Source organism: Pristiophorus japonicus, chromosome 14 (genome assembly GCF_044704955.1).
Source record: "Pristiophorus japonicus isolate sPriJap1 chromosome 14, sPriJap1.hap1, whole genome shotgun sequence".
In the NCBI taxonomy this organism is placed as follows: Eukaryota; Metazoa; Chordata; class Chondrichthyes; family Pristiophoridae; genus Pristiophorus; species Pristiophorus japonicus.
Window position 1 is genome coordinate 17,779,264 of NC_091990.1, and position 137,600 is coordinate 17,916,863.

The 137,600-nt window shown below is 45.0% G+C and overlaps 3 protein-coding genes across 4 annotated transcripts; 1 reads left to right on the forward strand and 2 right to left on the reverse strand.

Annotated features, from left to right (window-relative positions):
• Window positions 1-45,608: 45,608 nt before the first annotated feature.
• snrnp40 (small nuclear ribonucleoprotein 40 (U5)) lies at window positions 45,609-70,260 on the reverse strand. Its single transcript, XM_070898418.1, has 10 exons — window positions 70,085-70,260; window positions 60,801-60,930; window positions 58,288-58,381; window positions 57,269-57,434; window positions 54,391-54,513; window positions 51,491-51,611; window positions 49,638-49,720; window positions 49,017-49,078; window positions 48,238-48,341; window positions 45,609-46,154 (listed from the first exon to the last, which is right to left on the reverse strand). Exons 1-10 carry the CDS (start codon window positions 70,187-70,189, stop codon window positions 46,105-46,107), a joined length of 1,038 nt encoding a protein of 345 aa, XP_070754519.1. The 5' UTR covers window positions 70,190-70,260; the 3' UTR covers window positions 45,609-46,104.
• Window positions 70,261-70,404: 144 nt separating this feature from the next.
• Window positions 70,405-97,314, forward strand: zcchc17 (zinc finger, CCHC domain containing 17). Of its 2 annotated transcripts, none has more exons than XM_070898962.1 (8): window positions 70,405-70,483; window positions 80,231-80,388; window positions 80,504-80,561; window positions 80,949-81,049; window positions 85,096-85,187; window positions 85,781-85,881; window positions 90,361-90,488; window positions 94,347-97,314. In XM_070898962.1, the coding sequence occupies exons 2-8, from the start codon at window positions 80,347-80,349 to the stop codon at window positions 94,548-94,550; spliced, it is 726 nt and encodes a 241-aa protein (XP_070755063.1). In that variant the 5' UTR covers window positions 70,405-70,483; window positions 80,231-80,346; the 3' UTR covers window positions 94,551-97,314. The 2 variants fall into 2 exon arrangements, with proteins under 2 accessions (XP_070755063.1, XP_070755064.1); XM_070898963.1 differs by lacking the exon at window positions 94,347-97,314 and adding an exon at window positions 94,096-94,310.
• On the reverse strand, window positions 97,035-121,658 carry LOC139279763 (fatty acid-binding protein, brain-like). The gene is made up of 4 exons (XM_070898964.1): window positions 121,515-121,658; window positions 118,199-118,371; window positions 101,059-101,160; window positions 97,035-97,388 (listed from the first exon to the last, which is right to left on the reverse strand). Exons 1-4 carry the CDS (start codon window positions 121,582-121,584, stop codon window positions 97,332-97,334), a joined length of 402 nt encoding a protein of 133 aa, XP_070755065.1. The 5' UTR covers window positions 121,585-121,658; the 3' UTR covers window positions 97,035-97,331.
• Between the last annotated feature and the right edge of the window lie 15,942 nt (window positions 121,659-137,600).

Here is a 137,600-nt window from a genome sequence, read left to right on the forward strand (position 1 = left end):
GGTGACCACCACACCTGGGAGGCACTCTGGAGCTGAATAAAGGACGAAGGTCACAGCAGTTAGACTTACACCAGACCGGGTGGAGTCAGTGATTTGTGTGCTACATACACCACAGAGACATTCCCTGCTAAGTCCACGCTCGGCCTTATCTGAAGTCCAGATATGTGTTTTTTCATTGGACAGCCTTCAGGAGCAGAACTCCTTGGTTGACATTCCTTTCCCATCTGACGATGCCTCAAATGTCACCACAATTGATGGATATATTATCCCCTCTCCCCAGTATACCCTGCATTGAAAATAAAAACTTTTCTTCACTCTTATGAATTTGCAAAGGAACAAACAATCTTAGGATACACCAACGCAGAATTATAAATGCACTAGGTGAGCAGCAAATGTGCACAAGGTGAATCGATGTCCATTAGCAAAGGTTGAAAATAATATAGATTTGGCTGTTGATCAATGAATATTTCAATCAGTATGTAAATTACCAATTAAATCAATCAAATATTAGAAGGTAACTTGAGGGCATCTGAATATAAATTGAATCTAACCTTGTATATCCATGAGGAGACTAAAGCTTGGAGTGGTGTGTGTAATTTTGGCCACCCTACCTTTAAAAGGGCTGGAGAGGTCTAGAGAGGAATAACAACAACTTGCATTTATATAGCATCTTTAACATAGTAACATGTCCCAAGATGCTTCACAGGTGTGTAATCAGACAAGATTTCACACCGAACCAAATAAAGAGTTGGGACAGGTGACCAAAAGCTTGGTCAAAGAGGTATGTTTTAAGGAACGCCTTGAAGGAGAAGAGAAAAGCAGAGAGGTTTAGGGAGGGAATTTCAGGGCTTAGGGCTGAGGCAGCTAATGGTGGAGTGAAGGAAATCGAGGATGTGCCAGAGGCCAGAATTGGTAGAAGTGCAGAGACCTTGGAGGATTATAGGGCTGGAGGAGATTAGAGAAATAGGGAAGGGGCGAGGTCATGGATGAATTTGAAAACAAGGATTAGCGTTTTAAAATCAAGGTCTTGCTGGACCAGGAGCCAATGCAGATCAGCGAGCATGAGGGTGATGGGTAAGCGGGACTTGGTGCGAGTTAGGACACAGGCAGCAGGTATGATAACAGAGCTGATACAAGTTTTTAGTCTCTATGTTCTGTGAAGAGGCTCACAGGCCAGGGAGTCAATCGCTGGCAAGATGCCAGTCTGAGGTTTTATCTTGAATGTTCTTTCCATATTAACTGGATATTAAGGGAATCAAGGGATATAGGGATTTTACAGGAAAATGGAGTTCAGGTAGAAGATCAGCCATGATCTCATTGAATGATCTTATTATTCTGCAGGCTCGAGGGGCCGAATAGCCCACTCTGCTGCTGTTTCTTATGTTCTTGTGTTCTTATGTAACTGAGAGACATTCTCAATTCCCTTTGGGTGCTGATGTACCTGTCGCAGAGGATCAAACATGCAGAACAGATAGTCAAAATCTTAAAATGTTGCAGATCTACATAGACAGCATCTGCTGATTTACCCATCTGTTGCAAGCTGCAATTTAAGGTTTAGTTACATAAATGCTTCATGATTTTAACTTTTTGGTGTTTATTTTTTTCTCATGTATGGATGCTGGCTCCCAATTTAATGTCATCAAACTTTTTTCAAAAACTTTTATTTTGGTGAGAAGTTTTTTTTGCTGATCAGGCTGTTTGTGTGTGGAATGGAACTCTTTTCATATTTGGTACCTGTAATGTATGCACCTGTCAGTACGCTCACAGGTTTGTGCGGAGGGGAGCGGGCAGGTCAGAAGGCCTCCTCGTAGGACTGCTCCTGGGCATGGCCAAGGGGGCCATCAGCCGGTCCAGGCAGCGAGCAGTTGAGGGGGTCGTTCAGCCTGACTGCCTGCCTCTCTTCCGCGGTTACATCCGAGCCAGGGTGTCTCTGGAGATGGAGCATGCGGTGTCCACCGGTACGCTCACGGCCTTCCGCGAGAGGTGGGCGCCGGAGGGACTGGAGTGCATCATTTCAAATGGGAACAGAATTTTGATTTGATTTGACAAAGGTTCCCTTTATGCTGAACTGTTAATTTATATTTTTGGTGCCCTCAAAAAAAAACAAGGGGGCACCGAATGAAAGTTTCTGGAGTATGACCCCCCCCCCCTTTAATCAAGGGGCACTTGATTATTCTACTTTAAAATAGTTGTAGAGCTGTTGCATTGTGAGTGGCTGAGCCAGTCATGTGATGTTCACAAGACTCAATAAAACCCCAGTCACTTGAGTCTAGGTCATCCACGATGAGGTATGCAGTTGTGGGCCTAGTGGATGAACTGGTAATGTATAATGTGATTGTTAAACCTTTGTTAATAAACCAACTAATTCTTCATAGCAATGTGTTGCTGTGAATTCTTAAGCAAATAACCCATGAGGCAAATACATTATAGTACCCACTGTCAGTGTCAAGCATTTCCAGGTGAAGCATAGCGTAGTTAGATGCAGAGAAAAGCTCCCTCTACTCTGCTTTCAACAACACGCCTCAGCTCCAACCTGAGAAGAACATCTCCTTTTGCACTTGTGTGACATCTCTATATTTCCCATACCAGTTTTGTGCTTTCGGCTCGTCACATCTTTAAACCTCGGTAATGGCTCTTTTTTTGCCTAATGTCTCATTGAAATTGAACAAATATTAAGCAGATTTATCTCAGGATTTCCAGGTTAGAAAAACAATAAACAAACAGATTTAAAACAATTACCATCAGTTGCAGTTATTTTTCATAGAGCTGTTAATAGTCTTTTCGGCATTCACTGTAAATGAGACATGATACATAACTGGGCTTTCTTGATTAAATATATTTTAAATCAAATAAAAATACAATGCTTCTGCAATTTGAAGGAAATTGACCTGAAATTCTTTCTGCATTGATACTGTTATATCGTTCTATTTCTTTGCAGTAAGTAATGAGGCAGCCTTTGGGAGGAAAATAATTGTTCCTCAATCGATGTGCTTCCGAAGAACATTATATTTGTATTAAATGAAACAGAAATTAATAAATAATAACTGCATGATCTTATGCCGCAAGGTTCACAGACAAAAAGAAGCATAATTTTAAAATATTAAACACAATATTGATAATTATCAACTATTTTATCCCCTAACTTTTTGAAAATAATTTTCCATATCAATTAAAAAAAAATGTTTTCCTTCTCTAATATTTGGCTTGCAATCCCCAGTTTCATTTTGTATTCCATGTAATTATTCTTCTATTTTGATTTTTTCCCTGCTCTAAAATGCTTACTTGTGCATAATTGTACTTTCTGTATTTGCGTGTATTTAAAAAAACTGCTTTGTCTATTTTTAAATGATGTACTTACACTTTAACAGCATAAATTGTGATTAAATCTAGCGTTTTTAAAAATTAATGTTGTTTTAATAAAGAAGGAGGAAGGGACTGGGTGCGGCTGCAAGAGAGAGAAGTGAGAGGAGATTTGATAGAGGTGTTCAAAACCATAAGGGGTCTAGACAGAGTAGAAATAAAGAAACTCTTCCCATTGGAGAAGGGTCGAGAACCAGAGGACACAGATTTAAGGTGATTGGCAAAAGAACCAAAGACGACATAAGAAGAAGCATTTTTACGCAGTGAGTGGTTAGGATCTGGAATGTACTGCCTGAAAGGGTGGTGGAGGCAGACTCAATCATGGCTTTCAAAAGGGAGTTGGATAAGTACCTGAAGGAAAAAGATTTTCAGGGCTACAGGGAAAGGGTGGGGGAGTGAGACTAGCTGAGGTGCTATTGCAGAGAGTCGGCACGAGCTCGACGGGCTGAATGGCCTCCTTCTGTGCTGTAACCGTTCCATGATTCTATGTAGTTAATGAGTGGTGAGGTCCGAGGCCAGAGAGAGGGAAGTTAACGAGGGGTGAAGTCTGGAGCTGGGGTGCAGCTTGAGGTTAGGGCACCCGGTGCGGAGGGGAGTGGGTAGGTCGGAAGGCCTCCTCGTAGAACTGCTCCTGGGCCTAGCCAAGATGGCCATTAACCAGTCCAGGCAGCGGGCAGTCAAGGGAGTCGTTCAGCCCGACTGCCTGCCGCTCTTCCACAGCTACAATCATGCCAGGGTGTCCCTGGAGATGGAGCATGCGGTCATCCTGCCTCTTCTTCTGATATCAGCATAGGGGGCAGACACAAGAAGGTCTATCTTCACCTGTTGGAATTTCTCAGGTGTCAAAAGAAAAAAGGGACAGAGACCTGGCAGAACAGGCTTCTGCCTCTAATTCCAGTCACCCCCACCCAGCGTTCAACTCAGAAGAACCCTCCCAGACCCAAGAATTTTGGGCCCCACATTCTGAGCCCGGTTCGCCCCCAGTAACGATACGGAGAATGGAAATTTGCTGTCGTGAGAATAGCGAGAGCAGACTTGAATTTTACTCCATCGTGGTCATAGAATCATAGAACTTTACGGCACAGAGGCCTTTCGGCCCATCGTGTCCCGTGCCGGCCAAAAAAGAGCTAGCCAGCCTAATCCCACTTTCCAGCTCTTGGTCCGTAGCCTTGCAGGTTACGGCACTTCAAACGCACATCCAAGTGCTTTTTAAATGCGATGAGGGTTTTTGCCTCCACCACCCTTTCTGGCAGTGAGTAAATCAGCACTGCTCTGGTGACATTTTTCTAGTTGTTGATATGCATCTGCATTGTGTTTTTGTATTTCGATTGTAACTTATGATGATTTCACTTGTATGTGATTTTTTTTTTTTGGTTGGCCTTTGAAAATTCTTTAAATCATCCCTTACTGTTGGCATTTGGTTGAATTTTAAAACTGTATGTAAATTGGTTAGTACGTACACAGAAGACATGCAGCATGCAGGGATGGGAAAGGATTCCTGAATCACAAATCAACCTGCCAGCATTAGTTGACAGGCTGAGTGACACAACCGTACATTTGTCAGGTTATTTAAATTTGCGTGGTCAGAAATGAATTCTGTAAATGTAGGCAATGCAATCTGTATCTGCCGTGGTGTGCTGTCAGCAAGTGGTTCATTATTGCTTTGGACTCCGCTGCAAAATCGCTTTACCCTGCGGCAGCCAGTAGCACTTCAGTATAGAGGCTGCAGAATTCCTAAAATGCATTCAGGAGAACTTTTTTAGCCAGTATGTAGAAAGTCCAACAAGAGGGGGGGGGCGATTCTGGACTTGGTTTTAGGGAATGAAGCTGGGCAGGTGGAAGGGGTATCAGTGGGAGAACATAAGAACATTTGAATTAGGAGCAGGAGTAGGCCATTCGGCCCCTCGATCCTGCTCTGCCATTCAATGAGATCATGGCTGATCTTCGACCTCAACGCCACTTTCCTGCACTATCCCCGTATCTCTTGAATCCCTAAATATTCAAAAGTCTATTGATCTCTGTCTTGAATGTACTCAAAGATTGAGCCTCCACAGCCCTCTGGGGGAGAGAATCCAAAGATTCACCACCCTCCGAGTGAAGAAGTTTCTGCTCATCTCAGTCATAAATGGCTGACCCCTTATTCTGGACTGTGACCTCTGGTTCTAGACTCCTCAGCCAGAGGAAACCTCCTCCCTGCATCTACCCTGTCAAGCCTTGTAAGAATTTTGTATGTTTCAATGAGAGAGCATTTTGGTGCTAGAGATCATAATTCAGTTAGATTTAGGGTAGTTATGAAAAAGGACAAAGATACAACAGGAATAAAAGTTCTCAATTGGGGAAAAGCCAATTTTACTAAGCTGAGATGTGATTTAGCCAAAGTGGACTGGAAAAAGCTACTTGAAGTAAATCAGTGTCAGAGCAGTGGAAGGCATTCAAGGAACTGAAGGTTCAGAACAAGTATGTTCCCTTAAACAAAAAAGGTGGGACTAACAAATCTAGAGCCCCCTGGATGTCAAGGGGCATACAGGGTAGGATAAAGAAAAAAAGGGAGGCTTCTGACTGATACCGAGGGCTCAATACTACAGAAAAACTAGAGGAGTATAGAAAGTGCAGGGATGAAATTAAAAAGGAAATTAGGAAAGCAAAGAGAGAGCATGAAAGTAAAATCAAGGAAAACCCAAAGATGTTTTATAAATCCATTAAGAGCAAGTGGATAATTAAAGAAAGGGTAGGGCCTATTAGAAATTATAGAGGTCATTTGTGCGTGGAGGTGGAATACTTTGCGTCTGTTTTCACAAAAGAGAGAGGCGATGCAGACATTGCAATCATGGAGGAAGAGTGTGAAATATTCAATTAAATAAACACAGTGAAAGAGGAAGTATTAAGGGGTTTGGCAGCTTTGAAAGTGGATAAATCCCCAAGCCTGGATGAAATGTATCCCAGGCTGTTCAGAGAAGTAAAAGAGGAAATAGCAGAGGCTCTGACCATCATTTTCCAATCCTTCCTACAGGTGTGGTTCCAGAGGACTGCTAATCCGGTACCTTTGTTTAAAAAGGGAGAAAGGGATAGATCGAGTAATTACAGGCCAGTCAGCCTAACCTCGGTGGTGGAAAAATTATTGGAAAAAATTCTGAGGGACAGGACAAATTTTCATTTACAAAGACACGGATTAATCAAGAATAGTCAGTATGGATTTGTTAAGGGAAGGTCGTGTCTGACTAACGTGATTGAATTTTTTGAGGTGGTAACAAGAAGGGTCGATGAGGGTAGTACGTTTGATGTAGTGTATATGGATTTTAGCAAAGCTTTTGATAAGGTCCCACATGGGAGACTGGTCACGGATGTAAAAGCCCATGGGATCCAAGGTAAAGTGGCAAGTTGGAGCCAAAATTGGCTCAGAGGCAGGAAGCAAAGGATAATGGTTGATGGATGTTTTTGTGACTGGAAGGTTGTTTCCAGTGGGGTTCCACAGGGCTCAGTACTAGGTCCCTTACTTTTTGTGGTATATATCAATGATTTAGACTTGAATATAGGGGGCATGATTAAGAAGTTTGCAGATGATATAAAAATTGGCTGTGTGGTTGATAATGAAACTGCAGGAAGATATCAATGAACTGGTCAGGTGGGCAGATTAGTGCCAAATGGAATTCAATCTGGAGAAGTGTGAGGTAATGCATTTGGGGAGGGCTAACCAGGCAACGGAATACACATTAAATGGCAGGACACTGAAAAGTGTAGCGGAACAAAGGGACCTTGGAGTGCAGGTCCACAGATCCCTAAAGGTAGGAGGACAGGTAGATAAGGTGGTTAAGAAAACATACTTGCCTTTATTAGCCGAGGCATAGAATACAAGAGCAGGGAGGTTATGCTTGAACTGCATAAAACACTAGGTAGGCCACAGTTAAAGTACTACATGCAATTCTGGTCACCATATTACAAGAAAGATGTGATTGCACTGGAGAGGGTACAAAGGAGATTTACGAGGATGTTGCCCGGACTGGTGAATTTTAGCTATGAGGAAAGATTGGATAGACTGTGTTTGTTTCCTTTGGAACAGAGGAGTCAGAGAGGATACCTTATTGAGGTGTATAAAATTATGAAGGGCTTCGATAGAGTGGATAGGAAGGACCTATTTCTCTTAGCAAAGTTATCAGCAACCAGGGGGCATAAATTTAAAGTAATTGGTGAGGGGTTTTTGAGGGGAAAATTTTTCACTCAGGAGGGTGGTGGGGGTCTGGAACTCACTGCCTGAAAGAGTGGTAGAGGCAGAAACCCTCACCACATTCAAAAAGTGCTTGGATATGCACTTGAAGTGCCATAACCTACAAAGCTACAGACCTAGAGCTGGAAAGTGGGATTAGGCTGGGCAGCTCTTTGTCAGTCGGTGTGGACACGAATGGCTTCCTTCCATACTGTAAATTTCTAAGATTCTATGATTCTATGACTTCTCCTCCCAAACCCACATTAAATCCTCTTCCCGACCACCTCTGCTCCCGGCCCTGAGATTCCTGACCTCCAGGTTCCCCAATACCTGAACTCACTCCCCGCCCCCACTTCCCCCGGCCCCAACCTCCAGGCTCCCCAATCTCCCTCATCATGACCTCGACCTCCAGGTTCCCCGACCTCACCATCCATCCCCCTGCCCCCCCATCACCGGCCTCCAATCGCTCACCCTCCAAAGGCCATGATCTCCTGGCTACTGATCCCTCCCGTAGTGCTGCTCATATGGGAATGAGGTCCAAGGCTCAATATCCAGGGCTCGTCGGTCTCTACCATTCGTGGGTAAGTACCCTGCAAGAGGGGAGCGTCCAAAAATGGAAGCTCCTGAATTTCTGGGCACACCTAACTAGGAATCATTGTTAGTTGTAGATTTTCAAGCCGAGAGTATTTGTTATTATCGTAGTTTAGTCCCAAGTGGCTAGTAATGGATTTTAGACAGACTCTGCTTGCACCCAATTTTGCAAGGTTAGCTTTACATAGCTTCCGCTACAGATTTAGAGGGGTGAATCGAGCACACTTGTGAGTGCAGATAATTGCATGCAAGTGAACTTTAAAGGGAAGGTTCCAATTAAAGAGAGAGTGTCAAAATAATGGTATAAAAATACAGAAAGTGATTACAAATGCAGGGGGGTGGGACTAAGAAGTGACAGCAAGAAATAAGTCACATGCCTTTATATAGCGCCTTTAGTTTTGTAAAGCGTCCCAAGGCATTTCAATTGCTCATCCCTCCAAAGGCCATGATCTCCCGGCCACTGATCCCTCCCTCCTTATTAAGGAGTGTTATTAAACAAAATTTGACACTGTGACACAAAGAGATATTAAGACAGGTGCTCAAAAGTTTGGTCAAAGAGGTAGGTGTCAAGGTGTGTCTCAAAGGGTTAGAAGTTGTAGCTTTCTAAGTTTTAGAAGTTGTGGGTTTTCGAGGTGCTAGTAAAGCAGCCTGGGCAAGTTGCTGCAGTGCATCTTGTAGATGGTACACATTGTAGACACGGTGTGCCGGTGGTGGAAGGATTGAATGTTTAAGATGCCAATCAAGCGGGCTACTTTGTCCTGGATGGTATTGCGCTTCTTGAGTGTTGTTGGAGCTGCACTCATCCAGCAAGTGGGGAGTATTCCATCACACTCCTGACTTGTGCCTTGTAGATGGTGGAAAGGCCTTGTGGAGTCAGGAGGTGAGTCACTTGCTAATCTGCTCTTGTAGCCACAGTATTTATGTGGCTGGTACAGTTAAGTTTCTGGTCAATGGTGACCCCCAGGATGTTGATGGTGGGGGATTCAACGATGGTAATGCCATTGAATGTCATGGGGAGGTGGTTAGATTTTCTCTTGTTGAAGATGGTCATTGCCTGGCACTTGTGTGCCGTGAATGTTACTTGCCACTTATCAGCCCAAGTCTGAACGTTGTCCAGGTCTTGCTGCATGCGGACATGGACTGCTCCATTATCTGAGGAGTTACGAATGGAAATGTACACTGTGCAATCGTCAGCGAACATCCCTACTTCTGACCATATAATGGAGAGAATGTCATTGATGAAGCAGCTGAAGATAGTTGGGCTTAGGACACTGCCCTGAGGTACTCCTGCAGCGATGTCCTGGGACTGGGATGATTGATTGTCAACAACCACAACCATCTTCCTTTGTGCTAGGTATGACTCCAGTCAGTGGAGAGTTTCCCCCCCGAATCCCATTGAATTCAGTTTTACTCGGGCTGCCTTGATGTCAGAGGCAGTCACTCGCACCTCACCTCTGGAACTCAGCTCTTTTGTCCATGTTTGGACCAAGGCTGTAATGAGGTCTGGAGCCGAGTGGCCCTGGCAGAACCCAAACTGAGCATCGGTGAAAAGTTATTGGTGAGTAAGTGCTGCTTGATAGCACTGTTGACGACACCTTCCATCACTTTGCTGATGATTGAGAGTAGACTGATGGGACAATAATTGGCCGGGTTGGATTTATCCTGTTTTATGTGGACAGGACATACCTGGGAAATGTTCCACTTTGTTGGATGTTGTAGTGTTGTAGCTGTACGGTAACAGATTGACTAGAGGCGCAGCTAGTTATTGAGTACAAGTCTTCAGCATGACAGCCAGGATATTGTCGGGGCCCATAGCCTTTGCTGTATCCAGTGCGTTCAACTGTTTCTTGATATCACATGGAGTGAATCGAATTGGCTGAAGACTAGTTTCTGTGATGGTGGGGACCTCAGGAGGAGGCCAAGATGGATCATCCACTCGGCACTTCTGGCTGAAGATGGTTGCAAACGTTTCAGTCTTGTCTTTTGCACTCGTGCTGGGCTCCACCATCATTGAGGATGGGGATGTTCATGGAGCCTCTTCCTGCCGTTAGTTATTTAATTGTCCACCACCGACATTTATGACTGGATGTGGCAGGACTGCAGAGCTTAGGTCTGATCTGTTGGTTGTGGGATCGCTTAGTTATGTCTATAGAATGCTGCTTCCATTGTTTAGCATGCATGTGGTCCTGTGTTGCAGCTTCCCCGTGTTGGCATCTCCTGTTCAGGTATGCCTGGTGCTGCTCCTGGCATGCTTTTCTGCACTCCTCATTGAACCAGGGTTGGTCCCCTGGATTTATGGTAATGATAGAGTGAGGGATATGCCGGGCCATGAGGTTACAGATTGCTGTGGAATGCAATTCAGGTTCTACAGGACCTCATGGATGCCTAGTTTTGAACTGCTAGATCTGATTTGAATCTACCCCATTTAGCACGGTGCTAGTGCCACACAAGGTGATGGAGGGTGTCCCCAGTGTGAAGAGGGGACTTTGTCTCCACAAGGAATGTGTGGTAGTTACTCCTACCAATACTGTCATGGACAGATGCACTGCAACAGGTAGATTGGTGAGGACAAGGTGAAGTAGGTTTTTCCCTCTTGTTGTTTCTCTCACCACCTGCCAGCTCGGTCAGCAGTGGTGCTACTGAGCCACTCTTAGTGATGGACATTGAAGTCCCCCACCCATAATATATTCTGTGCTCTTGCTACCCTCAATGCTTCTTCCAAGTGGTTTTCAACATGGGGGAGTACTGATTCATCAGCTGAGGAAGGGTGGTAAGTGATAATCAGCAGAAGGTTTACTTGCCCACATTTGACTGGATACCATGGGTCTGGAGTCAATGTTGAGGCCTCCCAGGATCACTCCCATCTGACTGTATGCCACTGTGCTGCCAACCCTGGTGGGTCTGTCCTTCCGGTGGGACAGCACATGACCAGGGATGGAGATGGGGGAGTCTTGGGATGTTGGTTGAAAGGCATGATTCTGTGACGATGGCTGTTGGACAGCTCTCCCAATTTGGCACAAATCCCCAGATGTTAGTGAGGAGGACTTTGTAGGGTTAATTGGGCTAGGTGTGCCTTTGTCGTGTCTGAATCAGGTGCCTAAGTCAATGCCGGGTGGTCCGTCCGATTTTATTGTTCCTCTTTTTCATTGCGATTTGATACAACTTGCTCGGCCATTTCTGTGGGTCTAGAGTCTAGAGCGGGTAAGGACAGCAGATTTCCTTCCCTAAAGGACATTAGTGAACCAGTTGGGGTTTTATGATGATCCGGCAGTTTCGTGGTCACCATTATTGATACTAGCTTTTTATTCCAGATTTATTTAATTAACTGAATTTAAATTCCCTAGCTGTAGGGGATTTAAACTCGCGTCTCCGGATCATTCGTCCAGGCCTCGGGATTACTAGTCCAGTAACATAACCACTATGCTACTGTACCTTACATAGGTACGGAGTTCAACCAGCGCGAGAGGAGCAGCCCAGCCGGAACATCACCAACCGACCTGGGAGGGTAAAAAGAATCAAAGTGTGACATCATAGGAAAGCAGGGAAGTGATTGGTTGGTCAGTATTTCTCACTTTTTCTTGAGCGTTGGTTTAATTTCAGAGCTGGGATTAAAATACATTAGAGATGGCAGAGGAGACGATGTGTTAGTGCTGCAGCATGTGGGAGCTGGTGGGCACCATTGAGGTCCAAGATGACCACATCTGCAGTAAGTTTTGGCTGCTCGAGGATCTTCGGCTCCAAGTTGATGAGCTGGAATCTGAGCTTCAAACACTGCGACACATCAGGGAGGGGGAGAGTTACCTGGATGCTGTGTTCCAGCGGAGAGTCACACCCCTTAAGTTAAATCATTCAAATTTGGTCCGTGGTCAGGAGGGTGTGACTATGAGTGGGGAAGGTATGGGGATCCAGGAGGTAGTGATGGAGGAGCCTTGATCCTTGCTCTTGTCCAATAGGTTTGAGGCTCTTGCTCCCTGCGTGGACAAGAGCGGGGACTGCAGGAAGGATGAGCAAACTGACCACAGCACCGTGGTACAGGGGGCCATTCAAGTTGGGGGAGTAAAAAGAAATGTGGTAATGGTAGGGGACAGTATACTTAGGGGGATAGATACTGTCCTCTGCGGACTAGAGCATGAATCCCGAAAGCTGTGTTGCCTGCCCGGTGCCAGGGTTAAGGACATCTCCTCTGGGCTGGAGAGGAACTTGGAGTGGGAGGGGGAAGATCCAGTTGTCGTGGTCCACATAGGTACCAACGACATAGGTTAGGACAAACAAAAATGTTCTGCTGAGGGAGTATGAGCAGCATGACCTTGGAGTGCATGTCCACAGATCCCTGAAGGTAGCAGGCCAGGTGGATAAGGTGGTTAAGAAGGCATACGGAATGCTTGCCATTATTAGCCACAGCATAGAATATAAGATCAGGGGGGTTATGCTTGAACTGTATAAAACACTGGTTAGGCCACAGCTGGAGTACTGCGTGCAGTTCTGGTCACTGCATTACAGGAAGGACGTGATTGCACTGGAGAGGGTACGGAGGAGATTTATGAAGATGTTGCCTGGAGTGGAGAATCTTAGCTATGAGGAGAGATTGGATAGGCTGGGTTTGTTTTTCTTGGAACAGAGGAGGCTGAGGGGAGACCTCACTGAGGTGTAAAATTAGCAGAGGGGTCAACAACTAGGGGGCATAAATTTAAAGTAATTGGTAGAAGGTTTAGAGGGGATTTGAGGGGAAATTTCTTCACGCAGAGGGTTGTGGGGGTCTTGAACTCATTGCCTGAAAGAGTGGTAGAGGCAGAAACCTTCAGCACATTTAAAAAGTACTTGGATGTGCCGTAACCTGCAGGGTTACAGACCTAGAGTTGCAAAGTGGCATTAGGCTGGATAGCCTCTTGTTGGCCGGCACGGACACGATGGGCCGAAATGGCCTCGTTCCGTGCTGTAAACCTCTATGATTCCATGATTCTATTGCAAGGGGGATGGAGTATAAAAGTAGGGAAGTCCTGCCACAACTGGTAAGACCACACCTGGAGTACTGCGTACAGTTTTGGTCTCCTTATTTAAGGAAGGATATACTTGCATTGGAGGCAGTTCAGAGGTTGATTCCTGAGATGAAGGGATTGTCATATGAAGAAAGGTTGAGCAGGTTGGGCCTACTATACTCATTGGAGTTTAGAAGACCGAGAAGTGATCTTATTGAAACGTATAAGATTCTGAGGTCGCTGGACAGGGTACATGCAGAGGATGTTTCCCCTAGTGGGGGAATCTAGAACTAGGGGGCATAGTTTCAGAATAAGGGAATGCCCATTTAAAACGGAAATGAGGAGAAATTTTTTCTGAGAGGGTCGTAAATATTTAAAATTCTCTACCTCACAGAACTGTGGAGGCTGTGTCATTGAATGTATTTATGGTGGAGATAGACAGATTTTTGAACGATAAAGGACTCGAGGGTTATAGGGAACAGGCAGGGAAATGGAGTTGAGGCCAAGATCAGATCAGCCGTGATCTTATTGAATGGCGGAGCAGGCTCGAGGGGTCAAATGGCCTACTCCTGCTCCTATTTCTTATGTTATAGAATATACATTGCTGCTAGGTAGCTGAATTGAATGAAATGTTCCACAAAGGAAGATTCCATTTAACACTTCAAATGAGCAATCTGATATCATTTCACGAGAGGAACAAAGACAATTAATCCTTCCTGAACTTTTCCACCTCTTTACCTCTCTTTCCTCCTTTAAGACGCTCCTTAAAACCTACCCCTTTGACCAGTCATCTGCCGTAACTACTACTTATGTAGCTCGGTGTCAAATTTATTTATTTTGTCTTATAACACTCTTGTGAAGCACCTTGGGATGGTTTATTACGTTAACGGTGCTATATAAATATAAGTTGTTGTTGTTAGAGTTCAATGATGTCTTATTTCAAAGTATTGTTACATATACATTGAATCCAAACAGCACAGATTTCACAATCTGTGACAGGCACTCTGTCATTGTACAACAGATGAAGCTAAAGTGCCCTGTATTGAATATTCTTTCAATTCAGTTGCAGGATGAGGGAAACAGATTGCATTGGTTTCAATAAGCACTGCACAGAGCCCTTGGGGCAGCTGTTGCTGGAGTGGCTTCCAATATCTTTTAATCCCAGGATTTACATCATCTTCCAGCTATTTAATCAGTCGGGTTCCACCTGGCTCCTCACAAAGTGAATTTAACGCTTTATCCGAAATCAGTATTGTCCAATTGCTTCCATAGTGTAAGCTCATGATTTTTCCGATTATAAACCAGTTGTACAGCAACAGAATACTAAACCATGTCGAGTTCCAATGACAGTTACTGCACTAAAATTATAATAATAATAGGACTGGGCAGAGTCAACACAGATTTATGAAAGGGAAATCATGTTTGACAAATCTGTTAGTGTTTTTTTAAGTTGTAAGTAGCAGAATAGGTAAGGGGGAACCAGTGGATGATGTATTTGGGTTTTCAGAAGGCATTCAATAAAGTGCCACACAAGAGGTTATTAAACAAAATTCATCATCATCATAGATGGTCCCTCATATTGAAGATGACTTGCTTCCGTGCCAAAAAGAGATGAGTTCACAGGTGTTTCAATGAAGGACCTAACATTCCAGCTCCCAAACTACATATTGAAGGGTGGAAAATGCCTGTGTGTGGATTTTTTTAACGTGTGGTGGCCATTGCACACCAGCCACCACACGGGCTTGACAGAGCTAGGTCTTGGTCCAGTGGCAAGGATTAACCAAGACGACTGGAGACCAGATCTGCTGCACGGACCTAGTGCGCACACATATTGCAGTGTGGGAGGGCCCATGCTCCCCTGGGCCCCGAACTCACGCCTCTCCTGGGCCCCGCTCCTTCGCCCCGACCTAGCCACTCCTGCTGTACCTGCCCACACTCCAAATCAACGACCTGGATTTGGGCGATGTCAAATCCAGTCACCCTCTTCACAGCTGTCGCCCTCCTGCAGCAACACGCCCTGCTCCCTGCAGTGGTATACCGCCGCACGTTGCTCCCTCTAATGACCCCGGCCTGTTGAGCGATGTGCGGCGGCTTGGTCTGGAAATCGGCGCGGTCCCGGCCTGCAAGACCATCAGTAAAAAGCAGTTGTCTTCTCGAGCCCACACTTCATGGGTTTGGGGGTAATATATTAGCATGGATTGAGGATTGGTTAACGGACAGAAAACAGAGTGTAGAAATATATCGGTCATTTTTAGGTTGACAGACTGTAACTAGTGGGGAGCCGCAAGGATCGGTGCTTGAGCCTCAGCTATTCACAATCTATATCAATGATTTGGCTGAGGGGACTAAATGTAATATATCCAAGTTTGCTGCTGATACAAAGCTGGGTGGGAATATAAGTTGCAAGGAGAATGCAAAGAGGCTTCAAGGGGATATAGACAGGCAACGGCGGCTGGACCTCCTGCGGCGATTGGGTGACTCGGCGTGACCTGAGCCTCCTGGCTGGGCCTCCTGCGGCGACTCGACGCGACCTGGGCCTCCCGGCTGGACCTCCTGCGGCAACTTGGTGCGACTTGAGCCTCCCGGCTGGGCCTTCTGCAGCGACTGGGTAGCTGGACCTGGCTATCGGGCCTCCACCCCTGCCCTCCCTCCAATGGCGATTGGAGCACCTCCAAAGGCGGCAGATGGGCCTCTCCTCCACGACAGAGTCTGGGCTTCCTCGGCAACGGATGGACCTCCTGCGGCGACAGGCGACGTCTTCCTCAACAGCTGGCCTTCCCCCCCCCCCCCCCCCGCCTCCCTCAGCGACGACTGGCCCTCTCCTTCCCCACCTGGCCTCCTCAAGGCCAGCTCAAGGAACAAGGTGGAGGTTACACCACCTTCTGGAAAGGGAAACCAGAAGGAAAATGCTGCCTCCATGCAGTCGGCTTCGCCATCAAAAACGAGCTGGTCGACCACCTCAAAGACTCCCCCTGTGGGGCTAACGAATGCCTCATGACACTTCGACTCACCCTAATCCGGAACCAGTGTGCTACATTCATCAGCGCGTATACCCCAACACTCGATGCAACAGATGGGGCCAAAGAGGGTTTTTACTCCCACCTCGAAAAATCCATGACCTGCGTCCCCGCAGGTGACAATCTGATTCTCCTCGGCGACTTCAACGCCAGGGTTGGCAAGGACACAGACCTCCTGGGGAGGCGTGATTGGCAGAGAGCGGGTATGGAAAGCCAACTCCAGCGGTACCCTATTCCTGACAAAATGTCTAGAGCATGAACTTGTCGTCACCAACACCCTGTCTCGTCAGAGGGACAAATACAAGACATCATGGCAACACCCTCGCTCCAAACACTGGCAACTGCTCGACTATGTCATTTTCCGAGCCAGGGATCGCAAGTATGTGCGCATCACCCATGCCATGACAGGAGCTGACGACTGCTGGATGGACAACCACCTAATCCAATCCATCATTGACATCAACATCGCCCCAAAGCGAAGGGGGCAGCAGAAGCAGTGTCGCAAAAAAGTCAATGCCGGGGCACTTAAGGACCCAGCTAAGAGAGCCATTTACAGTCAGCACCTAACAGCTAACCTGGCGTGCCTTGATGACCCCGAGACGCAGAATGCCCACAGTGCTTGGTCTGCCCTCCTGGCCTTCATAACCAATGTTTGCAAGGAGGCGCTCGGTCACTCAACCAGGAAACGCCAGGACTGGTTTGATGAGAACGATCAGGAGATTCAAGAGCTAATAGATTGCAAGCGCAGGGCATTTCTGAGCCTTAAACAACAACCCAACTCGGGAGCAGCAAAGCAGCATTACAGACGGCTCAAGGCTAAGGTCCAGCAAAAAACCTGGGACCTAAAGAACAGGTGGTGGATGGAGAAAGCAAAGGAGATACAGCAGCTGGCCAACAGCCATGATGTGCGAGGATTCTTCATCGCAGTCAAGGCCACCAATGGTCCAAAACACCCAAGGCCCTACCCCACTGCTGACCAAGAACGGGGAAACACTCATCAAGGACACCGAGGCAGTCAGGGCCCGCTGGAAGGAGCACTTCAAAGATCTCCTCAATCGAGCCTCTGCCTTTGACTCAAGTATTGTCGATTCCATTCCACAGCATGCTACCCGCCGCCACCTCAGTGAGACCCCAACACTGCACGAGGTAGAAAAAGCCATAGGACAGCTACAAAACAAGACTACAGGAGCAGATGGAATCCCTGCTAAGGCACTGAAGTATGGCGGAGAGGCACTGCTGGCGTAAATACATGACCTCATATCTCACATCTGGAGGGAGGAGAGCATGCCGGGAGATCTTAGAGATGCAGTGATTATGATCATCTTTAAAAAAGGGGACAAGTCCGACTGCAGCAACTACAGAGGAATCTCCCTGCTCTCAGCCACTGGGAAAGTCGTCGCTAGAGTCCTCTTTAACCGTCTTCTCCCTGTGGCCGAAGAGCTCCTCCGGAGTTGCAGTGCGAATTTCGGCCCCTCCGGGGGACAACGGACATGATTTTTGCAGCGCAACAGTTGCAAGAAAAATGCAGAGAACAGCGCCAGCCCTTATACATGGTCTTCTTCGACCTTACAAAGGCCTTTGACACTGTCAACCGCGAGGGTCTATGGAGCGTCCTCCTCCGTTTCGGATGCCCCCTAAAATATGTCACCATCTTCCGCCTGCTCCACGACGACATGCAGGCCGTGATCCTTACCAACGAATCCATCTGTCCGGAACGGGGTCAAGTAGGGCTGCATCATCGCTCCAACCCTCTTCTCAATCTTCCTTGCTGCCATGCTCCACCTCACAGTCGACAAGCTCCCCGCTGGAGTGGAACTAAACTACAGAACCAGTGGGAACCTGTTCAACCTTCGCCGTCTCCAGGCCAGGTCCAAGACCACCCCAACCTCTGTCGTCGAACTACAGTATGCGGACGATGCCTACGTCTGTGTACACGCAGAGGCTGAACTCCAGGACATAGTCGACGTATTTACTGAGGCGTACGAAAGCATGGGCCTTACGACGAAGGTCCTCCACCAACCTGTCCTCGCCGCACAAGTCATCAAGATCCATGGCGTGGCCCTGGATAACGTGGACCTTATCTCAGGAGCCTCCTATCAACAAGAGCAGGCATTGACGACGAGATCCAACACCGCCTCCAGTGCACCAGTGCAGCCTTCAGCTGCCTGAGGAAAAGAGTGTTTGAAGACCAAGCCCTCAAAACTGTCAACAAGCTCATGGTCTACAGGGCTGTAGTAATACGCGCTCTCCTGTATGGCTCAGACACCAAGTCGCTGGAGAAGTACCACCAACGATGTCTCCGCAAGATCCTACAAATCCCCTGGGAGGACAGATGCACCAACGTTAGCGTCCTCGTCCAGGCCAAAATCTCCAGCATTGAAGCACTGACCACACTTGATCAGCTTCACTGGGCAAGCTACATAGTTTGCATGCCAGACACGAGAATCCCAAAGCAAGTGCTCTACTCTGAACTCATCCACGGCAAACGAGCCAAAGCTGGGCAGTGGAAACGTTACAAGGACACCCTCAAAGCCTCCCTGATAAAGTGCGACATTCCCATTGACACCTGGGAGTCCCTGGCTGAAGACCGCCATAAGTGGAGGAAGTGCAACCGGGAGGGCGCTGAGCTCCTCGAGTCTCGTCGCCGAGAACATGCAGAAATCAAGCGCAGGCAGCGGAAGGAGCGTACAGCAAACCAGACTCCCCGCCCACCCTTTCCTTCAACCACTGTCTGTCCCACCTGTGACAGTGACTGTGGTTTTCGTATTGGACTGTTCAGCCAACTAAGAACCCATGCTAAGAGTGGAAGCAAGTCTTTCTTGATTCCGAGGGACTGCCTATGATGATGAGACAGGCTAAGTGAGTGGGCAAGAACATGGCAAATGGAATATAAAGTTATCCGCTTTGGTAGTGAAAATAGAAAAACAAAGTATTTTTTAAACGGTGAGAGATTGGGAAATGTTGGTGTTCAGAGGGACCTGGGTGTCCTTGTGCACAAATCACTGAAAGTTAACATGCAGGTACAGCAAGCAATTAAGAAAGCGAATGGTATGTTGGCCTTTATTACGAGGATTTGAGTATAAGAGTAAAGATGTCTTACTGCAATTATATAGGGTCCTGGTGAGACCGCACCTGGAGTATTGTGTACAGTTTTGGTCTCCTTACCTAAGGAAGGATATACTTGCCATAGAGGGAGTGCAACAAAGGTTCACCAAACTGATTCCTGGGATGGGGGGATTGTCCTATGAGGAAAGATTGAGTAGACTAGGCCTATATTCTTTATAGTTTAGAAGAATGTGAAGTAATCTCATTGAAACACACACAATTCTTACAGGGCTTGACAGGATAGATGCAGGGAGGATGTTTCCTCTGGCTGGGGAATCTAGAACCAGGGGTCACAGTCTCAAAATAAGGGATTGGCCATTTAGGACTGAGATGAGGAGAAATGTCTTCACTCAGAGGGTGGTGAATCTTTGAAATTCTCTACCCCAGAGGGCTGTGGATATTCAGTCTTTGAGTATATTCAAGACAGAGGTCGATAGATTTTTGAATATTGAAGGAATTAAGAGATATGAAGGGTAGTGCAGGCGTGGAGTTGAAGTAAAAGATCGGCCATGATCTTATTGAATGGCAAAGCAGGCTCAAGGGACCGAATGGCCTACTCCTGTTCCTAATTCTTATGTTCTTATTACAATTACGCTGATGGGGTTGCCTATAATAGAACGAGTGGATGATACATCGCTGACAATGAGCTGTAAAGGTATAATTCGGCTGAGCAGTACTGATGAAACTCCAGCAGAATCCTGAACCTGAAGTACATAATAATAGCTACTGCTGGAAGTAACTCTCCCAATGCCTTAATTGGCAAATACACATGTTAGTGTGAAATTGAGACAGACAGACGAGGAAGGTCTCGGGTACAATCCCTTGTCTGTGCATCCCAGATAAAAATACATCATCTGTGCTGAGTCGGATCATAGTCAGTGCAGCAGGAGGGGCCACTATAATTGGCCTCTGAAACCTTTTCTGTTATCAGATTACAGCAAGGTAAATTTACCTAGTGCATGTCATCTCATTCTACTCATCAGTCCTGCGTGAGCTAACAGTGAATTGCTTTACAGACTCATTATGTTCACTGAATGTAACATCAAGAGCTCCGTGCGAATTGCTAATTTGTCTCCCTCATTATCTGTACCTAATTCCTCAGTTGTCAGCTTTGGCTCAGTGGTAACATTCTCGTCTTAGAGTAAGAAGGTTCTAGGCCCACACCAGAGACTTGACCACATAATAAAGACTTGCATTTATACAGCGCTTTTCACAACCTCCGGACTTTCCAAAGTGCTTTGCAGCCAATGAAGTACTTTTGAAGTGTAGTCACTGTTATAATGTAGGCACCATGGCAGCCAATCTAAGCTGACACTTAAGTGCAGTGCTGAGGGAGTTCTGCACTGTCGGAAGTGCTGTCTTTCGGATGCGACGTTAATCTGAGAATCTGTCTGCTCTCTCGGGTGGGTGTAAAAAAATCCCATGACACTTTTCGAAGAAGAGCAGGTTGTGCTGGCCAATATTTAGCCCTCAACCAACATCCCTAAAACAGATCATCTGGTCATTATCTCATTGCTGTTTGTGTGACCTTGCTCTGCATAAATTGGCTGCCGTGTTTTCTTACATTAAACAATAACTGCACTTCCAAAGTACTTCTCCTGAATCTATGAGATGTCCCCCTGTTTAGGGTTGACATCTAGCTTGGTTATGCTGTCAAGCCCCACCCCCAACATTGAATTGCCTCCAAAATCTTGCTGTCTCGGCTCATAGGTGAAAAATAACCACTTGGGCAAGGTATTGGAGGGCTGATCCAGCAAGGAGTTAATGCTTTCAACAGAGGGGACGAGAAATAAAACTGCCAACCACTTCTTCTGTAAAATGCAGACATGTTCTAAAAGACATTTATTTTAGAATTTATATTCTACTATTATACGATGGGCAGGCGAAATCCAGTGTAAGTGATGCAGTGTAGGCCTAAGCAAAGGGTATAATAAAGCAGATGATAACATGGGACCTGTTGTTTTGTGATATTTGGTGGCAAATTCTATGAGTTGAGTTTAGTTTGGTGGGGTGGCGGGGAATGGGGGGGGCGGGGGGGGGTTGCAGTGGGGAGAGGAAGGAGCGCAGGTTACTAGTATTATTAGTGATTCAGGATATATTACAGTCCAACAATTGGAAAATGCACAGCATAGTGTGGAATTGAGACACACAGACCAGGAAGGTCCCAGGTACAACCTTTTGTCTGTGCATCCCACAGAACATTCCCATTATTCTTTGTCAGCACAACTGCCTTGGAAATGCAGTTTATCAAGGTCTTTTCTCACAAGTGAGAGATTGGCAAGGGTTCATCAACTGATGCAATATCCTACTTCGGCTATGCAGGTGCGAATTAGCGCATGGGGCGAAATGGGCCCTGCCCGGCACACCTGCCATGTCCGGGGCACCCACAACAGCTCACTGTAACACAGAAAAATTGCATACGACCACTAGATTAGCCTCATTTAAGTATAGTATATTGTGATATGTTTTACTTTATTATTCTACTGGCCTATTTCTTCCTGCATTTTACTGCACACTTGTGTTGTATTGAATGGATGGAGGGGGTGATTCTGTGAGGGGTGCGGAGGAAACTCCTAATGTCCTTGCTGCCCAGGGCTCTAGGAATTCTTAATCTGTCTCAGATTCCATGTATTTTATTGAGTTGGATTTAACCCATTCCAGGATGCTGTGGATGACTTAGACTGTTAAATGGCTATTGATAGGTGTGCGTTATTGCCTATACATTCATAAATAAGCCTTTTGGATCTTGACCTGACCTATGAATTCAACGTCAGTATGTTTAACATAGTCACAGATTGTACAAAAGGGCAAAATTTCAAACTTTGAAGAGGGAGGGTGAAAAGGCTTTACACAGCAGGTCATGTATGTATGCCAAGGAGCATGCCACTATGACTTGCCGTTGGAATATTCTTCCTTTTTTCTATTTGTTCATGGGATGTGTTGCCCATCCCTAATTGCCCTTCAGAAGGTGGTGGTGCGCCACATTCTTGAACCGCTGCAGTCCTTGTGGTGAAGGTACTCCCACAGTGCTGACTTTGTTACAACAGTTTGATACAACATGTCGTATGGGACTCACCAAGGTGTGCGTATCTGCATTGGTGCGAGGTGTGTTTATTTCTGATGACGCCATTTCAACAACATTACGGTGGTCTGGAGTCACAAATAGGCCAGACCAGGTTAGGATGGTAGATTTCCTTCCCTAAAGGACATTAGTGAACCTGTTTGTACAGGCTGAGCTTATGCGCAGCACTTTTCTACCTGGAAGCTGAACCGAGAATTTATTGTAAAGGCCACAATGGGCCAAAATGGCCTCCTTCCATGCTGTAAATTTTGATGATTCTACGGCGTATTGGAGCACAAATACAATACCTGCTAAAATGAAGACTGGAAATGTTGAGTGGGATGAGTAGCAGAAAGTTTTGAATTTGGTATTTTTGAGAGCTGCCGGATGTAATGGAGCAGAGCTTTGCATGATGGGAGCGCATGTCGGCCATTCAGGTGCAGAGGTCATTACACCCAACACAATGTTCTGGCCAGTAAAATTAATGGGTACGGAACCAAGCGCCCGCTGACCTCCGACACCAATTCTTAGCATGTGTTCCTATTGCACAAAGCTTTCCACCATGGACACAAATTCATGCAACCTACCCCCAAATCACCTCTTCTTAAAAATGATGACTCACGTTAAATACAAACATTGTTGTGTTTTAGGTCATCAGCATGGGGAATTGTAGACAACCTTCTACAAAATGTGAACATGTCACATCGACAGAGAAAGGTAATTTTATACACACATACCTACACTGACTTGGAGGCTCCGACTGAAAATATTCTGACTGGTTTTGCAATGGTAAATCATGTTCGCAGATCTCGGCAAATATGGGTAATATTTGTGGTAAATGTACTGAGTCAAGTTGTTCATGTTATTTCCATAGAGGTTGCAACAAAAAACAACTTCCCTTCATGATCAGCCTATATGTTGCTCATGGTAATCTGAGAGTCGAAGGAGAATTATGTTGCTTAATGTGGTCATGATCCAAGCCAGAGAGTCCACTACAGCAAGGGGGAGAACACAGAACTCCAAAACAACTATCACTCGACCTGAAGAGGAGGGGCTGGTTATGTTTTCCTTCAAAACTAACTCACCAGGGTCGTGATAAAACATTAGTTTATTCAGTTTGAACAGATGTGCATTTGCAAAATCAGTTACTAAAAGAAAAGAAAGACTTGCATTTATGTGTTCTTCTCTTCTTAGGCAGTCCCTCGGAGTTGAGGATGACTTGCTTCCACACTAATGAGTTCTCAGGTGACTGATGAGACCAATGCAGGATCTATAGACTCTGTCACAGATGGGGCATACGGTGGTTGAAGGAACGGGTGGGTGGGGTGCTTGGGTTGTCGTGCGCTCCTTCTGCTGTTTGCGCTTGGTTTCCGGCAAAGAGACTCGAGGTGTTCCGCTGCCTTCCCGGATGCTTCTCTCCTCCACTCTGAGTGGTCTTGGGCCAGGGATACCCAGGTATCGGTGGGGATGTTGCACTTTTTCAAGGAGGCTTTGAGGGTGTCCTTGAAGCATTTCCTCTGCCCACCTGGGACTCGCTTGCCATGTCAGAGCTCTGAGTCGAGTGCTTGTTTTGGTAGTCTAGTATCAGGCATGCGGATGATGTGCCCCGTCCATCGGAGCTGATCGAGCGTGGTCAATTCTTCGATGTTGGGGATGTTGACCTGAACGAGAACGTTGATGTTGGTTCTCCTATCCTGCCATGTTGTCCAAGGCCTCGTCATGGATCTTGATAATCGGGGGGGCAGTATTGTGTGGCGGGGGCAGGTTGGTAGAGAACCTTTGTCTTATGGATGTTTAATATAAGGCCCAGACACTCGTACGCTTCGGTGAAAGTGTTGACGATGGTTTGGAGTGCGACCTCCAAGTGTGCACAAACGCAAGCGTCGTCTGCATACTGTAGTTCGATGACAGGATGGGATGGCCTTGGATCTGGACTGGAGATGACGGAAGTTGAACAATTACCCATTTGTTCTGTACATTAGCTCCACTCCAGCAGGGAGCTTGTTGAGGGTGAGATGGAGCAAGGCAGATCGAGAAGAGCGTTGGTGCGATGACACAGCCTCGCTTGAGACCAGTCTGCACGTGTATTGGGTCTGTGGTGGATCCAAAGGTCAGGATCACGACTTGCATGTCATCGTGAAGCAAGCGGAGGATGGTGACAAACTTTTGAGGGCAGACGAATTTGAGAAGGACACTGCATAATTCCTCATGGTTGACCACGTCGAAGGCCTTTGTGAGCTCAAAAAGGCCATGGACAGAATTGATGCGCGGTGAAAATTATGTCCATTGTGCCCCTTAGTGGGCGGAATCTGCATTGCAACTCAGGGAGAAGGCGATTGAGTAGGATCCTTGTGATGATTTTCCCTGTGGCAAACACTGAGAAACTTGTCATCTTTCTTGAAGGTGGTCACGATTACTGCATCTCTGAGATCCCCTGGCATGCTCACCTCCTTCCAAATAAGAGAAATGAGTTCAGGGATTTGCACCAATAGATCTTCTCTGCCATGCTTTAGTGCTTCGGCGTGAATTCCATCTGCTCCTGAGGCCTTGTTGTTCATCAGTTGTCGGATGGCCTTTTCAACGTTATGCCGGGCTGGGGTTGTGCTGAGGTGGTGGTGGGTAGCATGCTGTGGGATGGAGTCGAGGACACTCAGATCGAAGACAGAGTCTTGGTTAAGGAAAGAGCATCATAACTCGAGAGCAAGAAAGCAGCTCTATAGATATCTGGAGACCAAGGTCCAACATAAAACTCGCGACCTTTAGAAGAGATGGTGGGTGGAAAAAGTGCAGGAGGTCCAGCAACTAGCCAACAACCACGATATGCATGGATTCTTTAACGCAGTCGAGACCACCTATGCCCAAGCACCCAAGGTCCTACCCCACTGAGGGCCAAGAACGGAGAGGTACTCATTAAGGACAGAGAGGCAGTCAGTGCCTGCTGGAAGGAGCATTTCGAAGATCTCCTTAACTGAGACTCTGCATTTATATAGCATCTCTCATGACCACTGGACGTCCCAAAGTGCTTTACAGCCAAGGAAATATTTTTTAAAGTAGTCACTGTTATTAATGTAGGAAACGCAGCAACCAATTGCACACCGTAAGCTCCCATAAACAGCAATGTGATAATGACCAGATAATCTGTTTTAGTGATGTTGTTTGAGGGATAAATATTGGATAGGACACCGGGAATAACTTCCCTGCTTTTCTTTGAAATAGTGCCATAGGATCTTTTATGTCCACCTGAGAGAGCAGACACCTGAGCGAGGCCTTGGCTTAATGTCTCCTCTGAAAGACAGTACCTCAAACAGTGCAGTACTCCCTCGGTACTACACTGGAGTGTCAGCCTAGATTTTTGTGCTCAAGTCTCCAGAGTGGGGCTTAAACCCACAACCTTCTGACTCAGAGGTGAGGATGCTACCAACTGAGCCACAGCTGATACTACTCAGAATGCTCCATAAGACCTCAGACAGGACTTGTGGTTAATCACTCCCATGTCTCTCTCATTGCCGGAGCAGGGAGGTAATGTTAAATTTACATAGAACCTTGGTTAGACCACACATGAGTACTGTGCGTACTTCTGGTCTCAGTACTACAAAAAGGATATTGAAACACTGGAGAAAGTGCAGAAAAACATTGCAAGAATGTTACCAGAATTGAAAGGATGCAACTGTCAGGAAAGATTAAACAGGCAGGGGCTCTTTTCTCTGGAATAGACTGAGGAGAACTGATAGATGTCTTTTTAAATTTATGAAGGGGTTCAATAGGGTGAATGTAGATAAATTGTTTCCACTTGTGGGTGTGCCCAGAACAGTGGGGTATAAATACAAGATAGGCACTAGCAGATCAAATAAAGAATTTAGGCGTTTTTTTTTGAGTGATGAGAATGTGGAACTCTCTGTCACATGGAGAACATTGACACATTTAATAGGAGGCTTGATGCATAATGGGCAAAATAGCCTGTTTCTGTGCTGTAGAGTCTATGTATGATATATTCTGTCATCATCATCACAGGCAGTCCCTCGGAATCGAGAAAGACTTGCTTCCATTCTCAAAGTGAGTTCTTTGGTGGCTGAACAGTCCAATACGAGAGCCACAGACCCTGTTACAGGTGGGACACTCGTCGAGGGAAGGGGTGGGTGGGGCTGGTTTGCCGCGCGCTCCTTCCGCTGTCTGCGCTTGACCTCTTCACGCTCTTTGCGTTGAGACTCGAAGAGCTCAACGCCTTCCCAGATGCACTTTCTCCACTGCGGGCGGTCTTCGGCCAGGGTCTCCCAGGTGTCAGTGGTGATGTTGCACTTTAGGGTGTCCTTTTTAACGTTTCCGCTGCCCACCGTTGGCTCATTTACCGTGAAGGAGCTCCGCATAAAGCATTTTCTTAGGGAGTCTCGTATCTGGCATGCGAACTATGTGGCCTGCCCAGCGAAGCTGATCGAGTGTGATCAGTGCTTCAATACTGGGGATGTTAGCCTGGACGAAGACACTGATGTTGGTGTGCCTGTCCTCCCAGGGGATTTGCAGAACCTTACTAACACACAGGCTCTATGATGGCTGATAACGTCAGGAACCTGTCAGGTGACCTGTTCCTTTATTATTGTAAACAGCAATGGCTGCATTACCATAGTAGTCCACTTTGTGGAGCTATAAATATTACACTATGTAATCCATTTTACAGCTTACATCTTGATAGCAGCAGGGATGTGAAAAACTGTGATGGTAGCTGCCCCGGAACTTTTCTTACACATAACTTCCAATCAGAAGGCTGTAGTTGGGAAGCTTTTTTTTTGTATGTTCAATCAGAAATCAGAATTTTTCTTTAAATCACCAGAATTGTTTTTTGACTAACAGCGAAATTGTTCAGTCACATAGTTCAAGTGAACATTAAAGATCCTAAGGCACCAAAGGGCATTCTCCCAATTAACAGTTCTCCCTCAACCTACACCATTGAAAACAGATGAATGGTCATTAATATAATTACTTTTTGTGGAATTATGCTATATACAAAAAGGCTGCTGTACACGCTTGCCTACCTAACAACAATTGATGCACTTCAAAGTAATTCTTTGTGTGTGAAGCCATTCACAATAAGGCCCCAGCTGCATACAACCATCTCAGATTTGCAGGTTCATTACTTTGCGAAGTACTTTGCATTGCTGTATTAGGATTTATTTGAACATAACAGCCACTCTTTTTCTGTTTTGTTTTACAGAGCTCCACAAAAGTCGTCCACCACTGAACCCAATGCAACAGCACCTAGAGCGCGACGTCATTATAATACTGGCAGCGCATTTAACACTTGTCGTCTCTGTTCTAGTAATAGGTTGCAGGTGCTTGTGCGTCCAAAAGAATAGCCTAAACAGCGATGTCGATGTGGAGGAGCTGATCGTGACTGTAGGTTTAATTAGCTGTATAGCAATCTCATTGATTGCACTGTTGGGCGCTACCATAATTTTATTCATCCGTATATTGCTAGCAAAGTTCCCGTAGCTCTACTTCGCCTTTCCAAAGCAATAAATCATTTAGTTGACGCAACACACCTTAATAGTTGTTTTATTTAGTGTAGATTTATTGACACCAGGAGAGGTTTTGGCACCCATCACACAATATTTTTTGGTGTATTAGGTGCGTACATGCAAGTTATTTAAGAATCTAAAGATATGTTTTTGAGACAAGTTTTGGTATTAAGTTTTACTCCATGCCAGAGAACTGTTGGATACACATATATGTGGGTTGAAGTCGCTCTCCACAGACTTTAGCACAAGATCTAGGCTGACCCTCCAGTGGAGTACTGAGGGAGCACTGCACTGACGGAGGTGCCGTCTTTCGGATGAAATATTAAATCGAGGTCGCATATGCCCCCTCGGGTAGAAGTAAAAGATTCCACGGCACTACTTCAAAGAGCTTGGGAATTCTCCCCGGTGTCCTGGCCACTATTTATCTCTCAACCAACATCACTAAAAACAGATTGTCTGGTCATTATCACATTGTTGTTTGTGGAACCTGGGACTTCCTGAGGTCGTGAAAGGAGCAATATAAATGCAAGTTCTTTTTATGTAAACTAAATAATGCATGAGCATCAAACCTCTGCATGTTCCTGCCTTAAATCAGCATATGCCAGCGTTCAGCAGCAAAAGGCAGCAATGCAGCACGAGACCTCTGAACCACCAAAATGTGATTTGCCAATTCTACTTGACACTCCCGAGGCAAACATCAAGTCGGGTGTCTTTATAACACGTTGCAGATGGAGAGGTATGCTTAGGACCATATTGTATCCCACAGCAAGGGTGTCCAAACTACTCTCCAAAGAGGCATTTCTGGCCCTCAAGCCCTGGAAGCTTGGCTCATGGAGCTCCATTTTATTTGGCATTGACATATCTTGCTGACGGGCCTGGGAGAAAGGGCTGTTCTTAGTGCTGTTGTCTGACTGGTGAATAAGTCCGAAATCAAAACACCAGAATCTGTTGGTTTACACAGCTTAAGATATATGCAAACTTATGGAATACTGATTTAAAATACAGTATGCACCTAAAGGACAAGCAGCTCGCACTGTCCTAGCTGAAAGGTCTCAATGCATTTTCTCTTTATATCATGGGAATAAAGAAAATATTTTTGGAGAAATCTAGATTGAAAATGGAATAAGGACTTTATATTTTGGTAATGTAGCACTTGTGACATTTTAGAAGATCCAAAGTTCCCTCAGAACAACGTAGAAATATCATTCGGCTCTATCATGTTGGTCATGGCAGTGTCTTCAGGGTCTATTTTAATTGGTTAATGCAGGTCTCCTTGCTTATTAATAGCAGTGTGATTAATAAGAAAAGGTTTGCCACATGATTTCCGCAAGCGTTTAGGTGAAGGGTAGGCAACTGTTAAAGACCCGAGAAGATTCGGGGTGGTATGGTGGGTGAGCAGTAACGCCCTTTCACCTCTGGGACCTGGATTCAAAGAAAGTTTAGACTGATGGAATGAAAGTTTGCTCTCCATGCTCATTGTAAGAGTCTTGCATGAAAGGAGTTTGTAGAGTCTCACCCCACTTCCTAATGAAGTTGAGGGCAAAGCTCAAAATTTTCCCTAAGTTGGCAATCTCACTGAAGAAGCCACAGGACACGATGTTGGAAATGAAAATCCATGGCAGTTTTGGTTGCTCCTGTGCCTGGAGTCGTGGCAGAATGGATAGAGGCTTACCCTGCGTCCAAATACTATATATTGGGGTTAGCTGAAGAGAGGTGGGAAGAGGCTCGTGTGGAGCATAAACACTGGCCTGGACCTATTGGGCCTATTTCTGTGTAAATATTTTGTAATACCGTACCTGCCTGGGAGTGCTCGAATGCATCAATGGATACATAGATTGGGAAAATGCTCCATTTCCCAGCACCAACATCCTTCATCTTAATGAACACAATAATTCAGCCACAAAATCTATTTATACAGCAAGCATGTTCCATTGTATCTAAATTAAAAACATTTCAGTAAAAAGAATTACCTTATGACTGATCAATGCAGCCCCAAGTAGAAAAACAAATAATCCATTTATTCTGATTTAATCAGAAATCCAATGGGACACCAAATCATATCCCATTCACTCCCAACACATTAACTTCATTATCGAAGTGGTACCTAAATTGTGTTTAACACAAGGCATCAATCTGCTGTTAAAATTCACCTGGAGGCAACACATTAAGAGGCCTAAGTATTTTATTTCTCATTTCTAAAGTTTTTTTTTTTCACCATCTTTTTAGATCTTCCTACAGCACTGTGAATTCCCTGGCTAACAAGTTAGTTGAGGACTTACTCTCTTCCAAGTTTGAGGTAGCTATAGGGAGTGCGAAGGCATGTCTAGGTGGCTCATTCACTTAAAAGAAAAAATAAGCCAACATGCCAAGGAGGGGTCAAATGTAGCCTGTGTTTTCCACATAAAGTGAACTCCTTGGCCCCGGTATTTAAGGGGAGGGTGCGAGGGAAACCGAAAGCGGCCGAGGAACCTGCCAAGGCTGGGAACCTAACGGCAGGACAGTATCATTTTTTTTGATCCGTTTCTCACTCAGCAGCCAGACAAATTAACAGCCCAGCCGGCAACTGGGAGGGAGAGCCAGCGACAGGACGCTGCAGCCAGGGACCGTCACCAGATATTGGTGGGGAAAGGTCGTGATTGTGACAGGGGGAAGAGAGTGTTGGGGGCGGGAAAGAGAGGAGCCATCGGAGCTGGTGGGAGAGGGGGCCATCGAGGCTGGGGGGGTGGGGGAGGAGTTCGGCAATCGCAGCGGGGTTGGGGCAGTGAGGCCACGATCGGCGAGGGCAGACTTACACGACGGGATAGAGAACCACATGTTTGCCAATGACAGAGATAGGCGGTATTGTAAGCAGTGTCGATGGAAGCATAACATTACAAAGAGATATTAATAGATTAAGTGATTGGGCAAAACTGTGGCAAATGGATAGGCAAGAGTGAGGTCATCCACTTTGGACCTGAAAAGGATAAACCAGTGTACTTTCTAAATGGTAAAAAGTTAGAAACAGTGGCGATCCAGAGACTTTGGGGTCCATGTACATAGATCAGTAAAATGTGATGGACAGGCACAGAAAATAATCAAAAAGGCTAATGGAATGATGGCATTTACATCTAGAGCACGAGAATAGAAGGGGATAGAAGTTACACTGCAGCTATACAAAGGCCTAGTTAGATCACACACTGAATTAAATTATGAGTTGAGATTACACAAACTAGGGTTGCAATCCCTGAATTTAGAAGGTTGAGTGGTTTGATCAAAGTTTAAGATATTAAGGGGAACGGATAGGGTAGATAAAAACTATTTCCACTGGTTGAGGAGTCTCGGACTAGAAGACATATTCTAACAATTAGAGCCAGATCTTTCGCGAGTGAAGAAAACACAAAGGGCAGTCGATGTTTGGAATTCTCTTTCACAAACGGCAGTTGATGCTAGGTCACTTGCTAATTTTAAATCTGAAATGGATAGATTTTTGTTAACCTCAGTTTTAAGGGATATGGGGCAAAGGCGGGGTATATGGAGTTAGGTCATAGATCAGCAATGATCTAACTGAATGGTGGAACAGGCTCGAGGGGCGAAATGACCACTCCTGTTCCTATGAAGGTTTAAGGCGTGAGGGTTAGGGGAGTACTCCTGCTCCTCCTGGCCCACAAAGATTGCTTTATTGGGCCAGATTTCCGAACCCCTGGGAAACCCACACAGCGGTGAATTTTAAAATCAGCTCCCAATTGTACTATGGGAGCCCAATTTAATTATGTTAATGAGGAGGCCTCTCTACAGCGTGACAGTCAGAAACCCTGATATCCGCCACCGTAAAGGTGGTGGACATGTGCTGGGGACACGTTCCCCATATTTAGATCTTTAACCCCTCTCCCGCTCGTCTTGGGGATTAATATCAATGCCCTTATTTTTTTCCCGCAATGTGCAACAGAAACATCAGAATCCAGGGCTCGCCCTCTCTCCAGAGCCCTCTTACACACCATTTACAAGCGATAAAGCAGAATGGATAGAGGGCTCGAAGGATGCCGCCAGTCCATCCTCTCAATCAGGATAGCGTGAGAGACCATCAATTATATATACTTAATGGTCAAGGATGAACCTTCAGCAGGGACTTTGGAATAAGGTTCTCACAGGATCCATTAGGGAAGTGCATATTGAGATAGGAAGGTCACTTTTGTATGTACTAGCACTCAAAGAACAGAATGCTCGTTTTCTAATCTTTCTGGTCTTACCCCAAATCTTCAAGGCTCTCTTCTGATCTTGCACAGCACTGAGGCGAGACAGAGATCCCATGATGACAATGAATGCTGGGTACAACACGTACCAATGTTCTTGCAAAGGGGACTAATCCTGGAACAGCCCAAACTACTCCTTTGTCAAACAAGAGGCAGGATGGGGCTATACTTTAAGGTCCTCAGGCAATCATCATCATCATAGGCAGTCCCTCGGAATCGAGGAAGACTTGTGTCGAGTCGGAGGCGGAGCGGGAGATCGCTGAGGCCTACAAAAGGCCCATCAGTTCGGGGAGCAGCAGCATCGAGTCAGGAGGCAGAGCGGGAGATTGCTGAGGCCTACAAAAGGCCCGTCAGTACGGGGGGCAGCAGCGTCGAGTCGTGAGGCGGAGCGGGAGTTCACTGAGGCCTACAAAAGGCCCGTCAGTCCGGGGAGCAGCAGCGTCGAGGCGGGAGGTGGAGCGAGAGATCGCTAAGGCCTACAAAAGGCCCGTCAGTCCGGGGAGCAGCAGCGTCGAGGCGGGAGGTGGAGCGAGAGATCGCTAAGGCCTACAAAAGGCCCGTCAGTCCGGGGAGCAGCAGCGTCGAGGCGGGAGGTGGAGCGGGAGATCGCTAAGGCCTACAAAAGGCCCGTCAGTCCGGGGAGCAGAATCGTCGAGGCGGGAGGCGGAGCAGGAGATCGCTAAGGCCTACTGGTGCAGCTGCAGCAAGGAGAGAAGGCAAAAAAGAAGTAGAAAGAAATAGAAGGGTGACGCCACAGCCAGGGGGTAAGTGATTGGCTGGTGATTAGTGAGTAGTTTTTCCTTTTCTTTATCAGTAAGTAACCTTTTAGCATTGTGCCAAATTAAGCTAATCTAAGGGTTAAGTCATGGCAGGAGAGCTCGGACACGTGTCATGCTTCCAGTGTCCCTGACGACTACATGTGCAGGAAGTGCATCCGTCTGCAGCACCTGACAGACTGCATTGCGGCACTGGAGCTGCGGGTGGATTTACTCTGGAGCATCCACGATGCTGAGGATGTCGTGACTAGCACGTTTAGTGAGTTGGCCACACTGCAGGTAAAGGGTACACAGCCAGATAGGGGATGGGTGACGAACAGGAAGAGTAGTGGAAGGAAGGTCCCCTGCGGTCATCCCCCTGCAAAACAGATACACTGCTTCGGGTACTGTTGAGGGGGATGACTCATCAGGGGAGAGCAGCAGCAGCCGAGTTCATGGGTGGGCAGGAAAAAGAGTGGGAGAGCTATAGTGGTAGGGGATTCTATTGTAAGGGGGATAGACGTTTCTGCGGCCGCAACCGAGACTCCAGGATGGTGTGTTGCCTCCCTGGTGCAAGGGTCAAGGATGTCTCGGAGCGGGTGCAGGGCATTTTGAAGGGGGAGGGTGAACAGCCAGTTGTCGTGGTGCATATAGCTACCAACGATATAGGTAAAAAATGGGATGAAGTTGAAGACGAATTTAGGGAGCTAGGAGCTAAATTAAAAAGTAGGACCTCAAAAGCAGTAATCTCAGGATTGCTACCAGTGCCACGTGCTAGTCAGAGTAGGAATCGCAGGATAGCTCAGATGAATACGTGGCTTGAGGAGTGGTGCAGAAGGGAGGGATTCAAATTCCTGGGACATTGGAACCAGTTCTGGGGGCAGGTGGGACCAGTACAAACCGGACGGTCTGCACCTGGACAGGACCGGAACCAATGTCCTCCGGGGAGTGTTTGCTAGTGCTGTTGGGGAGGAGTTAAACTAATATGGCAGGGAATGGGAACCTATGCAGGGAGACAGAGGGAAGTAGAATGGGGACAGAAGCAAAAGATAGAAAGAAGAAAAGTAAAAGTGGAGGGCAGAGAAATCCAAGGCAAAAAGCAAAAAGGGCCACATTACAGCAAAATTCTAAAGGGGCAAAGTGTGTTAAAAAGACAAGCTTGAAGACTCTGTGCCTCAATGCGAGGAGTATTCGGAATAAGGTGGACGAATTAACTGTTCAGATAGCATTTAACGGGTATGATGTAATTGGCATCACGGAAACATGGCTCCAGGGTGACCAAGGCTGGGAACTCAATATTCAGGGGTATTCAACATTTAGGAAGGATAGACAGAAAGGAAAAGGAGGTGGGGTGGCATTGCTGATTAAAGAAGAAATTAATACAATAGCAAGGAAGGACATTAGCTTGGATGATGTGGAATCAGTATGGGTGGAGCTACGGAATACCAAAGGGCAGAAAACGCTAGTTGGAGTTGTGTATAGACCACCAAACAGTAGTAGTGAGGTTGGGGACAGCATCAAACAAGAAATTAGGAATGCGTGCAATAAAGGTACAGCAGTTATCATGGGCGACTTTAATCTACATATTGATTGGGCTAACCAAACTGGTAGCAATGTGGTGGAGGAGGATTTCCTGAAGTGTATTAGGGATAGTTTTCTAGACCAATATGTCGAGGAACCAACTAGAGGGCTGGCCATCGTAGACTGGATGATGTGTAATGAGAAAGGGCTAATTAGCAATCTTGTTGTGTGAGGCCCCTTGGGGAAGAGTGACCATAATATGGTAGAATTCTTTATTAAGATGGAGAGCGACACAGTTAATTCAGAGACTAGGGTCCTGAACTTAAGGAAAGGTAACTTCGATGGTATGAGACGTGAATTGGCTAGAATAGACTGGCGAGTGATACTTAAGAGGTTGACGGTGGATAGGCAATGGCAAACATTTAAAGATCACATGGATGAACTTCAACAATTGTACATCCCTGTCTGGAGTAAAAATAAAATGGGGAAGGTGGCTCAACCGTGGCTAACAAGGGAAATTAAGGATAGTGTTAAATCTAAGGAAGAGGCATATAAATTGGCCAGAAAAAGCAACAAACCTGAGAACTGGGAGAATTTTATAATACAGCAGAAGAGGACAAAGGGTTTAATTAGGAGGGGGGAAATAGAGTATGAGAGGAAGCTTGCTGGGAACATAAAAACTGACTGCAAAAGCTTCTATAGATATGTGAAGAGAAAAAGATTAGTGAAAACAAACATAGGTCCCTTGCAGTCAGATTCAGGTGAATTTATAATGGGGAACAAAGAAATGGCAGACCAGTTAAACAAATACTTTGGTTCTGTCTTCACGTAGGAAGACACAAATAACCTTCCGGAAATACTAGGGGACCGAGGGTCTAGTGAAAGGAGGAACTGAAGGAAATCCTTATTCGGCAGGAAATTGTGTTTGGCAAATTGATGGGATTGAAGGCTGATAAATCCCCGGGGCCTGATAGTTTGCATCCCAGAGTACTTAAGGAAGTAGCCCTAGAAATAGTGGATGCATTGGTGATCATTTTCCAACAGTCCTTCGACTCTGGATCAGTTCCTATGGACTGGAGGGTAGCTAATGTAACACCACTTTTTAAGAAAGGAGGGAGAGAGAAAACGGGTAATTATAGACCGGTTAGCCTGACATCAGTAGTGGGGAAAATGTTGGAATCTATTATTAAAGATGAAATAGCAGCACATTTGGAAAGCAGTGACAGGTTCGGTCCAAGTCAGCATGGATTTATGAAAGGGTAACGCTGCTTGACAAATCTCCTAGAATTTTTTGAGGATGTAACTGGTAGAGTGGACAAGGGAGAACCAGTGGATGTGGTGTATTTGGCCTTTCAAAAGGCTTTTGACAAGGTCCCACATAAGAGATTGGTGTGCAAAATTAAAGCACATGGTAGTGGAGGTAGTGTACTGACGTGGATAGAGAACTGGTTGGCAGACAAGAAGCAGAGAGTCGGGATAAACGGGTCCTTTTCAGAATGGCAGGCAGTGACTAGTGGGGTGCCGCAGGGCTAAGTGCTGGGACTCCAGCTATTTACGATATACATTAATGATTTAGATGAGGGAATTGAGTGTAATATCTCCAAGTTTGCAGATGACACTTAGCTGGGTGGCGGTGTGAGCTGTGAGGAGGATGCTAAAAGGCTGCAGGGCGTCTTGGACAAGTTAGGTGAGTGGGCAAACGCGTGGCAGATGTTGTATAATTTGGATAAATGTGAGGTTATCCACTTTGGTGGCAAAAACACGAAGGCAGATTATTATCTGAATGGCGGCAGATTAGGAAAAGGGGAGGTGCAACGAGACCTGGGTGTCATGGTACATCAGTCATTGAAAGTTGCCATGCAGGTACAGCAGGTGGTGAAGAAGGCAAATAGTATGTTGGCCTTCATAGCTAGGAGATTTGAGTATAGGAGCAGGGAGGTCATACTGCAGTTGTACAGGGCCTTAGTGAGGCCTCACCTGGAATATTGTGTTCTGTTTTTGTCTCCTAATCTGAGGAAGGATGTTCTTGCTGTTGAGGGAGTGCAGCGAAAGTTCACCACACTGATTCCCGGGATGGCAGGACTTACATATGAGGAGAGACGGGATTGACTGGGCCTATATTCACTGGAGTTTAGAAGGATGAGAGGGGATCTCATAGAAACATATAAAATTCTGACGGGATTGGACAGGTTAGATGCAGGAAGAATGTTCCCGATGTTGGGGAAGCCCAGAACTAGGGGACATAATCTAAGGATAAGGGGTAAGTCATTTAGGACTGAGATGAGGAGAAACTTCTTCACTCAGAGAGTTGTTAACCTGTGGAATTCCCTACCATAGAGAGTTGTTGATGCCAATTCATTGGATATATTCAAGAGGGAGTTAGATATGGCCCTTACGGCTAAAGGGATCAAGGAGTATGGAGAGAAAGCGGGAAAGGGGTACTGAAGTGAATGATGAGCCATGATCTTATTGAATGGTGGTGCAGGCTCGAAGGGCCAAATGGCCTACTCCTGCACCTATTTTCTGTGTTTCCACTCCTAAAGTGAGTTCTTTGGTGGCTGAACAGTCCAGTACGAGAGCCACAAACCCTGTTACAGGTGGGACAGTCATTCATCGAGAGAAAGGGTAGGTGGGACTGGTTTGCCACGCGCTCCTTCTGCTGCCTGTGTTTGATCTCTTCATGCTCTCGGCGTTGAGACTCGAAGAGCTCAACGCCCTCCCCGATGCACTTTCTCCGCCTAGGGTGGTCTTTGGCTAGGGTCTCCCAGGTGTCAGTGGTGATGTCGCACTTTACCAGGGAGGCTTTGAGAGTGTCCTTGTAACGTTTTCGCTGCCCACCTTTGGCTCGTTTGCCATGAAGGAGCTCCGCATAGAGCATTTGCTTAGGGAGTTTTGTATCTGGCATGCGAACTATGTGGCCTGCCCAATGAAGCTGTTCGAGTGTGGTCAGTGCTTCAATACTCGGGTTGTTAGCCTGGACGAGGACACTGATGTTGGTGCACTGTCCTCCCAGGGGATTTGCAGGATCTTGTGGAGACATCGTTGGTGATATACCTCCAGCCCCTTGAGGTGCCTTCTATACATTGTCCATGCCTCTGATCCATACAGGAGGGTGGGTATTACTACAGCCCTGTAGGCCCTGAGCTTGGTGGTAGATTTGAGGGCCTGGTCTTCGAAAACTCTTTTCCTCAGACGGCCGAAGGCTGCACTGGCGCACTGGTGGCGATGTTGAATCTCCGCATCAATGTCTGTCTTTGTTGATTGAAGGGTCCCGAGATATGGGAAGTGGTCCATGTTGTCGAGGGCCGTGCCGTGAATCTTGATGACTGGAGGGCAGTGCTGTGCGGCGAGGACAGGCTGGTGGAGGACCTTTGTCTTACGGATGTTAAGAGTAAGGCCTATGCTTTCACATGCCTCGGTGAATACATTGACTATATCCTGGAGTTCAGCCTCAGAATGTGCACAGACGCAGGCATCGTCTGCGTACTGCAGCTCAACGACAGAGGTTGGGGTGATCTTAGACCTGGCCTGGAGGCGGCGTAGGTTGAACAGCTTCCCACTGGTTCTGTAGTTTAAGTCCACTTCTTGTCTGTGAGGTGGAGCACGGCAGCGAGGAAGATTGAGAAGAGGGTTGGAGCGATGACGCAGTCCTGTTTGACCCCGGTCCGGACGTGAATTGGGTCTGTAATGGATCCGTTGGTAAGGATCACGGCCTGCATATTGTCGTGGAGCAGGCGAAGGATGTTGACAAACGTTTGGGGGCATCCGAAACGGAGGAGGACGCTCCATAGGTGCTCACGGTTGACAATGTCAAAAGCCTTTGTAAGATCGAAAAAGGCCATGTATAAGGGCTGGTGCTGCTCCCTACATTTTTCCTGCAGCTGTCGCGCTGCAAAGATCATGTCCGTTGTGCCCCGCAGGGGACGAAATCTGCACTGTGATTCCGTGAGGAGCTCCTCAGCCACAGGGAGAAGACGATTGAGGAGAACTCTAGCGACAACTTTCCCAGTGGCTGATAACAGGGAGACTCCCCTGTCGTTGCCACAGTCGGACTTGTCCCCTTTTAAAAAAATGGTCACGATCACTGCATATCTAAGATCACCCGGCATGCTTTCCTCCCTCCAGATGAGATGAGGTCATGTATTCGCGCCAACAGCGCCTCTCCATCATACTTTAGCGCCTCAGCAGGGATTCCATCCGCACCTGTAGCCTTGTTATTCTTGAGCTATTTTATGGCTTTGCCGACCTCGTGCAGCGTTGGCGTTTCACTGAGTGAGTGGCGGGTCGCATGGAGTTGAGAACACTCGAGTCAAAGGCAGAGTCTTATAAGAACATAACATAAGAACATAAGAATTAGGAACAGGAGTAGGCCATCTAGCCCCTCGAGCCTGCTCCACCATTCAACAAGATCATGGCTGATCTGGCCGTGGACTCAGCACTTACCCAACCGCTCCCCGTAACCCTTAATTCCCTTATTGGTTAAAAATCTATCTATCTGTGACTTGAATACATTCAATGAGCTAGCCTCAACTGCTTCCTTGAGCAGAAAATTCCACAGATTCACAACCCTCTGGGAGAAGAAATTCCTTCTCAACTCGGTTTTAAATTGGCTCCCCTGTATTTTGAGGTTGTGCCCCCTAGTTCTAGTCTCCCCGACCAGTGGAAACAACCTCTCTGCCTCTATCTTGTCTATCCCTTTCATTATTTTAAATGTTTCTATAAGATGCCCCCTCATCCTTCTGAACTCCAACGAGTAAAGACTCAATCTACTCAATCTATCATCATAAGGTAACCCCCTCATCTCCGGAATCAGCCTCGTGAATCGTCTCTGTACCCCTCCAAAGCTGGTATATCCTTCCTTAAGTAAGGTGACCAAAACTGCACGCAGTACTCCAGGTGCGGCCTCACCAATTATCCTATACAGTTGCAGAAGGACCTCCCTGCTTTTGTACTCCATCCCTCGCAATGAAGGCCAACATTCCATTCGCCTTCCTGATTACCTGCTGCACCTGCAAACTAACTTTTTGGGATTCATGCACAAGGACCCCCAGGTCCCTCTGCACCGCAGCATGTTGTAATTTCTCCCCATTCAAATAATATTCTCTTTTACTGTTTTTTTCCCCAAGGTGGATGACCTCACACTTTCCGACATTGTATTCCATCTGCAAACCTTAGCCCATTCGCTCAACCTATCTAAATCTCTTTGCAGCTTTTCTGAGTCCTCTACACAACCCGCTTTCCCACTAATCTTTGTGTCATCTGCAAATTTTGTTACATGACACTCTGTCCCCTCTTCCAGGTCATCTATGTATATTGTAAACAGTTGTGGTCCCAGCACTGATCCCTGTGGCACACCACTAACCACCGATTTCCAACCCGAAAAGGACCCATTTATCCCGACTCTCTGCTTTCTGTTCACCAGCCAATTCTCTATCCATGCTAATACATTTCCTCTGACTCCACGTACCCTTATCTTCTGCAGTAACCATTTGTGTGGCACCTTATCGAATGCCTTTTGAAAATCTAAATACACGACATCCATCGGTACACCTCTATCTACAATGCTCGTTATATCCTCAAAGAATTCCAGTAAATTAGTTAAACATGATTTCCCCTTCATGAATCCATGCTGCGTCTGCTTGATTGCACTATTCCTATCTAGATGTTCCGCTATTTCTTCCTTAATGATAGTTTCAAGCATGTTCCCCACTACAGATGTTAAACTAACCAGCCTATGGTTACCTGCCTTTTGTCTGTCCCCTTTTTTAAACAGAGGCGTTACATTAGCTGCTTTCCAATCCGCTGGTACCTCCCCAGAGTCCAGAGAATTTTGGTAGATTATAACGAATGCATCTGCTATAACTTCCGCCATCTCTTTTAATACCCTGGGATGCATTTCATCAGGAGCAGGGGACTTGTCTACCTTGAGTCCCATTAGCCTGTCCAGCACTACCCCCCTAGTGATAGTGATTATCTCAAGGTCCTCCCTTCCCACATTCCTGTGACCAGCAATTTTTGGCATGGTTTTTGTGTCTTCCACTGTGAAGACTGAAGCAAAATAATTGTTTAAGGTCTCAGCCATTTCCCCCATTTCCCATTATTAAATCCCTCTTCTCATCTTCTAAGGGACCAAAATTTACTTTAGTCACTCTTTTCCGTTTTATATATCTGTAAAAGCTTTTACTATCCGTTTTTATGTTTTGCGCAAGTTTACCTTCGTAATCTATCTTTCCTTTCTTTATTGCTTTCTTAGTCATTCTTTGCTGTCATCTAAAATTTTCCCAATCTTCTATTTTCCTACTAACCTTGGCCACCTTACATGCATTTGTTTTTAATTTGATACTCTCCTTTATTTCCTTGGTAATCCACGGCTGGTTATACCTTCTCTTACCGCCCTTCTTTTTCACTGGAATATATTTCTGTTGAGCACTATGAAAGAGCTCCTTAAAAGTCCTCCACTGTTCCTCAATTGTGCCACCCTGTGTTTCCAGTCTACTTTAGCCAACTCTGCCCTCATCCCACTGTTGTCCCCTTTGTTTAAGCATAGTACGCTCGTTTGAGACACTACTTCCTCATCCCCAATCTGTATTACAAATTCAACCATACTGTGATCACTCATTCCGAGAGGATCTTTTACTCGGAGATCGTTTATTATTCCTGCCTCATTACACAGGACCAGATCTAAGATAGCTTGCTCCCTTGTAGGTTCTGTAACATATTGTTCCAAGAAACAATCCCGTATGCATTCTATGAATGCATTCTCGATTGAGGAGATCTTCAAAGTGTTCCTTCCATCGGGCCCCGACAGCCTCAGGGTCCTTGATGAGTGTTTCCCCGTTCTTGGCCAGGAGTGGGGTGGGGCCTTGGGAGTTTGCAGTCAAGGACACCTACGGTCCAATGAAGAATCCTCGCATATCGTGGCTGTCAGTCAGTTGTTGTATCTCCTGTGTTTTCTCCATCCACCATCTGTTCTTTCGGTCCTGGGTTTTTTGTTGGACCTGAGCCTTGAGCTGGCTGTAATGTTGGGTTATTGCTTGAGGCTCAGAAATGCTTTGTGCTTGCGATCTATAAGTTCTTGGATTTCCTGATCATTTTCATCAAACCAGTCCTGGTGTTTTCTGGTTGAGTGACCAAGTGTGTCTTCAATCCCGGGCCGAAGGGACTCCACATCGGTCCCGGGCCAAAGGGACTCCGCACCAGCCCGCTGCAATCCTGGGCCGAAGGGACCGGCCCGCACCCATCCCGGGCCGAAAGGACTCCACACCCGCCCACACCTATCCGTGTGGTCGTACACCAGCTGTTCATTGTGCCAACAGACTCGGGGTGGACATCGAACCGGCGGAAGGGACTTAGAGGCCAGCGTTCAACCAGCCGAAGGGACTCCGGCCGGAGTTGAACTGGCCGAAGGGACTCCGGGGCCGGCGCTGAACCCTCCTCTGGTGTTCCACCCAATATCTTAAACTTCTAACCAACTTTTAATCAATTTTTAAACTTGTCAACTTTTAAACTTTTTAAACAATTTGGGAGAACTTTTAAAACTTACATTTTAGACTCAATCGAAATAATTTTAAACACCTATTATTGATCTACATCTTTGACTTTTTAACAACCTTTCGAAACTTTTAAAATAAATTGCAAATTTTTATCAACTTTTAATCAACTCTTAATCTTTTTATACAATTTGGAAATACTTTTAAATTTCTAAAATAACTTTGGAAGTGACCTTCCTAATGCTTGCCTCCCAACCAAGCCTCGGGCCATCTACCATCAATAGCGCTACTCTGTGTCGAGCTTGCGGCCAACACTTCACCGTAGGCAATTAGGCTTATACAGCTGTGCCTGGTCTTTAGTTGTCTTGGACCCCTTGCCCCTGGACCAAGACCTTGCTCAGCTAAGCCCATGTGGTTGCTGGTGTGCAGCGGCCACCCCATGTTAAAAGAACTCACGCACAGGCATTTTCCACTTCGCTAATATGAAGTTCGGGACCTAGAACATCAGGACCCTCATGGACAATTCCAACAAGAGGCCAGAACGCCCCACCGCCATAGTTGCCGGAACTCAGACGTTTTGACATTGACATCGCCGCCCTAAGCGAGACCCGGCAGGCAGCTGAAGGAACATGGTGGAGGTTATACCTTTTTCTGGAAAGGAAAACCAGAGAAAGAATGCCGCCTTCATGGAGTCGGCTTTGCCATCAAGAATGAGCCGATCGACCACCTCAAAGACTCCCCCTGCGGGGTTAACAAACGCCTCATGACTCTTCGTCTCACCCTATCCTGGAACCAATGCGCCAGTCATCAGTGTGTACGCTCCTACACTCGATGCAATGGATGAGGCTAAAGAGGGTTTTTATTCCAACCTCGAGACATCCTTGTCCCGTGTTCCCACAGGCGACAAATTAATCCTCCTAGGTGACTTTAATGCCAGAGTCGGCAAAGACTCTGGGGAGGCGTGATTAGCAGAGAGGGGGTAGGGGAAAGCCAACTCCAGCGGTACCCTACTCCTGACAAAATGTCTAGAACATGAACTCCTCATCACCAACACCCTGTTCCGTCAAAGGGACAAATACAAGGCATTGTGGCAACACCCTCGCTCCAAACACTGGCACCTGCTCGGCTAGGTCATCGTCCGAGCCAGGGATCGCAAGGATGTGCACATCACCCGCGCCCTGACAGGAGCTGACGACTGCTGGACGGACCACCGCCTAATTCAATCCATCATCAACATTAACATAGCCCCCCAAAGCAGAGGGGACAGCAGAAGCTGTGCCGCAAAAAAGTTAAGGCCGGGCACTTAAAGACCCAGTTAAGAGAACCCTATCCAACCAGCACCTCACAACTAATCTGGCATGCCTTGATGACCCCGGGATGTTGAATGCCCACAGCACTTGGTCTGCCCTCCAGGCCTCTATAACCTCAGGCATTGCATGTACACCAGTAGGTGTTGCAACAACAGCTGGCTTCCATGAGCTGTCATTTATATAATTACCTGAGTTTTTCCCCCTCGGGCCCAGTTGTAATGAGCACAATTTGAATTGCAGACTTTGCATTTGTGTGTTCAAACACAAGTGCCCACTTTCCCCAAGATTATTATTGCTGAGTTATCGGGTCTCCGAGGACTGCTTTTCTTCCTTCTGAAAAACTGAACAATTTTGGCAGGATCTCAAATCGTGCATTAAGCCAGGACATGTAAAGGGGTATTGAAATCAGGATCAGCAAGGGTGAAAGGTTTTCTCTGCTTCACTGGGTTTAAACAGTCACACAACAAATTTACTTTCAATGCACTCAACAGCTCATAATCCAAGCAGATAATAAATAGCTAGAACCATGGTTCCTATCCAAAGTATTTTTTTTAAGCAACAAGCATCCTTCAAATTTTGGAAGCACACAGCAGGCCAGCCAGTATCTGACTATGTTTTGGGTGCGTACTTTTCTTCATAAATGTTCTTGAAATATAGTCAGTTTATTCAACAGAGGCTAACTGATCTGCGGTTTGTTATTTTTCTATTTTAACTTCAGATTTCTAGTATCTGCAGTATTTCGCTTTTTAATTCCTCAAATTTTGCTGATTGCTTCTCTTGTGTATTGGGTTTCCAATTTTTGTTCCTTATTTGTCACTAGAGATTATATTTAAATCTCATCGCTTTACAAAATAAAAATATTTAGTTTGGACTCTTATTAAAATATGCTGAGTTAGCCCGCATCCTCACAATACAAGATATGAGTTGAACACCAAAATGGAGCTGGCTCTATATCGCTGGAGAAATACCACCAACGATGTCTCCGCAAGTACCTGAAAATCCCCTGGGAGGACAGACGCACCAACGTTAGTGTCCTCGTCCAGGCCAACATTCCGAGCATTGAAGCACTGAGCACACTTGATCAACTCCGCTGGGCAGGCGACGTTGTTCGCATGCCAGACACGAGACACCCAAAGCAAGCGCTCTACTCGAAACGCCTTCGCAGCAAACGAGCCAAAAGTGGGCAGAGGAAACGTTACAAGGACACCCTCAAAGCCTCCCTGATAAAGTGCAACATCCCCACTGACACCTGGGAGTCCCTGGCCAAAGACCGCCCTCAGTGGAGGAAGTGCATCCGGGAGGGTGCTGAGCACCTCGAGTCTCATTGCCAAGAGCAGCAGAAATCAAGCGCAGGCAGCGGAAAGAGTGTGCGGCAAACCAGTCCCAACTACCCCTTCCCTCAACGTCTATCTGTCCCACCTGTGACAGGAACTGCGGTTCTCTTATTGGACTGTTCAGATACTCGAGGACTAATTTTGAGTGGAAGCAAGTCTTCCTCGATTCTGAGTGACTGCCAATGATGATGATAATAATGAGGCTCTTCATAGTCCACACGCTGGTCGCCGAGAATGAATATAGCTGCCTTTGCTCAGACATGCATGAATTCAGGAGTGTGGCAGAAAGGCTGGCAAATAGACCAAGACTTGGCTATGCCAGATCCCAACCATATTGCCAGTATCTGCTGGGTCTTGTAAGGGGCAGTACTTCAGCCCGTGAAACGGGGCAGTACTTCAGCCCATGAAACGGGGCGTGGTTAAGGACTCCAAAGCGGGTGTTTCTTTGACCCCAGCCTCTCTGGTGTTGAACTTGCCACCAGTACACTCAAGAAGAGGCTGCTATCTTGGCTGAAGTAAAGCACTACTGGATCTCCAAAGCCAGATCATCCAAAAATGTTCTTCCATTGATAGTATTGGTCCCCTATGAAGGAGACCAAGGGATGGTTAATCTTCTTGGGATCCGGCACTCACTCCAGACAGTAGCAGGCATTTGATATTCGTGCCTGTGAACTTGTGGGCACCCGAGATGTACCACCAGTGCTGGAGCTACCATCATGGGTACTGAAATGACAAAGACCTCTCACCTAGGGGCAGTGCAGGGCCAATCCCAGCAAAACTACCAGAATCACCGACCAAGGTTATGCAAATTCAGTGGTACTGTATAAGATAGCTGGCTGCTCAGATTTGATTTTTAAAATTAAACTATATCAGAGTAAAATTTAACTTTATCCTAATAACATTTAAAGATATATGAAATTATGAAGGTATTTCCCTTCCAGCACTGGGCACAAAAAAAAACAGGAAATGATTATATTCAACTACTAGTCTCAAACAAGTAATTGGTTAAGTATTCAGAAATGTAAAACTTTGAGAATAAGTGTAACCCATATAACAGTATATATGTATTTAACTGTTTGATACTTGGAGAAGAGACAACATGAATTACAGGCCAAACAGAAAAAAGTTAGGACACTTTCCATTTCCAGTGACAGTTGTAAGCAAAAGAAGTGTCAATTTATTTCTTTTGAATATAAAAAAAACCCAAAATATAAACGGTCTGTACAGCCATGATATAAAACCGTACACAGGCCCGACTTTACAAGTACAAATGGTGTAGATTCAGATTCTGCAGCAAAGTCTGCACTCACAACGCTCTCTACAAGAACGATACAAACTGGTCCAGACCTTCAAAAACAGCCAGGCTGATTGCCACGTCAGGAAACATGCATTAAAACTACCCATGGTTGGGTCAGTTGTCAAGCAGTGTTCCCTCGAAGCTGCGCGACCCAAGGCTCACTGGCTTCTCCATTGTAAATACCGTGCAGGTGCGGAAACTAACAAGCTTACAGGGAACATAGTTGTCAAATATATATACATATTTTCTTAATTAACAGCATTACTTTTTTTCTCTGGTAATTGGACATTTTCTGAGCAGCTGCCAGTTGAAGTCAGACGAGTTCCTCTGCACGAACTGTTCCCTCTTTACTGTATCTCCCCAATGTATAGTCTTTTGTCACTGGATGCCGAAAGAACTGTTGGAATAAGAAAAAAATTAGATTTCTGTCAAGCTACATTTTACCTCAGATGCTAGAAGCAGTTATATTTAAATTAGAAAATTGCACCCCAGTCTTTGTTCTGAAATATCCCACCCAATATACCAATCTGCTTTCAAGTACTCCTGGTTAGAAGGCAGGGGGAAAAAAAAGTCCCAATGTACAACAAAAAAAAACCTGTGGACATTATTAGAGCCACAAGATTTGTGCACTAGTTCACAATTTAATAACCCATGGCCATGGTCACTAGTGAGGTTCGTAATTCCAGCAGAAAGGCTGCCAACAAAGTGCCTCTGGTGAAACGTCAAATACATCACAAAGACAAAGTTGAAACATCTCCCTAATTCTTCAACCAGCTCGATAACATCTTCATTTTCACTAAAATGATTAGATTACATCTGCCTCCATAAAATATTCAGAAAGGACAAATCAGTTATGAGTTTGTTTTCCCAACCATGGTTAATAGTAATTACAGTACTACCTGGGGATTTTAAGTAAAGTTTTATAAACAAACTGTGTGTGATGCAACGGGATGAGATCGAGCAGTTAGAACATATTACAGCATCTTTTACAAATCTGGAAAGAAAAACACAAGGAAAAGCACACATTTACATAGCATCTTTCATGTTGCGATGTTCCAAAGCACTTCACAGCCAATGAATTACAGCAAGATCCCACAAACAATCTGAAGTGACCAGACAATCTGTGTTAGAAGTCAAGATACCGGAAGAACTCCCTGCTTTTGTGATATTTTGCAACCACAGTTTAACGCATCTGAAAGATGGCACCTCCAACAATGCAGCACTCCCTCAATGCTGCACTGAAGTGTTGGCCTCGATTATGTGCTCAAGTCCATAGAGTGGTTTGAACCCACAACCTTCTGCCTCGAGGCAAGAGTGCAATCAATTACGTTAAGCCGACAGAAACAAGCTGAGTGGTGTAGTGGTGTGAGAGAGAGAGAGAGAGAGAGAGAGAGAGAGAAAGAAAAATATAATGGGTAAAACACAATGCCAGATTCCGACCCAAACCACCAGCATCTGCAGGGACTTGCAGGGGGCAGAACTTCAGTCCGTCCCTTATGCCACTTATGTTGAGATGCGTGGTTAGGCACTCAAGAGTAGGTTTCCTTGGCTTGGCCCAACCTCTCTGGTGTTGAACTGGCAGCCATTATACTCAACTGGAGGCATTCTGGCTGAAGTAGTGCACTACTGGATCACCAAAGGCAGGTCATAGCAAGATGGCATAAATAGCAAATGAGATAAATGGCCAATAATATTTAAATCAAGCATATTAGAATCACAATATCATTATGTAATTTGAGATTAGAAAGAGACATAGCTGTGATTTTAAATCGTATTTGTTGAAGAACCATGAATATGAAGTTTTTGAAGATATTATGAAAACAGGATGCACAGCATCAGTATTAGATTGCAAGTCTGAGCTCCTCAGCAGGCCTTGAATATACAATGTAGATCTAAAGTCCAGTGTCTTTGCCCCTGCTCAACTCACCAACCTTCACCAGCTGTACATGCTTGCTCACACCTTTATACTGATCTATTCCTTGCCCCATGATTACTCTCCGCCATCAGCAGATGCTCTTTCAGCCATTATGCCTCCTGGAACATTTTCCCCAAATCTCTCTGCCTTGTCAACTCCGCTCTTCAAAACATACTTTGGTCTCCCATCCCTTAACTTATTTCCTGATTTTCCCTTTGGGTTGGTAGCCACTTTTCCCTTCTCCTCCTTAAAATGAATTGAGACATCGGCCTGTACATGAAGAATGCTATTGAAATGTACAAATAACAGAAAATTCTGGAAATACATAGCTGTTCAGTCAACCTCTAAAAAGAAAAAAAAAAAGATAGGTTAACTTTTTCAGTGTGTACGCTTTATCGCTCAGCCTACTGAATGGTACACACACCCGAAATGTCATAGGCTGTCTTTTCCCTTTGCTGATGTTGAGTGACCTGTGTAATTCCAGCATTTTCTGTTTCTAATGAAGTGTTAGTAGTAATTATATCTATCCTGAGTTTTAGATTGTTGCCCTCAGCAAGACACTTACTGATTGGTTCTTCAGGATGAAATGCCACCTCATTCACTGAGCCTGCGTGTCCTGGTAATTTATACAGGATTCTTCGTGACGTTGTATCCCAGACATAAACAAACCTTAAAGAAATAATGCAATCCCTTAGTGCTGATGGGTTTAATGTTTTTTCAAATGATCTTCAACAACAATTTGCATTTGGATAGTGCCTTTTAACATAGTAATGCATCCCAAGGTGCTTCTGTAAATTAATGTAATCCACAGGAATATGTAGAGTTGTACTGCAGGAAAACAAATGATCTTAATATGACACCATAGCTCGTGAGTATGGCTGCATTATTTTCAGAGAGCATTCCCTGCCATGCTCCCTACCTCTTTTAAAAAGATCAGATTTAGAATCTGTAGACTTTTGGCACAACGTATGTTACTAGGCCATGAACAATTCCGAAGTCATATGAAGCTGTTGCGGCATTAAGTTAACACCATTTTTTTCCCCTCAAAGGGTAAATTTCATTTCTCCATAGAATCCATGTTTAAACAATTTCCTGCACACATCATCCTTGACATTCAATAAAGGAGGTTTCAAATACAATGAAGTAAAGTTATTAAATTAGAAGTTATCAAAGGGAGACGACGTATTCCAAGATTCACATCTCCTGACCCATCATAAAATTCATCAGTCAAATCAGCGAGTGGACACATAAACATACAAAATGCATATGAATGATCATCCATTTCTTTCAAAAGATTTATTAATCACACATTTATTATCAAAGTGCTCATGAAACAATATTTACCTGTCAGCAGATCCAGCTGCTATTTTGCTCCCATCAGTTGACCATGAACATCTCAAGAGGTTCTGCAAGAAATTGTATAATGTCAAGTCTGGCACAAGAGGACAACATACTACTGGGGGGAGGGGGGGGGGGGGGGGAAGACATGTTAATGCTGAGGTAATGCAACACTGGTCTGCAACTCCCAACCCAAAAGCTTACCCACTGCTGGACCAACACACTTCCCATACCAAATTATCCCAGTGAGGCTGGCAACTTGCACTAAATTATTCATTATACACTAAATGACTCCAACATTATGGTCTTCTGCATTTGCCATCATTATCAGCTTAGAAATGAATAATCTTTGTTGAACTTTTCAAGCTACTATAACCACTTGATAAACATAAAGAACTATAAAATGTCCTCATTTTCATTGTGCTTCATTTTACGTTGCCAGAGAAAGCACAAAATGCTACTTAGTATGACCGTTGCATACACCACACCACAGACAGCATTCCTGCCTCATAGGGAAGCATTATTCTCAAGCAGAACATGCAAGTGCCACTGCAGTCTTCTAAATACTCATGTTCTTTTTGATTTACCAAGTTAAGACACAGCTTTAATTCAAAAAATAGTCCCTACCTTTTCAAAGTTATGCACGTTACCCTGGAATATTTTCACACATCTCTCTTTTGGAGCGAATGGACGCACATCCCAGACTCGCACTGTAAATCCAATCACAAAAATCATAATGTTTTGGCAATTAACTTTTCTTCTGATTTAGAAACATACCCTTTCTGCTAACTGGAAGGCAGAACTAATACAAATAAGAGAGCCTCATCAGCCTCATGCGCCATGGTTTATTATGTGGCTTGCATCAATCTTCACTCAATTAACTTAATGCACAATAACCTCAATGGTAAAAATAAAACCCAGAAAAGCTTCCCCCAATGGTTCAGCTAATTACAGACAAACCACACACAGCTGTAAGTTCCCAGGTGCAATCCCTGATCCCCTGATCCGTGTTGAGTTAGCCAATCTCAGCTGGGGCATTGTTAGTGGAGCTTAATTGGCCTTAATGGCTGTGCATTAGGAAAAATCCAACTACAGTTCCCATTCCTTATCACTATCCAGCAAGCCCCACAAAACTAGCCAGGGTCTCCATTCCTGATCACTATGAGGGGAGCCCTGTTAAGTGTGTGTGTGTGCGAGTGTGTGAACTAGAACATCTAACAGACAGATGTTGGTTCAAGCCTTACTCTAGGACCTCAGTGCATAATCTAGATTGATATTTCAGTACAGTACTTGCTGGAAGCACCATCATGTCCATCTGTCCCCATTGAATGATTCAAAAAAGGAGCAGGGAACTCTGTGTCCTGACCAATGTTAGAGTTGTTATGATCGGGAATGCACTGCCCAAAAGGGTGGTGAAAGCAGATTCAAAAGTAACAGTCAAAAGGGAATTGGGTATAGACTTGAACACAAAATCTGTAGGGCTATGGGGAAAGAGGAGAGAGAGATTAGATAGATCTTTTAAAGAGATGGTACAGGCATGATGGGCCAAATGGCCTCCTTCTGTGTTGTATCATTCTATGATTATCTGTTTGTGGGATCTTGTGTGAAAATTGGCTGAGACATTTGTCTTCTTAACAACAGTGACTACAATTTTAAAGTTAATTCAATGCACGTGAAGTAATTTTGGGACACGCAGAGGACGTGATAAGGCATTAAATGACTGCAAGTTAGGACTTTCTAGACATTATCACTCTTCCAAAAGGTCTAAAGGAATCAGATCTGTTACCTCCTGTCCTATTTAATTAATCTGATTATTTAATACTCTCGGGGCTAGAAATCCGCCGACTATGCGATCATTTTTTTGGGGATATTTCACCAGATTTGGCGAAAAAACAGTCGGCGGGAATTTGGGTGACGTTTTGCGGTGGCGGTTTTCAAATACCCGTGGGGAAAGGAGCAAGACTCGAAATAGCGTTTGCGCCAAAAATTTGGCTCTCTGCGCACCCGTATTTTGCGTGAAAAATACCGACATGTAAAAAACTGCGTTGCAGTCCTTGGAGCAGTGGTAAGTACGAGGACCTGCAAAAAAGGTAAGTTAAAGTTTTTATTTTTTCATTCTTTTTTAACGATTCGATAGATAAGTGTCTTGTAAATGTTTCATACATTTCCACCCCCCCCCCAAATTTATTTTTGGTGTTTTCCCGCCTTCCCAAGGCCCAACTTGCAGTGGTATCGGCCTCGGACTAAAGTTGGTGAGGATCGCAGTTTGCGCCACGAATCCTCATACGACACCGATTTTTACCGCTGCGCACATTAAAGGTTGAACTTCCGGCCTGATAGCGATAGCGAAGCGAGAACTGTAATTTTGGTGAAAAAATTAAGTCTTTTAGCTGAGAACCGAATTTCTAGCCCTCGGTCTTAAATAGAACACAATAATTAACCACTTCCATCCTCCTTTAAAACACACACACACTTATTACCTGTATTGTCCATAGAATTAGATAGAAGGTAAGAGCCATCTCCACTTAGAGCCAAACCAGTCACAGAGTCTGTATGACCACGCATGGTATAAATTAACTTGTTTTGTCGCAGGTCCCAAACCTAACAAGAAAAAAAGTTGAACTTTAAAAATAATTTCAAGTCATTAAGAGGCACGCCACAAACAATATCTAGGTACAAGTATATGTAAAATTAAAAAGCGTTTCAAAATTAACCACAGCAGAGATTTATTTTTATTTTTGGAGTTTGCTGCATTGCAATTATTAAGAACTTCTACTATGTATTTTGAAAAGTTATACTCCGATTTGTGCAGTTTGTGTCAGAATGTGCAAGTTTCCCTGATATTTTACAAGCCTACATCAGACATGTTATAGAGTTACTCACTGGCTATCTCACATGTCCTTTATTACCAACGTTCTCAACCTGTGTAAACTCACCCTAGACAATATCTATTTGCAAAACAATTGATGCATGAACTCCTCATTTCTGGCAAACATTCTGAATGATCTCATTCTTAGAATGAGGTTTATCATAAACAATAAGGCCCAAGGGGAAGAAAGGAGCACAGGCCATGAGCCCCTTAAGATGTTCAAATCCAGGAATCTTCTGGGATTCCTTCATTCATCCCATTTTCCCCCTGTTCTTTTTCATTTAAAAGCAGTAGTGAAGGGTAAACAAATTAAGAGTGAACGAGTAAGGTTACACAATTATTTGCATATTCCACCCCCACCCCAAACATTTCAAACCTCAAATAAACTTTGAGGATAAATTGTATTCAAGATGCCCAGGATAAATATAGGAAATTATTTTCCCCATGCCAATTTTCTCCCATCCCAAATCTAGTTGTTTACTTCTTACAGGGTTCCTTGCTACTACAAAGTCCTCTGACTCTCATGTCTGACAGCTCCAGGCTGATTTGTGAGCTTATCACTGGGCCAAACTCAAGCCTACAACTGGAAACTCGGCTATAGAGAGTGTCAGTCGAATGGATCACAAAGAATTGCGGTCATGCCCCTCAAATTGAACTCATCTTTAGCTCAGATATAGCGGTCAAACATTACTTAAAAAATATCCGAGGATATCATTGAGAATGCTTGAATTGAATAGCTTGATTGGAGAAATTCTATTCCAACCACTTAGATCAATTTGTGATTTCAGGAAATTAGCATTGCTCCTGGCAACTATCAGGGACATAGCTTAAGACTGAATATGCTTAATGCTCTGCATTTAACAGGTATTAAGATGTTTGACTACTCTTTTTCCCCCCAGATGCTTTTGGTATATCAAGCCATAAAGTATATTCTCTGCAGCTGGCAGAAAGAGCTCGCATTAACCAATGTTAACTTTGTGACCAGCATTAAAGAATCCAATAAACCAAAATCCTCAGATAAAAATGTATTTTTTTAGTACATAATAAAACCACCCAAGGAGGTTAAGACATCAGACACAGCTTCCCAGCTATACCATTTTCCTGATTCTGAGACGAGAGAAGTTGGTCTAGCCAAAATCAAAAGTGGGATTACTTTTCAAAAATGATGAAAACAAGGAATTTAAGAGCAGTCAAAGTCCGTGACTTTAAAAAGGAGAACAGGATATAAATCATAAATGCAGAGATAGAGCTTTATTAGGAGTTGATTTTTCAGGCTACCTCACAAAGCTCAAAATCTAAGTTCCCCCAATGTTCAGTGAAGTTATCCTGTAAGTGGCTGAGCCATGCAGGCCAGGAAAATCGTGTGATTTCCAGCCTGTGCTGATGTAGTTGACCTTAGCTGGATGCCACAATTGCCCACAGAGCCACACCATGGTTTGAAGAAGAGAAAAAGGAAAAATTGGCCAGTGCTCCTGGTCCGGGTCCCTCCCTACTAACCCCTACTGGAAATGTCCATGTGTCGATGCTGGGTGAGAACAGAATGAGACTCAGCTGTGACACACAGTACAGCTGAGTAGCCTATCGGCACATCAAGAATGGCCACTTGGGCGAGCTATTGGAAAAATTATACTTCAATCAAGGAGCCAACACCCCTAGAAAATAAAACTGAGAAGAAATAAAGAACACCCTTAAAAAAAAAAAAGACAGGTTCTCCTACCAGGTATCAATAGTTGCACAATAGGTTCCAATAACCACCACCATTGTCATTTTAGCAGAACCAGAACACTGGAGGATCGTTGGCTATCACTCAGGTCTCGAACAACAGAACTTCACTAGTCTATTCTAGAAAGTGAACAGCAGATAAAAGTTTTGCCATAATCTGATGCATGTGAGTGTTTGGCAACCCTGCTAAAAGTATCCACTACAAAATAGTCAGGTGAGGTACTGGTTTACTAACAATGATTTAGTGCCAACCACAGCACTACCAACTCTGAAGAGAGTCAGGACTAAAAGCAAAAACAGATACTGTACAATTTGCTCCCTGATTTCACATCAGTGAGGTTCTTTGTCAGCAGACACAGTATCAGAGGGCCCACTTTTGAACAAGTTGGGAGCATCAGTTGATCAATATGTCAGGAGGTCTCCAAAGGGTTCACAAACCTTGGGATATGTATTCCCATATAAAGCAGCGGTGCCTATAAACTGAATCCATATAAAACATCTCTCTCAGGACCACCAGGTCAAATCTGGTCAATAGGCCATTGCTAAAGAAGCCGACCTGTTAAACCCAGGGGCAAAGACCACAGGTTAGCATTCAACTACACACCTGCGCCTTCCTGAAATTGACCCCAGGGGAACAAAGAGAAAAATAAATTCATTTTATCCAAAAATATTGCAGCTTTATATTTTAATAGCGATTCTAAAACTCGGCAATGCCATTTTTTGTTGATTAGTTCAATTTTACACTTACATGTGGCTAATGAATTATTCACTCTAGAAGGAGTATCTTACCTTAATATCATTATCGATACCACCAGAGATAATCTGGTCACTTGTGTCATTAAATGTTGCCGCTAGTACTTGGTACGTGTTCTGAAATGTATGGATAGCAGCCTTCTTCCGGATGTCCCATAGCTGGGGTACAGAAAAAATGCAATTTAGATGTAGAAACATATATATATTTTTTTTTTAAATACAGATGACAAAAGAGAATAAGACAGAGACAACAATGGATAGAGAAGAGAAAGATAGGAGAAAAAGGGGGGAGAGCAAATGAGCGAGCAACAAAATAAGTGAGGTGGGAAAGGAGAGCACGAGTGGAGGGAAGGAAAGGAGAGAGAGAGAGAAGAGACAAAGAGCCCAAACTGTCAACCTGTCTCAGTTTTTGTAGTAGAGAGTGTTTTACAAGGAGAGAATTTCTTTATTTTTGTCCATAAGCAGCATCTCATGTCAACAATTTATGGGAGTAACATATATTGTACTATGCTGAAAGATGGCAATTTTAACATTATCCTTTGGAAGTGCCCCATGAACAATGTGTACATTTCCATTTAAAAAAATACGACTTTCCTTACGCACCTTTTCACATCATGTTTTTCAAATTTCAGCAACTATACCACCAGGCTAGGGTTTTATTTACATAACATGTGCATGCAATTTGACCAACGTAAGAACATAATAGGAACAGGAGTAGGCCATACGGCCCTTCAAGCCTGCTTCACCATTCAATAAGATCATGGCTGATCTGATCATGGACTCAGCTCCACTTCCCCGCCCGCTCACCATAACCCCTTATCGTTTAAGAAACTGTCTATTTTAGTTTTAAATTTATTCAATGTCCCAGCTTCTACAGCTCGCTGGGGCAGCGAATTCCACAGATTTACAACCCTCAGAGAAGAAATTTCTCATCTCGGTTTTAAATGTGCGGCTTCTTATTCTAAGATTATGCCCTCTAGTTCTAGTCTCCCCCATCAGTGGAAACATCCTCTTTGCATCCACCTTGTCAAGCCCCCTCATAACCTTATATGTTTCAATAAGATCACCTCTCATTCTTCTGAATTCCAATAAGTTGAGGCCCAACCTACTCAACCTTTCCTCATAAGTCAACCCCCTCATCCCCATAATCAACCCAGTGAACTAAAGCAAGTATATCCTTTCGTAAATATGGAAACCAAAACTGCACGCAGTATTCCAGGTGTGGCCTCACCAATACCTTATATAGTTGGTAGCAAGACTTCCCTGCTTTTATACTCCATCCCCTTTGCAATAAAGGCCAAGATACCATTGGCCTTCCTGATCACTTGCTGTACCTGCATACAATCCTTTTGTGTTTCATGCACAAGTACTCCCAGGTCCCACTGTACTGCGGCACTTTGCAATCTTTCTCCATTTAAATAATAACTTGCTCTTTGATTTTTTTCTGCCAAAGTGCATGACCTCACACTTTCCAACATTATACTCCATGTGCCAAATTTTTTCCCACTCACTTAGCCTGTCTATATCCTTTTGCAGATTTTTTGTGTCCTCCTCACACATTTCTTTTCCTCCCACCTTTGTATAGTCAGCAAACTTGACTACGTTACACTCAGTCCCTTCTTCCAAGTTGTTAATATAGATTGTAAATAGTTGGGGTCCCAGCACTGAGCCCTGCGGCACCCCTCTAGTTACTGGTTGCCAACCAGAGAATGAACCATTTATCCTGATTCTCTGTTTTCTGTTAGTTAGCCAATTCTCTATCCATGCTAATATATTACCCCCAACCCAGTGAACTTTTATCTTGTGCAGTAACCTTTTATGTGGCACCTTGTCAAATGCCTTTTGGAAGTCCAAATACACCACATCCACTGGTTCCCCTTTATCCATCCTATTTGTTACATCCTCAAGGAACTCCAGCAAATTTGTCAAACATGACTTCCCCTTCATAAATCCATGCTGACTCTGCCTGACCGAATTTTGCTTTTCCAAATGTCCTGCTACTGCTTCTTTAATAATGGACTCCAACATTTTCCCAACCATAGCTGTTAGGCTAACTGGTCTATATTTCCTGCTTTTTGTCTGCCTCCTTTTTTTAAATAGGGGCGTTACATTTGCAGTTTTCCAATCTGCTGGGACCTCCCCAGAATCCAGAGAATTTTGGTAAATTACAACCAATGCATCCACAATCCCTGTCGTTACTTCTCTTAAGACCCTAGGATGCAAGCCATCGGGTCCAGGGGATTTATCTGCCTTTAATCCCATTATCTTACTGAGTACCACCTCTTTAGTGATTGTGATTGTGTTAAGTTCCTCCCCCCCTATAGCCCCTTGACTTTCAATTTTTGGTCCTCTCCTGAAGGCACTGACCTTTTCTGGGGTCCAGCTCCACAACCTTCCGGTACCTGTTCAAATGGCAACTCTTAATGTATAAGGCTAGACAGGGGTTGTCAATGGGATAAGGTGACATAGCCAGCCAGATCCCATTCTCACCGAACACATACTTTCTAGCAAGAAGTAACGAGATGGCAATCAGGAACAGAAATTCTGGCAACCCTTCTCTCTCTCCCTTGTCCTGGCACTGAAGCCAATGCTAACCACGCAACTGCAGCCCCGGCTCAAATTTGCAAATTTAGCACGGACCCAAGGCTGAACCTGCGACATTCCTGGTTTGTCTGACTCAGCTATTCACTGGATAAACACATTGAGCCATTGGCAGAGCTTCACCCCCTGTCAAACACATCTATCCAAAGGCGAGGGTAATATAGTTATACTGGTAGCTGCTCAGTCCTTGCCAGGATATTTTAATTCTTACAAGTTTTTGCTTTCGAATTTCTGAATTAACCCTTCAGTTTTTAAGCCCGTGAACCACTAGGCTAGAAAGACGCATTATGCCCCGATATTAAATTGCAATCACCTTTACGGTTCCGTCATCGCTTCCTGTACAGACCAACTGTGGTCCCCGTCTGGCTGGGTAACATGAATTCACAAAGGAAGTGTGGCCTTTCAATCTCTTGATTCTTTCGCCTGTTTCACTGTCCCACACTGCGACAGTTTTATCTGTTGATGCTGAAAAAAGCATGCTGAAGACAAAGCAGAAAGATTAACCCAAATGCAAGACAGCCTCAAAACATTAGATCAACAAAGTAATTCCGTGAACATTAAACCAGGTTTTAAATTGGGGTGGATGGGGGCAGGGGAAAGAGTATAATCTTCATAGTTTTTTTTAAATTTATAAACTCGGCTTATTTTATTTTACTTCATTTTAGCGAAATCTAGTTATTTTTGCTTCCTCTTTCTGCCTGCATTTACCACACAGTATCAATTACTGGTCACTGCCGCAGCCCACATCTCAACCTCCCTGAAGTATCCAGGCAAGCATCCAGTTTAGACTAGCAGAGATGAGAATAGATGGCATGCAAATATGGTTTATATTCAAAGGTGAAGAGGCAAGGACACCAACGTGGGAAAGAAGAGTAGAGATAAACTAGAGTGGTTAGATGACTCCAAATTTAAAGACCTGCAGATTGTGGGAGGAAGGGAAGACAGAGGCTGAGTCAGTCTATAATTTTGAGATCCATGGAAAGAATGAGTTAAAGTGGGAGATGGTGAAATCAACATAGTAAGGATAAGAAGGGGAAAAAGTGTGTAGGATGGTGTATTTGGTTCGTCCATTCTGAGGAGCACCAAACTGTTCGACAATACCAGATACATAGAAAACTAAGAGGTTAAGACCAATGGCAAAGCATCGAGTCATTCTCATTAAAATTATAACACTTTCTCAAAGGAGCACAGGAACATAAAGGACTGCAAAAGACGATTGCAACCTAGCTAGTGGGACCCAAATTTCAAAGAAATACCATATTGTACGTTTTCATAGAACACAATCATTTCTTTAGTCAAAAAACAAATCAGCTCTCTTAAATATTACAGTACCTGCCATCTGTGTTATAATGCAATTCCATGACCGCTCCACTGTGGCCTTTCAATGTAGCATAGTTATCGCAGTCTCCATACACATTCCATAACACTGGGGAGAGAGAGCAAGGCACAAAAACATCAAGGGCCGTAAAACACACATGGCCTTTGTGGACTTTTCAAAGCATTAAAAAAGTTTGCAATGTGTTGACTCTAAATCACAAGCTTTCTCACGAGAAGAATAAAACGTTTTTTAGGGCCACCAGGCGAAGAGAAGAAATGTTAACAAATGGCTATTTTAAACTTTAACAAAAACTGAAAATACAGGTAACACAGCGGATCAGGCAACATCATCTGCGGAGGGGAGTTAACGTTTGGAGGCTCATGTGGAGCATAAACACCTGCAGGGACCAGTTGGGCCGAACGGCCCGTTTCTGTGCTGTAAATACTATGTAACGTTTGATGACGGGTCCACACATTGCATCAACTTCGCTCTGCTCTCCGCAAATGCTGCCTAACTGGTGAGCGTTTCCAACATTTTCTGTTTTTGTTTCTAATTTCCAGCAGCGACAGTCATCTTAAAATCATCAGGGATGGCTTCAACTGACAACATTTTTACAGATTTTAACAGATCAGTAACATTTGCTTTCTATAGTGGAACCAATTTAATATATTTACAAACTTCCCTATTAGGAATACAGTACAGGAGGTACTGCCAACAAATCCACCTCTACAGCCAGTATTAATATCACGAGCAAGTGTTGCCCTGAAGCAGAATCGATGCCTCAAAATGTTTATTTTGACTCAACACCTGGCAATCGAGCTCAGGATCAATGGCTCACTGCTCCGAGGATAGCACAATACAAATACAATATTGCCATTTGGGATATTTAATGTTTATTTCAAATACGATACAGGAAAGATTTCATTTCAGCTTTTGTGTGCTGCACAATTCATGACCTCAAACTAGTCCCAATACGATCATCATCAAAGATAGATACAGCTCAAAATATTCGCTCCAGACACAACCTTAGTTGGAAAGAACAAAGCCTTACACTTGCACTGCTGAGTATTTTAAAAGTTCAAATGAGCAGAACATGAACATTTTATATATCATAGGAACATAGGATTGGGAGCAGGCCATTCAGCCCCTCAAGACTATTTTGCCGTTCAATCAGTCCATGGCTGATCTGTACCTCAACTCTATTTACCCACCTTTGATCAATATTCCTTGATACCCTTGCGTGTCAAAAATCTCAGTCCTAAAAAAGTCAATTGACCCACCAACAACACAATGTTCCTTCTCAGCTACGCAGGACCGTGCAGTAATCTGAAAGGTCCCACACAGGCCGTGCATCGATGTTCCCATAGAGCTGGTTGAAGCTCCCACGCTGACTGGAGAAACCGTGATGTGTGGCAGTTTGAATGGGCTGCGCAGCCCTTTAAAGGGGTCGCACACCCAAATATAAATTACAGAGAACATTGCCGCACGTGCAGAAATTTCAAGGGATAGCGCATTAAAAGAAACAGGCTGTGCAGAACAAGGTAGTAAAGGGTGATGGGGAGCGGGCAGGGAAGTGGAGCCGAGCCCATGATCTTATTGAAATGTGGAGCAGACTCGATAGCCTACTCCTGCTCCTATTTATGTTCTAAAGGGCAGCTTACAGGGAACATTGCCTCCACAGTCCTTTGGGGGAAGGAGAGTTCCTGATTTCCACTACCCTGTATGTGGGAAAGTGGTTTCAGATTTCACTCCTGAATGGACGAGCTCTAATTTTGGGATTGGACCTCCTTGTTATTGATTCCCTCATCAGAGGAAATAGTTTATATATACCCCATTGAATCCCTTTATAATTTTAAACATCTCAATTAGGTCACCCCTCAACCGTCTAAACTCAAGGGAATATAAACCAAGTTTTTGCAACCAATCCTCCTATTTTAACCCTTTATATCCTGGCATCACACTGGTGATTCTGTGATGTACCCCATCTAAGGCCAACATATCCTTTCCGAGATGCGGGGCCCAAAGCTAAACATAATACTCCAGATTGGGTCTGGCCAAGGCAATAAAGCATCACTTCCTCAATCGTGAATTCCAATTACCTTGAGATAAAGGCCAAAATTCCATTAGCTTTTTTTGATTACTTTTTATATCTGTGCACTAACTTTTAGTAATGTGTGTACATGGAAACATAAATCCTTTTGCTCCTCCACACTTTCTGGTCATTCGCCATTAAGAAAGTATTCTGATTTGTCTTTCTTGGATCCAAAGTGGATGACTTCCCACTTCCCAAAGTGGATGACTTTACACTTTACTGTACCATCACCAAAGGATGGCATTTTGAACTTCGTCTGTCATTAGTATAATGGGACAAACAACTGCAACACCATTAACAAAATCATGACCTTGTATAATAAACAGTTCCAAAGTAATTCAAGTTTACTTATAACGACTATGCCAAGTACCATAGCCTGTGTGACTGAAAATGGTTGAAAACAGAAACTAAGATAAAGTAGTCTCTCTCACTTACATATGAGTCGGTCAAATCCTGCGGATGCCAGTGTTGCTCCGTTCGGGTGGAACTTACAGCAATAAACCTCTCCTTCGTGACCTGTTAGAAGCATTATAGGAGCTTGAAGATTTGATGTCCTTGGGGGACCCTAAATGATTGGCATAAAAGCAAAAGAGGAAACTACATCATTATGGATATCCCTCCGTTGCTCCGCCCCCAAATAAAAGCCCAATACGAACTCAACTCAAATGTAAATACTTGCCACAGGACACCCACCAGCAAAACTGGAACCAATACACACATTCTGCTGATCCATTTTATATCAGTACAACATTTAGAAACCAGAGCTTACCCTGCTGCACCCCAACAATCACCATATTACAGCCACAGCTGGGACCAGAATTGCAACACGCCTCAAATTAAATTGCCAGAGGAAAAACAAAATACCCAAACACCGAGCATTAGGACAGGGGTGTCCCAGCTTTATATCCTTATGGACCATAAAAGTGCACATCATGAAGCCTTCAGGCCAGGTGTAAATTTTAAATCCATGTTCCCCATAAATCACATTATCAGTTTCTGATCCGAACAAATCTTGGTGTTGTGGTTTATGATTTACCCATTAATTAGGCAACTTGCCAAGTGCAGGCCTTTCTTTGCCCCCATCCCACAACATTCAAACAGGACAAATCAGACAACAAGAAATATAAGTGTAAATAGAAATAAAGAATTTCCATTTGCATCGTGATTTTTACAACCTCTGGACAACTCAAAACACTTAACAGCCAACGAAGTACTTTTGAAGTGCAGTGACTATTACAACGTAGGGAAACAAGGAAGCCAACTTGCACAAAGCAAGATTCCCACAAATAGCAACGACAACCAGATATGTTTTAGTGTTGAGGGATACATAGCCAGGACACCAGGAGAACTCCCCTGCACTTCTTCAAATAGTCCACTTGTGAAGGTAGACATCACAGTTTAATAGAAACATAGAAAATAGGTGCAGGAGTAGGCCATTCGGCCCTTCGAGCCTGCACCGCCATTCAATGAGATCATGGCTGAATATACAACTTCAGTACCCCATTCCTGCTTTCTCGCCATGTTTTATCTGAAAGATGGCACCACTGACCAGTGCAGTACAGAGTAAGTGCTGCACTAAGTGTTAGCTTACACTATGTGCTCAAGTCTCTGGAGTGGGACTTGAACCCAGGACCTTCTGACTCAGATGCAAGAATGCTACCACTGAGCATCACTGGGCTACAAGTGTTGCACGTGGCTCATGGGCAGTTAGGGCATGTGTGTTATGGATCACTAGGTACAGATGCCACTGTGGGGTGACAGAAGGACTATGCTCTATAAAATCCTCCCAAAGAGCCAAATTTTCTCTTTGGCATTGATCATGTGACTGAGCTAGTTTGAAATTTGGAAAATAAACCATTTTTTGAAGAGGCTATGTTGGAGGTTTCCCCATAAAAATTATAAAAAGCATTACACTACCCATTGTTTAAACTCACTTTACTATATCGTTCAAGTTCAAATATAACCTGTGAAATTCACCCCCATGACCAAACAAAGGGCTCGAGAAGCAACCAATAATCCGGAGAGAAAATATACCACCCTTTTTGCACTCCAGCAACTCAGCTGCTGAGCGATAATCAAATTGCTGCAAAAATCTAATAGTAACTCTATTGTGTATCTGTAAAGCATGTTCCGCCACCAGGGAGTGCATCCCCTGAAGTCCCAAGGGATCCCAGCATCCCTTGGGAGCGCTGTATATAAGCCGGCCCCCGAAGGCCTGTTCCTCACTCTAGAGTGTCTTATTAAAGACTGAGGTCACTGTTACTTTAACCTCCCTGTGTGTAGCCTCATCTGTGTTAGGAACACAATAACTGGCGACGAGTATACGAATCTAACACATAGATGCAGCAAACTGTGGGCATCCTGGAGAAGTTCTCGGGAGGGTGAGGACTGGGAAGCCTATGTCGTATGGCTAGACCAGTACTTTGTAGCCAACGAGCTGGACGGAGAAGGAAGCGCTGCAAAAAGGAGAGCGGTCCTCCTCACGGTCTGCGGGGCACTGACCGACAGCCTCATGAAGAATCTTCTGGCCCCGGTGAAACCCACAGATAAGTTGTATGAGGAGCTATGTACACTGGTTTGGGAGCATCTTAACCCGAGGGAGAGCGTGTTGATTGCGAGGTATCGGTTCTACATGTGCCAGTGATCTGAAGGTCAGGAAGTGGCGAGCTACGTCGCCGAGCTAAGGTGACTTGCAGACAATGTGAGTTTGATGGCTACTGGGAGCAAATGCTCAGAGACTTTTTTGTTCTGGGCATTGGCCACGAGACCATCCTACGAAAACTTTTGACTGTAGAGACACCGACCCTCAGTAAGGCCATTGCAATAGCACAGGCGTTTATGTCCACCAGTGACAACCCCAAACAAATCTCTCAGCACACAAGTGCGAGCAATGTTCATAACTTAACTGGAACTGTGTTTGCGAGCAGAAATGTACAGGGCAGAAACCACGAGTCTGCAACTGCCAGTAGGCCTCAGGTGACCCAGATGACTGAGTCCGCAACAAAGGATGAATGCAAGGCAATTCACACCTTGCTGGCGTTGTGGAGGCTTCCATTCAGCCTATTCATGCCGCTTCAAAGGGTATGTTTGCAAGAGCTGTGGAACAATGGGGCACCTCCAACGAGCTTGCCCCTGCTAACCACCACGTGGCAGAGGAAGATCGGTCCCATGGTGGATCAAAGCAATTTCGAGCCTGAGAGAGAGGAGGCAGGTGCTGAAGTACACGGGGTGCACACATTTTCGACGAAATGTCCACCGAAAATGCTAAATGTAAAATTGAATGGCTTACCCGTAGCCATGGAACTGGACACTGGCGCTAGCCAATCCATCATGAGTAAAAAGATGTTTGAGAGACTGTGGTGCAACAAGGCACTCAGACTAGCCCTGAGCCCCATCCACACAAAACTGAGAACGTACATCAAAGAGATTATCACTGTCCTGGGCAGCGCCATGGTCAAGGTCACCCACGAGGGCACGGTGCACGAACTGCCACTCTGGATTGTCCCAGGCGATGGCCCCACACTGCTTGGAAGGAGCTGGCTGGGCAAAATCCGCTGGAACTGGGATGACATCCGAGTGCTATCACATGTCGATGAGGCCTCATGTACCCAGGTTCTTAACAAATTTCCTTCCCTTTTTGAGCCAGGCATTGGAAACTTTTCCGGGGCGAAGGTGCGGATCCACTTGGTCCCAGAGGCACGACCCATCCACCACAAGGCGCGAGCGGTACCTCACATGATGAGGGCGAGAGTGGAAATCGAGCTGGACAGGCTTCAACGTGAGGGCATCATCTCCCCAATAGAATTCAGCGAGTGGGCCAGCCCGATTGTTCCAGTACTCAAAAGTGATGGCACGGTCAGGATTTGCGGTGATTATAAAGTAACAATTAATCGTTTCTCGCTACAGACCAATACCCACTACCGAAGGCAGACGACCTATTTGCGACGCTGGCAGGAGTCTTCGAAGGGCCTCACTTGCATCAACACGCACAAGGGACTGTTCATCTACAACAGATGCCAGTTTGGAATTCGGTCGGCTGCAGCGATCTTCCAGAGAAACATGGAGAGCCTACTCAAGTCAGTACCACACACGGTGGCCTTTCAGGACGACATATTGGTCACGGGTCGGGACACCGTCGAGCACCTACAAAACCAGGAGGAGGTCCTCCAGCGAATGGATTGCGTAGAGCTGCGGCTGAAGAGGTAGAAATGCGTCTTCATGGCAACAGAAGTGGAGTTTTTGGGGAGAAAGATGGCAGCAGACGGCATTCGGCCCACAGATGCCAAGACAGGCGCTATCAGGAACGCACCCAAGCCACAGAATGTCACGGAGCTGCAGTCGTTCCTGGGACTCAACTATTTTGGTAACTTCCTAACGGGGTTAAGCACCCTGTTAAAGCCCTTACATGTGTTATTGCGTAAAGGCGAGAACTGGGTTTGGGGAAAAAAACAAGTAATTGCTTTTGAGAAAGCCAGAAACATTTTATGCTCCACCAAGCTGCTTGTATTGTATAACCCGTGTAAAAGACTTGTGCTAGCATGTGATGCGTCGTCGTACGGAGTCGGGTGTGTATTACAACAAGCTAACGTTGCGGGGAAGTTGCAACCTGTCGCCTATGCCTCCAGGAGCATGTGAAGGCTGAGAGGGCCTACAGCATGATTGAGAAAGAGGCTTTAGCGTGTGTTCGGGGTAAAGAAAGTGCATCAGTACCTGTTTGGCCTCAAATTTGAGCTGGAAACCGATCACAAGCCCCTCATATACTTGTTCGCTGAAAACAAGGGAATCAATACTAATGCCTCAGCCCGCATACAAAGGTGGGCACTCGCGCTATCAGCGTATAACTATATCATCCGCCACAGGCCAGGCACCGAGAACTGTGCAGATGCTCTCAGTCGGCTACCATTGCCCACCACCGGGGTGAAAATGGCGCAGCCTGCAAACTTGTTGATGGTGGCGCAGCCTGCAGACTTGTTGGTCATGATAGCATTTGAAAATGATAAATCACCTGTCACAGCCCGCCAGATTGGGACTTGAACCAGCCAAGATCCTCTGCTGTCCCTAGTAAAAAAAACTGTGTACCACATGGGAGCTGGGCCAGCATCTCCATTGAAATGCAAGAGCTAATCAAGCCGCTCCAGCGGCGAAAGAACGAGCTGTCCATTCAGGTAGACTGCCTGTTGTGGGGTAACCACGTAGTGCTATTCAAAAAGGGCAGGGAGACGTTCATCTCGGATCTCCACAGCACACACCCGGGTATCGTAATGATGAAAGCGATAGCCAGATCCCACATGTGGTGGCTCGGTATCGACTCTGACTTACCTCTGTACGGCGATGCAGCGTGTGCTCAGTTAAGCAATGCGCCCAGAGAGGCACCACTAAGTTTGTGGTCCTGGCCCTCCAGACCATGGTCGAGGATCCATGTCGACTATGCGGGCCCGTTTCTCGGCAAAATGTTCCTGGTGGTGGTGGATGCTTTTTCAAAATGGATTGAATGAGAAATAATGTCGGGAAGGACTGCCACCGCCACCATTGAAAGCCATGTTTGCCACCCACAGCCTGCCTGACATACTGGTCAGTGACAACGGGCCATGTTTCACCAGTGCCGAATTTAAAGAATTCATGACCCACAATGGGATCAAACATGTCACCTCGGTCCCATTTAAACCAGCCTCCAAGGGGCAGGCAGGGCGGGCTGTACAAAGAATCAAACAGAGCCTCAAACGAGTCACAGAAGGCTCACTCCAAACCCGCCTGTCCCGAGTACTGCTCAGCACGAGACCCCACTCGCTCATAGGGGTGCCCCCGGCTGAGCTACTCATGAAAAGGACACTTAAAACCAGACTCTCGCTGGTTCACCCCAACCTGCACGATCAGGTAGAGAGCAGGCGGCAGCAACAAAATGTAAACGATGGTCGCGCCACTGTGTCACGGGAAATTGATCTGAATGACCTGTGTATGTGCTAAACTATGGACGGGGTCCCAAGTGGATCGCGGGCACGGTGATAGTTGAAGAAGCGAGTAGGGCGTTTGTAGTCAAACTAGACAATGGACAAATTTGCAGAAAGCACCTGGACCAAACGAGGCTGCAGTTCACAGACTTCCCTGAACAACCCACAGCAGACACCACCTTTTTCGAGCCCACAACACAAACCCAAAGGATCAACGACACCACCCCCAGACCAGGAAATCAAACCCATCACGCCCAACAGCCTAGCAAGGCCATGCTCACCCAGCAGGGCTAACAACACGCCAGCCCAGCAAGGGCACAGCCAACACACCAGAACAGACATTTGTACCGAAGCGGTCCACCATGGAAGGAAAGGCTCCCGACCGCCTCACCTTGGGGGGGGGGGGGGGAAAAGAGAGAAAGTGATATTGTGTATCTGTAAAGCATCCACTCCCATGTTCCGCCACCAGGGAGTGCATCCCCTGAAGTCCCAAGGGATCCCAGCATTCCTTGGGAGCACTGTATATAAGCCGGCCCCCAAGGACTGTTCCTCACTCGAGTGTCTTAATAAAGACTGAGGTCACTGTTACTTTAACCTCCCTGTGTGCAGTCTCATCTGTGTTAGGAACACAATACACTCCATGACAAAAAATAAAATACAACTGCAAATGCTAGAAATTTGACAGAAAAACAATGTGCTGGAATGGGTTTGTCAATATCTGAACACAGAAAAGGTGGTTAATGTCTTGGGAGTAGTCATTCATTCGACGTCAGTTCTGATGAAGAGGCTACATGCAAAAAGTACTGAGTAATGACACTTCTACACAAGTAGGCTCATGAAAAGAATGAAACACTTTTGCATGTTTGTGGAAATATTAACCCCACTGCTATTCAATTCAATCTACATCCAGGTCATGATTCCTATAAAAGTAGTCAGTTTCCAATTACTCAAGTTAGCAAATAATGGTGAATACTGTAGCAAACTGTGTTTCGGGAATGCTGAAAATCTGCTATAAAATGCAGGAAATGCACACCAGGTGAATTATCAACAAAAAAAACTTACTAACTTTAAAAATGAACGTTTCCAAATCCTACGATAGAAATAGCTGTTAAAAACTGACTTATACCAATTTGCCTCAGTTCCTGGCACTTTCATCTCAAAAGAACAGATAAACTTGCATTTATAGTGTGCCTTTACATTCTCAGGATGTCCCAAAGCACTTGACAGCCAATGAAGTACTTTAGAATCTTAGTCACACAGCAAGGACCCACAAATGACAAGATAAAAGGATCAGATAATTTTTTGTCATGTTGCTGGTTGGCCAGGACAGGTTGAGGGTTCAAGCCCCGCTCCAGCACTTGAGCTCATTGTCCAGGCCAACACTCCATTCAAGTACTGAGGGACTGCTGCACTATCAGAGGTACTTGCCCTTTAGATGACACATTGAATGTCATTCTAATAATTTGCTCTAATAGTACACATTGACATTAAAGTAAACATGGACATTTAGCTGCGGCTCGGTGGGTAGCACACTTGCCTCTGAATCAGAAAGTTGTGGGTTCAAGCCCCACTCCAGAGTATTGAGCACAAGAAACCAGGCTAACAGTCCAGTGTAGTACTAAGGGAGTGCTGCAGTGTTGAAGATGCTGTTGTTCAAATGAGATGTTAAACCAAGAACCTGTCTGCTCTTTTGGGTGGACATAAAAGATCCCATGCTACTATTTTGAAGAGCAGCAGGAGAGTCTGGCCGATGTTTTTCCCTCAACCAACATGACTAAAATAAAGATGATCTGGTCATTATCACATTGCTGTTTGTGGGAACTTGCTGTGCGTAAGTATGCAACTCCTACATTACAGCAGTGACAACACTATCTATTTAAGAAAGGCAGGAGACAGAAAGCAGGAAACTATAGACCAATTAGCCTAACATCTATCATTAGGAAAATGCTGCAGTCTATCATTAAGGTAGTAATAGCAGGGCATTTAGAAAATCAAAATGCTGTCAAGCAGAGTCAGCATAGTTTTATGAAGGGGAAATCATGTTTGACAAATTTGCTGGAGTTCTTTGAGGACGTAACGAGCAGGGTGGATAAAGGGGAACCAGTAGATGTGGTATATTTGGATTTCGAGAAAGCATTCGATAAGGTGCCACATAAAAGGTTACTGCATAACTGAGAGCTCACGGGGTTGGGGGTAATACATTAGCGTGGATAGAGGAATGGCAAACTAACAGAAAACAGAGCCGGGATAAATGGGGCATTTTCAGGTTGGCAAACTGTAACTAGTGGGGTGCCACAGGGATCAATGCTGGGGCCTCAACTATTTACAAATTATATTAATGACTTGGATGAAGGGACCAAGTGTAACGTAGCCAAATTTGCTGCTGATACAAAGATAAATGGGAAAGCAAGTTGTGAGGAGGACGCAAAGAATCTACAAAGGTATATAGATAGGCTTAGTGAGTGGACAAAAATTTGGCAGATGGAGTACAATGTGGGAAAATGTGAGCTTATCCACTTTAGCAGGAAAAATTAAAAAAAACTATTTAAATGGGGAGAGATTACAAAATGCAGTACAGAGGGATCTGGGAGTTCTTGTATATGAAACAAAGAGTTAGCATGCAGGTACAGCAAATAATCAGGAAGCCAAATGGAATGTTGGCCTTTATTGCATGGGGAATGGAGTATAACAGCAAGGAAGTCCTACTCCAACTGTACAGGGCGTTGGTAAGACCACACCTGGAGTACTGCGTACAGTTTTGGTCCCCTTATTTAAGGAAGGATTATACTTGCATCGGAGGCATTTCAGAGAAGGTTCACGAGGTTGATTACTGAGATGAGGGGTTGTCATATGAAGAGAGGTTAATGAGGTTGGGCCTATACTCATTGGAGTTCAAAAGAATGAAAGGTGATCTTATTGAAACATACAAGATACTGAGGGGGCTTGACAAGGTAGATGCAGAGGGTGTTTCCCCTATGGGGGAATCTGGAACTAGGGGGCATAGTTTCAGAATAAGGGGTGGCCCATTTAAGACAGAAACGAGGAGCAATTTCTTCTCTCAGAGTCGTGAATCTTTGGAATTCTCTACCCCAGGGAGCTGTGGAACCTGTGTCATTGAATATATTTAAGGTGGAGATAGACCAATTTTTGAATGATAAGGGAGTCAAGGGGGAGCGGGCAGGGAAGTGGAGTTGAGGCCAGGATCAGATATGATCTTATTGAATGGCAGAGCAGGCTTAAGGGGCCGAATGGCCTACTCCTGCTCCTATTTCTCATGTTCTTATGTTCAAAAATACTACATTGGCTGTAAAGCACTTTTGGACATCCATAGGCCCTCAAAGGCACTATATAACTGCAAATCTTTTTCTTTCAGGATGCTGTGTGATGACGCCACCGCCACACCGAAAGGCTCAAACCACGAATTAGAATGTTCGAAATTTACAGCACAGAAGGAGGCCATTCAGCCCATCACGTCTGTGCTGGCCAAAGAAGAGCTACCCAGCCTAATCCCACTTTCCAGCTCTTGGTCCGTAGCCCTGTAGGTTCATGTCAAGTGCACATCCAAGTACTTTTTAAATGCGATGAGGGTTTCTGCCTCTACCACCCTTTCAGACCCCTCTGGGTGAAAGAAGTTCTCAACTCTCCTCTGAACCTTCTACCAACTACTTTAAATCTCTGTCCTCTGGTGATTGACCGCTCCGAGAGGAAATAGGTGCTTCCTCTCCACTGTGTAGGCCCGGTCTGCTGGAGCCACTATCCAACGCCACTCACCGCCTGCAGCACGGCCTGCTGGGGTGCCGCGGCCGGCGGCTCATTGCGAGGCCGCTTGGCTTGCACCAGCGCCATTTCCTGCGCCTTGCGCTTCTGGTCGATCATCGTGTCCGCCGCCGATTCCCCCCTCACCGCCGGCTCGAAGACTCAGAACCCTGCCGCCGCGTCGCTGAGGCCACCCACCAGCCAACAACGCGCTTCCTCATTGGGTGGCCCGGCCTCATCCCGCCTCATCTCTACTACCATAGGCTGATCTCTACGTCAATCGCTGCCGGAATGGCCGGCACCCGCTCATGCTTGCACGCCGATTGGTCAATGCTGCTATCAATATACCAGCACTGAGTAAGGGTCCTCGTCATTGGCTCCTGATTGGGGAGGCTGCAAGATGGCGATGCTTTGGTTTGTGTTTTAACAGTGCATTTTAATGTATTCATTTCTCCCCCTGTATCTTCAGTTAATTTAATTTTATGATGAACTGTGCTATAGTTTGATGCGCAGTTCTATTGTAGAGCTGTAAACTGTGATGTCCAGCAACTAAACGCAAGTTATACCGCAGGCTGTGCACCAGCAGCTCCAGATGTGTTCGTGGGCTTCTCTGAAAATATGGCTTCACACCAGCTTGGAGTTACACAGTAGCTGGTGTGAGGCCAGGTGAAAGCGAGATGGCCTGTTGAAGGGGTCTACCTCCACTTGGCTTTAGACTGGGATCTGACGGTTGAGTTATCCTTTCATGTTAATATGTAACCAAAGCTGCTGCTTATCAGAGCGACAGAGGCGATATAAACTGCAGCCTCAGATCTCTGCAAACCTATCGCTGAGGTGGGTTGGCAAATATGAAATCACAATTAAGAACAATGGCCCATAATTTGCGATCAGCAGCGAAGCAAAGGTGCTCATGATGGCGCCGAAGAAAGCTGCTCGCAGAGATCTCGCGATCTTGAATGATAAAGGAGTGAATGGTTATGAGGAGTGGCCAAGATCACATCAGCCATGACCTGACTGAATGGCGGAACAGGCTCGAGGGGCCAAATGGGCTATTCCTGCTCCAATTTCTTGATCTCTGTGGCAAGAAGTTTGCCTTTTTTGATGTTCAGTTGATTGCAGCTCAGAATAGGGGATCCCTAGTGTGATGCCAACAAGCTGTCTAAGCAGCCAATCACACTGCAGAATTCTCACAGACTGGAAAGCAGGAAATGTGAAGCAGCTTTTATCTGGGCTTTTTAAAATGTCAGAGAGAGCGAAATAAAGATTGAGGCTTTCGGGGATAAGGTATAAGTTTGACTATCATCACAAAACTTTAAAAACGTTTTTAAAAATTGTAATCTTTATCATATTGGAGAAATTTGACACTCCACAAATATAAATTAAGGCCAGGATGTTTGTTTAGCAGTCATCATCATAGGCAGTCCCTCAGAATCGAGGAAGACTTGCTTCCACTCTTAGAATGAGTTCTGAGGTGGCTGAACAGTCCACCAGTCAATACGCTGTTAAAACTCCACTTATGCCTATTTCAACAAGGCTTATTGTTTAATGGGGTATTTAACAGCGATATGGAAAAGCCCAAGTTTTTGTCAGTTTCACTGATTGCTGGCCTATGGGTGAGGACACAGCGCAATCAGTGTCAGAGCAGTGAATGACTTGACGACAACTCCAAGATTTCTGCATTTAGATGTGGATGCACTAAATCCTGAAGTTGCGGTCAATTTCAGAGGGGTGATGATGGCAAACGCTGGTAGTTCGTTGTCATTAGCTACCACAAATTCTGGGCCAAAATGCCTGAGAAGTATTGGGTTCCACGTAAAGAGAGCAATACAATTAATGTTTATTATGAAAATACTTTAGAATTGAATGGCACAGGGGGTAAGAATTCCTCTGGCCAATCTGTGGCAACATCATAAATGAGCTTGTGATGATCTCCTTTGTTCAGAATTTTTGGCAAAATCATAAACATGTTCCTGACTGGCCACATATAGTGACCAGAGGAATTCTTTATCCCTATTCTTTATGTTTTCTGAATGTGTTAATTTTAATGCATTGGTGAAGATAATATATTATATATATATATATAAATATGTCTGGGTATATGCATATTAATGTTGAATTTTGATTGCACACCTGACTCGTATATGTCAATAGCATGTCAGCTGTGGCTCAGTGGGTAGCACTCTCGCCTCTGAGTCAGAAGACAGTTGTTATGTATGAAGAAAGAGTCTGACTGGATAGTGTGACCGTAGTCTTTTATTGCAGGTCTCCAGAGTGCCTCTCCAGCCTGTGAAGCCTCCTTAAGTACTTGTACTCCCAAGGGATTATGGGATCCTTTGGGACTCCAGGGGATGAGCCCTCTGGTGGCTGTACAAAGTATATACAAGTTTACATATATATCAACACTCCCCCGCAACCCCCCTCCCAAAAAGTCAACAGTACAACTATTTACAAGGTGAGACGATCTGGGGCCCTTTCCCTGGTTGATCGTCTCGGTGCAGATGCTGGTATTAGTGAACCGTCTGTTGGGCCCCTACTGGGCTGCTCTGCAGCTTGCCTTGCTGGGCTGCCTGGTATGGTGAGTCCTGCTGGGCTGCTGCAGATGATGGGTTCTGTTTCGTGGCCAACCGTGGTGTCGGTTGCCACTGGTGTGTATGTTGGGGTGTCAAAGAAGGTAGGGTCCACAGTGGGTTAGTCCATGAATCTGAGTTTGATTTGGTCCAAGTGTTTCCGGTGAATGAGTCCATTTGAAAGTTTGATCCGAAACACCCTGCTCTCGTCTTTGGCCACGACAGTGCCGGGAAATCACTTGGGACCTTGTCCATAATTCAATACAAATACAGGATCATTGATTTCAATCTTGCGTGACACATTTGCGCTGTCATGGTATGTACTTTGTTGAAGCCTCCTGCTCTCTACCTGTTTCTGTCGATCAGGGTGAACTAACGAGAGCCTTGTCTTAAGTGCCCTTTTCATGAGCAGTTCAGCAGGTGGGATCCCAGTGAGCGAGTGGGGTCTCGTGTGGTAGCTAAGCAGGACTCGGGATAGGCGAGTCTACAGTGAGTCTTTCATTACCCTCTTCAAGCCCTGCTTGATGGTTTGCACTGCTCTCTCTGCCTGACCATTGGATGCTGGTTTAAATGGGGCAGATGTGACATGCTTGATCCCGTTGTGGGTAATTAATTCTTTGAACTTGGCATTGGTAAAACATGGCCCGTTGTCGCTCACCAGGACATCGGGTAGCCCATGCGTGGCAAACATGGCCCGCAGGCTTTCAGTGGTGGCAGCGGACGTGCTTGCCGACATTATTTCACATTCAATCCATTTGGAGTACGCACCTACAACCACAAGGAACATTTTACCCAAGAACGGGCCTGCATAGTCGACATGGACCCTAGACCACGGTTTGGAGGGCCAAGAACATAAACTTAGTGGTGCCTCCCTGGGTGCATTTCTTAACTGCGAGCATGTGTTACATCTGTGTTACAAGTCCTCATCGATACCGGGCCACCACACGTGGGATCTGTCTTATCGATTTCATCATTACAATGCCTGGGTGGGTACTGTGGAGGTCACTGATGAAGGTGTCTCTGCCTTTCTTGGGAACCAATACCCGATTTCCCCACAGAAGGCAGTCTGCCTGTATAGACATTTCATTGTTGCGCCGCTGGAACGGCTTTATCTCTTCCTGCATTTCCACTGGGACACTGGACCTGCTCCCATGAAGCACACAGTTTTTAACGAGGGACAGTAAAGGGTTCTGGCTTGTCCAGGTTCTAATCTGTCGGGCTGTGACGGGTGATTGTTTATTCCCGAATGCTTCCATAACCATGACTAAATCTGCGGGCTGTGCTATTTCCACCCCCGTGGTGGGCAATGGCAGCCTGCTGAGAGCATCGGCACAGTTTTCTGTGCCTGGTCTGTGGCGGATGGCTAGTTGTATGCAGACAACGTGAGCGCCCATCTCTGGATGCGGGCCGATGCATTAATATTTATCCCCTTACTCTCAGTAAACAGGGATAACAGTGGCTTGTGGTCAGTTTCCAGTTCAAATTTTAGCCCAAACAGGTATTGATGCATTTTCTTTACCCCATAGACAACCGCTAACACTTCTTTTTCAATCATGCTGTAGGCTCTCAGCCTTAGACAGACTGCTGGATGCATAAGCAACCAGTTTCAATTTCCCAAAATCATTAGCTTGTTGCAATACACACCCGACGCCATACGACGACGCATCACATGCTCGTACCAAATGCTTACATGGATCATACAACATAAGCAATTTGTTTGAGCATAACAATTTTCTAGCTTTTACAAAGGCATTTTCTTGGCTTTTGCCCCGTACCCATTCGTCTCCTTTACGCAGTAAGGCGTGCAGTGGTTCTAACAGTGTGCTGAGACCCGGTAAGAAGTTACCAAAGTAGTTCAGGAGTCCCAGAAACGACCGCAGCTCCGTCACGTTCTGTGGCCTCAGTGTGTTCTCGATTGCCTCCGTCTTCGAATCGGTGGGCCTGATGCCGTCCGCCGCAATTCTTCTCCCCAGGAACTCCACTTCAGGCGCCAGGAAAATGCACTTCGAGCGTTTTAACCTGAGCCCCACGCGGTTGAGTCGACTATGAACCTCCTCCAGGTTCTGCAGATGCGCGACTGTGCCCCGACCTGTAACCAAGATGTCGTCCTGGAAGACCACCGTGTGCGGGACCGACTTCAGTAAGCTTTCCATGTTTCTCTGGAATATTGCTGCTGCTGACCGAATTCCAAACGGGCATCTGTTATAAATGAAGAGACCTTTGTGCGTGTTGATGCAGGTGAGGACCTTCGATGATTCCTCCAGCTCCTGCGTCATGTAGGCCGAGGTCAGGTCCAGCTTCGTTAATGTCTTTCCTCCCGTCAGTGTAGCAAAAAGGTTGTCGGCCTTTGGTAGTGGGTATTGGTCCTGCAGGGAGAAACGATTGATAGTTGCTTTGTAATCACCACAGATTCTGACGGTGCCATCTCCCTTGAGGACAGGGACGATCGGATTGGCCCACTCGTTGAATTTGATTTGGCAAAATGATGCCCTCTTGTTGCAGCCGGTCTAGCTCGATCTCTCCCCGTTCTCTCCTCATGTACGGTACTGCTCTCGCCTTGTGATGCGCCCCCGGAATTAGGTGGATCTGCACTTTTGCTCCTTGGAACTTCCCGATGGCTGGTTCAAACAGAGAATGAAACTTATTTAAGACCAGGGCACATGAGGTGTCGTCAGCAGACGAGAGCGCTCGGACGTCGTCCCAGTTCCAGCGTATCTTTCCCAGCCAGCTCCTGCCAAGAAGCGTGGGACCATCAACGGGTACCACCCAGAGTGGTAGCATGTGCAACGCTCCATCGTAGGAGACTTTTACAGTAGCACTGCCGATTATGGGAATCAGTTCCTTTGTGTAAGTTCTCAGTTTTGTGCGAATTGGAGTCAAGACTGGCCTTGAGGCCTTGCTGCACCACAATTTATCGAAATGCTTTTTGCTCATAATGGACTGGCTCGCGCCCGTGTCCAACTCCATTGATACCGGGAGTCCATTTAGTTCAACCGTCAGCATTATCGGGGGGGACACTTAGTGGTAAATGTATGCACCCCATATACCTCTGCCTCCTCGGTCTGAGGCTCTGATTCGTCGTGATCCGCCGTGGATCTGTCCTTCTCTGCAACATGGTAGTTTGCAGAATTAACAGAATTAACAGCTTTCCTGCACATACGTTGGAGGTGTCTCATTGTTCCACAGCCCTTGCAAACGTACCCTTTGAAACGGCATGAATGGAAACGATGATCACCCCCGCAGCGGCAACAAAGTGTTAATGGCTTTGCATTCATCACCCTTGATGGTGGACTCTGAGACATCTGCGGACGTGCAGCTGCAGGCATGTTGGGCCTGCCCTGTATGTTGCGATTTGAAAACAACATCACTTTGTTCACTGTACTTGTAGCAGCACTCGTGCTGAGAGATTTGTTTAGTATTGTCACTGGTGGCAATGAACGCCTGGGCTATCGCTATGGCCTTATTCAAGGTTGGGGTCTCTACAGTCAAAGGTTTGCGAAGTATCGTTGCATGGCCAATGCCAAATATGAAAAAGTCTCTGAGCATGTTCTCCAAATGTCCTTCAAATTCGCAATGTCCTGCACGGCATCTTAGCTCAGCGACATAACTCGCCACTTCCTGGCCTTCAGACCTTTTGTAGGTGTAGAACCAGTACCTCGCCATCAGAACGCTTTCCTTTGGGTTCAGATGCTCCCGGACCAGTGTGCACAAATCATCGTATGATCTCTCTGTGGGTTTCGCTGGAGCAAGCAAATTTTTCATGAGGCCATATGTTGGTGCCCCGCAGACGGTGAGGAGAATCGCCCTTCGTTTGGCAGCGTTCACTTCTCCTTCCAGCTCCTTGGCCATGAAGTATTGGTCGAGTCACTCCACGAAGGTTTCCTAATCATCTCCCTCCGAGAATTTCTCCAAGATTCCCACTGTTCTCTGCATCGTTGGGTTCGTTATCTGTATCTCGTCACCAGTTGTTATGTATGAAGAAAGAGTCTGACTGGATACTGTGAGCTCAAAGTAAAGTGTGACCGTAGTCTTTTATTGCAGGTCTCCCGAGTGCCTCTCCAGCCTGTGAGGCCTCCTTAAGTACCTGTGCTCCCAAGGGATTATGGGATCTCTTGGGACTCCAGGGGATGAGCCCTCTGGTGGCTGTACAAAGTGTATACAAGTTTACATTTAGAACAGTTGTGGGTTTAAGTCCCACTCTAGGGACTTGAGCACAAAAAAATTCTAAGCTTACACTATAGTGCAGTGCTGAGAGGTGCCGTCTTTCGGATGAGACGTTAAACTGAGGCCTCGTCTGCTCTCTCCAATGGGTGTAAAAGATCCCATGGCACTATTTAGAAGAAGAGCATGGGAACTATCCCCGGTGTCCTGGTCAATATTTATCCCTCAATCAACATAACAAAAAAACAGATTATCTGGTCATTATCACATAACTGTTTGTGGGATCTTGCTGTGTGCAAATTGGCTGCCATGTTTCCCACATTACAACAGTGACTGCACTCCAAAAGTACTTCATTGGCTGTAAAGCGCTTTGAGAAAGGCTGTGAAAGGCGCTATATAAATCCAAGTCTTTCGTTAGTAAATGCACTATTGTTTTTACATTGTACTGTCATGCTAATTGGTTAGATGTCCATTTTTTGAAGTATCTACTTGGTGAATTTGATACTCCTTTTCATGCTGCAGTATTCAGTAATATCACTATTGAGTCAGTATACAGGATTGGAAAGAAATTTAGCATTACAGCAGATTGGGACAACAAATCATTTGAGTTTTGAGAAGAATGTTGCAGCCAGTAAACTACAAAATTCATCAGTTAACATAGGCAGATGTAGTATATTAAGATTGTAGGGCAATTTTACTCCTGTTGCAAATACTTAATTGATATGGCTGTTGCAGTAGAGATTGTACTGGCTCTACCAATACCGATGGTCTAAATTAATTTTTCAGACTACTACTTCTTGATGAAAGAAAGACTTGCATTTATATAGCGCCTTTCAAGACCACTGGACGTCTCAAAGCGCTTTACAGCCAATGTAGTACTTTTGGAGTATAGTCACTGTTGTAAAGTGGGAAATGTGGCAGCCAACTTGCACAAAGCAAGCTCCCACAAACAGCAATGTGATAATGACCAGATAATCCGTTTTTTATGTTGATTGAGGGATAAATATTGGCCAGGACACCAGGGATAACTCCCCTGCTCTTCTTCGAAAAAGTGCCATGCGATCTTTTACATCCACCTGAGAGGGTTTAACCTCTCAATAAATACTACAGAATCTCTAGAAGAGTATAAAAGTCCTGGGGTGAAATTAAAAGGGGTATTAGGAAAGCAAAGAGAGAGCATGAAAAATTCTTGGCAAGGAAAACCCAAAGATGTTTTATAAATATATTAAGAGCAAGAGGATAACAAAAAAAGGGTAGGGCCTATTAGAGACCATGAAGGTAATCTGTGTCTGGAGGCAGAAGATGTGGGTATGGTTCTTGATGGAATACTTTGCGTCTGTTTTCACAAGAGAGGGGCAATGCAGACAATGAAATAAACATAGTGAGCGAGGAGGGGTTTAGCAGCTTTGAAAATGGATGAGTCTCCAGGCCCAGATGAAATGTATCCCAGGCTGTTAAGTGAAGCAAAAGAGGAAATAGCAGAGGCTTTGACCACCATTTTCCAATCCTCTCTGGCTTCAGGTGTGGTGCGAGAGGATTGGAGGACTGCTAATGTGGTACTTTTGTTTAAGAAGGGAGAAAGGAGTAGACCGAGTAATTACAGGCCAGTCACCTTGACCTCAGTGGTGGGAAAATTATTGGAAAAAATCCTGAGGGACAGGACAAATCTTCATTTGGAAAGACATGGATTAATCAGGGACAGTCTGCATTGATTTGTTAAGGGAAGGTCGTGCCTGACTAACTTGATTTGAATTTTTCGAGGAGGTAACCAGGAGGGTCGATGAGGGCAGTGCGTATGATGTAGTGTATATGGATTTTAGCAAAGCTTTTGATACGGTCCCACATGGTAGACTGGTGATGAAAGTAAAAGCCCATGGGATCCAGGGCAAAGTGGCAAGTTGGATCCAAAATTGGCTGAGAAGCAAGAAGCAAAGGGTAATGGTTGATAGGTATTTTTGTGACTGGAGGGATGTTTCCAGTGGGGTTCTGCAGAGCTCAGTACCAGGTCCCTTGCTTTTTGTGGTATACATCAATGATCTAGACTTGAATATAGGGGCTATGATTAAGAAGTTTGCAGATGATACTAAAATCGGCTGTGTGGTTGATAATGAAGAAGAAAGCTGTGGACTGCAGGAAGATATCAATCAACTGGACAGGTGGGCAGAACGGTGGCAAATGGAATTTAATCCAGAGAAGTGTGAGGTGATGCATTTGGGGAGGGCCAACAAGGAAAGGGAATACATATTAAATGGTAGGACACTGAGAAGTGTAGATGAACAAAGGGACCTTGGAGTGCATGTCCACAGATCCCTGAAGGTAGCAGGCCAGGTAGATAAGGTGGTTATGAAGGCATAGGGAATGCTTACCTTTATTAGCCGAGACAAAGAATATAAGATCGGGGCGGGGCGCGGTGGGGGTTATGCTTGAACTGTATAAAACACTGGTTAGGCCACAGCTGGAGTACTGCATGCAGTTCTGGTCACCGCATTACAGGAAGGACATGATTGCACTGGAGAGGGTACAGAGGAGATTTACGAGGATGTTGCCGGGAGTGGAGTATCTTAGCTAAGAGGACAGATTGGATAGGCTGGGTTTGTTTTCCTTGGAACAGAGGAGGCTGAGGAAGACCTCACTGAGGTGTTTAAAATTATGAGGGGCCTAGATATAGTGGATAGAAAGGGCCTATTTCCTTTAGCCGAGGAGTCCACAACCAGGGAGCATAAATTTAAAGTAATTGGTAGAAGGTTTAGAGGGGATTTGAGGGGAAATTTCTTCACGCAGAGGGTGGTAGGGGTCTGGAACTCACTGCCTGAAAGGGTGGGAGAGGCAGAAACCCTCACCATATTTAAAAAGTACTTGGATGTGCACTTGAAGTGCTGTGACCTGCAGGGTTACGGACCTAGAACTGGAAAGTGGGATTAGGCTGGATAGCCTTTTGTTGGCCGGCACGGACACGATGGGCTGAAATGGCCTCCTTTCGTGCTGTAAACATCTATGATTCTATGATTAAAGGAAGCATATAAAGTTCTGAATGCCACAGCTCTTATTTCCATCAATGAGGCTGACTGGCTAATTCGTGAACAACATTGAGAGTTAAAAAAAGACTACACCAGGAGTATTCTATTCACTCCAGAAAAACAGCTTTTCTTTGCAAAAGGCCAGCATAGCAAAATAAATAATCTGACGTAATATGACAATCTTTTTCTCCGATAAGAGTTGCCGGACATTTCTGGTTTATGATTATGATGTGTTATTTTAGGAAACATTTGATTGCCGTTGAGTGTGGTTTCATTATTTGCAGCAGTTCATGAAGACCCATCACCACCTTCTCGGGACACTCTGGGATGGGCAATAAATGCAACCTTGCCAGCATCACACCACATTCTGAGAACAAACATTGTTTTTTTAATTGTGTTTTTTTTTCTTCATCTAGAATTTCCTGACAAAAAGTGAGAAGAAGATACAATGAAATAAACTTTTACCATGAATATGGCCATTAGCTGAAGAAAAGCCTGTCTCCTTCCTTTGTGTACTGCAGTTTGTATAAAAATGGAGGAGTTGCCCGACAAGTACATAATCTTCCAGGGCGAGGTACATCTTTCAACATGTACACAGATTGCTGCTTTAAATATACACAAATTTCTTACAATTTTTATTGCCTATTTTTAAATAATTAAAAAAAAATCTACTCAAATTAATTTTTCAGGTTGCATCTGTAACCGAATATGGAGCATTTATTAAAATTCCTGGTTGCAAACGACAAGGTACATCATACTATCAATTGTGTACACAGTCTATATATCTTACTGTTTTGTATTTAAATATATACAGGTAGCACAATTGTTAAGATACACAAATCCTTTCCACTTACTGAATAATGTTAAATGTATGTCATCTTTTTCTTTTATTGTTGTGGCTCTTGCCAAATCAGATATTCTCTGTTCTATAAAATGTCTGATCAATATTTGCTACCAGTTGTGTGTGTTCCAAACTAGCATTTCCAAATACAAGCCAAGAAACTCAAGAGGCATAAATCAGAAGCGAACCGTAGCAGACCAGGGCGAGTCAATGAGCTACGTGGGCCAGATAGCCAGGGGTCATGGGCGCTGTATCTAGGATCAGTTCACTGAATGCTTGTTTTTATTTCGCAGGTCTTGTTCACAAGTCACATATGTCAGCAAGTCGGGTGGATAATCCGGCCGAGATTGTTGATGTTGGAGAAAAAGTTTGGGTTAAAGTAATTGGAAAAGAGGTACGGCAACTATCCTTCTCAAAGCTGCATGTGATTCTAAGAGAATTTTTCCCAGCTCCATTCCTCTGATGATCTGTGGGGAAGATTTCCTCCTTGTGCAACGTGCAACAAAATTGGATATATATTTGTTAAAAATGGATTTACAATTTTGTGTCACACAATGCAGATAAATACCTCTCAAAACAAGCATTTTTATTGGCTCATTTTCTGACATTTTTACTAGATAAAGTAACAGGAGTTTAAGGGGACATGTATTGTATAAAGCAAGTAAAAATACACATGCTTTTCTCACTTTTCTTTGGGGAGCTTATAGATCCGATGGATTAGGGGAGGCAGTGGCTGTATTCTACTTGGATTTCAGAGAAGTATTTGACACTAATTCACTCGGTGCCTGCCTATGAAATAGATAGCAAAATATTAGGTTGGATTGATGCGTGGCATTTGGAGATTTCAGCGTACAAGTGGTTGCCAGTGGAATCCCACGAGATGGTCGCTGTTTAAATTTTTATGAATGACCAAGGACAGAATATTGTTTGCAGTGTCTGAGATTACAGAGTGAACCCAAATTGTGTGCAGCGACCAATGGTGCTCACCAATTTGCGATAATCCAAAGGGTCCTGGATAGGCTGGATCAATAGGCAGAAAAGTGGCAGTGGAATTCAACACAGATAAGTGCAAAGTGATAAGAATAGGTAGAAAAATCAAGGATGTGGAGTACGCATTAAATGGTATTTGGTTCTTGGAATCCTGCAGCGTGGCTTCCTACAGTTGTGCTGATGCACCACTGGGTGATGTGTAATGAGAAAGGACTAAATAGCAATCTTGTTGTGCGAGGCCCCTTGGGAAAGAGTGACCATAATATGTTAGAATTCTTTATTAAGATGGAGAGTGACGCAATTAATTCAGAGACTAGGGTCCTGAACTTCAGGAAAGGTAACTTCGATGGTATGAGACGTGAATTGGCTAGAAAAGACTGGCAAATTATACTTAAAGGGTTGACGGTGGATAGGCAATGGCAAACATTTAAAGATCAAATCGATGAACTTCAACAATTGCACATCTGTGTCTGGAGTAAAAATAAAACAGGGAAGGTGGCTCAACCGTGGCTAACAAGAGAAATTAGGGATAGTGTTAAATCCAAGGAAGAGGCATATAAATTGGCCAGAAAAAGCAGCAAACCTGAGGACTGGGAGAAATTTAGAATTCAGCAGAGGAGGACAGAGGGTTTAATTAGGATGGCGAAAATAGAGTATGAGAGGAAGCTTGCTGGGAACATAAAAACTGACTGCAAAAGCTTCTATAGATATGTGAAGAGAAAAAGATTAGTGAAGACAAACGTAGGTCCCTTGCAGTCAGATTCAGGTGAATTTATAATGGGGAACAAAGAAATGGCGGACCAGTTGAACAATTACTTTGGTTCTATCTTCATGAAGGAAGACACAAATAACCTTCCGGAAATATTGGGGACCGAGGGTCCAGTGAGAAGGAGGAACTGAAGGAAATCCTTATTGGGCAGGAAATTGTGTTAGGGAAATTGATGGAATTGAAGGCCGATAAATCCCCGGGGCCTGATTGTCTGCATCCCAGAGTACTTAAGGAAGTGGCCCTAGAAATAGTGGTTGCATTGGTGATCATTTTCCAGCAGTCTATCGAATCTGGATCAGTTCCTATGGACTGGAGGGTAGCTAATGTAACTCCACTTTTTAAGAAAAGAGGGAGAGAGAAAGCAGGTATTTATAGACCGTTTGGCCTGATATCAGTCGTGGGGAATTTGTTGGAATCAATTATTAACATAGAAACATAGAAAATGGGTGCAGGAGTAGGCCATTCGGCCCTTTGAGCCTGTACCGCCATTCAATAAGATCATGGCTGATCATTCCCTCAGTACCCCTTTCCTGCTTTCTCTCCATACCCCTTGATCTCTTTAGCCATAAGGGCCATATCTAACTCCCTCTTGAATATATCCAATGACCTGACATCAACAACTCGCTGCGGCAGGGAATTTTACTGGTTAACAACTCTCTTGAGTGAAGAAGTTTCTCCTCATCTCAGTCCTAAATGGCTTACCCCTTATCCTAAGACTATGTCCCCTAGTTCTGGACTTCCCCAACATTGGGAACATTCTTCCTGCATCTAACCTGTCCAGTCCTGTCAGAATCTTATACGTTTCTATGAGATCCCCTCTAATCCTTCTAAACTCCAGTGAATAAAGGCCCAGTCGATCCAGTCTCTCCTGATATGTCAGTCCAGCCATCCCTGGAATCAGTCTGGTGAACCTTCGCTGCACTCCCTCAATAGCAAGAATGTCCTTCCTCAGATTGGGAGACCAAAACTGAACACAATATTCCAGGTGAGGCCTCACCAAGGCCCTGTACAACTGCAGTAAGACCTCCCTGCTCCTATACTCAAATTCCCTAGCTATGAATAGCAGTGCATTTGGAGAGCAGTGACAGGATCGGTCCAAGTCAGCATGGATTTGTGAAAGGGAAATCATGCTTGACAAATCTTCTGGAATTTTTTGAGGATGTAACGAGTAGAGTGGACAAGGGAGAACCAGTGGATGTGGTGTATTTGGACTTTTAAAAGGCATTTGACAAGGTCCCGCATAAGAGATTGGTGTGCAAAATCAAAGCACATGGTATTGGGGGTAATGTAGTGGCGTGGATAGAGAATTGGTTGGCAGACAGGAAGCAGAGAGTCGGGATAAACGTGTCCTTTTCAGAATGGGAGGCAGTGACTAGTGGAGTGTCACAGGGCTCAGTGCTGGGATCCCAGCTCTTTACATTATACATTAATGATTTGGATGAAGGAATTGAGTGTAATATCTCCAAGTTTGCAGATGACACTAAACTTGGGTGGTGGTGTGAGCTGTGAGGAGGATGCTAAGAGGCTGCAGGGTGATTTGGACAGATTGAGTGAGATGGCAGATGCAGTATAATGTGAATAAATGTGAGGTTATCCACTTTGGTGGCAGAAACACGAGGGCAGAATAGTATCTGAATGGTGGCAGATTAGGAAAAGCGGAGGTGCAACGAGACCTGGGTGTCATGGTTCATCAGTCATTGAAAGTTGGCATGCAGGTGAAGAAGGCAAATGGCATGTTGGCCTTCATAGCTAGGGGATTTGAGTATAGGAGCAGGGAAGCCTTACTGCAGTTGTACAGGGCCTTGGTGAGGCCTCAACTGGAATATTGTGTTCAGTTTTGGTCTCCTAATCTGAGGAAGGACGTTCTTGCTATTGAGGGAGTGCAGCGAAGGTTCACCAGACTGATTCCCGGGTTGGCAGGACTGACCTATGAGGAGAGACTGGATCAACTGGGCCTGTATTCACTGGAGTTTAGAAGGATGAGAGGGGATCTCATAGAAACATATATAATTCTGACGGGACTGAACAGGTTAGATGCAGGAAGAATGTTCCCGATGTTGGGGAAGTCCAGAACCAGGGGTCACAATCTAAGGACAAGGGGTAAGCCATTTAGGACTGAGATGAGGAGAAACTTCTTCACTCAAGAGTTGTGAACCTGTGGAATTCTCTACCGCAGAGAGTTGTTGATGTCAGTTCGTTGGATATATTCAAGAGGTAGTTAGATATGGCCCTTGTGGCTAAAGGGATCAAGGGGTATGGAGAGAAAGCAGGAAAGGGGTACTAAGGTGAATGATCAGCCATGATCTTATTGAATGGTGGTGCAGGCTCAAAGGGCTGAATGGCCTACTCCTGCACCTATTTTCTATATTTCTATGTTCTGAAGTTGCAGCTCTTGCTGTTTTCAACAGAGCTGTTCTGGAATGCATTCCATAATTGACATTTTTTTTAAATCAAAGAAATATGTGGAAAGAGTGTCAGTTCTCTTGTACAAAAAGGAAAGTACTTGGAACAAAATGTAATTCCCTCTGCACCTTCTTTCTCCTTTAGCTAATCTGTCCCATTTCTTCTGCAAGATGTACATAACTTTGCATGTTTGTGTGATGCTGCAGCAGATTTTTTTTTAATAAACCTTGTGTACACATGATACCTGACGATAATTAAAACCAAGCTTTTGTTTTTAGATGAAGGATGGCAAAGTCAAGCTTTCTCTTTCAATGAAGGCTGTCAATCAAGGGTCTGGGACGGATCTCGATCCAAATAATGTTGCTCTTGAGTATGTGTTTTTTGTTAATGGCTTTGACTTGTTTGTTTCTAAAATGCACTGATAGTTGTGAAAAAATTGAGCACTGATACTGTGATCTAATGCTAGGTTTCCCTGAGCTCAGGGTATTATGAGCATTTGCCAGCTACTGAAATCCTTCTCCCACACAATGTTTTTAAATTTCCTGTTGTCAAAACAAGTAATTTGATCATGGAAAAAGATGAATGCAGCCTCAGATTTATCATGCTACACTACACACAAAAATGGAACATGGCTCTTGTTGATGGAGGATGCTGCTCCCTCCTATAGGGTAGAGCCTATTTAAAAACAAAAGCAAAATACTATGGATGCTGCAAATATGAAATGGAAAAATAGAAAATGCTGGAAAGTCAGCAAGTCAGGCCGCATCGGTGGAGAGAGAAACAGAGTTAACATTTCAGGTCGATGACCTTTCGAAAGTTCACCGACCTGAAACATTAACTCTGTTTCTCTCTCCACAGATGCTGCCTGACCTGTTGAGTATTTCTAGCATTTTCTGTTTTTTATTCGATCCAATTTTAAGTTTTTCACAGGAGATAAATTCCATCTTTTGTGATTGTTTGCAGCCAGGATGAGCGAAGGAAACGCAAGTTTAGAGACTTTACGGGGCAGAAGATAACACTCGAAGCTGTCCTAAACACAGTCTGCAAAAAGTGTGGATGTAAAGGTACTTAATTACATGCATAATTTCTCGTTTGATGTTAGGAGTTTAAAAAAAAATACTGGCTTAAATTCACCCTTCGGGAATCCAGATAAATTGTAGTTGCTGTTAATTGTAGTTGAAATCAATTGGAGGTCAGTAAATTGTTTGTAAATTTTCAGCCCCAGGGCGATAAATGAGTTTCTGTCTCCTTTTAAGATTGTTAGCCATCCATCTATGGGTGCAAGTGCACTGCAGCTGCAGTGTTGGTATAGAGTAAATGCAGTTTGAATCGGGAGTTTGGACCCAATCTGACAACAGACTTAAAGTGAGTGAGACTCCCTGATGGAGTTGACTCGCTTTGCTTTGTTTGGAAGTCAATTTGAGTCTTTATACGTAATTTACACTCCGACTTTAAACCTGTGACACAATGAATGCAAGGTTTGATGTGTGGTGTCTAGAATAATATATAAAATATATAGGTAGATGAATAGGTGGTTCAGTGGATTTGCATACCAGTGCTCAACGAATTCCTCAAGAATGCTATGAACGAGGATCCCAGTATAGGCAATCTATTTCGCCCAGAGGAAGAGGATAATAGCAAGATAGTGAGTCATTGGCTCGAGTAATGCAGGTAGAGGTTTGGGAGTACATTGTCTGCAAAATTAGGAAAGAAAATAAATTAATGCACCAAAAAAAATCTGAGCTGCTAACATCGCAGATCTCATTTCAGCACAAATAACTGAAAGGCTCTAAATTTGAGGAAAAGCAGTCAAGATGGGTAGCATTTTAATAACTTGTCTAGTGAACTAGTTTTAAAAATTGATGTTGCAACTGTGAGTCCTTGGAACTCAGCTACTGCTGTAAATTGAAATATACGGTCAGCTGTCAGCTTTGTGATGGTGGAGAGATTTTCACCTGGAAAATCAAACTTGTGTTGCAAGGTTTCATTTGAAGAGTGGCCACGACTTGGGAGGGCTCTTAACGTGGTAAGATCCTTTTCTTGTCTGGAAGCTTTCAAAATATACCTTTTTCCTGTCCTGAATCATCTCAGCCTGGTATATTTATGAAACTCTCTGTTGAAAACTGGGATTATGAGGGTGTACAGGAACTTTAAATGTTCTTTTGTACCTAGTACCTAGTGAGAGCTGTGGCTCAGTGGGTAGCACTCTCGCCTCTCTGAGTCAGAAGGTTGTGGGTTCAGTGCTGAGGGAGTGCCCATCATCATCATAGACTGTCCCTCAAAATCGAGGAAGACTTGCTTCCAGTCTGAGGGCCCAACTTTGGCCATGACTTGCATCAATTTTTTTGGAGTAAATTGTTTTTTCTGGTGTAGGTTTAAAAAATGCCATTTTCCCCCCAAAATTTGTTCCAGAGTAAATCAGTTAGGTACGATTTTTTTTTAGTTCAGTTTTTTTTTCAAAAGGCAGCGTTCCCAGACACATACCAGTTTTGACCATTTATGCCACTTTGGCCAGCTAAAACTTACTCCAAATCGACTTAGGTCAGCGTATGTGGCCAGCTCTGAAAAACCTTGCGGGCAGTTAAGAAATCGACGCAGTTTAGTTCGTTTAAAGCACCAAGACTTACAAAGCACTAAACAAAGCACAAAAATAAGCATTCAATAACAAATAAAAATTAGAAGGAAGCTGAGGACCTGCGCCAAGACTTACTTTTTGTGGTTTGTTTAGTGCTCTTTAGTAATAAGTAATAAATCAATAGCAAATAAAAAATAGAAATCCTACCTTTATGCCAGAATCAAGTTTTTTTTTTTAAAGTCCCCCCCCCCCCCCCCCCATCAAAACACACTCTTTCCCCCCCCCCCTCCCCGCCGCCCCACCCCCCCCCCCCCAATCAAAACTCTCAAGCACAACCATCAATGAATAAAAAATAAAACTTAAGTCCTACCTCGGCCTGGGAACTCAGCCGGCCGGTGCGGGAGGCCACTGAGCCAGGGATAGGGTGTGGCGAGATCGGGGCGTTCCTTCAGCCTGGGCTAGGGGCTGCGAGCATCGTGCCCTGCTCACAGCCCGCAGGTCACGCTGGGAGGGCAGGAGCAAGCGCGCAGATTTCACTGCGCATGCACGCAGCTGTTTTCGGCGCTGGCCTGTTGCTCCACCCCCCACTTCACAATGCACGCCACTCTGGGGACTTGGCAGAGCGGCCAGGATGGGGCGACTTTTTTCCGGCGCCGTTTCCAGTGTGCAAATTCGGCGCACTTAAGGTAAGTGCGCCAAACAAACAAAGGGGTTGGGCAAAATTGAGCCCTAAAAGTGAGTTCTCGGGTGACTGAACAGTCCAATACGGGAATTACAGTCTCTGTCGCAGGTGGAATGGGCGGGTGGGGAGTCTGGTTTGCTGCACGCTCCTTCCGCTTGCTTTCTGTACGCTCTCGGCGACGAGACTTGAGACTTGAGGTGCTCAGTGCCCTCCCAGATGCTCTTCCTCCACTTTGGCCAGGGACTCCCAGGTGTCGGTGGGGATGTTGCATTTTATCAAGGAGGCTTTGAGGATGCCCTTGAAACGTTTCCTCTGCCCACCTGGAGTTCGCTTGCCGTGTAGGAGTTCCGAGTAGAGCATTTGCTTTGGGAGTTTTGTGTCAGGCATGCCAACAATGTGGCCTGCCCAACAAAGCTGATAGAGTGTGGTCAGTGCTTTGATGCTGGGTATGTTGGCCTGATCGAGAACACTGACTTTGGTACGTCTCTCCTCCCAGGGGATTTGCAGGATCCTGCGGAGACATCGCTGGTGGTATTTCTCCAGCGATTTGAGGTGTCTACTGTATATGGTCACGTCTCTGAATCGTACAGGAGGGCGGGTATCACTACAGCCCAGTAGAAGGTGCCGTCTTTCAGATGAGACGTTAATCTGAGGCCCTGTCTGCTCTCTCAAGTGGTCGTAAAAGATCCCATGGCACTATTTCGAAGAAGAGCAGGGGAGTTATTCCTGGTGTCCTAGCCAATAATTATTCCTCAATCAACATAACAGAAACAGATTATCTAGTCATTATCACATTGCTGTTTGTGGGAGCTTGCTGTGCGCAAATTGGCTGCCGTGTTTCCTACATTACAACAGTGACTACACTTCAAAAGTACTTCATTGGCTATAAAGCGCTTTGAGACGTCCTGTGGTCATGAAAGGCGCTATATAAATCCAAGTCTTTCTTTAATAATTTGAAATAAAATTAAGCATTTGTTGCAAACAGTGATATCATGCTGATGTTCACCTGCTTTAAAATATTACTGTATACATGGATAATATAGATATCCCCAATGAATGAAAAGGCAGTAACAGAGGTTTGGTTGATGTTTTGTGGTAGTTGTCTGAAATCTAAGATGTGTTACTGTCTTCACAGTGAATCATCAATAAACTTACCACCTTGCACAGCTTCTGTTGTGTTGTGTGGGGGCGGGATGCTGTGAGAATGGACTGATGGTGATTACAATGATTGGACGTGCACAGAGTCTGCTATTTGTATGCGATTCAGTGGACAGATTGACCAAAGGTAGTGCAGTGCATGGAATTGTCAGCATGACACTGGAAGTGTGTAGAGCAGGATCGAACTGAATTGTGATGGCATCGGGTGGGGGGGTGGGTACATAATTTGAACTTTTTTTGCAGGTTGTTTCCCATACAATGAACACTTGAGCCCAGATATTGGGACACTTCTTGGACAGAGGGATGATTGTAATGACTGTCAGCCCAGGATGCTCTTGTGCACTTCCCCAGGATACTCTGTACACCTCCCAAAAACAACTTGCATTATGTACCACCTTTAACATGGAAAAATGTCTTGCTGAATACAGAGCAACTTTGTCAGCGGTGTGGGTTTGTGCCAACCCTGTCTAAGAGGTATTGAGTGCGGCATGAGGAGATGGGGAGGAAACACAAAAATCAAGTGTGCAAATCTTTCAAGGAGCCAACTTTTCTTTGTTGTGGTATTTAAATCCTCCTCGAGTACCCTGTGCCGATTGCTATCCATTGATTCCTTTTGCAGCTGTGTCTGTGTGGATGTTAGGGCCAGTGTCTTTGGAACTATACTTCAGAATAGACCAAAACCTTCAGGAGGGGAAGAGCAAGGATAAAGTTAGTAGGAAGATATAAGGTGGAAAATTCCTCCTTTTGATGGCTGCATTCATTATGTGATGGGGTTCTAAGCTGGATAGATCACGGAGGTCCCACTTCTTTGCTGAGTTTGCCACTTAGGATGGAAGGCTCACTGTCCCCTGACTAGGAAGAGGACAATTGGATAGGGGACGGTACTTGGTGACTGATCAATCACAGACACACATACACGTTTAAGGGCAGGATCGGATCCAGAGGTGATGATCTCTGTGGTCAAATAGCCTACGGCACTCAGTGTACAAATAGTTCCTTTTGTGTTAAGTGGACAACTGCACCCGTATAAAGGTGTCACATTGCATGACACCTGTGTAGTAGCATCTTTGCATTTAATAAAGAGTGAATCATAACTTCAGAAGGACTGTAACCTTGTTTTCCTTCCAGGACATTTTGCGAAAGACTGCTTCATGCAGCCTGGAGGCGTTAAATATAGTCTAGTTCCTGATGATGAGGTGGAACCAGCCGACTGCTCCAGCCAATCTGAATTTCAACCTCCAAAGAAGAAAAAGAAGGTAGTTATTTATTCATCGGCTCGGTCTATAATTCCAGCCATCTTAGAGCATTGTCGTCACCAGCATGCAAAGTGCCAGATAGTTTAATTAGTAGGTGTGATTCAACGACATGGGATTTGGTTTGTATTTGTCCGCAAGGATGTTTGTTGTTGTCATGAAGTAGGTGAAGATTTGATGCGCATTGTCCCTGTAAAGCTTGAAAGCAGTGCAGAAACGCCCAATCCCGATGTGGCCAGTTGAATCCTGGTTGATGGTCCTTCGGGTCGGAGATTATGTGATTTATAGGAGCATCTGCTGCCCAATATTCTTGCTAGCGAGTTGGTAAAGAAAAGTCAAAGGAATCGGGGAAAGTTTGGGTAGCTAGGTTGGTGATTAGAACAAATCATTGTTAATTTGCAACATGTCACAAAGTCTATTCACCGATTTTGTAGGATAATGTGGGGTCGAGGGCAACGCCCTAGTAGATAGGATGAGCATGATCTTTAAGAAGTTGACCATTTAGGATGTAAGTGAGTTCACGAGATGCACTAGTTGTGCAAGTGAAAGACGGAGGTCTTATTTGTGGTACTTGGTAGATGCCATTTCAGTCACTACTCCGCTTCAAGTTTCATATCATTAGTGGATGTGGGTTCCAAAGTGGAAAAGTCACTAGTTTGACTAGTAAAGACATAGTCATCAGCACAGATGAATTTTTACGGTCTGGCCTTGGGGAAGGCCATTGATTTGGTATATCCGCAAGCTGGTGAGTTGAGTCACGTGTACTCTGCGATGTTGGGCTCAGGCAGTTATTCAATTAAGCAGCTGATTCAATCTGGCAGGCCTCTTAATATTTTCGCCAGAAGGTGAGTATGTGAGATAATGCTAAATTTAGGAAGTTTTAAACAACAGTCTTTTTTTTAAAGTTCCGTGATTCTCAAATCTGCATTGGAAAGAGTTATTACAAATCTAGCCTCCTGCTTTCCTTAAATGCTTTATACAACCTTGATGCTTTATAAAGCATCAAGTATGATTGACTGCAGTTTGATAAGTACCTATACTTGACTTTTGCTTGTAATCTTGATAGTTTTCTTGAACATTTTATCAAAGTAAACCAAATCTACCATGTCTATCTTCTCTGAGTAAAGTATTAATCTTGGTAACTGCATTGCTCAGTCAGCATTGGCTCTATGCTTTCTCTTCTACTGATTAGATCAGCACTAATGTTGAGTCTTTTGACTATTTTGGATTATTTAGAACAGCTTGCCAATCTGCCGACTGGTCAGTCATTGAGCTAATCCCCAAGACCTTTTTTCTTCTTTCCATTTCTAACCCTAACACCGTATCTGTCTCCTCACTATTAGTTTTTCTGTCCACTATCTCCTTGCAGTATGCCCTGCCACAAATCACATTCTTGTTAACCAATCCCACCATGTTTGGCACAATCAGGGTAATTCTGCTATCCTGCACTCCCAATGGGGAGCTATGCTTGTAGGGAATGGGGTCAGAGTTCAGTCTACAGTTTACATTTAGTTTTACAACAACAATGTGTGTGTGTGTATAGAGCGCCTTTAACGTAGTGAAACATCCCAAGGCGCTTCACAGGAATATTATGTGCTAAAAATGTTACACTGAGCTGCATAAGTAGAAATTTGCACAGTGACCAAAAGCTTAGTCAAAGGAGTAGGTTTTCAGGAGCATCTTGGAGGAGGAAAGAGAAGTGGAGAGGCTTAGGCAGGGAGTTTCCAGAACTTGGGGCCTAGGAAACAGAAGGCACGGCCACCAATGGTTGAGCGATTACAATCAGGGATGCTTAGGAGCGCAGACATCGCGGGGCGGGGGGGGATTATGGGGCTGGAGGAGAATTAAGATATAGGGAGGGGTAAGGCCATGGAGGGATTTGAAAATGAGGATGAGAATTTTGAAATTGAGGCAAAAAGTATAATTTCTTGCTTTCAGTCCTGCAAGGTTAATCTAATGTTTTTTTTAAACATGCAAGCAACCTCAATGTAATTGAGAAGTTGGAGTGACAGATAATTGTTAAGGTTCAAAAAATGGGAGAAGCACACGGTTTACATCGTACCTAGAGATTGCTTTCATAAGCTTTGTCCACAGATAAATCCTGTTAGTACTTTTAGGATTCCTGAGTTTCAAATAGAAAGATAGATAGTGGTCATTAGTTTGCATGTGTAACCCAACAGTGCCATGTTCCCAGTATCCACTTACTAGGATAAATATATTATTCCATAGATATTTTACTGGCAAAGGTGGAGCATTGCCTATTGAAAAGGGGGTGCAATTTACAAAAATGAAGGCATGGATCAGGACTATATCAGAAAGTAAAAGCTCCACATGAATTTAACTTTGCCATACTAACCAAAAGATCCCAAATTCAATTCCTGGTTAATGATGATTTTGTAGCCATTACAGAGTGCTACAATTGGCTCTTTGTGTGCTTGGGTTCGGCAGGGCAAAAATCAGATAGGGTTGTCACTAATTGCTAACCATTGCTCCTTGCTGGAATGTGTGTACATCAGTTGAGGAAGGGATTTGAGTATAATGCCCTTGTAGTCAAATAGCCTACCAATGCTTACTGCCTCTAATCACCCAGGAATGGCCTCTTGGGCAAGATACTAGAGCACAGCCAACCCCCATGGAACTTTCAGTATCTTGAGTGAGAGAACTGGAGAGGGAAAAAGAAATGGCAGATATCAAATCTCTTTTCCCTCTTGCCTCCCCACACATACACACACACCTTATTACATGTGTAGAAATATTTGATTCTATTTTGCAGGTCCTGTGTTATATTACAGTACAGTGCAACTTTAAGGTTTATCATTTAGTATAGTTAAAAGACTGCACTGTGCCTTGCAGTCATATAACTTGCACTTATCGCAGGATTCCTTGCAAGTAAAAATTATTATTTCCACTAACTGCTGAAGCAGCTGTTAACAAAAGGAAGCATATGTTCCCATGAAGATATGTCAGTTGTTTCCATGAGGCTATGCATTCACTTGGTAGGATTAAGACCTTAGAATGACTTTATAATATCCAGATATGGGGAAAAATATGTCTCCCATAAGTACTCATTGTACAGACAAGCCTTCCAGTAACATTGCATCATTCGATTTAGACAAACTTACATTTAAGATATATACGATATAAAAACCTTGAGAATGTCTTCATAAAAATTACAGATGTCATTGAACGACAAACTTTTAAATGTGCACTTCTAATGTTAACCAGGGAGTTTAAAAAAATAACCATTCTGCATTTAAAAAAGTAACTTGCATTTATATAGATTGTTCATTATATTTAGAAGCTTATTCAATTCTGATGGTTATTTGTGATTTAAAAGTTAATTTAGAAGGAATACATTTTCTTGTGCATGCATGACTCAAGAATCCTGTCACTGCTTCTGATGGTACCACTTTTGTCTTACTGTTATAATTAATCGCTGTTTATAATTAACCTTTCCTAACTTGATAAGCTTTCTCCAGTTGCATAGAAGGTGGTAATGAGTTATCTAATCTTCAAATCTTGAGATATTGTTCAAAGTGGTTCAGTTGCGGTAACGCTACCAAATGACGAACCTGAGTATCGATCTGATTTGATGCTTCTAATACCCAAGGTGAAATACTTGCATTCTTGTTTGGGGTAAAGAGGAAAAGCAACAGTGGTGGATGATAACTGTGTCCCATGAAATATTCAAGGACTGGATCATGCCGAACTCACAACAGATGTGATTTGTGTAGATTTGGAGGGTTAGAAGGACTGAAGAAAAATATAAATATAGCCCTGCTGTTTCCCAACCTGTCGTCTGAAAGGAAACGGGAGCTGTTTCACCAATGTTGGTGCAAATAAACATTTGATCTTCTGCAGGAAAAAGAAAAGAAGAAACGGAAGAAGAGTAAAGAAAAGGTATCTTCCTCCGAGTCCCATTCGTCTGAGATGTCAGACGCAAACAGTGAGCAGGACCTTGCAGATACCAAAAGGCACAACAAGCATTCAGAAAAGACTGAACGATTACACAAAAAGAAAAAACATAAAAAACACAAGCATAAGGAATCCAGAAAGAGAGATTAAGGAAGAGTATGGTGTAGAGTACGGCGTATAAAACGTGTTTTTTGTGCTCCAGGCTGTTGGTGTATGAAACTTAACTCCAGGAGGCTGAAATGTGATTTTTTTTTTCAGAATTGACTGTTTATGTATTGTAGTTACCCATAGGCTTAACTAAATTTGAAATACATTGAATGTATTGTTCTGTTGTAGCCTTATAGTGGCAGTACTTTATTATTTTGTTACAAAATGAAATAGTTCATATACCTTGCAGGTTTAAATGCAGATTAGCAGCTCAACAAGTGGCTGAGCGACATTAATGTAGGTGTATGCCTCGGTTGTCACACAAACCTCACAGTAAGCATAGGGAATATAGATCTATGGACGACATGCCCGCATAAAGACAAAAACAGTAAAAAATCAAATCATTCAGTGTACTAGGAGAAGATGAATCCACATCATAGTAAGCCCACAACTACTTCAAAAGATGCATTAGGGAAGGTCCAGGGGAAAGTAACATTGATGATTCTGTGGCTTAAAACTCTTACAGCTTAAGAATAAACAAGTTGTGGGAGTACAAGACACCACTATCTATATATAATCTGTTGCTGGGCCTGTTGAATGGAGTGGCCTTTTATTATTTCATGTCACTAAAGACCCATGAAGGTTACAGTCATGAGAAAATTGAGGTTTATTTCACAATTCATAATAAACTATTACTGGTACAGTATTACGACATGTATTTTAAGACGGTAATTTTTCATGTAGAATTATTACGCAAGGGGATGCTCCAAATTATGTGGGGAGTTGGTTACAGAGCAGTTTGTGAAGTTTAGGTTGCAGCAAATAATTCAAATATCACTCCTTTCTGTTTTCATTTATGTGAAACAGGCATTATTAGGATAAAGGGTAGGCCATTTAGGACTGAGATGAGGAGAAACTTCTTCACTGAGTTGTTAACCTGTGGAATTCCTTGCCGCAGAGAGTTGTTGATGCCAGTTCATTGGATATATTCAAGAGGGAGTTAAATATGGCCCTTATGGTTAAGGGGATCAAGAGTATGGAGAGAAAGTAGGAAAGGGGTACTGAAGGAATGATCAGCCATGATCTTATTGAATGGCGGTGCAGGCTCGAAGGGCCAAATGGCCTACTCCTGCACCTATTTTCTATGTTTCTATGTATTATGAAAAGGGCCCGGAATGTAAATACCACTAATTGAAATCTTTCTAAGAATGCTGCCTGCCACACGAGCAAAGTTAGCCAGTTACAACCCTGTTTCCAATTAAAAGGAAAGAAAAGACTTGGATTTATATAACACCTTTCATGACCACTGGATGTCTCAAAGCACTTTACAGCCAATGAAGTACTTTTGGAGTGTAGTCACAGTTGTAATGTGGGAAATGTAGCAGCCAATTTGAGGACAGCAAGCTCCCACAATCTTTTTATGTTGATTGAGGGATAAATATTGCCAGGACACTGGGGATAACTCCCCTACTTCGAAATAGTGCCATGAGATTTTTTACGTCCACCTGCGAGAACATACGTTCTAACGTCTCATCTGAAAGACACTTCTGGGCACCAGTGAGCGATCGAACTTTGAACAAATTGATAGATGTCCTTATTATGAAAATAGTACAAGAAAAATAACCAACACATTTGCAAGTAGGCCATCTTTGAAAACAACCAATCTGAGCTATGCTGCTGGCATATAGCCAATGTAGCTAATTAAAGATCAGCCACGATCCAATTGAATGGCGGAAGAGGCTCGGCGGGTTGAATGGCCGCCTCCTTTTCTTATAAGTCTGATACCCAGCAGAACAAGCTATGGTGTGACACAGACAAGCGAGTATGTAGAGCTTATCCAATGGGACTATCTAAAATTCTAGTTCACAACAAAGTCACATATAACCAACTTAGATGTTGGAAGGTAGATATAAGCACAATGGCAGGAAACTGAAAGGGGGGGAAATGAAAGACTCTGTGGGTTGTTACCAATGTGGAAAAGGAAGAGCTCAAGGATAGAATTCTGAAAGTAAATAGTGCTAGTTAAATAAAACTAGGACTGCTTGGGAGATGTAGAAATTGGCTATAAGTTGTACAGGACAGGAGCTCACGACTGATGAAAAATCTAAGATGTAGGCTGGAGTGTGTTACAAAACAGTAAGGGTTGAAATGCCATAAACATTTAAGTGGTTTAGCAACATTATCTTAACCCAAGATGTGTTAAGTCCTTTAAAAATACTCCAGCCTTTGTGTGCTTGAGCATATATACCTGCTGGTAGAGGTGTTGGGTGTTTTCTGCATTCTTTTGGCAGGTAGCTGGTGTGATAGACAGCACTCTACTGCAATTGAATCATTTGATTTAGTAAACACTAAAATTACCCGTTTCAATTATTTATTGAACGGCAATAAAAAAAAAACCTGAACTATTACCTGTGAAAATGTTTTAGTGAACAAGTTCTACAACTCTGGAAATTTAACAACTTGCAAGTAATTTTACAAGGCCTTCAGTTTGAGCACACAACCATTTTATAAGGGGAGGAATACAGATGAAGACTTGGGATATCCAAAAAGTTTCAATTTTGTTTGAGAAAAAAAAAAACTTGGTAGAACCTGCAGAAATCTACAGTTGTTTTTAAACAAATCTAATTTATTGCAAATACATTTTTAGGTTTGTGAAAAGAATTACATTTGAAAAGTACAGTAGCTTGCTGCAGGGTGACGGGAACGATGCTGCTCTCTGTTGAGTGGGCAGCCATAACATACATTCACTGCATCAAATAAAGGAATCTGAAGAAAGAAGCTTCCTCATATAATTTCCCTTTCATACGTGCGAACAGAAACCACATCATTGAAGGAAAGAGTCTAGAGAAAAGAAAACCAAATGATCTGTCAGACAACAAGATTTGGTGAGACAAAGGGCTCAAGTTTCAGCTTGAGTTGCTCCTTTTTTTTGGAGCAACTAGTTTAGTATGGAGTATCTCAGAAATTGCAATTCTCGGCATTTAGTTTGCTCCAATTCTAGTTCGTTAGAATAGTTTCATTTTAGAACAGTTTTTTTTTCAGAAGGGGGTGTTATCAGCCACTTACGCCTGTTTTGCAAGTTTAGGCAGTGAAAACTTACTCCATTCTAAGTTAGTTTGGATTAAGTGTCGATTTTTGTACGTTCAGAAAAACCTTGCCTATACTTTATAAATTAGGCTCAGGCAGCGAGAGATTGGGGGGGTGGGGGGGAAGGGAAGTTAGGGGATTTTACAAAGCATTAAACACTTCACTTTTAACCATAAAGATGCAGAGAAACCATCATAATTTTAAAATAATAATAAATGAACATTAAATCAAGTAATAAAAATTAGAAGTCCTACCTTGCCGACTGGAGCACACACCGGAATTGGCGTATTTTGTACCTAGACGCTTATTAATTTAGATGTTTATTAATCTGGTGCTTCCAGATTGCAAGATTCCACTTTTAGAATCCCAACCAGTCCGGAATAAAAGCAGGGCTTTTCTCCCCCAGTCTAGGCAAGCTGCCCGCAGATGCGGTCTTGAAGGGGTCAAGTTTCGGCCTGAGTTGCTCCTGTTTTTTTGGAGCAACTGGTTTAGAATGGAGTATCTTAGAAATTGCAATTCTCGGCATTTACTTTGCTGAAGTTCTAGTCAGTTAGAACAGTTTAATTTTGGAACAGATTTTTTTTTTCCAAAAGTGGGTGTGTCCGGCCACTTACGCCTGCTTCGAAAGTTTAGGCAGTGAAAACTTACTTAGAATGGAGTAAGTGTAGATTTTTGTACGCTCAGAAAAACCTTGCCTACACTTAGAAAATCAGGCATAGGTTACAAATCAGGCAAGCACTCAACAGTCTTACTTATACAAAAAGAGCCATCCTGAATAAAAAATTAACAAAGCAAAGACAAAATATTCAATGTTCCTACCTGTGTGAAGCAGCAGCAGCCTTCAAGCTGTGGTGCTTCAGGCAGGCCTTCTATGTTGGAGACAGGGGTGGCGTCAGTGACTCGACGGCAGCCCAACAGCGGCAGCAAGCAGCCTTTGAGCTGCGGTGCTTCAGGCAGGCCTTCCTTCCATCTCGAAGACAGGGGCGGCTTCAGTGGCTCGATAGCAGCCGAAGAAACAGCAAGCAGCCTTTGAGCTGCGAAGGAGGCTGAGGCCATTCGGCCACGCGATAGGGGCGGCGGCAGTGGCTCGACGGCAGCCGAAGAAACAACAAACAAGCAGCCTTCGAGCTGCGAAGGGGACTGAGGCCATTCGGCCACGCAACAGGGGCGGCGGCAGTAGCTCGACTTTTCTTCAAGTCTCTTTAAAAATGGCTGAGTGCCAATGTTTTATGTGCTACTGCGTGTGCGCGCGTGCTCCAACGCGCACGCGCAAGGCTGCCGGCACGACGTTGTCTCATTTAAATTAGCCCTGCCCCTCACCATTTCGGGAATCGGCGCGACTCTCTTGCTCCGCCCCCCGCTGCTCTGTGCGCGCCAAGCTCCAAAGGACCTGCAGGGAGCCGAAGAATCTGAAGGTATTTTATTGACGCACTTTCGGGCGCGAAAAACGGGCGTTCAGGTCAGGGCCGAAACTTCACCCCGAAGTGTCATCTCCTTACTTTGCCAAAATCTGTGGTTGTCAGAGAATGTTCAAAGACGTGGATCCCAAGTACAGCTCAGAGTAGTCTGTGGCCGGAGCGCTCATCTTCTGAACGGAGCACAGACCGACTCCGAACATGGGCTTGTGTGACTCCCACCACGACAAGCGAGTGGGTTCTCCCTCCAACTTACTTCCCATCAGGTGATTTGTCAGTCGGTCTGTCAATGAAACCAGCGATTTCCCTCCCAGACATCAGACGTTGCTTTCTGGGCTCACAGTTAATCGGATCATCCCAGCAATAATCGGTGTGGGTGTTTCAGAAGCCCAAGTCCCGATAACTAAGCACATCTTCAATGCCCGGGGAGCCCATTTGGCCAGGGCTAGGGGCGGCGTGCTTCGGGCCCCTCCCACGCAGCGTCGCAGAGATGCGAGCTGCGAGGAGCTACTGCACATGTGCGCACACTCTAGCGCGCATGTGCAGAGGTCCTGGCACTGTTTTCGGCACCGGGACCTGGCTCCGCCCCTCCCCCCCACCCCCCCATCCCTTGTGCTGCGCTACGTTGAGGCCGAAGACGTCCTGAGGAGCTCGGAGAATTAGAAGGTAACTTTTCGGCGCCCTTTTTATTCGAGAAAATCGGCGCACCTCATGGAGGTTTTTACAGGGGGCAGAAACCTGGGCCAAAGTGTGCACACTTTAGTTTAAATGTAACTTTGTGTAGAATGCATTTTCCTCAGCTCAGACAGAAGGGATAAAAAGGTCCTCCCTCTGCTGGTTGTAAGGATCCTACAAAAATCAGGTTTACCAGTGTCAATCCAGTTCTTAGCAGGTATAGGCTGTTAACACAAACTGGCTCAAATAGGCTGCAAATTGACAATCACACGTAGAGACACCCCGGATGGATAACATGGGAAATGGAACACTGGACACTTGTGCACGAGGGACTAGAGATTAATATTTGAGGAATATCGTAAGGGAAGCTTTACTCTGTATGTAACTGGTCTATACCCGACCTGGAATGCTTCATACACTGAGTTCTGTTTCCCAGTGTTCACCTGCCACAAACTCCATTCCCTAACAACGACCATCCCTCTCTCTAACATCTGTCTGTGGCTGAACCACACTGTTCGCAACCTTGGTGTCATATTTGACCCTGAAATGAGCATCAGACCACATATCCATGGCATAACTAAAATCGCCTATTTCCACCTCTAACATTGCCCGTCTCCACCCCTGCCTCAGCTCATCTGCTGCTGAAACCCTCATCCATGCCTTTATTACCTCTAGACTACTCCAACGCACTCCTGGCTGCCCTCCCACATTCTACCCTACATAAACTTGATATTATACCCGAACTCAGCAACCCATGTCTTAACTCACGCCAAGTTCTGTTCACCCATCACCCCTGTGTTCGCTGACCTACATTGGCTCCCAATTAAGCAATGGTTTGATTTCAAAATTCTCATCCTGGTTTACAAATTCCTCCATGGCCTCGCCCCTCCCTATCTCTCTAATTTCCTTCAGCCTCACAACCATCCGAGATGTCTGCACTCTAATTCTGTCCTCCCTGATTATAATCACTCAACCATCGGTGGCTGTGCCTTCAACTGCCTGGGCTTTAAGCTCTGGAACTCCCTCCCTAAACCTCTCCTTCTCTGTGCCTCTCTTTCCTCCTTTAAGGTGCTATATAAATACATTGTTCTTGATGAACACAGATATTCACCAAAAAGTGCAACTTTGATTCAGACGTGGTAGCTAAAGCACATTACTGGGACAAAGAAGGAGCTTCACCTTGAACTAGAGGTGCTTGACGCCACCAATCATTCCTGAAACCCGTGCCCTAGCTTAATCACCTCAGTGAATATAAACCCGAATTTGAAAGTAATTCACGTTTCTCACATGTGTAAGGTGCTATATAAATGCAAATCGTACTCTCTCCAACATACCAATATGAGTTTCTCGTCTTTGATTTCTCGGATAAGTGTTGATTGTTTTCCATCCCACTTCTGAATCTGAACCAATTTGTCACCTTCCAATGACACAACTGTCTGGAACAACAACAGCCAGCAAATTACTATTTTGCAGTAGTTGGTAACAGAGGTTAGGTCCTCCATACTCTACAAAAGGTTCTCCACACTCAATGTCCAATATTTATAACTTCAGAAGTAGGCAAAATTCTGACTCTCATACAATTACACTCAATACATGCACACACTCAGTTATAGTTGTGTTGGGAATGGTTTCCCCCTTTATTTACTCAAGTTCTTCAATCAATTTTTTCTGGACTATTTTATTGTGCAGATTTTTTTTTAAAAAGTGATTGTGATCTAAATTAAATTAAAAAACAATGCTGTCATTCTAATCAGACTGTTTATCAAGGTGTCCCAATTTTTAGGATTATACTAAATATTCTCTGTTCAGCAAAACTGGTCACTCCTATAAGTAAACCTTGAATGCCCTATTACATACATAGGATTACATAGAATATGCTACACAGAAACAGGCCATTCAGCCCAACTAGCCCATGCCGCTGTTTCTGATCCACTTGAGCCTCCTTCCTTCTTTCCTCATCTATCAGTATACTCTCTATTCCCTTCTCCCTCATATGCTTGTCTAGCCTCCCCTGAAATGCATCTATACGATTCGCTTCAACCATTCCCTGTGGTAGCGAGCTCCACATTCTCACCAAGAGTTTGGACGATCGAGCGGTCAGCTATCAAGAACTCCAACTTGGACCCATCCCATCCTTAGAACCATGGGCAAACACCATATATCATATTTAATTGACCATCACCATTGAATAGAAGCATGCTTCACTGATAAGTAACTTATAATGCTTGTCAATGATTGACTTCTTGGGATATTTCCATTGTTTCAAAACTACAGAAACTTGTATAAACAAGCAGTTTTAATGGCAACCACTTTGATGTCACTCATGAGTCTTTCCATCACAATGCCATGGAATGTTTGGGACAATGATACTTCCGTTCATTTGCTAATTACAACTCCAAGGGGGCAAGTTTCGGCTTGAGTTGCTCCTATTTTTTTGGAGCAACTAGTTTAGAATGAGCATCTTAGAAATTGCAATTCTCGGCATTTTGCTCCAGTTCTAGCGAGTTAGAATAGTTTCACTGTAGAACAGATTTTTTTCAAAAAGGAGGCGTGTCCAGCCACTTATGCCTGTTTTGCAAGTTTAGGCAGTGAAAACTTACTCCAAACTAACTTAGAATGGAGTAAGTGTAGATTTTTGTACACTCAGAAAAACCCTGCCGACACTTACAAATCAGGCGTAGGGAACGAGAGATGGGAGGGCGTGGAGGGATGAAATTGAATTTTACAAGCATTTAACAGTTTCACTTCTACAAATAAAGAGCCATCCTGAATAATAAATGATAAATAAAGCAAATTTTTTAAAAATTGAATTTTCCTACCTGTCTGAAGCAGCAGCAGCCTTCCGAGCTGCGAAGTAACTTGCAGGCAGGCAGGCCATTCAGCCAGTGAACAGGGGCGGGGGATGTCAGTGAGGCAGGCCACAGACGCACACAAACGCTGGCGGGTCGGAATTATGTCCTTCCTTCTCACTGGCTGATGATACAGTTGAGCAGATGCAAATACTGCACATCTACAAGCCGTCATCTACAACCGAATGGGGGACATCGGACTTATCTTAAGCATGGCCTGACTGGCTATAAACCTGAACTCATGGTAAATTCAACAACTCTTTATTTTATCTAAAGATAAAGACCTAACTCTGCCACTCTTGGGCCGAGTCCTGGCCGCAGCAGGAAAATCCGCACAGTTCGGACTCCACCCTTGATTGCCGGCAGCCATAGAAGGCCCTACGCCAGTCTCTGCCCTACCCCACTCCAGCACCATGGTTGTAGCTGGCATCTTCTTACTAATTCGTCTACACCCCCTAATACAAGCAACTATTCTTAGCAACATGCCTCTGCTTGGGGGCCCTGACCATGTTGTTTACTGCCGTATGTGCACGTACTCAAAACGACATTAAAAAAATCGTTGCATTCTCAACATCAAGCCAATTAGGCACACACATGTAGCCCAAGACACCTTGCTTAGCCACCCCCCCCAAGGGACTTCAGCAGTAATAAACATTGATGTATGAGTGCAAACTTGAATCAGTTATGGTTAACTGGGTTGGTAAATCTCGTGCCAGCCGCCGCGGTTATACGAGTGACCCATATTAATACTCTCCCGGCGTAAAGCGTGGTTTAAGAAAACCTTTAATAACTAAAGTTAAGACCTCATCAAGCTGTTACACGTACTCATGAGTGGAACCACCAACGACGAAAGTGACTTTATAACACCAGGATTCTTGATACCATGACAGCTGGGCCCCAAACTAGGATTAGATACCCGACTATGCCCAACCACAAACTTAGACGATAACTTACTGTACAGTTCGCCAGAGTATTACAAGCGCTTGCTTAAAACCCAAAGGACGATGTACCTTTAAAAATGGCCGAGTGCCAATGTTTATTTCACACTGCGCATGCGCAGGGCTGCCTGCACGACGTCGGCTTCTGCGACCTAGTCCCGCCGCCCTGCAGGCAGAGAATCGGCACCACGCTTTGGCCCCGCCCCCCCCGCAGATGTCTCCACACCACGCCGACCTGGAACGGAGCCGATTTCAACCGGAGAATCACGCAGTAAGTTTTTGACGCACTTTTCAGCGCAGAAAGCAGGCATGGCTCTTGGAGCTGCGTCGTTCTAGGTGCGGCCCGAAACTTGCCCCCCAAATTATTATGCTAACCAGTCTGGGTTTGTGTCTGCTGGCTTAAAGTCAAGTTCAACTGGTTAGCTTAATATTACTGAAATATATATTAGTAAAATTTTATTCAGGCAATACAGGTGATGACCAAATATTACAGCTATAGAAACACAGAAATTTACAGCGCAGATGGAGGCCATTTCGGCCCATCGTGTCCGCGCCAGCCGACAAAGAGCCACGCGGCCCTCGGTCAGCAGCCCTGAAGGTAACATATAAACCTATGAACAATGGGGACAGGTAAAGAGCATCCGGCCCAACCAGTTCACCCCACACAACTGCGACACCCCTTGCACCGCAACATTTTTCACTCCACCCCACCCGGAGCCATGCGATCTCCTGAGAGAGGCAAAAAAATATATAAAACCCAGGCCAATTGGGGAAAAACAATCTGGGAAAATTCCTCTCCGACTCATCCAGGCGATTGAAACTAGTCCAGATCACTCTAGCCGTATTAGATTCCCTGAAGTACTTACCATCGTGTCTGCGCCAACCAACATGAGGTTATCCAGTCTAATCCTGCTTAACAGCTGCAGGTTACGGCACTTCAAGTGCACATCCAAGCACCTTTTAAATGTGCTGAGGGTTTCTGCCTCCACCACCCTGCCAGGTAGCGAGTGCCAGACCCCCACAACCCTCTGCGTAAAGAAGCTTCCCCTCAAATCCCCTCTAAACTTTCCACCAACCACCCTAAACCTATGCCCCCTTGTAAGTGATTCCTCCACCAAGGGAAATAGACCCTTGCTATCCACTATGTCTAGGCCCCTCAAAATGTTATACACCTCAATGAGGTCTCCCCTCAGCCTCCTCTGTTCCAAGGAGAAAAAACCCAACTTATCCAATCTGTCCTCATAGCTAAGATTCTTCATTCCAGGCAGCATCCTCGTAAATCTCCTCTGCACCCTCTCTAGTGAAATCACGTCCTTCCTATAATACGGTGACCAGAACTGCACCCAGTATTCCAGCTGTGGCCTATCCAGTGTACTATACAATTTAAGCATAACCTCCCTGCTCTTGTATTCTATGCCTCAGCCAATAAAGGCAAGCATTCCATATGCCTTCTTAACCACCTTATCCACCTGGCCTGCTTCTTTCAGGGATCTGTGGACAAGCACTCCAAGGTTCCTTTGTTCATTTACACTTCTAAGTGGCCTACCGTTTAATGTGTATACCCTTTCCTTATTGGCTCTCCACAAGTGCATTACCTCACAATTCTCCAAATTAAATTCCATTTGCCACTGTTCTGCCCACCTGACCAGTAGATTGAGATCCTCCTTCAGTCCATGACTTTCCTCTTCAATATCAATCACACAGCCAATGTTAGTGTCATCTGCAAACTTCTTAATCATACCCCCTATATTCAAATCTAGATCATTGATGTATACCACAAAAAGCAAGGGGCCCAGTACTGAGCCCTGTAGAACCCCACTGGAAACATCCTTCCAGTCACAAAAACATCCATCAACCATTACCCTTTGCTTCCTATCTCTAAGCCAATTTTGGATCCAACTTGCTACTTTGCCCTGAATCCCATGGGTTTTACCTTCGTGACCAGTCTGCCATGTGGGACCTTATCAAAAGCTTTGCTAAAATCTATATACACTACATCGTACACAATCCCCTCATCGATCCTCCTGGTTACCTCCTCGAAAAATTCAATCAGGTTGGTCAAACACGATCTTCCCTTAACAAATCTGCTGATTGTCCCTGATTATCCTTGACTTTCTAAAAGTAGATTTATTCTGTCCTTCAGGATTTTTTCCAGTAATTTTCCTACCACTGAGATTACTCGGCCTGTCCATTTTTCCCTTCTTAAACAAGGATACCACATTAGCAGTCCTCCGGCGCCATGCCGGAATCCAAAGAGGACTGGAAAATGATGGTCAAAGCCTCTGCTATTTCCTCTTTTGCTTCGCTCAACAGCCAGGGATGCATTTCATCCGGGGACTTATCCACTTTCAAAGCTGCTGAACCCCTTTATACCTCCTCTCTGACTATGTTTATTTAATCCCGAGTTTCACATTCCTCCTTGATAACAGTATCTACATTGCCCCTTTCCTTTATGAAAACAGACGCAAAGTATTCATTAAGAAGCATACCCACATCTTCCGCCTCCACTCACAGATTACCCTCATGGTCTCTAATAGGCCCTACCCTTTCTTTAGTTATGCTCTTGCTCTTAATATATTTATAGAACATCTTTGGGTTTTTCTTGATTTTACGATTCAACAATTTAACAATTTTTCATGCTCTCTCTTAGCATTCCTAATATCCTTTTTAATTTCACCTCTGAACTTCCTATATTCCTCCAGAGATTCTACAGTATTTAGCCGTCAGTATATAATATAAGCTCCCCTTTTTTTCTTTATCCTCCCCTGTAGGTCCCTAGACATCCAGGGGATTCTAGAATTGTTCTTTAAGGGCACATATTTGGCCTGAGCCCTCCGGATCTCCTCCTTGAATGCCTCCGACATTGATTTACCTTCAAGTAGCTGTTTCCAGTCCACTGTGGCCAAATCACTTCTCAACTCAGCAAAGTTAGCTGTTCCCCAATTTGGGACTTTTATTCCTGGTCTATCCTTGTCCTTATCCATAACTACCTTGAATCTGACTGAATCTGACTGGCACCCAAGTGCTCTCCCACTGATATCCCTGCCACCTGCCCAGCTTCATTCCCCGAAACTAAATCCAGAACTGCCCCCTTGAATGCATTTTAGGAATTCTCTTGATTGCATTTTAGGAATTCTGCACCCTTTATACCCTTCACACTATATTTGTCCAATAAATATTAGGATAGTTGAAATCCTGTATTACTGCCCTATGGTTTTTGGACTTCACAGAAATTTGCCTACATATTTACTCTTCTATCTCCCTTCCACTGTTTGGGGGTCTATCATACATGCCCAGCAGTGTGATCGCCCCTTTTTTATTTTTCAGCTCGACCATATGGCCTCATTTGATGATCCCTCTAACATATCATCCCTCCTCACAGCTGTAATAGTTTATTTAATTAATACCGCGACCGCCCCCTCCTTTTTACCCCCCACTTTGTCCTATCTAAAAATCCTGTAACCAGGAATATTGAGTTGCTAAAACTGCCCCTCGTTCAGCCATGTCTCTGTAATGGCCATAATGTCACACTCCCACTTGTCTACCTGTGCTCTCAGCTCAACCGCCTTATTCGCTATACTCCTTGCATTGAAGTATATACCATTTAGCACAGGAAGACCTCCTTGATTACTACTTACGAACCCTGGTTTCCTCTTGCACCGGTGAGGGCAATAGTGCCTCTGGAGAGTGCAGCCAGAGCCAAGTCCAAGGCATCATAGTTGACTCAACTGCACAGGGGAGTGGCAATTTCAGCTTTACTTCCTTATTGAATTTATTCTCAGGTTCCCATCCCCCTGCCAAGCTAGTTTAAACTCTCCTTAATAGTACTAGCAAAACTCCCTGCGAGCATATTGATCCTGGCATTGTTGAGATGCAACCCGTCCGGTTTGTACAGGTCCCATCTCCCGCAGAAGTGGTCCCAATGCCTCAGGAATTTAAAGCCCTCCTTCCTGCACCAACTCTCCAGCCATGCGTTCATCCTCTCTATCCTGCTATTCTTGTACTCATTAGCACGTGGCACCGGTAGTAACCTGGAGATTACTACCTTTGAGGTCCCTTTAATTTTTCTCCTAGCTCCCTAAATTCTGCCTGCAGGACCTCATCCCTCTTTCTACCTATGTCATTAGTTCCGATATGGACCACAACCTCTTGCTGTTCACCCTCTCCCCCCAGAATGCCCTGCATCCTTGACCTGGCACCAGGGAGGCACCATACCATTCTGGAGTCACGTCTATGGCTGCAGAAATGCCTCGCTATTCCCCTAACTATTGAATCCCCTATCACTATAGCTCTTTTATTCTTTATCCCTCCCCCTGTGCAGCTGAGCCACCCGTGGTGCCTTGGACTTGGCTCTAGCTGCACTCCTCAGAGGCACTGTCGCCCTCACCGGTGCTTAAAAGAGATTATCGTTTGGAAAGCGAGATGGACTCAGGGGAAGACTTCTGCACTACCTGCCTAGCGTTCTTCTTCCGTCTGGTGTTCACCCACTGTCCCTTTGCCTGCACGCTTTTAAGCTGCGGGGTGACTACCTCCTGAAACGTGCTATCCACGTATCACTCAGCCTCGCGAATGCATCGTATTGACTCCAGCCGCTGCTCAAGCTTCGAAACGCGGAACTCGAGTAGTTGAAGCTGGAGACACCTCCTGCGCACATGGTTGTCTAGGCTGTGCGAAGTGTCCAGGACTTCCCATATGCTGCAGGACCTGCACTCCACAGGACTGAGCTGCCCTACCATCCCCCTAATTAGATTTATCTGTTATAAAAGAGAAAGAGAGATACTTATCAATCAACTGCTCGCCGACCTCTGGGCCTCCCGCTCCTCGCCGACCTCCGGGCCTTCCGCTCCTCGCCGACCTCCGGGCCTCCCGCTCCTCGCCGACCTCCCGCTCCTCGTCGACCTCCGGGCCTCTCGCTCCCTGCCAACCTTCCCGCTCCTCGTCGACCTCCGGGCCTCCCGCTCCCTGCCAACCCTCCCGCTCCTCGTCGACCTCCGGGCTTCCCGCTCCCTGCCAACTTCCGGGCCTCCCGCTCCTCGCCGACCCTCCCGCTCCTCGTCGACCTCCGGGCCTCCCGCTCTCTGGCTGCATGTTCCGCGTATCCTTAATAGCAATCGTACCATTTGCAGAAATTCTACACTGAGAGTTTGTTGACCTCTAATCAATATTAAAGACATTGCTCTGGACAGAACGAAAAAATAATCAATTGCCTAACCCATTAACTCATCCAAGTAAATTTAAGCTTGAACCTTATTAGCCTAATTGGACATGGCAATTTAAACACATGGGCTGATGGTCCTCAGCAATCATTGGAACCCTGTGTTCTTCCGTTCTGCAGTACTGTAATAATGGGATTCTAACACATTTAGAACACCTATATTGACAAGTGTTCTTTCGCATTCTTTTATGTGTACAAATTTAATTCAATTAAAAATAAAGATCCTGTGCACTGTAGTACAAACAGGGGAAAAGAGTGAGTCATGTATACTTACAGGACAATATTTATCTCGAGTCAAAGCACTTGAGCATTAAGTCACTTCTTCATTATTCTGTCAGGTCCATTCACTGATTTATTATTGTGTGCAATGGAAACATGTTGGCGATTTTAATGCTACTGCCCAGCGGAAACTGGGTGGGTGGGCAGTTAAAATTGAACAGGTTAGAAACCCAATCAAAATGCACCCATTTCCCACCACCTGCAAACTTAACCTGCAGCATTCTGCAGGTGGCTCACAAAAAAAAAGGGGGGAAAAAAAAGGGCCTTGTAAATGTCTGGAGTGTCACCCAGGTCGGGTGGCACCGTTTAATGTTTTTATGTTTTGCAGGTGAACTCCAAAAAGAGTTTCTGCAGGTGGCTGATCCAAAGAGTTTCTGCAGGTGGCTGAGGTGCCTGCCTAAAGAGCGCGGGGCCTCATGCATTTATGCAAATTGGGATCCTATTCCCGTCAAAAACCCAATCTGAATTAAAATCCCCTTCACCATTGTTTTAAAACAAAGGGCTGTCATAAAATGGAAACTTTTCAAGTTGCAAAGAGGTAAGTGGGGCATGCCTGCAGTCAGTAAATGGGACCCATTGCTATTTACAAATGACCCGAGCAAAGATATTGTAAGAAATATCTCCAAGTTTGTAGGTCATATCAACAATAACATATTTATATAGCGTCTTTAACATCATTAAATTCCCAAGGCGCTTCACAGGAGTGTTTTGCGCTAAAAGTTTGATACTGAGCCACATAAGTGGAAATTAGCGCAGATGACTAAAAGCTTGGTCAAGATTTTAAGGAGCGTCTTGAAGGAGGAAGGAGAGGTAGAGAGGCGGATGGGTTTAGGCAGAGAGTTCCAGAGCTTGGCCTAGGCAACTGAAGGCACGGCCACCAATGGTTGAACGATTATAATCAGGGATGGTAAGGAGGGCAGAATGAGAGGAGCTCAGACATCGAGAGGTTGTGGGGCTGGAGGAGATTAGAGATATCAAAATAAAAGACAGTGCATTTGATGAGAAACTAGAATGAGCAGAGGTAGCATTTCTACCAATAAACATGCGCGTTTCTGGTGAGAAAAGTCTTGAGAGACATGCCGAGAAGGTGGGGTAGAGACAATTCGAAAAGGGAACAAACCAGCTGGACCTTTTTCTCTTCCTGAAAACTCTCATGTTCTTAGATAGTAATTATATAACAGAAGTTAAATTGTCAGTTTTTTGCAAGAAAGGACTGCTTTATTAAACAACTCTCAACCCTTAAAAGTTTATTATCCTATCAGTTCTAACATTAAAATGAGCTCAGCCCAAGTTAAAAGTTTGAAAATGTTATGCTTCAAGAATTCAATCTGTATCACTCGTTCTAAATGTTGCACCATCATGTCTGGACCATGGATCAGGATCAAAGCTTACAGCAGCAAATATAAACGGAGATGAGGAAAATATCTCATCTCGCATCAGGATTTCTTTGTTGCTGGCAAGTGTGAATGGTGTGCATGTGCCAGATATTGGAAAGTTTTACTTCATTATCTTTGGGAATTAATTACTATGTCACACTTTCTCTCAGGAGATTAAATATGTGGGATAGAGTCCAGGAGCAGGTTTGATGGCTTTTGGTTATTCTTTTGTATCAATGCTTGCATGTCAATTCAGCCGCAACCCTGCCCTCCCCCCACGCGCACATACTGTTCAAATCTGCTGGAATTCATCATTTGCAGTACATGTTTTTGCTGTCAGCTGAGACATATTTACTGTCAAATGCACAGCAGGAGTGAGGTTCTAAGCCGATTGATGCAGGCAATTTCTTTCTCCGCGTCACAGTTTAGTGAAGTCGGATAAGATAATTTGACAGTCCAATTATTGTCTATATCTGTTGAAATACAAGCATTGTAACTATATCATGCTGTATTGCAAAAACATTCATAAAACGAATACAATGAAGTTTCTAGTACCGACATTCCTATTAACCCAATTATTCAACAACAACTTGCATTCATATAACACCTTTAACGAATTAAAATGTCCCAAGGTGTTTCACAGGAACATTATCAAATAATATTTGACATGCCACATAAGGAGATATTAGTGACAGATGAGAGGTAGGTTTTAAGGAGCATTAAAAGGAGAGAGGTAGAGAGGTTTAAGGAGGGAATTACATAAGAACATAAGAAATAGGAGCAGGAGTAGGCCATTTGGCCCCTCAAGCCTGCTCCTTCATTTAATAAGATCATGGCTGATCTGATCTTGGGCTCAGTTCCACTTCCCTGCCCGCTCCACATAATCCTTCACTCCCTTATCATTCAAAAATTTGTCTAACTCCACCTTAAATATATTCAATGATCCAGCCTCCACAGCTCTCTGGGGCAGAGAATTCCATAGATTTACGACCCTCAAGAGAAGAAATTCCTTCTCATCTCAGTTCTAAATGTGTGACCCCTTATTCTGAAATTATGCCCCCTAGTTCTAGATTTTCCCACGAGTGGAAACATCCTCTCTGCATCTACCTTGTCGAGCCCACTCAGTATCTTATATGTTTCAATAAGATCACCTCTCATTCTTCTAAACTCCAATGAGTATTGGCCCAACCTACTCAATCTTTCTTCATACGTCAACGCTTTCATCTCAGGAATCAACCTAGTGAACTTTCTCTGAACTGCCTCCAATGCAAGTATATCCATCCTTAAATAAGGAGACCAAAACTGTACGCAGTACTCTAGGTGTGGCCTCACCACTACTCTGTACCATTGTAGCAGGACTTCCCTGCTTTTTTAGTCCATCCTCTTTACAATAAAGGCCAACATTCCATTTGCCTTCCTGATTACTTGCTGTACCTGCATACTTAACTTTTTGTGTTTCATGCACAAGGTCCCCCAGGTCCCTCTGTACTGCAGCATTTTGTAATCTCTCTCCATTTAAATAATAATTTGCTTTTTTATTTTTTCTGCCAAAGTGGATAACCTCACACTTTCCCACATTACACTCCATCTGCCAAATTGCCCACTCACTTAACCTGTCTATATCACTTTGCAGATTCTTTGGGGTCAAGTTTCGGTGTGAGCCACGCCCGATTTCTGCGCTCAAAACCACGCCGAAAACTTACCTCGGTATTCTCCACTCCCTCAGGTCGATCCAGGCCCTCGGCGCGGCGCAGCACAAGCTGTGGGGGGCGGAGCCAGATCCCTGCACTGAAAACAGTGCCGGGACCTGTGCGCGCATGTGCAATAGTTCCAGGCGCCCAAAACTGTGTGGGAGGGGTCTGAAGCACACCGCCCCTAGCCCTGGCCGAATGGGTTCACTTGGGCGGCGAAGATCGGACTGCATCTCCCTCCTCCAGCTCCTGCTCTGGCTCCGGCTTACCCCCCCTGTTCAGCTCATGCTCCCTCTGGCTCCCTCACTCCCTCCCCCCGACCCCCCCCAGCTCCCGCTTCGCTGCCTGCCGCTCCCCCCCAGCTCCCGCTCCGCTGCCTGCCGCTCCCGCTCACCCAGCTCCCGCTCCGCTGCCAGCCGTTCCCGCCCCCCCAGGTCCCGCTCCGCTACTATCCACTCTCCACCCCACCAAGCTCCGATCCGTTCCCTCTTTCTTCGGCGGAGCCCGCCCGCCCGCTCGGCATCTTGCTGGGGGCGGGCCCCGCCCGAAGTCTTCGGCCCGGCTTCTTCACGTCGGCCGGGCCCTTTCAGCATCTCCCCTCTTCCCGCCCCGCCCTCTCCTCTTCTCCCTCCCCCCCTCTCTCTCCTCTTCCCACTCCCTCTCCTCTTTATTGGTTTATGATGGCTCTTTATTTGTAAAAGTGAAGTGTTTAATGTTTGTAAGCCCCCCCCCCCCCCCCCCCGCATTTTCCATTCCATACGCCTGATTTAAGTGTAAGCAAGGTTTTCCTGAGCGTACAAAAATCTACACTTACTCCATTCTAAGTTAGTTTGGAGTAAGTTTTCACTGCCTAAGCTTTCAAAGCAGGCGTAAGTGGCCGGACACACCCCCTTTTGAAAAAAAAAATCTGTTCCAAAATGAAACTGACTAGAACTGGAGCAAACTAAATGCCGAGAATTGCAATTTCTAAGATACTCCATTCTAAACCAGTTGCTCCAAAAATAAAAAGGAGCAACTCAGGCCGAAACTTGACCCCTTTGTGTCCTCCTCACAACTTGCTTTCCCACCCATCTTTGTATCATCATCAAACTTGGCTACATTACACTCGGTCCCTTTATCCAAGTCATTAATATAGATTGTAAATAGTTGTAAATTCCAGAGCTTAAAGCCCAGGCAGCTGAAGGCACAGCTGCCAATAGAGGAGCGATTAAAATTGGGGATGCATGAGGCCAGAATGGTCTCTGTCATTATTTAATTATTGTCATCAGTTTATTCAAGGCTTCATTCCAAATGCCTAATTTTTAATTCCAGTCTAGAAGTGTAACATTTTGAATATATTTATATTTCACATAACTCATTATTTTGTTCCACAATTGATGAACTTTCAGACTTTCACTACATTGATGTTAGTGACAGTTTCACTGACTATACATGTTGATTGTTCAGTGCATTAGAATATGGAACTGCCATCAGTTATCACAGAATGGCAAGTATATCACATGTTTCTGAATGTCATTTCAAAATTATCAGTTACTCCATTGTCAGTACTCTGCAGATGTTCTTTAAAGTTGCTCATATCATGGCTTCAAGAGGAAAAGAATGGTCATGCCACTCTTGCACAATACCAGTGGACCTCCCGTTGCATCCATCATAAGTCAGAGGGTATACTGTTTTACAACTCAAGTCTGTTAAACTCGGACAGCAACTGCTCTGTACCTACAACAGGATTCCCTTCCCTTCCCTCACTCACCAGCACCTCTTTTCTTTCCTTTAAAAAGGAAGTTCCCCTTAAACAGTTCTCTCTTGCCACCCCACAAAACAGGATATTTCTGCCTTCCACTTAAGATCTCTCCCTGTTTCTCATGGTTTCTCTCTGCCATTCCTCGACCAGGTCCTTAAGATGGTTTTTCTTTAAATTAAACCAGAACATAAAATATCAAATGGTGTAACTCATCTTTATCTAGTTGCTGTTCCAGTCGAAGGACAGCAAATGATTTATGTACTCTCTCTCATTACAGCATTCTTGCTCTCATTCTCCCTTTTAAAACATTTTCTTGCTCTCTCTCTGGTGTCTTTCTCTGATTGCAAAAATTTCTGTAATAGTTTCTATACATCCCTCATTCTCACTCCCCTGCAGTTCTTGTATCATTTTCTCCCGTTCTCCAGGTATCCTTTTATCCTGGCTTCTCTATGTGTGGGCCTCTGCATTATTTCCTCTTTCTAGATATCTATCCCGCTTTTTGCAGATTTAGTAACTGTTATATATGAAGACTATAGATATACACTCTGTGTAGTCACTGTATAGTTGCATAAGATGGAGACTTGTTACCTGATGTACTATCAATAAGGTTTACACTGTGTATATACTATGATGCCACCACTAGAGGGTGCAACTGGTGGAGACCGGGGTTTCCTGCCCCTGTGGCAGAGGCTGCCCACCAGAGGGCACTGCGGTGGGAGACCCGAGGGTCACCTGCATAGGTGTGCAGAGCCCAGTATAAAAGGCTGCCCACCATGCTTGTGCCTCACTCTGGAGTTACGAGTAAAGGACCAAGATCACTACACATTGCCTCGTGGAGTCATTCATAAGTACATTACAGACATAACAATTGGCAAAGAGAATAAGGACTTTCACGCGATTATGGCTACCTTTGGCACACTAAAAGACTTCTCGGAGGGTGATAATTGGGATGCCTTCATGGAAAGGCTCGAGCAATATTTCATGGCAAACGACCTGGCAGGCGGAAAAGCGCAAGGCTGTACCGCTGACCAGTTGTGGGCCCGAGGTCTACTGCCTCGTCAAGGACTTGCTGGCACCCACGAAGGCCAAGGATAAGACATACGATGAGCTGACTGAACTAATTCGAGACCAACTAAAACCAAAACAGAGCATCCTCACATTCTACAGGCACAGATTCTGCACTCACCACAGACCTGAGGGCCAGGAGATTTCAAAATATGCTGCCGACCTCAGGAGACTTGCAGCACCGTGTGATTTTGGCACGCACCTCAACGAAGTATTGCGAGACATCTTCATTATGGGAATTGGCAACGAGGGCCTCTTTCACAAGCTATTATCCGCTGTCACCACAGTTAACCTGCAGAAGGCTATCAGCATCAGTCAGGCATTCATGACCTCGACCTGCAGCACCAAGCAAATTATTCAGCCTGTGGACTCAAACCCGGCAAGTACTGTATACAGAATGGTGTCTTTCACAGGCAAGACTGTAGAACGTGGCTCTGCCCAGGACAGAGAGCACAGACCTCAGGGTTCCAGAACTCAGTCTGCCGAGGGGTGCTAATCGAGTAGCACCATGCTGGCATTGCGGAAGAAACCACAGGGCTCACCAGTGTCGGTTTGCTGAGTACGTATGCAAAGCCTGTAACACGAAGGGCCACCTCCAGTGTATACGCAAAAGAAATACGGCTCACTGTCTAGCAGAGAAGTCGGTAGATGACTTTGAATCCAGCGGGGAAGTATGATGATTTGGCCAGAGAGGCAGCTCAGCCCCAAGAAGAAGTGTATGGAGTGTATACCTGCACCACCGATTGTCCTCCAGTGAAATGGAAGTCGAAATAAACGGCGTTCCAGTCTTCATGGAAGTGGACACGGGAGCGAGCCAGTCAGTGATGAGCCAGGATGCTTTTGAGAGGCTATGGAACGAAAAACGACCCGAGCTGGTTCCAGTACAGGAAAAGTTGCGCACCTACACCAAGGAGCTGATCCTAGTCCTTGGTAGTGCGGATGTAAGTGTAATCCATAAAGACGTGGTGCACAAGTTACCTCTGTGGAATGTTGCAGGTGATGGTCCAATGCTACTCGGAAGAAGATGGATGGGGAAGGTTCAGTGGAAATGGGAAGACCTCTTCACTCCAGCAATCGATGTCCCCTGTGCTCAGAGGCAGAGCAAAACCTCACCTTCGTTTGGGCCAGGCACCAGAGAACAGACCAGCGCAGCACCTGAGGCACAGACTGTCCATCACGACTGCGTGGCAATGATCCGACCTAAAAGTACCTTCCTGGCTCCAGTGGCATGGCTCCTGGGGAGGAGGATCAAATTCACAGGCACTCTTCCAGCTTTTGTGGCAGAATCGCAAGAGAGAAGGATCAAGGCAGTCGACAGAGGCAAGATGGCGTCCCTGCTGCGAGGTGCAGCGTGGCTGAAAAAAAGATGGCTGCGGCCATATCACGAGGTGCAACGCTGAGGGACCAACACGTGGTGTCTAACAAAGGATTTGATTGGGGTAAAGCCAGCAGGGTTCTCTTAAAGGAGACCTGCAACCAACTGAACTTAGAGACATTGTATGCATGGCAATCACTGTAACAAACCGATTAAGATTGTGAACAAAATGTTGTTGCGAGATGTCGGTACTATTCCTAATGTAAAGAACAAAATGTTGTTGCGAGATGTCGGTACCAGTCCGAATGTAAAGAACAAAATGTTGTTGCGAGATGTCGGGAATAGAGTGTCCCCAAAAGTAGCAAGCGAGTGAATTCGGGAGGATAAAGGCACTGATCCTGATGCCCTGCCCCAGGTGTCCCCACAAGTTATAGGCCAGCGACCTCAGGAGGGTGAAGGCACTGATCCTGATACCCTGCCTCTGGTCTATCCCACGCTGCAAGCACCCGATGGCACCGTTCGTCACGGACTTGGAAATGAAAACGGCGCCTATACAAGCAGTCGGCCGCCGTTGCTCACCGTCCAGCTGGAGACGGCGCAGCCCCCAGACCCAGTCGCTACCTCGGCCATGTCCCCCTAGCAGGGGGCGCAGTGCCGCCATCAGACAACTAGGACCCCGTCCGGTTGCTCTGGAACCAGCGTCCTCACATACCTGTACTGCTACCTTAGTACTGATCATGACTGGACCATGAATGCAATCTACCCAACCCTGGCGCACAACCGTAAAACGTAACGAATGTAAATCACTGAACCAAGGTGTCACGATACAAACTGTAACTTCCTTTCTTTGTAATTGCACTGTGTCTGATCCTGTATGTTAACGTAACGGGCCTACTGCATGATCTCGCTGTGGGGGGAGGGAAAGTAGATGTATGTAGCCATGGACACACATATGGATCACACTCAGAACCCACTGGAACCTCCACTGCATCATCGAACCATCCAAACTGGTAACCACTACCCAACATTGTGGCAAAAGGACTTGGGGGTTAACAGGGAAAGAGCCAAGCCAAGGCACAGCCAAGGTGCAAGGGCTATTGACACTTAAGTCTGGGGAGAGCTAAGCATGTTGGGCAGCTTTTTATACTGGGCCCTGTACACCTAGGCAGGTGACCCTCAGGTCTCCTACCGCAGTGCCCTCTGGTGGACAGCCTCTGCCACAGGGGCAGGAATTCCCGGTCTCCACCAGTTGCACCCTCTAGTGGTGCCAGCATAGTATATACACAGTGTAAACCTTATTGATAGTACACCAGGTAACAAGTCTCCATCTTATGCAACTATACAGTGACTACATAGAGAGTATATCTATAGTCTGCATATATAACATCACTCTCCCCTAAGTCCTTTGTGCCGATTACCTTTGCACTAGCTTTAATTAGCAGGTTGAAGGGAAAGGAACATCTAGGAACACTACTTCAAAGCCCACCCTCATTCTATAATGGGAAAAATATAAACTTAGAAGAATGTCTTTATTTAAATATGGTGCAACCCCAGCCTGCGGTTTGGATGCTTGGGTCCAATTGGCTCCAGAGCAGCTAGCAAGGCAGTCTCAAGTTATTCCCAATTGTTTCCAATAAAGCCACTCCGTGATGAGTAGGCTTCTTCCCGTTGATGATGTCATGAGGCAGTCCAGAAGTGAAGCAATTCAGAGAACTACTGTTTTCAAAAAAGAATATCAAACCAGACTATTGTATTTATTCCAATATAAATTAACAGGTCCAGTGTTACATGCCATAGGTCCAGCTGAATCAAAAGCATATCTCAATTACATGTGCAGACAAAATAGTGCTGACTGCACCCAAATTAAGATTGAGGCATGAATCTTTTACAGTGCACAAATTTGAATTATAATTCTCTGAAAGTACATAGTGTTTGTTTTTTGAGCATGAAGTGGCACAAGAGTTGGGATGGAGAGCAGACAGTGTACCCTCCGAGGTACCCTTACCTTGCAATTTCTATCATCTGCTGTATGCTCTTCGAATGGCTTGTCAAGGTGGAAGATGATTTCTGTGTTTCTGAAGGTGCTTACGGTTTGCAGAATAATGCTGTCCCCATCCATTTTGATGATAGTGGTGGGTTTAAGGACATTGCCCATCTGGCGGATTGCGAAGCTCACCTCTGAGATCAGGAAGCAGAAACAGCCATAAATACAGCAATAATGCAACTGGTGCAAACCATAACTACAGCATTGTACATTACTGATGATCCTAAATAAACAGCAATCATAAATACGTGACAAATACAAATGCACCACAGTGATGGGCAAATCATAAACATAATAAAACATAATTTATATATAGCTAAAATTCATTGCTGCTAGTCAGAAGTATTAGTATAACTACATGCTCAAAGATAAAATGTGAACGGTTTAGTACTCAGGACTGAAGCACATCCACAAAGGCCCCAAACCTCGAGAAGGGGAGGCCTAAGCTGGAGAGCCGAGTATTATAGTATAACGTTCGAAATCCGGAATCCTCGACCGAATCCGTGCCGGATTTCAGGTTTTGCGGGATTTCGGACCTCGCTGCCCGTCAATTCACTCCGCTCCTTGTCACTTGCTGATTCCCGCTGCTCCTCCGTTCCTCGCCGCTCCTCCGTTCGCCAAATCTCACCGATCCTCGTCTCCTCGCCGCCCGCTGATTCCCGTGGCCCTCCGACGCTGCGCTTTTTACCGGTTCCCTTGTCCCTCGCTGCCCGATGCCGCCATCTTGGCCGCCTCAAAAATGTCCGGTTTTTGGACAATAATTCAGGACGACTCCATCTGGAATGTGCAAAATGTCCTATTTTCGGACAATTCCGGTGTTTAGAGTTCCGGATTCGGGACGTTGCACCTGTATATGCTATAACTGGCAATCGGCACCCCATGCCACTGCACTCAATATCCACCCTCTCCACCTCTGGTACACTCTGGATGCAGTAGGTACTACTTTGTTTGCACAGCGGCAATTTACCAAGACTTATTCAACAAAAACTCTTAGTGCATGTCTGCCACCAAGAAGGACGAGAGCAGCGATGTCAGAGAAAAACTGTCACCTCCCAAGTCCCCCCTCCAAGTTATATATTATCCTGACTTGGACGTACGTTGCCATTCCTTCATCACCACTGGGTCAAGATCCTGGAATTCCCTACCCAATACCATCATAGGTGCATCATCGTCAGAAAATACTGCAACGGTTCAAGAAACACCAGCTTCTCAAGGCAACTATGGATGGGAAATAAGTGCGGCCTTCCCAATGTCACCCACATCCCGAGCACAAGTAAACAAAAAGTTGGTAGCACTCTTGCGTCCGAGTCAGAAGGTCATGGGTTCAAGTCCCATTCCAGAGGCTTGAGCAAAAAATCTAGGTTGAGCAAGAGGGCACCTGATTTAAAGTTGACTTTAAAATAGTTGACATTCCAGAGCAGTGCTGAGGAAGTGCTGTACTGTCAGAGGTGCCGTCTTTTGGATGAAACTTTAAACCGAGGCCTCGTCAGCTGTCTCAGGTGGACATAAAAGATCCCAAGGCACTATTTCGAAAAACAGAAGGGAAATTTTCCCCAGTGTCCTGGGCAATATTTATTTCTCAATCGACATCATTAAAAATAGATTAGCTAGTCTTTATAACATTGCTGATTGTGGGATCTTGCTGCAGGCACATTGACTGCTGCGTTTCCCTACGTTACAACAGTGACTACACTTCAAAAGTACTTCATTGGCTATAAAGCGCTTTGGGACGTTCCTGAGGTTGTGAAAGGCATTATATAAATGCAAGTCTTTCTTTTTATAAGTTGAATAAAATAATGTATTCAACTATTGGTCAAATAAAACTAATACAGTACTTTAGAAACGAATAGATATGTATCTACTGATAATAGAGACGCAACAAACACAAATACATCTTAGAACTACAAACCAGATATAGTAAATGAATAAAATAACTGAGTGATTGTAATGTATTTGCTTTATGGCTTAAGAATTCATGGCAACATATTGCTATTAAGAACTAGTTGGTTTATTAGCAAAGGTTTAACCATCACACTACACATTACCAGTTCATCCACTAGGTTCACAACCACCCGCCTCATCATGGATCCCCTGAGACCAACTGGCTGGGGTTTTATTGAGTCTTGTGAACATCACGTGACTGGTTAGGACACTCTCAACTCAACAGCTCTACAAACCTGTAGGTGTGAGCATACTCACAGGTGCATACATTACAGTGCTGATCTGCTCAAACATTTTAGTAGCCTTCTGCACAAGTGCGGGGCAACACGGAGCCATACATGCATACCTGATCCCCTTCGGCGCAGACGTGCTGTTCGCCGAGTCTGCGAATGCGCAGTACCCAACAGTTGCGGCCTGTAGTGGGCCACTTTCTTCAGCTCCGTCCGGGAAGGCCCGTCACAGGATCTGTGTTGGCTGGCGGGGGGAGGGTGGGGGTAGAGGAGGGGATCGCGGAGAAGGAGAGAGAGAGAGCAAGAGAGGGGGGGCAAGGAAAGGCGGTGGGGACACCGCGAGTGGGAGTGGTGGAGCGAGTGGGACAGCGGAGAGAGGGGGCAGTGGGCGGAGGGAGGGGTGGAGAGGGGCTGCAGAAAAAAGGGGGGTAGGCCGTAGAGAGTGGTGAGATAGGGGAAAGGGGGGCGGGGGGCTGCGGAGAGAGGGGAGTGCAGAGAGGAGAGGGGTTGCGGAGGGAACGTCGGGGGGGGGGAAAGAGGGGGCGAAAGGAAGGGCTGGGGGGGAAAGGAAGGGCTGAGGGGTATGTCTTAGCGGTCTCTCCATCCCCCACCCCGCTGGAGGCGGGAAGCTGCACGCGGCCGGACGGTTGGAGCCGCGCTCGCGCCCAACTGTCCCGTCACCGAGCGGGCGGTAAAGGATGAACTGACACGGTGCCGGCCCGAGGCACGGCTGCACTGAGGTAAATCTCTCTCCCACAATTTATTTATTGCCGATTGTTCGATCCTGCTCTTGTTTTAATCCTTATTTTGAATTGCACTGAAGATCAGGGTTGACCTTGTTCTCTGGGATGTGACTTATTTGTGATATCCTTTTTTTAAACTGATTTTTGATATTTAATCTTTGTTATTCACGGAATTCATTTGCAAATTGTTCTGGCCATTTAATTTTCAATTTTGTTTTTAAAAATTTATTACTGACAACTTAATTCAGTTATTGTATTTTTGTGTTGTTGTTTAGTTTTGATTTTAATTCTCTCTCTCTCTCCCCCCCCCTCCCCCGGACATTGTTTATTTGATTCCCTGCCCGGTTGAAGGCCACCACTCACGCAGTTCCTTCAGGTAGTTGTCGAAGTTGAGGCTGTCCACCAGTCTCCAGGAGCCCAGGAATGCCTCCATCACCCTGGCCAGGCATCCGAGGTAGAGCCAGCGGGGAGATCCCCAGTGCCGCAATAAATAGCAGCTTTTCACATGACCACGGGCACCGCTTCCCAGCGCCTCTCATTCGCTCACTCCCTCCGTCCCTCACGCACCCTCACTACTTCCCTCATTCATTCCCTCTCCTTGACCCTCTCTCCTCCCCTCATTCATTTCCTCGCTCCCTCCTTCACCCTCATTCATTCCCTCAGTCTCCTTTCTCTTCTTCATACTCCCTCTCTTCCTCATTCACTCCCTCTCCTTGACCCTCCTTTCATCATTCATTTCCTTACTCCCTCCTTCTCCCACTCATTCATTCCCTCACATTCTCCCTCCCTCTCTCCCTCACTTCCTCTCCTTCACCCTCTCTCCCATTCATTCCCTCACTCCCTCTCTTTCACCCTCCCTCATTCATTCCCCCACTCCCTCCTTCAGCTTCACAACCTCCCTCCTTCCTTCACCCTCACTTCCCTCGCCATCATTCTCTCTCATTCATTCCCTCACTCCCCCTCTCCACCCTCAGTCCCACCCCCATTCATTCACTCCTTCTCTCCTTCACCCTCCCATTCATTCCCCAACTCCCTCTCCTTCACCCTCTCTCCCTCATTCCCCCACTCCCTCCCTCCTTCACCCTCACAACCTCCCTCCCTCCTTCACGCCCTCCCTCACTCCTTCACCCTCACTTCCTCTCTCCATCATCCTCTCTCCCTCATTCATTCCCTCACTCCCTCCACCCTCACTCCCACCCTCATTCATTCTCTTTCACCCTCTCTTCCTCATTTATTCCTTCCTCTCTCCTTCACCTTCCCACTCCTTCACACTCCCTCATTCTTTCACGGATTCCCATCCTCACTCATTCACTTCCACCCTCACTCATTCACTCCTTCTTCACTTCACACTCTCTCCCTCATTCATTCACTTTCTACATCCTTCACTCCCTTCCTCATTCATTCACTACCTCCCTCAGTCTCTCGCTCACTCGGGACAGGGCAAAGTGCAAAAAAACATATTTCAACTTATTGCAGAAAGACGAACTGTTTTCAAGGGGGAAGAAAAAAATCCCTTCTTTGACAGGCAGCTAAAAAAAGAGTGAAACAATTAATAAATGGACGCATTTTAATATAGACATAGAAAATAGGTGCAGGAGTAGGCCATTCGGCCCTTCGAGCCTGCACCAGCATTTAATAAGATCATGGCTGATCATTCACCTCAATACCCTTTTCTTGCTTTCTCTCCATACCCCTTGAACCCTTTAGCCATAAGGGCCATTATCTAACTCCCTCTTGAATATATCTAACAAACTGGCATCAACAGGTTCACAACTCTCTGAGTGAAGAAGTTTCTCCTCATCTCGGTCCTAAATGGCTTACCCCTTATCCTTAGACTGTGACCCCTGGTTCTGGACTTCCCCAACATCGGGAACATTCTTCCTGCATCTAACCTATCTAGTCCCGTCAGAATTTTATATGTTTCTATGAGATCCCCTCTCATTCTTTTAAACTCCAGTGAATACAGGCCCAGTCGATCCAGTCTCTCCTCATATGTCAGTCCTGCCATCCCGGGAATCAGTCTGGTCAACCTTCGCTGCACTGCTTTCATAGCAAGAATGTCCTTCCTCAGATTAGCAGATCAAAACTGTACACAATATTCCAGGTGAGGCCTCACCAAGGCCCTGTACAACTGCAGTAAGACCTCCCTGCTCCTATACTCAAATCCCCTAGCTATGAATGCCAACATGCCATTTGCCTTCTTCACCGCCTGCTTTCAATGACTGATGTACCATGACACCCAGGTCTCGTTGCACCTCCCCTTTTCCTAATCTGCCACCATTCAGATAATACTCTGCCTTCACGTTTTTGCCACCAAAGTGGATAACCTCACATTTATCCACATTATACTGCATCTGCCATGCATTTGCCCACTCACCTAACCTGTCCAAGTCACCCTGCAGCCTCTTAGCATCCTACTCACAGCTCACACCGCCACCCAGCTTAGAGTCATCTGCAAACTTGGAGATATTACATTCAATTCCTTCATCTAAATCATTGATGTATATTGTAAATAGCTGGGGTCCCAGCACTGAGCCCTGAGGCACCCCACTAGTCACCGCCTGCCATTCTGAAAAGGACCCGTTTATCCCAACTCTCTGCTTCCTGTCTGCCAACCAGTTCTCTATCCACGTCGATACATTACCCCCAATACCACGTGCTTTAATTTTGCACAACAATCTCACGTGTGGGACCTTGTCAAAAGCTTTTTGAAAGTCCAAATACACCACATCCACTGGTTCTCCCTTGTCCACTCGAGAAACATAGAAAATAGGTGCAGGAGCAGGCCATTCAGCCCATCTAGCCTGCACCGCCATTCAATGAGTTCATGGCTGAACATGAAACTTCAGTACCCCATTCCTGCTTTCTCGCCATACCCCTTGATATCCCGAGTAGTAAGGACTTCATCGAACTCCCTTTTGAATATATTTAGTGAATTGGCCCCAACCACTTTCTGTGGCAGAGAATTCCACAGGTTCACCACTCTCTGGGTGAAGAAGTCTCTCCTCATCTCGGTCCTAAATGGCTTACCCCTTATCCTTAGACTGTGACCCCTGGTTCTGGACTTCCCCAACATTGGGAACATTCTTCCTGCATCTAACCTGTCTAAACCTGTCAGAATTTTAAACGTTTCTATGAGGTCCCCTCTCATTCTTCTGAACTCCAGTGAATACAAGCCCAGTTGATCCAGTCTTTCTTGATAGGTCAGTCCCACCATCCCGGGAATCAGTTTGGTGAATCTTCGCTGCACTCCCTCAATAGCAAGAATGTACTTCCTCAAGTTAGGAGACAAAATTGTACACAATACTCCAGGTGTGGCCTCACCAAGGCCCTGTACAACTGTAGCAACACCTTCCTGCCCCTGTACTCAAATCCCCTCGCTATGAAGGCCAACATGCCATTTGCTTTTTTAACCGCCTGCTGTACCTGCATGCCAACCTTCAATGACTGATGTACCATGACACCCAGGTCTCGTTGCACCTTCCCTTTTCCTAATCTGTCACCATTCAGATAATAGTCTAGTCTCTCTGTTTTTACCACCAAAGTGGATAACCTCACATTTATCCACATTATACTTCATCTGCCATGCATTTGCCCACTCACCTAACCTATCCAAGTCGCTCTGCAGCCTCACAGCATCCTCCTCGCAGCTCACACTGCCACCCAACTTAGTGTCATCCGCAAATTTGGAGACACTACATTTAATCCCCTTGTCTAAATCATTAATGTACAATGTAAACAGCTGGGGCCCCAGCACAGAACCTTGCGGTACCCCACTAATCACTGCCTGCCATTCTGAAAAGTCCCCATTTACTCCTACTCTTTGCTTCCTGTCTGACAACCAGTTCTCAATCCACGTCAGCATACTACCCCCAATCCCATGTGCTTTAACTTTGCACATTAATCTCTTGTGTGGGACCTTGTCGAAAGCCTTCTGAAAGTCCAAATATACCACTGGTTCTCCTTTGTCCACTTTACTGGAAACATCCTCAAAAAATTCCAGAAGATTTGTCAAGCATGATTTCCCCTTCACAAATCCATGCTGACTTGGACCTATCATGTCACCATTTTCCAAATGTGCTGCTATGACATCCTTAATAATTGATTCCATCATTTTACCCACTACTGAGGTCAGGCTGACTGGTCTATAATTCCCTGTTTTCTCTCTCCCTCCATTTTTAAAAAGTGGGGTTACATTGGCTACCCTCCACTCGATAGGAACTGATCCAGAGTCAATAGAATGTTGGAAAATGACTGTCAATGCATCCGCTATTTCCAAGGCCACCTCCTTAAGTACTCTGGGATGCAGTCCATCAGGCCCTGGGGATTTATCGGCCTTCAATCCCATCAATTTCCCCAACACAATTTCCCGACTAATAAAGATTTCCCTCAGTTCCTCCTCCCTACTAGACCCTCTGACCCCTTTTATATCCGGAAGGTTGTTTGTGTCCTCCTTAGTGAATACTGAACCAAAGTACTTGTTCAATTGGTCTGCCATTTCTTTGTTCCCCGTTATGACTTCCCCTGATTCTGACTGCAGGGGACCTACGTTTGTCTTTACTAACCTTTTTCTCTTTACATACCTATAGAAACTTTTGCAATCCGCCTTAATGTTCCCTGCAAGCTTCTTCTCGTACTCCATTTTCCCTGCCCTAATCAAACCCTTTGTCCTCCTCTGCTGAGTTCTAAATTTCTCCCAGTCCCCAGGTTCGCTGCTATTTCTGGCCAATTTGTATGCCACTTCCTTGGCTTTAATACTATCCCTGATTTCCCTAGATAGCCACGGTTGAGCCACCTTCCCTTTTTTATTTTTACGCCAGACAGGAATGTACAATTGTTGTAATTCATCCATGCGGTCTCTAAATGTCTGCCATTGCCCATCCACCGTCAACCCTTTAAGTATCATTCGCCAGTCTATCCGAGCCAATTCACGTCTCATACCATCAAAGTTACCTTTCCTTAAGCCCTGCTTTGCCAATAATTACTTTTAATAAAAATAATATTCACAACAATTACATAGTAATCTGCAGAAAAAGAAAAAAACATTGAGGGGAAATATACATTTTTAAAAAGATCTTTTAGGATGTGAGTTCATCGTGGCTAGTAAACTCTAAAAATACTATTGAATGGAGGAACTTTAAAATTATTTGTCTCTCTGCTGTTTGTACTTGCTTGTTTACGAGGCATCTTTAAATGATCTAAACCGCAAAATTAAATACAGGACAAGGAACAGTGGTTTACTGGAAAATAAAACTATGAAATGGTATTAATAGTGAGTTACAAACCTTTCTCACAAAGTGATATTTCTCACTGAGCCAATCCTTCTTCCAGTGTTCCTCACGTATATTGCTTTTGGAGTTCTAATAGAAATATGGAAGATTTTGCTACAGGTAAAGTTTTGTGGTCTGATGGACAGAAGGCTCAAAATATCAAGGCATTTTGTCCAGCAAAAGACCAAATAGCCCAAGGGGCGGCGTGCCTTTAAACCAACAATAGCACATGTAGATTTTCTGCTAATTTAATGCTTTTTGCTCATAAATATTTATCACATATTTGGGCCACAGCCTATTGTTACTTTTATTATGATAAATAAGTAAAAGTGTGACTTATTTTTTCTCTCTCTCTCGGAACTAGTTTGAAACTGATTAAATGAATGTCTCCTATCTTTGTCTCATGAGAAATTAGTTTAATAGTCTTACCTTGGTTCCCAATGAGTTATTGCCCATAATTTGGCCCAAATTAAGAGTAGATTGACAATCTCACCCAGAAAAACCAAAAAATAGCTAGCGTGGAAAATAGAAATAATAACATTGGTGTGGTAAGATGTGTTCTTCTGAGGTTAGTAATAAGTCACCATTCTGCCATGATATATCTAATAAAGGGCCAGTTGATGCTGACAATGGGTATTAAAAATACAAGTGTTCCATTCCCCACTGTGTGAGATCAAAACTTCACCACTGAAAAAAAATATTTCTCCCAAGGTTGAACCTACTGAGGCTTGATATATTAACATTTGAATGTATGAAAATGAAGGACAGAAGAAGACCATCTATTGACCATGAGGGTTGTTTTGTCCGTGTATTCCTACAGACAACAAACCTACTGAGAAATGCAGTGTAAACAATGACAATAATGGATTTAACGGACTATAAATTTGTCATGAAAACAGCCTGGCAATGGGCAAGTGATGCAAGAATTATGCTAAAAGAAAGACTTTTATTAACATAGTGCCTTTCACAACTACCAGACGTCCCAAAGCGCTTTACAGCCAATGAACTGCTTTTTGAAGTGTTATCACAGTTGTAATCTAGGAATTATGTGAGGTTGTATTGGATTCTGATATTATTATATGATGATTATGATTTCTTTAGATGTATTGGTATAATAAAATATCTATACTAATAAACTATTTGGCTAGAAATTCATTTAGGTGTGCTTTTGGGCCCAAATCATCAACATGCTCATTTATACAAAGATGGTGTGATGATGTTGCAACATTGCAGAACATAATTGATACCAAGTTCAGTGATGTGTAGCTTCTATAACAAGTAGGACGGAAGTAATCTAAGGTGTACTATGCATTAAACCAAAATGTTCACTTGATTTGTTTCCTTGTTTAACAATATGAAGAAAGAAGCCTGCTGAAGCAGACCTAATTATCTTTATATGATGCTGGAAATAATTTAAATAATAATGAACAGTCCTTGAATAAAGAAAGATGTTCCTTTCATTGAGGGACAATAAGCACATGCACAAAATAGGTAGGTGACCAATTTTATTTACCTGCCAAAATATTTCGTGAAGTAATCTTTAACTATGAATACTATATCGGGATTTTATTAAATATTCTGCTCCATTCATTCTCCCACAGAAAGTTAGGGGGTACTATTAAGAAAAGGTGCACCCAATCCTTCTTAGTACTATCAATTGACCTATTGCAACGAGAGTTAATCACCAATCAGGATATCTCTGACTACTTTCACATCTCCTTACCAGCCATATCCCCTACCTTCCCCAATTTGCACTATCCTTACATAAGAACATAAGAATTAGGAGCCTGCTCCGCCATTACTTAAGATAATGGCCGATCTTCTACCTTAACTCCACTTTCTTTCACTGTCCCCATATTCCTTGATTCCCTTAATATTCAAAAATCTATCAATCTGTGCCTTGAATATACTCAACAACTGAGCCTCCACAGTCCTCTGGGATAGAGAATTCCAAAGATTCACCACCCTCTGAGTGAAGAAGTTTCTTCTCATCTCAGTCCTAAATGGCCGACCCCTTTTTCTGAGACTGTGACCCCTGGTTCTAGACTCCTCAGCCAGGAGAAACATCCTCCCTGCATCTACCCTGCAAGAATTTTGTATGTTTCAATAAGGAATATAGTTAAATCTGAAACTAGGATCTTAAATCTAAACAAAGCAAACTACGTAGGTATGAGGGGCAAGTTGGCTAAGGTAGATTGGGAAACTACATTATAAGGTATGACAATAGGCAAGCAATGGCTAGCATTTAAAGAATCTTAGTTCAACCATATTCCTCATCCTCGGTTGGTCCACAACACATTTAACCCACTTCCAGGCCCTGGGCCTACCCCATACCCCTGTGGAGGGGCGTGACCTCTACGTGGGGATTTTCTTGGTGATGCATGGTCAGACTCCCCATAGCTGACCCCTCCCAACTAATGGTGGGAAATTGCAGTATATAGATTTGACCCAAGAGGGTACAGGGGTGGGAGGGTGAGCGTTACTCGCCTGGTTAAGGGCGGCCCCACTTCCTACACTGGTGGCTTAGCCTGTACGCCATCTGCCCATGGAAAAAACTCTCCCCAAATCCTTCACAAATTCATTCTAAAATTCCTTATTCCCTCTTTTCTATCCCTTCTGCTAGAGAATAGGTGTTCTTATTTGTAATTTACTCCTCAAATCAATAAGGTTCTAAACATTGAATATCAGGTGTCACAGATTTATTAAACATACAGTACATGTCAACACACATTTGAAAGGTCATACTTATAACCAGACCTAATGCTGGTTGGTTGGGGATTCAAATATGTGACAGTTTTGCGCTCAGCATCTTAGGCCTTTATGAATCCAAATATTCATTACAAACACCCAATTTGTATACACTTCTCTCACTCCAGACTTGTGACAATCCACACAATTTTTAATTTCACAATACAACTCAAGGGGCCCAAGTTTCGAGCCGCGCCTAGAACGGCGCAGTCCCGACCTGGACGCCTGTTTTTTGCGCCACAAAGTGCGCCTAAAATAAAACTCCGTATTCTCCACCTCCCTGCAGGTCCTCTGGCCCTCGGCGCAGCGCAGCAGGAGCTGAAGGGGCGGAGCCAGGTCCTTGCGCCGAAAACAGTGTCGGGACCTCTGCACATGCGCTACAGTGGGCACGCAAGTGCAGTAGCTCCAGGCTCCCGAAACTGTGTGGGAGGGGCCGAAGCATGCAACCCCTAGCCCTGGCCGAATGGCCTCACTGGGGCTGCGTGAATAAGGCTCCTTCCACGGCCAGCTCCTGCTTCCTCCTGACCCGATTCGACTCCCGCTTCCCGCCTCTGGACCGGACCCGACACCCGCTTCCCCCCCCCCCCCGCCCCCGAACCGGACCCGACACCCGCTCCCCCCCCGCCTCCGGACCGGACCCGACACCCGCTCCCCCCCCCCCCCCGCCTCCGGACTGGATCCGACCTGACCTCCCGCCCCCCGACCTGACCTCCCTCTCCCTTCCTCCCTCCCCCCGACCCGAACCGAACCGACCTCCCTCCCACCACCCCCCCGACCCGACCCAATGCCACCTACCTGTAAATCTGGTAAATCTGAAGTCTCGGGCCCGGCCCATTCAGCCTCCCTGCCCCTTCTCCTTCCCCCCCACCTCCCCAATCTCCTTCCCCCCCACCCCCCCCAATCTCCTCCCCCCCACCCCAATCTCCTTCCCCCCCCCCAATCTCCTTCCCCCCCAATCTCCTTCCTCCCCTCCCCCCAATCTCCTTCCTCTCCCCCCCCCCAAATCTCCTCCCCCCCCAATAATCTCCTCCCCCCCCCAATCTCCTCCCCCCCCAATCTCCTCCCCCCAATCTCATCTCCCCTCCCCAATCTCCTTCCCCCACCCCCAATCTCCTTCCCCCCCGCCCTAATTCAGAGACCATGGTCCAGAACTTAAAGAAGGGTAACTTTGAAGGTATGAGGCATGAATTGGCTAAGATAGATTGGCTAATGATACTTAAGGGGTTGACTGTGGATGGCAATGGCAGACATTTAGAGACCGCATGGATGAATTACAACAATTGTACATTCCTGTCTGGCGTAAAAATAAAAAAGGGAAGGTGGCTCAACCGTGGCTATCTAGGGAAATCAGGGATAGTATTAAAGCCAAGGAAATGGCATACAAATTGGCCAGAAATAGCAGCGAACCTGGGGACTGGGAGAAATTTAGAACTCAGCAGAGGAGGACAAAGGGTTTGATTAGGGCAGGGAAAATGGAGTACGAGAAGAAGCTTGCAGGGAACATTAAGGCGGATTGCAAAAGTTTCTATAGGTATGTAAAGAGAAAAAGGTTAGTAAAGACAAACGTAGGTCCCCTGCAGTCAGAATCAGGGGAAGTCATAACGGGGAACAAAGAAATGGCAGACCAATTGAACAAGTACTTTGGTTCAGTATTCACTAAGGAGGACACAAACAACCTTCCGGATGTAAAAGGGGTCAGAGGGTCTAGTAAGGAGGAGGAACTGAGGGAAATCTTTATTAGTCGGGAAATGGTGTTGGGGAAATGGATGGGATTGAAGGCCGATAAATCCCCAGGGCCTGATGGACTGCATCCCAGAGTACTTAAGGAGGTGGCCTTGGAAATAGCGGATGCATTGACAGTCTTTTTCCAACATTCCATTGACTCTGGATCAGTTCCTATCGAGTGGAGGGTAGCCAATGTAACCCCACTTTTTAAAAAAGGAGGGAGAGAGAAAGCAGGGAATTATAGACCGGTCAGCCTGACCTCAGTAGTGGGTAAAATGATGGAATCAATTATTAAGGATGTCATAGCAGCGCATTTGGAAAATGGTGACATGATAGGTCCAAGTCAGCATGGATTTGTGAAAGGGAGATCATGCTTGACAAATCTTCTGGAATTTTTTGAGGATGTTTCCAATAAAGTGGACAAAGGATTACCAGTTGATGTGGTATATTTGGACTTTCAGAAGGCTTTCGACAAGGTCCCACACAGGAGATTAATGTGCAAAGTTAAAGCACATGGGATTGGGGGTAGTGTGCTGACGTGGATTGAGAACTGGTTGTCAGACAGGAAACAAAGAGTAGGAGTAAATGGGTACTTTTCGGAATGGCAGGCAGTGACTAGTGGGGTACCGCAGGGTTCTGTGCTGGGGCCGCAACTGTTTACATTGTGCATTAATGAGTTAGACGAGGGGATTAAATGTAGTATCTCCAAATTTGCGGATGACACTAAGTTGGGTGGCAGTGTGAGCTGCGAGGAGGATGCTATGAGGCTGCAGAGTGACTTGGATAGGTTAGGTGAGTGGGCAAATGCGTGGCAGATGAAGTATAATGTGGATAAATGTGAGGTTATCCACTTTGGTGGTAAAAACAGAGAGACAGACTATTATCTGAATGGTGACAGATTAGGAAAAGGGAAGGTGCAACGAGACCTGGGTGTCATGGTACATCAGTCATTGAAGGTTGGCATGCAGGTACAGCAGGCGGTTAAGAAAGCAAATGGCATGTTGGCCTTCATAGCGAGGGGATTTGAGTACAGGGGCAGGAAGGTGTTGCTACAGTTGTACAGGGCCTTGGTGAGGCGACACCTGGAGTATTGTGTACAGTTTTGGTCTCCTAACTTGAGGAAGGACATTCTTGCTATTGAGGGAGTGCAGCGAAGATTCACCAGACTGATTCCCGGGATGGTGGGACTGACCTATCAAGAAAGACTGGATCAACTGGGCTTGTATTCACTGGAGTTCAGAAGAGTGAGAGGGGACCTCATAGAAACGTTTAAAATTCTGACGGGTTTGGACAGGTTGGATGCAGGAAGAATGTTCCCAATGTTGGGGAAGTCCAGAACCAGGGGTTACAGTCTTAAAGATAAGGGGTAAGCCATTTAGGACCGAGATAAGGAGAAACTTCTTCACCCAGAGAGTGGTGAACCTGTGGAATTCTCTACCACAGAAAGTAGTTGAGGCAAATTCACTAAATATATTCAAAAGGGAGTTAGATGAAGTCCTTACTACTCGGCGGATCAAGGGGTATGGCATGAAAGCAGGAAGGGGGTACTGAAGTTTCATGTTCAGCCATGAACTCATTGAATGGCGGTGCAGGCTAGAAGGGCTGAATGGCCTGCTCCTGTACCTATTTTCTATGTTTCTATGTTTCTATCTCCTTCCCCCCTCAATCTCCTCCCCCCCCCAATCTTCTTCCCCCCCCCAATCTCCTTCCCCCCCCCAATCTCCTCCCCCCCAATCTCCTTCCCCCCCCATCTCCTTCCCCCCCAATCTCCTCCCCTCCCAATCTCCTTCCTCCCACAATCTCCTTCCCCCTCCCAATCTCCTTCCCCCATCTCCTTTCTCCCCCCCAAATCTCCTTCCCCCATCTCCTTTCTCCCCCTTCTCCCCTTTATCCCCTTCTCCCCCCTCTCCCTTCTCCCCATCCCTCCCCCTCCCCCTTCTCCCCCATCCCTCCCCCTTCTCCCCCTTCCCTCCCTCTGCTCCCCCCTCTCTCCCTCTACCCCCCTCCTCCTCCCCCTCCCCCCCCTCTACCCCACTCCTCCCCCTCCCCTCGCTGTCAGAAACACTGACACTGACAGACAGAGAATGAGAGACACACAGACAGACAGAGAGATAGAGACACTGACAGAGACACACTGAGGGGGGCATCCCAGCACGCTGTTGGAGGGCTCCCGGTGCTGCAGTCGGTAAGTAGAAAATGTTTTATTTATTGATTTAAAAAATGTTTTATTTCTTATTAATTTTTTTTGATTGATTTATTGGTTGATTTATTAATGTATTTATCATTTATTATTGATGATGGCTCTTTATTTGTAAAACTGAAGTGTTTAATGTTTGTAAACTTCCCTTTAAACACCACCCCCACCATTCCCTACCCCTTATTTGTAACCTACGCCTGATTTTCTAAAGTGTAGACAAGGTTTTTTCGAGCGTACAAAAATCTTCACTTACTCCATTCTAAGTTAGTTTGGAGTAAGTTTTCACTCACGAAACTTTGAAATCAGGCGTAAGTGGCCGGACACGCCCCCTTTTGAAAAAACATTTCTGTTCCAAAGTGAAACTGTTCCAACTGACTAGAACTGGAGCAAACTAAATGACGAGAATTCTGATTTCTAAGATACTCCGTTCTACACCAGTTGCTCCTAAAAATCAGGAGCAAATCATTTGGAAACTTGGGGCCAAGATGTGGAGATTTTAATGAGCTTGTCCTTTATCAATAACTTTAGTTTTCACTAGTTTTTTTCCATAGACTGGCACAACTCCCCAACTTTGTTATCAACAGATTCATTCTTGATGCATATAATTGCTGTTCCACCAAGTGAAACTTTTATTTGTAAGTCTGTCATAGCTGATGTGGCGACCTGGAGGGTCTGGAACTGACTTAAGTGGCTAATAGGATAGTAGCATTGCTTAATGTGCTGATGTGATGAAAACCTGTGATTATTCCATCACATGTAAGTCAGCATGATCTTTTAATATGTATGTCAGTAGCTATGTTCGTAACAAGCTACTGTAATTGCAAGGTATGACGGGAAGCTTGGCCATATGTAAGCTAAAAATGTTAAAACCACAAACTTCAGCAGTTTAGCCATAAACATGAGATTGATGTGCAAAGTTAGAGCACATGGGATTGGGGGTAGTGTGCTGATATGGATTGAGAACTGGTTGTCAGACAGGAAGCAAAGAGTAGGAGTAAATGGGTACTTTTCAGAATGGCAGGCAGTGACTAGTGGGGTACCGCAAGGTTCTGTGCTGGGGCCCCAGCTGTTTACACTGTACATTAATGATTTAGATGAGGGGATTAAATGTAGTATCTCCAAATTTGCGGATGACACTAAGTTGGGTGGCAGTGTGAGCTGCGAGGAGGATGCTGTGAGGCTGCAGAGCGACTTGGATAGGTTAGGTGAGTGGGCAAATGCATGGCAGATGAAGTATAATGTGGATAAATGTGAGGTTATCCACTTTGGTGGTAAAAACAGAGAGACTAGACTATTATCTGAATGGTGACAGATTAGGAAAAGGGGAGGTGCAAAGAGACCTGGGTGTCGTGGTACATCAGTCATTGAAGGTTGGCATGCAGGTGCAGCAGGCGGTTAAGAAAGCAAATGGCATGTTGGCCTTCATAGCAAGGGGATTTGAGTACAGGGGTAGGGAGGTGTTGCTACAGTTGTACAGGGCATTGGTGAGGCCACACCTGGAGTATTGTGTACAGTTTTGGTCTCCTAACCTGAGGAAGGACATTCTTGCTATTGAGGGAGTGCAGCGAAGGTTCACCAGACTGATTCCCGGGATGGCGGGACTGACCTATCAAGAAAGACTGGATCAACTGAGCTTGTATTCACTGGAGTTCAGAAGAATGAGAGGGGACCTCATAGAAACATTTAAAATTCTGACAGGGTTAGACAGGTTAGATGCAGGAAGAATGTTCCCAATGTTGGGGAAATCCAGAACCAGAGGTCACAGTCTAAGGATAAGGGGTAAGCCATTTAGGACCGAGATGCGGAGGAACTTCTTCACCAGAGAGTGGTGAACCTGTGGAATTCTCTACCACAGAAAGTTGTTGAGGCCAATTCACTAAATATATTCAAAAAGGAGTTAGATGAGGTCCTTACTACTAGGGGGATCAAGAGGTATGGCGAGAAAGCAGGAATGGGGTACTGAAGTTGAATGTTCAGCCATGAACTCATTGAATGGCGGTGCAGGCTAGAAGGGCCGAATGGCCTACTCCTGCACCTATTTTCTATGTTTCTAAAACCCTGAAACAAAGGACAATGACTAAAGATATGGGAAACTTGTGACTCCAGATATGGTGGTTGAACAACCACATAAAGGGCAATGCAAGGGTCTTGAAACTGGGGCTGTTGAGTTAACAGGACACATCTGCCAAAGCCTACGTGTCCAGTAACTAACAATTGAGCAACTGTCAGGCTTATATAGATTTGTTTGTGAACTGTCGAGGTGCGCTTTTGCTTGATTATGTATAACTAGATTGCCACAGCAATTAAAAAGTTGAGAGTCTTTGGTATGCTGAAAGTCTGCATGCTTGTAATAAAGTTTCTCACATCAAAGCCTACCCGTGACTACATGTGGTTTCTTTCCACAACAATGTGGCGTAGTTGGCCGGACCAGCTGGTAGGGCACTGTTCCAGGACTAACAGACGAAATAGGATGAGTATGTTCATTTATAGCGCCCAGTAATTAGGTATGTGGGCACAGAGTGATCCCTCGGACTATTGGGGCTCTCGAATTAAGCTGTCATGTGAGAAATAAGGGGCAATGTTGCGTAAGTTTTGGTTCGTTGACAGCAGGATAAGGGCCGGGGGTGGTTTGACTTAACGGGTCGCCACTGGGGTTTGGGACTCCGCGATTAGTTGGTTGCGGTCACCGCCAGCTAGGTAAGGGCCAAGGGTGGATCGACACCAGGGTTTTGGGACCTCATGAGCAACTGAATTAAGTTTCGCTGATGGTCGGTAAGGACCGGGGGAGAGAGCTCAAAGGCTGTCTTTGGGGATCGGAGACCCCACGATTTACAAAGAGGCCGGTAGAAAAGATGGCTGAGGGAAAGTCAGATCCTCAGGGATCCATAACGGAGCATCTGTTAAATAAACATGACAAAGTAATAGAGAATGGAAAAGGAAGGCTGGGATCCTGAATGGGCGCCTAACTGGCAGAAAGAATGGTGGAGTAAGGAAAGTAAAAATAAGGAGGAAAAAGCTATAGTGATTCTTTGCCATGTCCACCTGAAAATGTGTAAGATCGGAGTCATACAGGAGAAGGAAAAAGGAGTTAGTGGAACAGTTAGCCACACGGTTTTACATCCTTTAAATTAATCCATTCTGTCATGTATCTTACATTATTATATATAACTCTATCCTAACATGCTATACATGACTGTAATAAGATATGACCTGTAACCACCAGCATACCTTACCACCAGGGGTGCACTTGCAAGAGACAGGTATATAAGGGCAGGTCCAGAGTGACCTTGACTTCACTATATGCCTCGTGTGAATCTGTACTGAGGGGACAGGACTTTACAGTGGCGACGAGTTACGGGATTACAGAATCCACAGAATGGCGAACAACGGATCAGATGAAAAGTACAATTCGGGAGACAATTGGGAGGACTTTATAGAAAGGCTCCAGCAAAGCTTTGTAACCAAAGACTGGTTAGGCGATGATAAGGCAGACAAGAGAAGAGCCCATCTCTTGACCAGCTGTGGCTCAAAAACATACGCTTTAATGAAGGATCTGTTGGCACCTGAGAAACCAGCAAGCAAGTCGTTTGAAGAATTGAGCACACTGATAAGAGACCACCTGAAGCCAGCGAGCAGCCTACACATGGCCAGACACAGGTTCTACAACTACAGGCGCTGTGTGGGCCAGAGCATACCCGACTTCGTGGCGGAAATTCAGAGGTTGGCTAGTTTATGTGAGTTCTCCGATGAATTGAGGAGAGAAATGCTGAGAGACTTTTTCATTGAAGGAATAGGCCATGCAGGCATATTCCGAAAGCTCATAGAGACCAAGAACCTGACCTTAGGAGGCAGCAGCACTGGTTGCACAGACATTCCTGGTTGGGGAAGAAGAAACGAGGTTGATTTACAATGCAGTACGACAACTAATGAAATATCGGAACAAGAAGTTCACAGCACTAAACAAGCTGCTACCCCCACACACACACAAAACCGTGAGAACAGGCTCTCGACAGCAGGCAGAAGCCATCAAGTGCCACAGGAACGGCCGTTCACACCTCATCAACCCACAATGCGAGTAATCAACTACAAACTGAGAGACGCTCAAGAGAGACCAGCCAGACGCAGCTCATTCTTTGGAAACACTTTGAACAATGGAACAGGTCTGTGCTGGAGGTGTGGGGGTGGGCACTTGTCAAGGGGATGTCGATTTCAACAGGCTGTTTGCAGAAATTGTGAATATACAGGGCATTTGGCCCGCATGTGCAAAAAAACGGCAGCTCGGCTGGTATACGAATCGGATGGGTCGGAAATCGGACCAGAAGATGGTGGGGACAGTACCCGGGACACCGATGTACAGCGGGTCAACACGATCAATGGCCGCTGCTCCTACAACAGGACGCCTCCTATAATGATGAGTGTCCTAATCAACGGGATATCTGTCAACATGGAGCTGGATACGGGAGCGAGTCAATCTCTGATGGGCGCTCAACAATTTGAACAACTGTGGCC

Bases quoted from the DNA above. Each gene is read 5' to 3' on its own strand.
- snrnp40 (XM_070898418.1), bottom strand. From the start codon at position 70,189: ATGATCGACCAGAAGCGCAAGGCGCAGGAAATGGCGCTGGTGCAAGCC. The intron at 58,382-60,800 runs GTAAGTGAGAGA...CTCTCTCCCCAG, and splicing joins AGGATTTGACCGACTCATAT to TGTTATGGAATGTGTATGGA. The intron at 49,079-49,637 runs GTAGGGACTATT...AATTTCTTGCAG, and splicing joins ACGTGCATAACTTTGAAAAG to AACCTCTTGAGATGTTCATG.
- zcchc17 (XM_070898962.1), top strand. From the start codon at position 80,347: ATGGAGGAGTTGCCCGACAAGTACATAATCTTCCAGGGCGAG. The intron at 81,050-85,095 runs GTACGGCAACTA...TTTTGTTTTTAG, and splicing joins TTAAAGTAATTGGAAAAGAG to ATGAAGGATGGCAAAGTCAA. The intron at 85,188-85,780 runs GTATGTGTTTTT...GATTGTTTGCAG, and splicing joins CCAAATAATGTTGCTCTTGA to CCAGGATGAGCGAAGGAAAC.
- LOC139279763 (XM_070898964.1), bottom strand. From the start codon at position 121,584: ATGGAGGCATTCCTGGGCTCCTGGAGACTGGTGGACAGCCTCAACTTC. The intron at 101,161-118,198 runs GTAAGGGTACCT...TTGTTGTTCCAG, and splicing joins CAGATGATAGAAATTGCAAG to ACAGTTGTGTCATTGGAAGG. The intron at 97,389-101,058 runs GTATGTTGGAGA...TCTTTTCTCTAG, and splicing joins AAGACGAGAAACTCATATTG to ACTCTTTCCTTCAATGATGT.